We start from the raw sequence: 144,179 nt of genomic DNA, 5'->3' as shown, positions 1-144,179 counted from the left end.
GCTGTTAGAAAAGATGAAGTCATGAAATTTACATGCAAATGGTACTACATGGAAAATATCATGCTAAGCAAAATGAGTCAGAAAGAGAGGGATAGACATAGAAAGATTGCATTTATCTATGGAACATAAAGTAACAAAATAAGAGATTAATACCCAAGAATAGATGAGATTAGTATCAGGTGGCTTACTCGATGGCTTGGAGGCCAGCCACACATGCGAGGGGAAAAGGTAGCTCAAATAGAGAAGGGAGCACCAAATAGAGTGTTGGGAGGATCCTCTCAGGATGGGAGAAGCATGCTGAAAGTAGACTATAGACTGAACATGATTGCCACTCAATGCCTCTTTTGAAACCACACCACCCAAAAGGAGAGATAGAACAAAAGGGAATGCCCTGCCACAGAGGCAGGGTGGGATGGGGATGGGATGGGGGTGGGAGGGATACCGGGACATGTGGTGGTTGAAAATGGGCACTGGTAGAGGGATGGGTATTTGATCATTGTATAATTGAACCCCAAGCACAAAAAATTTCAGTCTACAGCCATACCTCATGATGTTTCACTAACAAATATTATAAATAAATAAATGAATAAATTAAACAAACAGAAAGTTTTGCCAAGGGGAAAACCAAGGAGTTGAAGGTCATCCTCCTCACAACCTCAAGTCCTAAGGGTGTTAAGGATAGAGAGGAAAAATGGTGAACAAAGATTTACATGTATCTAAGACTTACCTGGATGTGTCCTTCCATTAGTGAACTCCAGAAGATTAGTGAACTCAAAGAAGATAAATAAAAGATAAATAAAAATGATATGAAAAATGCCCTGTGTCACTTCTATCAGAAAAATGCAAATAAAAACATTGACGTGATATGAAAAAAGGTTTTGTGCCAGTGACACTGGACTCTGGTGGAGGGTGTGGTGCAGGAAGTATTATGTATCAAACTACAAAAATAATGGTTTTGTTAATCATGATTATTAAGATGTTTATAAAAAGTAGATATTGGCGGGTCAGAGCAATATCACAGTGGGTAGGATGTTTGCCTTGCATGCCGCTGACTCAGGTTCAGTCCCCAGCATCCTATATGGCAGCCCATATGGTCCCCCAAGAACTTCTATGATTAATTCCTGAGCACAGAGCCAGGAGTAATCCCTGTGCAAAGCTGGGTCTGACCAAAAAGAAAATATATATATATATATACATACATACATATATATATATACACACATATGTGCAATAAATGGGTAATTTTCATCCACAAACTACAAATAACAAAATAATTAACTCTAAGAAAAATAAAATAGCCAGAGTGATACCATAGAGGTTCGGAACACTTGTCATGCATGCTGTAGACACAGAGCCCTGCCACGACTTACCCATTCCCGTAGACAGAGCCAAAAATTAGCTGTGAGCGTTGCTGGGTGGAACAAAAAACGACAACACCAAAAAAACAAAAACTCACACAAGGAAGGGAACAATCGAATCTAAAGTGCACACTGCATAAGTGTAGATAAGTATAACAGAACTTATCCATTAATGAAAGTTACATAACCATGATGTATACCCAGGCAATATGGACTTTATGAAAACTGCATTCTTGCTGTGCAAAGAAAGAAAGATAAAACTGTGGGGTGTTGTCTTATACACCTCTATGTGTGAGTATGTCTGCGTAAGTATTTGTTATAGCAAACTTGCTATAACAAAAATATTGTGTGAGAATATATCATTAATTTTAGGCCCCAAACTATTCTGAAGTCTTCCTTCATAAGGCAGTGACGAATAAGTGCCAATATGCTTTTCCCCAGAGTGCCCAATTCTTAGGGATTTCCAGAATTGTGGAGGTTGTGATCTGATCTAGTACATCAACCTGGGTCTACCTATTGAGGACAACATAAGAGATTGAGGAAATACAGAAACCCAACTATGGCTTGCGTCCTCAATCACTGTTGCTCTGTTCTCTGACAATTACCCATGGAAGGAGAGGAGACCTCCTCTAACTCCTCTCTATAAGTTGGAGGATACACTGGGGGAAACGGAATATACAGAGGCCTGTGGCAATATTTTCTGCCCTTGAATCTCCGTCCAGTATTCACTGTGCTGCCAGTCCTGGAACGCCTTGAAGTTCTCTTGACAGAGGGCCGACTATGCCTTTCCAGGACTCAGCTTCTGACTCTCTCAGAGAATCAGAGCAACTGGTCATCATGACTGGATACAAGTAGGAAGAACTAAGATACAAGTCAGGATTCCTCATTAGAAGTCCAGACAGAGTTAGATGCCCTGGACCTCCACATTGCAGGAAAATAGACGCAAAATGAGAATCGGAGGCACCTTTCATGGTTCCTCCACACGTCCTAATTTCTTCAGACTTCTTGAGCCCCAGGACAATAACAATTTATTTCGTTTTCTTTTTTCTTTCTGGTCTCCCACTAGCCATAACTGAGGGAATGCAAGCAGGAAAAAACACTCATGGAGAGAACCAAAGAGAATGCTCTGCCACAGTGGCAGGGTGGGATGGGCGAATGGGGGGTGGGAGGGATACTGCAATCAGTGGTGGTGGAGATGGGCACTGGTGGAGAAATGACTATTCGATCATTGTATAACTGAAACTCAAGCACAAAAATTTGTAAGTGGACAACATTACCTCATGGTGTTTCACTAAAAAAAATTTATAATAAATAAATAAAATAGAAAATTTGCCACAAAAAAACCCATAACATGGTCGTTCTAGATTCCTCCACAATCCCACTGAAAATTGGTTTTTCCCTGATTTTTCAGGACATAATGAATTGCTGAATGTCAGGAGGGAATGGAGATTCTCTAATTATCCCCAGTTATTGTGTCCCAGCATGTTCCTTGAATGAGGGTTCTATGAGCCTGTCATCAGGATGGACTGATTGAAGAACCCATCTAGAATAAGACAAGAGAAGAGGAGGATGGAGTATCATCACTAGAATGAGATTTAAGAGGAAATCAGAATAGGTGTATACGACTTGCCCAAATAATTAAGTGTGGGAGACACGCAAGGATTAGACTGAGAAGGGGACTGATATTATCGGAGCGGAGGCGGGGGGCAAGAGACTGCAAAACATAGAAACTCATACAAACTGAACAACCTTTGGGAAGGAATGTGCATTTCTTTGGCTGTGATTTGCAAAAGACATTCTTTTCGAAGTATATCCACCCACTGTGAGAGCAATGTGTGTCTAAACTGTGTGAGGTGGTAGCAGGAGCTTGAAAACTGTGGCAAAAATGACCCACATAAAAAGGCAGCTTTGCACTTGATTCTAAAATAACTTAGGCATCAAAAAAAGTTAAGTCCACGTGAAACCATAGTGGAATTCAACCCTTATGTGCAGTATCAAAGGAACATTAAGATCATAAAGTTCCTGCATCCAGGGTAGATGCCGACATGTCTGTATGGTGCTCTGATGAATTAGTCTCTAGTGGAACCCTTCATCTGATTCTGTGCGATCTCATAGAGGAAACTGCCCTCTGGGCTACTGACACAAGAGTATAACTTGAATCGTCCAAGTCCAGTTGCACTGCCATTGAGGGCAGTCAAACATTCATCAGAGTGGATGGATAGAGAAAGCACTTCTTTTGGATTGTGGCTGACACTTGGAAGATGGTGGTCTCAAAACCTTGAGATCCAGAGTCTCTCACGATTCCAAAATAAGATCCTATCAGAATGATCCTGTAAGGCAAGTGTTGGAATATCCAGGAAACAATAATCAAACCATGAGTGGGCACTCATGGTCGGCAACTACACCACCTCCGCTTTGCTGATGACATTGTTCTAATAACACCAAACATCAGCCAAGCGACACAAATGCTGGCCGACTTGGACCGTGAGTGTGGAACGGTAGGACTACAGCTGAATCTTACAAAGACAATGTTCCTGAGAAACAGCCTTGTTCCTGATGCCGCATTCAGTCTCAACGGAACGACCATCTCCGAATGCAAGAGCTATATGTACCTAGGTCGAGAAGTCAACATGACAAATGACCTGGCACCCGAGCTGCGCAGGAGGAAGAGAGCGGCTTGGAAGGGCCTTCAAGAACGTCGAAGAAATAGCTAAGAGGATGAAGAACCTCCGACTCCAGGCACATCTCTTTGATTCCACTGTTCTTCCTGCATTAACATATGCCTCAGAGACCTGGGCCCTACGCAAACAGGATGAGAACGCTATTCAGGTCTGCCAAAGAAGAATTGAAAGAGCTATGCTTGGAATATCACGTTTCACTCAAATGAGAGAAAAAATCCGGAGTTCCGACATCCATCGCAGATCAAGAATCAGGAACGCTGTCTCATTTGCCAAGGTGTGAAAAATCAGATGGGCTGGTCACGTAATGAGATTTAAAGATGACCACTGGACCCGAGCTGTTACCGACTGGATTCCATGGGATGTCAAAAGACTGCGTGGCCACCCACCTACCAGATGGTCAGACTTCTTCATCAAGATCCTGAACGATCGGTTTGAGGCTCTTCATGTTCCCAGAGCAAACAGACGCCATTGCGCTACACTGGCACGCGACAGGGACAAATGGAGACGTTACTGGCGCCCACTCAAGCAAATGGAAGACTAACTGGAAGTCAAGTGATCAAGTCAAGTAGTTAAAAGAGATAGGAAGAGAGACTGGAGTGGCACAACTTTGTGAGAGATACATGTCCTCTATGGGATATCAGCAAACGGATGACCTGAGCCTAGATCAAAACCAGGTTTGTGTCCTCTCGCATGTGGCGTTGAATTCTCCCTGCTCTTCACAGGGTTCTAGGTTGGCTATGTAGTGTCTGTGTGTATGACTAGGACTCAGAGGCAGAGGGTGAGCATTCCCAAGAAGGGGCCATGAAGATGCCATTATGAGCAGGAAGTGCTGGTAGAAGGAGCAGGAAGTGACATCACTCCCATGAGCTAGCAAAATAGAATTTGGAACCCTGTTCAAAAGGCACTCACGTTCTAGAAACGGCAGTTTGCTTGTTTCACGGGCTGGTGAAGGAGCGACACAGCGATGTTGTGCTGCTGGCGTCAATCCCCAGGCTGTGGCCAGAAGAGCCAGAAGGGGAGCATTGTGAAGAGATTTAGAGAGTGGGTGAGGAGCCACCGCAGACCTGTCCAACCTCTGCCCCAGAGGTCATCAAGAAGGGTAAGGCAGGAAAGGACAGTCCGGGACAAACCACAGATACCATGAGGCACTCCCAAACCCCTCCTCCTATTTTTGTGAATGTGTATGTGCCTGTTTTCTTGAGTATTTATATATGCGCATGTGTCTGCGTACATTTGTGTGGGAAGAGCTACCCTGAGAGTAGGCTGGGTGAAAGTCACACTTAGAGCCAGCCTTATGTCTGGGTTAGCGACTCTTGGATGGAGCCCTTTAGTCAAAATTGATCTTCACTTAAAAATGTATTTGGTTTGTCCCCTAAGGAGCCCTGTACTGGTCTGCAGGGGTCTGAGGGCCAGTCAAGAGAACTGAGCAGTGGTGATAACAGTGCATAATGCTCAGCTTACAGCCTAAAGAGTCCTCAGGGAAACACAGAGAAAAGGTACTGGAAGTAGGTAGGACTCATTGCAAGGCCTGCTCAACATCTGCCCCAGAGGCCATCCTGGGTAAGTAACAGAAGGCAACACAGAGAGGACCGGCCAATCCAGGATAAAACACTGATGTGAGACGGGCACTCTAGATCCCTCCCCAAGTGTGTGTGTGTGTGGGGGGGGGGGGGGGGGGGAGGTGTGTTTAGCTTGTCTGTGAGAGAGAGAGATTGAGGTCGGGGGGTGGGGGACAGGTTCCAGATAAGGGGCTACACTGGGTTGTAGGGTGGGCCAAAGTCACAAGCCAGAGACAGTCCTTTAAGTGGGTTGGCAATTATTGGATGGTGCCCTTCAGAAAAGACTGATCTACACTTGAAAATGTAAATCAGAGTTACCCTGGACTGACCCTTATAAGTCACCAGGGGTTTTGGGGACAGTCCTGGGGACTGAGCAGTAATGATAATAGTATACAGTTGTGAATACTCATGTTCTGCTGCTCTGTCTCATCAGCGATACAGAGAGACAGAAGACGAGCTGATCACTGAGGACACCCAGTACCCATCCTTCGATGTTGGAGAGGTGTTGCCCGGCAATGAGGAGATCCGGCAGTGGTGCGGGGTAGTTTGGGTCGAGGAGAGGTATGCCAAACGTGGAGACCAAGTTGGCGAGGGAGAGCCTTCTCATGAGATGAGAGTATACCCACTGTACAATGCATTGATGGTGCATCGGGCACAAGATTCAGAGGACCTCCAGGAGGACGGTGAGAGACCAGGATGGGTGTGTCTGACCATATGCACATGAGGCTGGGAGGAGTTTACTACCAAAGGGATCCCAGAATCTGTGATCCAGTGATGAGTCTCAGGCCTCCGAGCTCGAATGGGTGGGAGGAGACATTCTGTAGTGGACTGTAAGCTTAACGCCCTGTAGGTTGTAGGTGGGATCTGACCTTGGGAAAGCATTAGAAAGAGGGCATACGGGTTATTTACTTCAGTTCTCTCATATCCTGTTCCTTCTCTCCAAGTAGAACCGGCTCTTCCTCCTGCCCCTCAACCACCAAAGGAACCGGGTGGAAATGGAGAAGCCAGAGGAGGTGCCAAGCCTGTCGCTGGTGCACCATCTGTAAAAATGCATGCGGTGTCCTACAGCATCATCAGTGAAGACAGATGCCAGGTCATGGCTCTGTCACATGTGCAGCCTCACTGGAACACTATTTAGGATTTGCAAGGTGGGCCCATTGACACCTTAAAGTGGGCCAGCAGCTCTGATCCCCATCTAGAGTACCAGCTGGACGGGGCAGTCTCTGCAGACATTGTTCAGAGTGTTCTGGCTTATCTATGACCTCATTGTACTGTCTGATGTAGTGTATGAGTTTCGTCATTTATTTTTATATTTCAATAATATTTGTTTTTTATTGTGAATGGTATGGTCCCTGTGTATGAGTAGAACACTGGCAATGCTTTGAAATCATCACTCAGTATGTTTGAGAAACATTTTGGCATCCCTTAGTATCTTGTCTTTGAAGAACTCTTGCCCACCCTCTCTCTCCCAGTCCCTAAAACCAGCTGTCTGTTTTGGTTGCCTGTCTCCTCACCTATTCTTCATCCCTACCAGCTATGGTAACACAGAATGGATAACTGTGGTGTCTCACACAGGTATTAGTTTGAACTCGAGATTTGGGGGTTGCCATTTGTTTTTTAAATATACCTCAAATGAAAAGACCTAGATGGTGCTGGTATATGTCAATGTGAAATTTTTCTAATGAAACGTATAATATTTATAGCACACATAGATTCTAGCATGATACTAGAGCCAGAAGCATCAAACTGGCTCATTAAGTGCACATTGAAAATCAAAAGAAAGTCAATTGAGAAGGCAATGTGAAACTGGAGTTATCCTGACAACCCATGGGTTGTATCCCACCTTCCTCACTCTATGCAAACTCAAGATAGAGAAAGGGGCCAATGAGCAGGATACTCAGTGTCGATCAGGCTAACTTTAAGTAGAGAAAACAACTTTCCTCTGCTCAGCCTCAACAACTTGAGTTTAGCCATACAACATCACTGTCCTCCTTGGAACAAAGAAACAACATCATTCTAGGACAGTCTGACCTACTGTGTGTGAGTCTCATAGCAGATTGTTTGTGCCTCACCACAGAGCTTGTGTAACACTATAGCCATAACCAAGGGATGAAGGGAATTAAACACTTAAACATCTGAAACCAAATGCCCAAATTTTTGAATTGCAACACAGCACTTCCAAGTAGGCAAGACCAGGTTCAGACTCTTATCAGGCATGCTTCACTGCCCAAGAAGACACACTGATGGAAACACAACGTGAAGAGAGCGATCATCTGACCAGCAGAGGCTGAAAATGTGGCAAAAACAAATTCCCAGGAGGGAACTCTCAGCCACAGCATGTGGTGGTGAGAAGTGTTGAGCATCAGCCCTGATGCTAGGACCCCAGGGCATGTCCTCAGACATACACCTCTTCCTCATAGGCAGTGGTGAGAGAGCTCTCTGAAGCAAGAGCAGCAGAAGGTTTGAGAAGGAGGGCCAAGTCTCACCAAGACCCAAGAGTCACTGCTTTTCATAGAACAGCTTCTCTCTTGCGCAGAGTTTGTGCCAGAAATTCCTCTGGGACTTTCTCAGGTTCTCTAGAATTGCTGAAAGACAGCCGCTTTATTGCAGTTTAGCACTTCCTAAGACTGAGATTTTGGGGACATTCATGTGAGACTGATGGAGCTGGGTGAGCTCCCATTTGACCCAGCAATATCACTCCTGGGCATATATCCCAGAGCGGCAAAAAAGTATAGTTGAAGTGTCATCTGCACTTGTTTGTTCATTGCAGCACTGTTTACAATAGGCAGAATCTGGAAAAAAATCTGAGTGCCCCAGAACAGATGACTGGTTAAAGAAATTTTGGCACATCTACACAATGGAGTAGTATGTAGCTGTTAGAAAAGATGAAGTCATGAAATTTACATGCAAATGGTACTACATGGAAAATATCATGCTAAGCAAAATGAGTCAGAAAGAGAGGGATAGACATAGAAAGATTGCATTTATCTATGGAACATAAAGTAACAAAATAAGAGATTAATACCCAAGAATAGATGAGATTAGTATCAGGTGGCTTACTCGATGGCTTGGAGGCCAGCCACACATGCGAGGGGAAAAGGTAGCTCAAATAGAGAAGGGAGCACCAAATAGAGTGTTGGGAGGATCCTCTCAGGATGGGAGAAGCATGCTGAAAGTAGACTATAGACTGAACATGATTGCCACTCAATGCCTCTTTTGAAACCACACCACCCAAAAGGAGAGATAGAACAAAAGGGAATGCCCTGCCACAGAGGCAGGGTGGGATGGGGATGGGATGGGGGTGGGAGGGATACCGGGACATGTGGTGGTTGAAAATGGGCACTGGTAGAGGGATGGGTATTTGATCATTGTATAACTGAACCCCAAGCACAAAAAATTTCAGTCTACAACCATACCTCATGTTGTTTCACTAACAAATATTAAAAATAAATAAATAAATGAATAAATTAAACAAACAAAAAGTTTTGCCAAGGGGAAAACCAAGGAGTTGAAGGTCATCCTCCTCACAACCTCAAGTCCTAAGGTTGTTGAGGACAGAGAAGAAAAATGGTGAACAAAGATTTACATGTATCTAAGACTTACCTGGATGTGTCCTTCCATTAGTGAACTCCAGAAGATTAGTGAACTCAAAGAAGATAAATAAAAGATAAATAAAAATGATATGAAAAATGCCCTGTGTCACTTCTATCAGAAAAATGCAAATAAAAACATTGACGTGATATGAAAAAAGGTTTTGTGCCAGTGACACTGGACTCTGGTGGAGGGTGTGGTGCAGGAAGTATTATGTATCAAACTACAAAAATAATGGTTTTCTTAATCATGATTCTTAAGATGTTTATAAAAAGTAGATATTGGCGGGTCAGAGCAATATCACAGTGGGTAGGATGTTTGCCTTGCATGCCGCTGACTCAGGTTCAGTCCCCAGCATCCTATATGGCAGCCCATATGGTCCCCCAAGAACTTCTATGATTAATTCCTGAGCACAGAGCCAGGACTAATCCCTGTGCATTGCTGGGTCTGACCAAAAAGGCAAATATATATATATATATATATATATATATACATATATATATACACACACACATATATGCAATAAATGGGTAACTTGCAATCACAAACTACAAATAACAAAATAATTAACTCTAAGAAAAATAAAATAGCCAGAGTGATACCATAGAGGTTCGGAACACTTGTCATGCATGCTGTACACACAGAGCCCTGCCACAACTTACCCATTCCAGTAGACAGAGCCAAAAATTAGCTTTGAGCATTGCTGAGTTGAAGAAAAAACGACAACACCAAAAAAACAAAAAATCACACAAGGAAGGGAACAATAGAATCTAAAGTGTACATGCATAAGTGTAGATAAGTACTACAGAACTTATCCATTAGTGAATGTTACATAACCATGATGTATACACAGGCAATATGGTCTTTACCAAAACTGCACTGTTGCTGTGCAAAGAAAGGAAGATAAAATTGTGGGGTGTTTTCTTATATACCCCTATGTGTGAGTATGTCTGCATAAGTATTTGTTATAGCAAATTTGTTATAACAAAAATATTGTGTGAGAATATATCATTAATTTTAGGCCCTAAGCTATTCTGAAGTCTTCCTTCATAAGACAATGAGGAATAGAGATTTCCAGAATTGTGGAGGTTGTGATCTGAACTAGTACATTAGCCTTGGGTCTACATATTGAGAACAACATAAGAGATTTTGGAAATACAGAGGGCTGGAGCGATAGCATAGCGGTAGGGTGTTTGCCTTGCATGCATAAGGCCTGATCGAGCTGGGTTCTATTCCTCTGCCCTTCTCGGGGAGCCTGGCAAGCTTCCGAGAGTATCTGAACAACACGGCAAAGCCTGGCAAGCTACCCGTGATGTGTTCAATATGCCAAACATAGTAACAACAAATCTCATAATGGAGACGTTACTGGGCCTGCTCGAGCAAATCATTGAACAGTGGGAGGACAGTGCTACAGTGCTACCAGTAAAACTAGCACACATCATTAAGAGCAAATATAATAGTGTTTGCATTGATGTGGGGGAAAATCGACACTCATTCATTGCTAGTGGTTCAGCTTTTCTATAAATCTAAATGAACACACCAAAGAAAAACTAAGAATTGAGTTCTTACATAATCCTTCAATTCTGATTCTTGACACCTACCATCCCAAGTGCCCAAAATCCTATTCAGAAAAGACATTTATCTTCCTGTGATTATTGCAGCACAATTCACAGTAGCTAAATTATTAATTATCTGTCTCTACATATCTACAGATATATATGTAGAGAGATGCTTCTTTGTATATGTATAATACATATACCTATTGTGTGTGTGTGTGTGTGAGTGTGTACACATGGAATAGTGTTCAGCTGAAAAAAAACGATGGAATCATGTAATTTGCATGATCTGGACAGAATCATGCTGAGTGAAGCTAGTCAGGAAGAAACGTACTATCACAGAATGATATCTCTTACTTGTGATATGTCCAAAAATGCCCAAAGGCAACAATATCTATGGACTTCAGTAAGAATCTATTGTAGGAAGGGGATTTAGGTGAACATTCTGGTGAAGGGTATGGTATGTTATGTGCATGAAAGCCTTTCATTGACAGTAATATTAATCATGGTTATTGAAATAAATTATTTTTTATGATGTGTTTATCAAGGAGACAGGGTGGGGGGTTGGAAGGAATCTGGAGTCACTGGTGGAAAGATGTGAGCACTGAAGCTGTGAATGGAGTTGGTACATTATACATCAGAAACTATTGTTAACAACTTTGTAACTCATATAATAAAATAGATTTCTTTTAAGGTAAAAATAAAGCTTTTATATACAGTTCTTTATATACTTTCTGGGGGAAATAAAAGATAGAATATTATTTACATTCTCAAGAGAACATGCAATGAATTTTCCAGATTGACTGGATACATTATTATTTCATTTTTTCCTATTTTACTCATACCTAGGTAGCCCTAGGAGAAGATGCCGTGCATATAGACATGGGGACTGAAAGAGGGTCACATGTTTCTCCAAGGTATTATCATTGCTAAGTATAGCATAGGGCTAAACTCAGCTCTGTGTGCTCACACCAGAGGCCTTGGCTGCCACCAAGTAGCACAAGTTATGAAGTTGTTGTTTGTCAACATGACATGCAGGTACAGGTAAGCATCCCGGTGTAGAGACACCCATGGAGATTTCTCTGATGAGGAGAAAGCTCAAGTATAAGGACCCCAGAAAGTGACTTCATATGCCTGGGAGGAATCAAATAACAGCATGAGACCTTGGAATTTTGTTACACATATTTTAGGAACACCCCTATACCTAGATCTTATACCTGGAGATGCACTTCAAGAAAAATATGCAATGCTAAAATTAGTCTATGGTCCAAACATGATTGCCACTCAATGCCTCTCTTGCAAAACACAGTACCCAAAAGAAGAGAGAGAGAACAGGGGGGAATACCCTGCCACAGAGGCAGGGTGGCACGGGGGAGATGGGGGGCGGGGGGGATGCTGGGTCCCGTGGTAGTGGATGATGGGCACTGGTGGAGGGATGGGTGCTTGATCATTGTATGGCTGAAACCCAAGCACACAATTTGTAAGTCTATAACTGTACCTCATGGTGTTTCACTAATAAAAAAAGGAAAAAAAAGAAAAAAAAGAAAAATATTCAATCCTTTTCCAGATCTCCAGGCTAAGTCCATAGGAAGGCACAGAAAGAGCAAATTCAAATTAGAAACTGGGTGAGGAAACATTTCAGGATACTATGGTGACTTTTATGGAAGAAGAAAAAGGTATTTTAGAATGTCACAGGAAAGTTTGTCCAGTCAGGGGCAAAATTAAGTCATCAACGCATGATCAAGTTAGCAGCTTACTCATGTGATTGTAAGCAGGTGTGTACATGTTTCCATGGGTATTGAAATGTGTTTAATGGGGGAATCCTGAGAGATTTATTTGGGCTTTCTTTTTTTCTCTATATACATAGTTAGAAAGTTGTCAATCATTTTCTAGGTTTACAAATAAATAAAGATATTGGTTTCATTGGCTCACTGTATTATTTTCATTTCTAGAAAATCTGTGGGATTCTATATGTCTACCAGTCCTATCCCTTCTGATTTTCATACAGTGATCTAATTTTGGTTTATTTTCAGTTTACGATCAGAGGTATTGTTTAAGATCTGAACCTACCTTCTGTTCAGTTTATCTATCTAATCACCAAAGTGTGGTGTTAAAACTTCCCATCACAATCATCTTGGTGTAAATTTTATCTTTAGGCCTTTTATCATTTCCTTAAAAAATTAGATTTACTATCTTTTTAGCATATATATTGACAAAGTTAAGTCCCTTAAACTTCTGCTTCCTTAACCAGCATCTAATATCCTATTCTCCCTAATATTGCATTCTTCAGGTGGAATACTATGTGATCTATATAGTATTCTCAAAATTCAAAGCAGAGAAAATTCAGTGAACCCCATGAACTAGCAGGGTGAGGATGTGAACAGAGATTTTTCCAAAGAAGACATATAGATGGCCATCAGGCATATGAAAAAATGTTAATCATCACTTAGGGTTAAGGAAATGCAAAGTGAAAATACTGAGATACAATCTCACAATAGTGAAATATCACATATCAAAAAGTCTGGAAACACCATTGTTGGTCGGGCTGTGGTTCAAAAGAAACCCTCATCGACTTTTGGTAGGATTGGTTGAACCTCTTCTGTCAAGATACAGAGATCTCACCGAAAAAAATAAAAACTAACAAAAAAAGAACAAAAAAAGAAAGAATAACGTTACTGTTTGACCCAGCAATACCACTGTGCTTGACATCAAACACCAAAACACAAAAACACGAATATAAATGAATTAATCCACACCTACCTTATTTGCAGTGCTTAGTTTAGTAGCTAAGATAGCTAAGATATGGATACAAAACAAAAGTTCAACTCTGAGTGACTGATTCAAGGAGTTTCAGTATATATCCACAATAGAATATTATGCAACCCTAACAAAGAATAAAACCATGCAGTTTGCAGCAATATAGATGTAACTAAAGGATATAATGCTAAGTGAGGTCTCTCCAAAGAAAAGATCTTGTGTGTGTTTGTGTTTGTGTGTGTGTGTGTGTAACTTAAAGACATACATCAAGGTAGCAACAAAGGGCCAATGACAAGACAAAGAGAGATGTGATCCACATGACTGAGTTTGGGGAAAGGGTGTCAAAAGGGAGTGGAAGAAGGTGGTTATATTGATAATGAATGTGACATAGGAATGATGTGCACAGGAAACCATTATGAACATTACTGTTGTTCACAGGGCATTAAAAAAATGTTTAAAACTTAATGAATACCAAGAGGAAAAATCATGACAAATTTTAAAGACATCGATCAAATGCTCCTGAAAGTTTTATAGGGAAATAATTCCCCCACTCCAAAGAGCCAAACGCAACCTAGGAAAAAAGATTAGAGGCCTCTTCACCCCGCCAAATTTCAAATTATACTGGAATGCTACAGTAATCAAAACAGTGTCGCACTGAAACAAGAACCATATCTCTGAACAAGAGAACATAATATAGGTCTAGAAACAGATCCTCAGCTATATGGACAGTGAATCTTCTTCACAGAAGAGAAGTAAGCCTTTTCACAAGTGGTTATCAAGAAATCTGGTTGCTGTCATGCACAAAAACATTAAGACCATAATGATTTTCTAACACTATGCGCAAAGGTCCAATCAAAACAGACTAAAAACCTCAAAACATGATTGAATTCTTAAATTATGCTGAGAAGAATAGTAGAGCACGGCATTGAATCTAGAGGTATCTTGAATCTTCAATAATTCAATTTCATTGGTCAAGCTAACGGAATACAAAATAAACAAAGGAGACTACATCCAACTAAGAAGATGCTAGACTTCAAAAGAAACAATAAGAATAATAAAGATATATCACACAAAAAAATGTATCCAGGAATCATCTGATAAATAATTAATATTGAAGATATGTAAAACACTGTCAGAACTTTATAAGAATCAAACAATCAACATCATCAAAATTAAACTATTGTGAGAACAGATGAACAGTAATGTTTTTCAAAGAAGAAAAACAAAAGATAAACAAAAAAGTATATGAACAAATGCCCTGCACCACTTCTATCAGGAAAGGTAAAGGCCCTCCCGTTGATCGTCGATTTCCTCGAGCGGGCCCAGTAACGTCTCCATTGGAGACTTTGTTGTTACTGTGTCTGGCTGGAGCAATAGCACAGCGGGTAGGGCGTCTGCCTTGCATGCAGACTATCAGGAAAATGCAAACAAAAACAAAAAACAGGTAACAAAACAACATTTTGTGCCAGGGACACAAGCACAGATCACAAATAACAAAATCAACCAGTGTTGGTGAAGATGGGGAAAACAAGACCCTCATTGACTGTTGGGGAGAATGTTAACTTGTCTAGCTGTGTTGGAAAACTATATGAACTCTTCTCAAAGAAAAACAAGACACTGGGGTAATGGCTGCAGTCAATGGACTCTGGTGGATGGTGTGGTGCAGAAAGTTTTAAATATGAAACATAAAAAATAATGGTTTTGTTAATCATGGTGCTGAAAACATTTATAAAAAGAAGATATTGGAAAGCCAGAGAAATAGCACAGTGGGTAGGGTGTTTGGTTTGCATGTGGCTGACCCAGATTCACTCCCCGGCATCCCATATGGTCCCCTAAGCACTGCTAGGAATAATTCCTGTTCACAGAGCCAGGAGTAACACCTGAGCATCGCTGGGTGTGAACCAAAACCAAATATCTATATCTATATAGGAAATAATTGGGTTATTTGTATCTGCAAAGTATAAGTAAAAAATACTGGAGTGGCAGAATCAGGTGAGATATACATGGCCACTATCGGGTCTCAGCAAAGGGATGAAAGGGCCTCGATTAAATCCAGGTTTGTGTCCTCACGCCTGTGGCCCTGAATTCTCCCTGCTCTCCGCAGGGTTGTAGGTTGGCTGTACAGTATATCTATGAGTGACCAGGACTCAGAGGCAGAGTGTGGGCACTCACAGCATGAGGGGCCATGAAGAGGCCATTATGTGCAGGAAGTCCAGGTAGAAGCAGCAGGAAGTGACATCGTTGCCATAAACAAGCAAAATAGAATTTGGAACCCTGGTCAAAAGGTACTCACGTTCTAGAAACGGCAGTTTGCTTGTTTCACATGCTGGTGAAGGAGAGACACAGCGATGTTGTGCTGCTGGTGTCGATCCCCAGGCTGTGGCCCTAAAGAGCGAGAAGGGGAACATTGTGAAAAGATTTAGAGAGTGGGTGAGGAACCACCACAGACCTGTTCAAACTCTACCCCAGAGGACATCAAGGGTAAGGCAGCATAGGCAGAGAAAGACAGTCCGGGACACACCAAGGATGTCAAGAGGCACTCCCAAACCCCTCCCCACATTTTTGTGAATGTGTATGTGTGTGTATTCTTGAGTATGTATATATGCGCGTGTGTCCACTTACATTTGTGTGGAAAGAGCTACCCTGAGAGTAGGCTGTGTCAAAGTCACACGTAGAACCAGTCTTACGCTGGGTTAGCGATTATTGGATGGAACCCTTTAGTCAAAATCGATCTTTACTTCAAAGTGTATGCGGTTTGTCCCCTAAGAATCCATGTTCTGGCCTGCAGGGACCTTAGGGCCAGTCAAGAGAACTGAGCAGAGGTGATAACCGTGTATAGTGCTCAGCTTACAGCCTAAAGAGCCCTCAGGGATACACAGAGAAGATACTGGAAGTAGGTAGAACTCATTGCAAGGCCTGCCCAACATCTGCCCTAGAGGACATCCAAGGTAAGTAACACAAGGCAACACAGAGAGAACTGGCCAGTCCAGGAGAAAACACTGATATGAGAGGGGCACTCTAGACCCCTCCCCAAGTGTTTGTGTGTGCAGGGGGAGGAGGTGTGTTTAGCTTGTGTGTGAGAAAGAGATTGAGGTTGGGTGGGAGACAGGTTTCTGGTAAGGGGCTACCCTGAGTACTAGGGTGGGCCAAAGTCACAAGTCAGAGACAGTCCTGTTAGTGGGTTGGCGATTATTGGATGGTGCCCTTCAGATAAGGCCGATCTTCACTTAAAGTGTAAATCATGGTCATCCCTGAAAGCCCCTTTATAAATCAGTAAGGGTCTGGGATCAGTCTGGGGGATCAGTTTACCGTAAATGATGAAGGTTTACAGGGCGTGAATTCTCCAGTTCTGCTGCTCTGTCTCAACAGCGCTACAGAGAGACAGAAGAAGAACTGATCACTGAGGACACCACGTTCCTCTCCTTCGATGTTGGAGAGGTGTTGCCCGGCAACGAAGAGATCCGGCAGTCGTGCAGGGTGGTTTGTGTCGAAGAGAGGTGTGCCAAACGTGGAGTCCAAGTTGGCGAGGGAGAGCCTTCTCATGAGATAAGAGTATACCCACTGTACAATGCATTGATGGTCCATCGGACACCGAAATTCAGAGGACCTCAAGAAAGACAGTGAGAGAACAGGATGTGTGTGTCTGAGCATATCCACACAAGGCTGGGGGGAGGTCACAACTGGAGGCATCCCAGAAATTGTATTCCTATGATCAGTCTCAGGCCTCTGAGCCTGAGTGACCTGGAGGAGAGATCCTGTAGTGTACTGTGGGCTTGACGCCCTGCAGTTAGCAGGATGGGATCTGACCTTGGGAAAGTGTTTGCAAGCGCGCATATGGGTGATTTACTTCTGCTATCTCATATCCTGTTCCTTCTCTCCAAGTAGAACTGGCTCTTACTCCTGCCCCTCTCCCACCAAAGGAAGTGGGTGGAAATGGAGAAGCCAGACGAGGTCCAGAGCCTGTCACAGATGTGCCATCTGCAGCTATGGATCTGGTGTCCTACAGCATCATCTGTGAAGACTGCTCCCAGGTGATAGAGCTGCCGCATATGCAGCCTCACTGGAACACGGTTTAGGTCCTGTATAGTTGGGCCCAGTGACAACTTACAGTGAGCCAGCAGCTCTGATCCCCCAAGGCGAGCACCAGCTGGGCTTGGCACTCTCTGCAGACAGAGTGTTCTGGGCTATCTATGACCTCATTGTACTGTCAGATTTAATGTATGTGTTTTATCATTTTATTTTTATATTTCAATAAAGTTTGTTTTTTATTGTGAATCGCATGGTCCCTGGGTATGAGCAGAATCCTGGCAATGCTTTGAATTCATCACTTGATATGTTTGATGAAAATGTTATGGCCACTTAGAAACTTCTCGTTGAAGAACTCTTCCCACCCTCTCTCTCCCAGTCCATAAAACCAGCAATCTGTTTCGATTCCCTGTCTCCTTGCCTATTCTTCATACCTCCCATCTTTGGTAGTACAGAATGGATAAATGTGGTGTCTCACACAGAAATTAGGTTGAACTGAGGGATTTGGGGTTTGCCTTTTTCAAAACAAATACCTCAAATGAAAAAACCTAGATGGAGCAAGTATATGTGAATGTGAAATTTTTTCTAATGAAACATATAATGTTAGCAGCACACCTATATTCTAGCAAGACACCAGAGCCATAAGCATAAAGCTGGCTCATTAAAGTCCTAGTCAAAATCAAATGAAAGTCAATGGAGAAGGCAATGTGAAACTGGAGTTATCCTGACAACCCATGGGTTGTATCCAACTTTTATCACCCTGTACAAACTCAATATTGTGAAAGGGGCCAATGAGCAGGATACTCATCTTCAACTAAGTTTAACATCAAGGAGAGAACAATTTTCCTCTGCTCATGCATCCACAATTTTAGTGTAGCCAAACTCACTGTCCTTGGAAAGAAGAAATGACATCATTCTAGGACAGTCTGACCTACTCTGTATGAATCTGACAGCAGAGTGTGTGTGCATCACCCCAGAGCTTGTGAGACACTATAACCATAACCAAGGAAGTAAGGAAACTACACACATAAACATCATAAACCACATTCCCATATTTTGGAATTGGAGCCATTTACATTGTAGTTCCAAATTGGCAAGACCAGGTTCAGATTCTTATCAGACATGCCTCACTGACCCAGAGGACAGACTGATGGAAAAACAATGCGAAGAGAGTGAACATCTGACCAGGAGATGCTGAATTTGTGGCAAAAACAAGTTCACAGTGGGAAGCCTAAGCCACAGCATGTGGCAGTGTCAAGAGTTCAGCATAAGCCCTGACTCTAGGACCCCAGGACATGTCCTCAGGCATACTCCTCTTCCTCATAGGCAGTGGTGAGAGATCTCCCTGACTCAAGGGTGGCAAAAGATTTGAAAAGGAGGACCAAGTCTCTCCAAGGCCCAGGAATCACTGCCTTTCATAGAATAGCTTCCCACTTAGGCAGGGTTTGTACCAGCAATTCCTCTGGTACTTTATACAGGTTCTCTAGATTTGGTGAAAGGTGGCCTCTTTGTCAAAGATTAGCATTTCCTAATATTGAGATTCTGGAGAAATTCATGTGATACTGATGGAGCTGGGTGTCTCTCAGAGAAGGTTTGAATTCACAATATTGCTTTTTTCCTTTGGATGTAAGGTTTGTAGAACAGAGGTATCTGAGTGTTTACTGGCCAGAGAATATCTCTGCTCAATCTTGTACTTCCAAGTCATGTCAGTTCACACATACTTCACCTGTGCATGTAGGAGCCTCTCTCTCATTATCCTGGGAATTTCAGGTGGAAAATACCTGGAAAAGCAGGATGCTCCCCTGAAGCTAGGCCCACAGAGTCACTCTACATAGACGGATGTGCCTTGTGCAACCAAAGAATCCGCTTACCAACAACTAGGCACATCATCCTGGTTCCAGAGAAAGAACTCTTCTGAAACTCGCTATATAGACCTTGAGCCAAGACACACACACAAACAACACACACACACATACACACACACACATACTCACACACTTTCTCACACACTTACGTGAAGTTCTACTTGAAGAGCAGTTCTTTTGTGTGGAAATCCACGTGAAAAGGCACAGAATAGCACAATATGCTCATGCTAATAAGGAATAGGTTACAGATTCCAGAAGTGTTTTTAGCCTGGTGATGGTCCACTGTCCTTGATGATCAGTCAGGGTCCAAGTGTAAATGAAAAAGCAGGGCACAACTTTGCTAGAGAGCAGGACATGGAGTCCAAATATCAACAGGTAACCCTGGACCAAGGGACCTTGCCTTAGGTCAGTTTTGAACACCAAATTCCCCTGAACATTCTTTCTCCCATACCTGGAACACTTGATACCCATGTGCTCCACACAATGCCTAATTTCGAATTGTTCTTTATGAACATGACATCCTTTCTCAAAATGGAAACATGTACTACCCAAGTGAGTTCATGTCACATATGAGCAGAAATCTATGTAAACCAATGAAACTCGGGTAGGCAACAGTGTCTAACATAGGACTGTGTGGTTTCAGTTAAAAGTCTTCCATTATAATTTCGTTCTTTGACATATGTCATTACTCAATAGTCAAGTAATATCTGGAGAGAGAGTATAGGAGGTAAGGCTTTCTTTCTTATGATAGCTTCAAATCCTCTCCCCCTGCCACACAACACACACACACATACACACACAAACACACACACAGCATATGCCACCTGAGCTGTGGTCGGTGCTCATCTAGCAACACGGAGGATCTACTTACAGAGTTTACTTATTAACTGTAACTCCCCCAACACTCACCTATGTAGACCAGTGATGCAGTGCCTTCCACCATTGTTTTCTCCAGCTAAAACTGATTAATAAAAGATATGTATTTTGACTTCTCAGATCATGTCTATGAGTACTGGAATTCATTTGACACACCATCCCAATGTAGAGTAATATTTATTACTCCATGATCACATACACATGCACATGTGCATACATAGTCACATGTACACACTATGATTCCTAAGCTAATTTTGTTAGAGTGAATGAACATATATAGTTGCTAAGGGGGAAAAGTATGGAGTTCAAGGTTATCCTCTCTCACAACCTCAAATACTAAGGTTGTTGAGGACAGAGAAAAAAATGGTGAACAGAGATTTAAAGGATCCAAGACATCTCCCTGATGTGCCCTTCCATTATTGAACTTCAGAGGACAATCTCAGAGCCCACATATACCACTTTAGCAAGTTAAAGCAGTGATGAGTCTTCAGTATTAAGTTCCCCATCCATCAAAGGAGAGGAGGTCATAGCTTACTCCTTTGTGAATTGAAGGTATGATTGTATACCTTTTTCTTATGTTCTTTTTCTGCTCTTTTCTTTTCACCAAGGTCCCCCTGGTTGCCAAAGTGGTGCCTGGAATCCTTCAAAGATGCAGGTCTGGACATTTATGAATTGATGTCCTATGTAGTGCAATGTGTTAGAGTACTAGAGCACTCTCAATTTTTAATGATATAAATTCTGTAAAGCCCTTGGGGTCATCATCTGAAAGTGGAAGATTTGATGTCCTCATCAGGGGAAGTAGACCTTGAGTATGAAATGGATATAAAGACACTGAAGGCAAATAGTCGAACAGGGTGAACCCACGACAACTCTCAGGGTTGCTGGGGTTCACAGGCCCTGATATTTAGTCCCCTATGAATCTCAGGATTCTAAACAAACTTTTGTGTTTTGTTATTGGCTATCTGCACTGCTGGTGCTGACTGGTAGAGCATAGGTAACTTTCAACAGAGTAAGAAGAAAAGCAAAGGAACTCCGAGAGATCATTTTTGGTATTTCCTGCCTCATATCAAACATGTGCCTTGAGTTTTCCACCCTGCAAACTCGAAGACACAGGAGGAGACTAGAGATCTCATTTTTCCCAGCTACTGTGACCCTGAAATTCCAATTGATCAAGGGCTTAATGGAGTCTTGCATATATTGGTGCCACGCCGGTAACGGCGTTGCCCACGTAGCATTCCGAAGTATGCAGAAGGTTCGGGTTGACATGTATGCCATGCGTCTAAAAAATAAAAAGGGAGGAATTGCCACGCCGGTAACGGCGTCGCCCACATAGCAACATGCTGCAAGGGGGCTCAGGCAAGGGCCTGGGTCCCTGGGAATGGGAGGTTCGTGACCTACGGGTTTATGCCTCCGGCAGCCCCCTTTCACTGTTTTCTAGGCGCCTCTGACATGCAGTCTTCACTTGCCATTCTGTGGGAATAGGAGCCTGCTTGTTAAATATCTTGATTTAACTTTTGGCCTTGGAAAGATGCTTGCTAGTAGAGTTAATATTAGTTTTTGCAAAATTCTGATTTTTACATGCCTGCTAGTAAAGTAGAGTTAATATTAGCTCTTATAAAGTCCTGATATTTTCTTTAGTTTATGGGTAGGCGTTTTTAGGAAAATAAAAACTTAATGTCAGTAAAAGTAGACAGTAAAGGAATTATGAGGAACATAATATTTCACTCACATATTTTATTGGAACAAGTGGATCTTTTGCCCTAATCTTAAAACAGAACGTGTACGTGCCCCCTGTTGTCTTGGGAACATGACCCATGGTCTGATGTAATGTGTGCTTTGCCACGTTGTTTCTGTAACTGTATAAAAAGAAGAACTCTGGATGCAATAAACCGCAGCAGAACTCAACCTCTCTTGTGTTGGTGTCTGTCTGTCCAACGCGCCGAATCTCCTGCTTTCCTGTGCACCTTCGCCTGGTCTCCCCTCAGCCTGGTGGTCTTCAACCGAGCAAGTCTGCGGCATATTGGGGGCGTGTAAATTGATGAAATGACCCACATGACTCCCTCTGTGAGTTCACATCTACAAAGTCCTGGAGGACAAATCAATTCCAAGATGTCGGTTCCCCCACTACGCCCTCTTGACTTATGTGAGTGGAGAGGAGAGGGATGACCACTACCTCTCAGTCTACCTCTGTCATGCTGGGACAGGATAGGAAGGCTAGGACTGATAGAGTATGCAATGACCCTCTGCACAGCATGGGCCTTGCGTCCTGTCAGCCTTACTCAGTAGCTATCAATCCACCACTGGTGAAATGATGTTCGCTTGTTCTGTCCAGCATGGGAGTGAATCTCCAATACTTCATTTCTCAGAGAACCAATGACTCAGGCTGGAGCGAGGAATTGCTCTTTGCAGGAAAGGAAAGCCAGTTTTGGGCCTTATGCAGGCCTTTCGGGCCCTTCTTTATTTCTCACAGAGAAGAATTGCAAGAGGAGACAAGCAGTGAAGTAAAAACAGATTTCATTTGGAGGTTTTTGAGGAAGGGGAAGGAGGGAGATATAGGGAGAAACAGCACACTCAAAAGAGAATGGAGGCTTCTCCAAAGGCAGAGAGAGCTCCCACACACAACCCAGAATTACATATGAACATACACATTATATGTGACACATATTCTCAGGAAGCATGTGCACTTGGCCGTGAGATATACAAACATGGACACAAGCAATGCATGGTTTCGGGCAGCATATACACACCCTTTCTTTATTCAAGTTGCCTTTTCTAGGGTTTCTCCCAAGCTGCCCAGCTGGGGCTGTCTATCTAAGTAAGAGGTCATTGCTAGGGTGGCTGCTAAGGAGGTAGTGTTGGGATCGGTAGATTTTGCTCTTTGAAATATGTCTTGGCCTTTGTTCCTGGTGGAGCTGATGGGAGTCCAGTATTTCCTATTCTGCGATGGTCCTAGGAAGGATTATTAGGCCTTAAAGAATGTTTTCAGAAGGTGGGCCCTGATCACCTTAGAGCTAGTTGGTTTTATTACTTTCCAGGAATTTATTGTCATAGGGGCCCTTCCCTATCTACCTGTCTGCCTGAGTGACACACTGTATATTAAATTTGTCTAATGGGCTTCTGTAGTGACACTGATGACAGCACAGACAAGAGAAGCCAATCTTGCACACTGCTGTCAGGAGTGTACTGATTATGCAAGATTTCAGACTTCAAGGTCACAGGGGGATGGCAGGAGAGAAGGAGTCAAAGGATGGAGAGAAACTAAAGGGATGGGGGTGGCAGGGATGGTCACACCCAAGCCCGAAGACCTCTATTGGTCTCTTTGACTGTTAGTTCTATACTGGGGACTCAGAAGAGCAAAAATGGACCATAGCACTCTCTGTGAGAGTTCAAATCAGCCAATCCCCTTACCAAAGAAACTTCTTGCAGGACTCTTGAGGGAGGCTTAGTCTTCAATCAGATTATCACGAAGTATTGCCAGAAATAATTAGGGACAGGAACTCTCCGCTCTTCAATGATGTGGGACATGGAATTTCTAGTGATTCTTGGTAGCTTTTGTCTCATAGATTAGCTGATTGCATGTCAGCTTTATTCCTAGGAACAGAATAGTTAGAGAAAGAGAGGAATAGAAAGAGAACTAGTGTGAGTGTGTGTGTGTGGGGGGGGGGGGGGGGTTGAGAGATAAAAAGATGAAACTACTGAGATAGTTAGACATAGACACAGGAAGATATAGCAACAGATAGGAAGATAAGGATATACAAACAAAACAAAAAAATACATTTTTTTTTCTTTTTGGGTCACACCTGGCTATGCACAGGGTTTACTCCTAGCCTGCACTCACGAATTTCCCCTGTCAGTGCTCAGGGGACTATATGGGATGCTGGGAATCGAACCTGGGTCAACCATATGCAAGGCAAATGCCCTACCTGCTGTCCTATCGCTTCAGCCCCCCCAATACTTTTAACGCGAAGATAAATAAAAACAAACAAACAAAAATACAAAAAAGGAAAGAATAAAGTTCCTGTATGACTCAGCAATACCACTGTTCTTGACATCTCTCAACAAAATACAAAAACATGGATGTTAATGAATAAATAAACACCGACCACAATCGCAGTGCTTAGTTTAATAGCTATGATATGGAAACAACCCAAAATCCCAACTCTGAGTGACTGGATCAAGGAGTTTTAATATACATCCACAATAACATATTATGCAACTCTAACAAAGAATAAAACCGTGAGTTTTGCAGTAATATAGATGTAACTAAAGGATATAATGCTGAGTGAGGTCACTCTGAAGAAAAGATCTTCTGTGTGTGTGTGTGTGTGTGTGTGTGTGTGTGTGTGTGTGTATAACTTATAGATATACAGCAAGGTAGCAACAAAGGCCAATGGCAAGACAAGGAGAGACCTGATCCACATGACTGAGTTTGGGGAAAGGGTGTCAAAAGGGAGTAGAAGAAGGTGGTTAAATTGGTGATGAATGTGACATTGGAATGATGTGCAAAGGAAACTATTATTAACATTACTGTCATTCACGGGGCGTTAAAATAAATTTAAAAAGTTTAAAACTGAATGAGTACAAAGAGGAAAAAAGATATATGACAAATTAAAAAGACATAGATCAAATGCTGCTGAAAGTTTTATAGGAAAACAATTCCCCCACACCAAAGAGCCAAAAAGCATCCTAGGATAAAATATTAGAGGCCTCTTTTTCCCTGAAATATCAAATTATACTATAAAGCTACAGTAATCAAAACAGTGTGGCACTGAAACAAGGACCGTCTCTTTGAACAATAGAAAGTAATATAGATCTAGGGATAGATTCTCAGCTATATGTACAGTGAATCTTCTTCAGGGAAGGAAAGGAAGACTTTTCACAAATGGTTATCAAGTAGTCTGGTTGCTCACATGCAAAAAATCCATTAAAACCATAATCATTTCCTACCACTATGTAGAAAAGTCCAATCAAAACGGATGAAAAACCTCTAAAGGATTTTGAATTCTTAAATTGGGCTAAGAAAAGCAGTAGAGCACGACATTGAATCAAGAGATATCTTCAAGAATTCAATGTCATTGGCCAAGCTAAGGGAATTAAAAATAAACAAAGGAGAGTTCATCAAACTAAGAAGCTGCTGGATTGTAAAAGAAACAAGGGGCATTAGTCTGAAGCTCTGCCTTTTCCCCAGTACATTGCTGTTTTAATTATTACTGCTTTTTAGTAGAGTTTGGAGTTAGGGAGGTTGATTCTTCCCATTTTCTTTTCCCAAGAATTGCTTTAGCTGTTCCTGGGGGCTTATTGTTCCATATGAATTTCAGGAGTGTTTACTCCATTTCTTTGAAGAATGTCATGGTATTGTTATAGGGATTGCATTGAATTTGTACAATGCTTTGGGAAGTATTGCCATTTTGACAATGTTAATTGTGCCGATCCATGAGCAGGGGGTATCTTTCCATTTTCTCATGTCCTCTTTTATTTCCTGGCATAGCATTTTGTAGTTTTCTTTGTACAGGTCCTTTGCTTCCTTAGTTAAGCTGATTTCTAGGTACTTGATTTTCTGGGGCACAATTGTGAACGGGATTTTTTTTCATGTCACTTTCTTCTCTCTCACTATTTGCGCATAGGAAGGCATGGATTTTTGGGTATTGATTTTATAGCCTGCACCATTCCTATACAAGTCTATTGTTCCTAGGAGTTTCTTGGTAGAGGTTTTAGGGTTCTCTAAGTATAGTATCATATCATCTGTTAATAGTGATAACTTGATGTCTTTCTGTCCTACCTGAATGCCCTTAATATATACTCTTTGCCTATCTGCTCTTGCTAGTATTATAGTACTATATTGAACAGCAGTGAAGAGAATGGGAATCCTTGTGTCGTCCCTGATCTTAGAGGGAAGGCTCTTAGTTTTTCCCAATTGAGGATGATGCTTGCTGTAAGCTTGTGGTAGATGGCTTTAACTATATTGAGGATAGTCCCCTCTGTACACATTTTGGCGAGGGTTTTCTTCAAAAATGGGTGCAGGATCTTGTCAAATGCTTTATCTGCATCTATTGATATGATCATATGTTTTTTATCTTTTCTTTTGTTTATATGATCGATTATGTTTATTGATTTCTGAATGTTAAACTATCCTTGCATCCCCAGGATGACATATCCCCTCAAACATATAATCATCTAAACTTTGATAAGGGAGCAAGTAATGTGAATTGGAGCAATGAAAGCCTCTTTAACAAATTGTGCGATCAAAACTGGACAGCTACATGCACAAAATGGGCTCAGATCTCTGCTTAACTCCATGTACAATAGTAAGATCAAAATAGATTAAAGACCTCAACATCAGACCGGAATAATCATAAGGTACATTAAAGACAAAGTTGGCAAAATACTCCATGACATTGAAGCTAATGGTATCTCCAAAGATGTCACGCCACTGACCAAGCAAGTGAAAACAGAGATAGACAAATGGGACTATCTTAAACTAACAAGCCTCTGCACCTCAAAAGAAACAAAAGAAAAAGAAAATGAAAGGACAGTCTACAGAATGGGAAAGGATATTTGCCCTATACCCATGCGACAAGAGGTTGATATCAAGGATATACAAAGTACTGCTTGAACTCCACAAGAAGAAAGAATCCAACCCCATCAAAAATTGGGGCGACGAAAACAACAGAAACTTTCTCAAAGAAGAAATCCTAACGGCAAAAAGGCACATGAGAAAATGCTCTACATAATTAATCATCAGGGAGGTATAGATCGAAACAACAGTAAGATATCATCTCACACCACAGAGACTGGCCCATATCAACAAGAACAAAAGCAACCGGTGTTGGTGTGGATGTGGTGAGAAAGGGACCTGTCTTCACTGCTGGTGGGAATACCGACTGGTTCAGCCCTTTTGGGAAACAGTATGGATGATTCTCAAAAAATTAGAAATTGAGCTCCCATTTGACCCAGCAATACCACTTCTGGGAATATATCTCAGAGAGGCAAAAATTATAGTGGAAGTGCATCTGCATTTGTTTGTTCATTGCAGCACTCTTTACAATAGCCAGAATCTGGATAAAACCTGAGTGCCTGATAACAGATGACTGGTTAAAGAAACTTTGGTACATCTACACAATGGAGTACTATGTAGCTGTTAGAAAAGATGAAGTCATGAAATTTACATATAAGTGGTACTACATGGAAAGTATCATGTAAGCAAAATGAGTCAGAAAGAGAGGGACAGACATAGAAAGATTGCATTCATCTGGAGAACATAAAGTAACAAAATAGGAGACTAATGCCCAAGAGTAGAACTGTCATCGATTTTTTTGAGTGGGTCCAGTAAAGTCTCCTACGACTTGTTGTTACTGTGTTTGACATATCGAATACATCACACGTAGCTTGCCAGGCTTTGCTGTGCAGGCAAGATACTCTCGTTAGCTTGCGGGGCTCTCCGAGAGGGGCGAAGGAATTGAACTTTTTCGGCCAGGTTGGCCGCATGCAAGGCAAATGCCCTACCCCCTATTCTATCACTCCAGTCCCTAGAATGGTCGAGATAAATACCAGGAGGTTTTCTCCATGGCTTGGAGGCCAGCCGTACATGCTAGGGGAAAAGGCACACAGATACAGAAGGGAGTACCAAATAAAGAGTGTTGGGAGGATCCTCCCAGGATGGGAGATGCATGCTGAAATCACACTATAGACCCAACATAATTTTGCCACTCAATGCCTCTTTTGTAAACCACAGCACCCAAAAGTAGAGTGAGAACAAAAGGAAATGCCCTGCCACAGAGGCAGGGTCCGATGGGGCAATGGGGGATGGGATACTGGGATCTGTGGTGGTGGAGAATGGGCACTGCTTGAGGGATGGGTCCTCGATCATTGTATAACTGAAACCCAAGCACAAAATTTGTAAGTCTACAACTGTACCTTATGGTGTTTCACTAATAAAAATTTATAAAAAAAATGTTGCCATGTTAATGAAAAAACACACAAACAAGACTTTAGAAATAATAATGATTATATACTGAAAACCTTTTGAAAAAGAAAACTGAGTTGTGTTATTGAACAACATTGTCTAGAAATCTATACATTTCTGAGAATATTGTGACCAACTAGTGTAGAGTTCTATAAAGTAAGAGGTTTATGAGAGAGGACGTATTTTTTGCTACCACTGAACTATACTTGTGCATTTGTGTGGTGGTGGTGGGAGGTTGCTTTTTAACAAATAATCAACAGTGTCTATAATATGAGGGTCACTGCAGTATCAAAGCATGGAATAAAATAATAATATGAACTCAAAAAAAGGAAAAAAGAACAATGAGCAGAATAAATACATATCACACCAAAAAATGTGTCCATGATTCATGTGACAAATTCTTAATATTGAAGATGTGTAAAACACTGGCAGAACGTTACAAGAATAAAACAATCAACCTCATGAAAATTAAAATATTGTGGGAAGAGATGAACAGAGACTTTTTTCAAAGAAGAAAAACAAAAGATAAACAAAAAGGATATGAACAAATGCCCTGCATCACTTCTATCAGGAAAATGAAAATGAAAACAACTATGAGGTAACAATAATAACACCAAACATTAGCCAAGCAGCACGAATGCTGGCCCACTTCGACCGTGAGTGTGGAAATGTCGGACTACAGCTGAATCTTACGAAGACAATGTTTATGAGAAACAGCCTTATCCTGATGCCCCATTTGCTCGCAACAGAACGATCATCTCCAAATGCAAGAGCTATGTATACCTAGGTCGAGAAGTCAACATGACAAATGACCTGGCACCCGAGCTGCGGAGGCAGATGAGAGTGGCTTGGAACACCTTCAAGCGCATCAAAGAAATAGCTAAGAGGATGAAGAAGCTCCGGCTCCAAGCACATCTCTTTTATTCTACTGTTCTTCCTGCATTAACATATGCCTCAGAGACCTGGGCCCTACGCAAACAGGATGAGAACGCTATTGGGGTCTCCCAAAGAGGAATTGAAAGAGCTATGCTTGGAATATCACGTTTCACTCAAAGGAGAGAAAGAATCCGGAGTTCCAACCTCCATCGACGATCAATAATCAGGGACACTGTCTCGTTTGCCAAGGTATCAAAAATCAGATGGGTTGGTCACATAATGAGATTCAATGATGACCGCTGGACTAGAGCTGTTACCGACTGGATTCCACGGGATGTCAAAAGACCGCGTGGCTGCCCACCTGCCAGATGCTCAGACTTCTTCATGAAGATCATAAATAATCAGTTTGAGGCTCTTCGTGTTCCTAGAGCGAACAGACGCCATTGGGCTACACTAGCACGCGACAGGGACAAATGGAGACATTACTGGCACCCGCTCGAGCAAATTGCCGATTAACGGGAAGTCAAGTGATCAACTGATCAAGTGATGAAGTAACAAAATAATGTTTCGTGCCAGGGACACTAGCACAAATCACAAATAACAAAATCAACCAGTGTTGGTGAAGATATGGGGGAAAAAAAGACCCTCATTGACTGTTGGGGGGAATGTCAACTGGTCTAGCTGTTTTGGGAAAACTATATATATTTTTTGACATTATTCAAAAAAAAGACAACCAAGAAACTGGGGTAATGGCTGCAGTCAATGTTCTCTGGTGGACGGTGTGGTGCAGAAACTTTTATGTATGAAAGTATAAAAATAATGGTTTTATTAATTATGGTGCTTAAAACATTTTAGAAGAAGATATTGGCGGGCCAGAGCAATAGCACAGAGGGTAGGGTGTTTGGTTTGCATGCGGCTGACCCAGATTCAGTCCCCAGTATCCCATATGGTCCCTAAAGCACTGGTAGGAGTAACTCCTGATAACAGAGCCAGCAGTAACCCCTGAGCATCTGTGGGTGTGACCCAAAAGCAAATATCTATTTCTATATCTATATAGGCAATAAATGAGTTATGTGGATATGCACAGCATAAGCAAAAAAAAATAATTAACTATAAGAAAAACAAAATAGCTAGAGTGGTATCATAGAGGACAGGAACACATACCATGCATGCTGCAGACACAGAGCCCTGCCAGGAATTACCCATCCAAGTAGACACAGCCAGAAATAAGTTGTGAGCATTGCTGGGGGTGACAATACCTAACACACACATACACACACACACACACACACACACACGAAAGGAAATAAAAGAATCAACATGCACACTGCATATGTTTAGATAAGTACTCCAGGACTTATCCATCAGTGATAGTAATATAGCTATGATATATACACAGGCAATATGGACTTTATCAGAACTGCAATGTTGCTGTGCAAAGAAGAAAAGATAAAATTGTGGGTGCTTGTCTTGTATACTTCTATGTGTGAGTATGTCTGCATAAGTATTTATTGTAGCGAAAATATTGTGTGAGAACAAGTTATTAATTTTAGGCCCAAACTATTCTGAACTCTTCCTTCATAAGGCAGTGAGGAATACAGTGCCAACATGATTTTCCCCAGAGTGCCCAATTCTTAGGGATTTCCAGAATTATGGAGATTCTGATCTGGACTAGTATATCAACCTTAAGTCTATATATTGAGTATAACATAAGAGATTAAGGAAATACAGAAAGCTAACTATGGCTTGTGTCCTCAATCACTGATGCTCTGATCTCTGAAAATTACCTATGGAAGAACAGGAGACCTTACCTAACTCCACTCTATAAGTTGGAGGATATAGTGGGGGAAACTGAATATACATAGGCCTGTGGCAGTATTTTCTGCCCTTGAATCGCCATCCAGTATTCACTCTGTTGCCAGTCTTGGAACGCCTTGAGGTCCTCTGGACAGCAGCTAGACTATGCCTTTCCAGGTCTCGGCTTCTGACTATCTGAGAGAATCAGAGCAACTGGTCGTCATGACTGGATACAAGTAGCAAGATCAAAGATAGAAATCTGGAGTCCTCATTTAAAATCTAGACATATTTAGATGTCCTGGACATCCACATTGCAGGAAAAGGGATGCAAAATGAGAATCTGAGGCACCTTTCATGGTTCCTCCACATGTCCTAATTTCCTCACTCATTCTGGGCCCCAGGACACCAAAAGATATATTTCACTTTTTTTTTCTTTCTGGTCTTCCACCAGCCATAACTGAGGCAGTATAAGCAGAAAAAAAACACATCATGGTCATTCTGGAACACCCTCCCCCCCTCAATCCCACTCAAAATTGGCTTTTTGTTGATTTTTCCAGAGTAACTTCATGAATTGTTAAGTGGCAGGAGAGGATGGAGATTCTCTGATTATCCCCAGTTATTGTGTCCCAGCATGTTCCTTGACTGAGAATCCTATTCAGCCTGCCATCAGGATGGACTGATTGAAGAACCCATGTACAATAGGACAAGAGAAGAGGAGGATGGAATATCATCACTTGAAAGATACAGAAGAGGAAAGAAGAATAGGAGTATATGACTTGCCGAAATAATTAACTGTGGGAGACACACAAGGATTAACTGAGATGGGGGCAGATATAAGGGGAGCCGGGTGGGGGGAGTGAGTGGGCAACATGGAAACTCATACAAAATTAACAACCTTTGGCAAGGATCACTCATTTCTTTGGCTGTAATTTGCAAAATATAGTCTTTTAGAAGTATATCCACCCACTGAGAGAGCACTGTGGATGTCTAAACTGGGTGAGCAGGAAGAAGGAACTTGAAAACTGTGGCAAGAATGACCCACAAAACAAGGCAGCTTTGCATTTGATTCTAAGATAACTTAGCCACCTGAAAAAGTTAAGATCATTTGAGAAACATAGTGGAATTCGACCCTCATATGGAGTGTCAAAGGAGCATTAAGATCATCGATTTCTCTGTATCCAGGGTAGATACAGACATGCCTGCATGGTGCTATGAAGCATTAGTCTCTAGTGGAACCCTTCATCTGTTTCTGTGCATTCTCTTGAGAGGAAACTTACTGCTGGACTATAAACACAAGATTATATGAAGGAACAACTTTTTTTTTCTTTGCGTGTTGGGTTACATCCAGCAATGCACAGGCATTAATCCTAGCTCATGCACTCAAGAATTACTCCTGGCTGTACTCGGACGACCCTATGGGATCCTGGGAATCGAACTTGGGTCAGCTGCGTGCAAAGAAATGCCCTACTCCCGGTGCTATTCAGCCCCATGAAGGAACAACCTTAACCATCCAAGTCCACTTCTGCTGCAAATCAGGCCTGTCAAATGTTCCTCAGAGTGGATGGATTGAAAAAGCAATTCATTAGAATTGTGGCTGAAACTTGGGAGATGGTGGTCTCAAAACCTTGAGATCCCGTGTCTCTCATGATTACAAAATAAGATCCTATCAGAATGATCCTTCAGAACAAGTGTTAGAATATCCAGAAAACAATAACCAAAACCTGAGTTGGCACTAATCTATTGGAGGTAGGTCTTTTAGGTATAATAAGGTAAAGGCCCTCCCTTTGATCATCGATTTGCTCGAGCAGGCCCAGTAACGTCTCCATTGGAGACTTTGTTGTTCTGTGTTTGGCATATCGAATACGTCACAGGTAGCTTGCCAGGCTCTGCCATGCGGACGAGATACTCTCTGTAACTTGCCAGGCTCTCTGAAAGGGGCGGAGGAATTGAACTCAGATCGGCCATGTTGGCTGCATGCAAGGCAAACACCCTACCGCTATGCTATCGCTCCAGCCCTAAAACTCTAAAGTTTTATTATATTTAACAGAATAAACCCCATGTCAATTGTGTTAAATATGTTTTCGAGGACAGATGAGGGAAATATTCTTTATATTTTCAAAACCACAAATACAGAAGGGTTTCCACTTCAGGGTTTTGGAGGACATACATAATATCACTTGTATGTAATTGAAAAAATTATGGCATCCCAAGGGAGAGAGACTGGAATGGCACGATTAGGTGAGGGATACATGGCCGCTATGAAATCTCAGCAAAGGGATGAAGAGGCCCTCAATTAAATCCAGGTTTTTGGCCTCACACCTGTGACCCTGAATTCTCCCTGCTCTTCAAAGTGTTGTAGGTTGGCTGGGCAGTGTATCTGTGAATGTCCAGGACTCAGAGGCAGAGGGTGAGCATTCCCAGCACGAGGGGCCATGAAGAGGTCATTATGTGCAGGAAGTCCAGGTATAAGGACCAGGAAGTGACATCGCTCCCATGAGCAAGCAAAATAGAATTTGGAACCCTGGTCAAAAGGCACTCACGTTCTAGAAACGGCAGTTTGCTTGTTTCATGTGCTGGTGAAGGAGAGACACAGCGATGTTGTGCTGCTGGCGTCGATCCCCAGGCTGTGCCCAGAAGAGCCAGAAGAGGAACATTGTGAAGAGATTTAGAGAGTGGGTGAGGACCTACCACAGACCTGTCGAACCTCTGCCCCAGAGGTCATCAAGGGTAAGGCAGCACAGGCAGGGCAGGACAGTCTGGGACACACCACAGATGCCCAAGAGTCACTCCCAAACCCCTCCCCACATGTGTGTGACTGTGTGTGTGTGTGTGTGTGTTCTTGGGTGTTTATGTATGTGTGTGTGTGCGTACGTTTGTGTAGAAAGGGCTACCCTGAGAGTAGACTGGGTCAAAGTCACACTCAGAGCCAGTCTTCCTATTTGGTTAGCAAGTATTGGATGGAGACCTTTAGTCAAAATTAATCTTCACTTCAAGGTTTATTTTGTGTGTCCCTGAAGTACCCATGTACTGGTCTGCAGGGGTCTGAGGGTCAGGCAAGAGGACTGAGCAGTGGTGATGACAGTGTATAGTGCTCAGTTTACAGCCAAAGAGCCCTCAGGGGAACACAGAGAAAAGACACATGTAGTGGGTGAGGACTCATGGCAAAGCCTGCCCAACAGCTCCCCCAGAGGCCATCCAGGGTAACACAAAGCAGCACAGAGAGGACTGTCCAGTCCAGGAGAAAACACTGATGCCGAAGGGTAATCTAGAGCCCTCCCCAAGTGTGTGTGCATGGGAGGTGTGTTTAGCTTGTACGACAGAGAAAGATTGAGGTGGGAGGGGGACAGGTTCCTGGTAAGGGGCTATCCTGACCAGTAGGGTGGGCCAAAGTCACAACCAGAGATAGTCCTGTTAGTGGGTTGGCGATTATTGGATGGTGGCCTTCAGACAAGACTGATCTTCACTTCAAAGTGTAAATCATGGTCATCCCTGACTGCCCCTTTACAAGTCACTATGGGTCTTGAGGACAGTCTGGGGGACTGAACAGCAGTGATGACTGTGTACAGGCGTGAATGCTCCAGTTCTGCTGCTCTGTTTCATCAGCGCTACAGAGATACAGAAGAAGAGCTGATCACTGAGGACACCCAGTACCTCTCCTTCGATGTCAGAGAGGTGTTGCCCAGCAACGAGGAGATCTGGCAGTGGTGCGGGGTGGTTTGGGTCGAAGAGAGGTGTGCCAAACGTGGAGTCCAAGTTGGCGAAGGAGAGCCTTCTCATGAGATAAGAGTATACCCACTGTACAATGCATTGATTGTGCATTGGGCACAAGATTCAGAGGACCTCAAGGAGGATGGTGAGAGGTCAGGATGGGTGTGTCTGAGCATATCCACGGGAGGCTGCAGGGAGTTCACAACCAGAGGCATCCCAGAATCTGTATTCCTGTGATCAGTCTCAGGTCTCCTAGCCCAAGGACTGGACAGAGGTCCTGTAGTGGACTGTGAACTTGACGCCCTGCAGATTGCAGGAGGGATCTGACCTTGGGAAAGTGTTTGCAAGTGGGCATACGGGTGATTTCCTTCTGCTCTCTCATATCCTATTCCTTCTCTACAAGTAGAACTGGCTCTTCCTCCTGCCCCTCTCCCACCAAAGGAAGCGGGTAGAAATGGAGAAGCCAGAGGAGGTCCCAAGATTGTCCCTGATATGCCGCCTGCAGAAATGGATCCAGTGTCCTACAGCATCATCAGTGAAGACTGCTCCCAGCTCATGGAGCTGCCGCATGTGCAGCCTCACTGGAACATAGTTTAGGTCCTGGAAAGGTGGGCCCAGTGACACCTTACAGTGATCCAGCAGCACTGATCCCCCAAGCAGAGCACCGGCTGGGCTGGGCACTCCCTGCAGATACACAGTGTTCTGGCTTATCTATGGACTCATTGTACTGTCAGATGTAGTTTCTGAGTTTTATCATTCTATTTTTACATTTAAATAAAGTTTGTTTGTTATTGTGAATGGCATGGTTCCTGGGTATGAGCAGAATACTGGCAGTGCTTTGAAATCATCACTCAATATTTTTGACGAACATTTCTGGGCCCCTTAGAATCTTCTTGTTGAATAACTCTTCCCCACCCTCTCTCTACCAGGTCCTAAAAGCAGAAGTTTGTTTTGATTCCATGTCTCCTTACCTATTCTTCATACCTCCCACCTTTGGTAACACAGAATGCATAACTGTGGTGTCTCACACAGCTATTAGTTTTAACTGAGAGATTTGGAGGTTGCCTTTTTTTTTTTAAATATACCTCAAATGAAAAGACCTAGATGGAGCAGGTATATGTGACTGAAATTTTTTCTAATGAAACATACAATGTTAGCAGAACACCTCAATTGTAGCATGACACTAGAGCCAGAAGCATAAATTCTGGCTCATTAATGGCCTAGTCAAAATCAGAAGAAACTCAATTGAGAAGGCAATGGGAAACTGAGTTATCCTGACAACCCATGGGTTGTATCCCATCTTCCCCAGCCTATGCAAACTCAAGTTGAGAAAGGGGCCAATGGGCAGGATACTCAGCGTAGACTAAGTCTAACTTCAAGGGGAGACAACAACTTTCCCTTCTCATGCCTCAACAAGGTGAGTGTAGGGACCTGCAGGAGGAAGAGCCTGATGGAGCTGCAGGCACCTTCGCTGTCGTCACCGGCTGCCCGTTCCCTGCCGCCCGCGTGTCTGCAACCCTATTGGCCTGCCCTGCTTAGGGAAGGGGTCTCGCTGTTCCCCTTCCCCGCCCCGCCCCCCGCCCCGAGTCCGGAAGCGCCTGGCCAGCTCTTCCTCACCCTGAGGTCTCCCTCCCGCCCCCGGAAAGCTGACCAGCCACCAGCAACCCCCAGTGTCACCATGGCAACTGCACCATACAACGACTCTTACATCTTTAAATATACTATTATCGGGGACATGGGCGTAGGAAAATCTTGCTTGCTTCATCAATTTACAGGAAAAAATAATGATGGCCGATTGTCCTCACACAATTGGTGTCGAATTTGGTACAAGAATAATTGAACTTAGTGGCCAAAAAATTAAACTTCAGATTTGGTATACAGCAGGACAGGAGAGGTTTAGGGCTGTTACTCGGAGCTACTACAGAGGTACTGCGGGGGCACTTACCGTGTATGATATCACTAGAAGAAGTCCATATGACCACTTAAGCAGCTGGTTGACAGATGCAAAGAATCTCACCAATCCAAATACTGTAATAATTCTCATAGGAGATAAAGCAGATTTGGAGGCACGGAGAGATGTTACACATGAAGAAGCCAAACAGTTTGCTGAAGAAAATGCCTTATTGTTCCTTGAAGCAAGTGCAAAAACGGAAGAGAATGTTGAAGATGCTTTCCTTGAAGCTGCCAGGAAAATCTGCCAGGATGAAAGCCTGGACCTAAATGCTGCTGGTGTACAACACAAACACAGAATGAGTCTGGTGTACAACACAAACCTTCAGCTCAACAGGGAGGCCAGCTAAGCTGTGAACCCCAACCTCAGAGAGAAGGCTGTGGCTGTTAGTGACCTCTTCGCTATGGCCCTCATTTGACCTTTCACCCCTGTCAGTTGGAAGCAGTATTTTCAACTGCCTCGTTGTCTTCTGTACATCTTACTGGGTTTAATTAAAAAGAAAGGTAAAGGTAAAGGTAAAGGCCCTCCCATTGATCGTCGATTTGCTCGAGCGGGCCCAGTAACGTCTCCATTGGAGACTTTGTTGTTACTGTGTCTGGCATATCGAATTTATTACTGTGTCTGGCACAGCTCTGTTGTAAAGACAGTGTAACACAATACTAAACTGCTAACAACTAGATGTAATCAGGTTATCAAAGGCAAGTAGAGTAATAAATCTCTCCTGCAATTCTAGATTTACCATGCAGGAGACGATAATTAAAAAGAAAAAAAAAAAGAAAAAACAGCTCTGTTGTAAAGACAGTGTAACACAATACTAAACTGCTAACAACTAGATGTAATCAGGTTATCAAAGGCAAGTAGAGTAATAAATCTCTCCTGCATGGTAAATCTAGAATTGTTTTCCCCTCTTGATTGTCTTCTCATAGGTATGTCACCAGCACATAATTTAAACTGAACACTGATGCTGTCTTCCTGATTTTTATCTCTTTATGGGCAATGCTTTGTCTCACTGTATGGTTTAATTTGATGGTATCTTAAACCTTTTTTTCCATCTTTTACTGTTAACGTATGTCTGTTGTAACCAATGTTTATTGCTGTGAAATGACTTCTGGTAGTTGAGAAAGGGTTCTATAACTGCTTTTATTTTGTTTTTGTCATATAAATTCCCTCGTGTGGGTGGAATCTTTCTTGAGGAGGTTTGCTTGTTAGCCTTGCACAGAAAAAATAGCCATTTATCTTTTCCTCTTGTGCATAATAGCTTTCTTTTTTTTAACACCATTTTATTCCTTTTTCTTTAGCAAAAAGTAAATATGTATAAATTTTGAAGGAACTAAACTAAAAATACATTCTGTGTATATTATTTTAATGAAGAAAATAAATTTATTACTGGCATTGGAACAGTATAAAATACCAGTTTGCACAGTATGACCTATATGGGACCATGTTACTCCCTTCCATTTCACACAAGGAAATAGACACAACTGCAATTCAAGTAATACTGTCTCTACCTGTTGGTGCTGACAGTGTTGGGGACATTATGCTGAAAAGAACGCCTGGTGTGAGAGGATTAACACTAGCAGATTCTGTTCCATCTTTGCACTGTGGCTGACCTGCTGATTTTCTTAACTGTTCTGTGGAATCGACAATGTGCTAACCTGCTTTTCTCTTTTTGTAAACGTTTTGCATTACAGGCTGCATTTCTTGCCTTACTGTATAGAAAAAAAAAAGAAAAAAGGCTGGGATTATTATTGTACATTTTAAACTTTTATACCTTTTTCTTCTTGGAATGGTGAGAGTATGAAACAGAACCACAGGTCTGCTGTTAAGGGATTTTAAAATGTGCATTTTTCTTTTATTTAATTTTTTAATTTGATTTTTCACTATGAACAGGGGTTACTCCTGGCTCTGTACTCAAGAATTACCCCTGGCGATGCTCAGGGGACCATATGGGATGCTGGGAATTGAACTCCGGTCGGCCATGTGCAAGGCAAACGCCCTACCCTCTGTGCTATTGCTCCAGCCCCAAAATGTGCATTTTTAACACTACTGTAGAATAATTAAAAATATCCTTTGTATTGTTAGTGTGAGAGGCTATTTTATGACACTTTGACATAATTGTTTTGTAGAAGAGAAAGTTTCTAGTGGTATTTTCATGTTAGTGATGATATACTTGCACTAGGTGATTTTACCATTGAAAGGATACTGTATTGCAAGGGAAAATAATCTTGTTTAGACATCAAATTTTTGATTTCTAAGTTCTGTTGATTGATAACTAAGTTGATGGTTTGGACTTCAAATTGAGAAGTTTTTTGAAGTGAGGTAAACCTCAGCATATTTATATAAAATAAACTCAGCTGCTGTGTTTAAAATACACATCTCAAATCCCTCTTTACAGATATGGAAGAAAAAAATACATCCTTTTTGGGTTGTAAACATGTAGTAGTACCGAAGTATTGTATAGTCATTGTTAAATAAAAGTCAATACTGGAATGCGCAGATAGTAGGATCTGGTTAATTTGTGGGCTGGTTTACATTTGTGTCTTTAAGTTAAACAAACAAAAAAGCTTCCTGGAGTAGATTGGTCTATTCTGTTAAAGACTTAACAGTGATCCATTTTGCTTACACTGCAAGGACTGCACAGGGATCATGAACTATGGTGTGTATATATATTTACAAAAATAAAACAAACCAACCACCCATTGGGATATAAGGTAGCAATCACAACCTAAAGATTGCTAGCTTGTTTAGGTGCAATACCCTGATTCCCAAAGTTAGTTACAGAGTTGGTCTTATTGTTTTTGTGACAGGATTTATTCTGGCTGGTGTACACTTCATTTGATGTAACAAAATGTTATTAATCTAAATATTTGTAAATAAAGTACCTATATCTAGATAAAAAACAAACAAAAAATAAAACAAGGTGAGTGTAGCCAAACGACATCACTGTGCTCCTTGGAACAACAGAAATGACGCCATTCTAGGACAGTCTGACCTACTGTGCATGAGTCTGATAGCAGTGTGCGCATCACCCCAAAGCTTGTGAAACACTATAACCATAACCAAGGGAGGAAGGAAACTAAACACTTAAATATCTGAAACCAAATTCCCAAAGTTTGGAATTGGAGCCATTCCCACAATACTTCCAAATAGGCAAGACCAGGTTCAGACTCTTATCATATGTGCCTCACTGCCCCAGAGGACAGACTGGTGGAAACACAACATGAAGAGAGTGACCATCTGACCAGCATATGTTGAATCTGTGGCAAAAACAAGTTCACAGGAGGGAAGCCTAAGCCACAGCATGTGGCGGTAAGAAGTGTTGAGCAACCGCCCTGACGCTAGGACCCCAGGACATGTCCTCAGGCATACTCCTCTTCCTCATAAACAGTGGTGAGAGAGCTCCCTGACTCAAGGGTGGCAGAAGGTTTGAGAAGGAAGGCCAAGTCTCACCAAGGCCCAGGAGTCACTACCTTTCATAGAACAGCTTCCCTCTTGGGCAGGGTTTGTACCAGCAATTCCTCTGGTACTTTCTACAGGTTCTCTAGAATTGCTGAAAGGCGCCCTCTTTGTCAAAGATTAGCATTTCTTAAGATTGAGATTCTGGGGAAATTCATGTGATACTGATGGAGCTGGGTTTCTCTCAGAGAAGGTTTGAACTCACAACATTGCTCTTTCCATGGAAGTAAGGTTTGTAGAACAGAGGCATCCGAGTGTTCACTGGCCAGCGGCTCTCTCTGGTCAATCTTGTACTACCAAGTCATGTCAGTTCACAGATATTTCACCTCTGCATGTAGGAGCCTCTCTCTCATTATCCTGAGAACTGCAGGTAGAAAGCCCCTGGAATACCAGGATGTTCCCCTGAAGCTAGGCCCCCAGATTCAGTCTACCTAAAACGGAGCCTTGTGCAATCTAAGAGCCTGCTTCCCAAAGCTAGGCGCATTATCCTGGTTCCAGAAAAAGAACTCTTCTGAAATGCCCATTCTAAGACCTTGAGCCAAGACACACACACACACACACACACACACAGACACACTCTCAAACACTCACACACTCAAGAGAAGTTCTCCTTAAAGAGCATTTCTTTTATCACGAGGTACTGCCAGACTCCAGCAGTGTTTTTACCCCTGTGATGGTCCACTGTCCTTGATGATTAGTCAGAGTTCAAGTGTAGATAAAAAGGACAGGGCACAACTTTGCTAGAGAGCAGCACCTGGAGTGTAAATATCAATAGTCAACCCTGGACTAAAAGACCTTCGTCTTAGGTCCCCCCTCAACCCCACTCAAAATTGACTTTTTGTTGATTTTTTTGGACTTACATAATGAATTGCTGAGTGGCATGAAGGGATGGAGATTCTCTAATTATCCCCAGTTATTGTGTCCCAGCATGTTCCTTGAATGAGGATCCTATTCGACCTGCCATCAGGATGGACTGATTGAAGAACCCATCTAGAATAAGACAAGAGAAGAGGAGGATGGAGTATCATCACTAGATAGAGATAAAAGAGGAAATAAGAGTAGGAGTATATGACTTGCCCAAGTAATTAACTGTGGCGGACACACAAAGATTAACTGAGATGGGAACGGATATAACAGGAGTGGGGGAGGGGGAAAGAGAGTGGACAACATAGAAACTTATACAAAATTAACAACCTGTGGGAGGAACACTCATTTCTTTGGCTGTAATTTGCAAAATATAGTCATTTTGAAGTATATCCACCCACTGAGAGAGCACTGTGGGAGTCTAGAATGTGAGAGTAGGAAGCAGGAGCTTGAAAACTGTGGCAAGAATGACCCACACAACAAGGCAGCTTTTGCACTTGTTTCTAACATAACTTAGCCATCTGAAAAAGTTAAGACCATGTGGGAACCATAGTGGAATTCCTCCCTAATATGGAGTGTCAGAGGAACATTAAGATCATAGATTACTCTGTATCCAAGGTAGATACAGACATGCCTGCATGGTGCTCTGAAGCATTAGTCTCTAGTGGAACCCTTCATCTGATTCTGTGCATTCTCTTGAGAGGAAACTTCCCACTAGGCTGCAGACACAAGATTATATAAAGGAACAATTTCAATCGTCCAAGTCCACTTCTGCTGCCAATCAGGCCAGTCAAACGTTCCTCAGAGTGGATGGATAGAGAAAGAACTTCATTAGGATTGTGGCTGAAACTTGGGAGATGGTGGTCTCAAAACCTTGAGATCCAGAGTCTCTCACGATTACAAAATAAGATCCTATCAGAATGATCTTGCAAGACAGTGTTGGAATATCCAGGAAACAATAATAAAAACTTGAGTGGGCACTAATGTATTGGAGGCAGGTCCTTTATTTATTTATTTATTTGACTTTAAAAATTTTGTTAAATCACCATGACAGTTACAAGCTTTCATGTTTGGGACACAATCACACAATGATCAAACACCCATCCCTCCACCAGTGCATATTCTCCACCACCAATATCCCCGGTATACCCCCCTTTCCCACCCTCCCCCTGCCTTCATGGAAGACATGATTCAGCAAAATCTCTCTCTACTTTTGGGCATTATGGTTTGCAATACAGACCCTGAGAGGTTACCATGTTTGATCCTTTATCCACTTTCTGCGCACAGGAATCCCGACCGATTCCTCCAGCCATCTTTTTCTTAGCAATTCCTTTTCTATTCCAGCTGCCTTCTCCCCTTTGCTCATGAGGCAGGCTTCCAGCTATGGAGCAATCTATCTGTCCCATGTATACTATCCTTAGGTGTCAGCCTCTTGTTTTATACTCCACAAATGAGTGCAGTCCTTCTATGCCTGTCCCTCTCTTTCTGACTCATTTCACTTAGCATGATACTCACTGTCTATCCATTTATAAGCAAAGCTCATGACTTCATCTCTCCTGACAGCTGCATAGTATTCCATTGTGTAGATATACCAAAATTTCTTTAACCAGTCATCTGTTCTAGGGCACTTGGGTTGTTTCTAGATTTTGGCTATTGTGGACAGTGCTGCAATGAACATATAGGTATAGATGTCATTTCTACTGTGCTTTTTTGCATCCTCGGGATTAATTCCCAGAAGTGGTATTGCGGGGTCATATGGAAGCTCAATTTCTAGATTTTGAAGTACTGTCCATATTGTTTTCCAGAAAGGCTAGACTAGTGGGCATTCCCACCACCAGTGAAAGAGTGTCCCTTTTCCCCCACATCCATGCCAGCACTGGTTGCTTTTGTTCTTTTGAACGTGTGCCAGTCTATGTGGTGTGAGATGATATCTCATTGTTGTTTTGATTTGCATCTCCCTGATAGCTAGCTATGTGGAGCAATTTTTCATGTGCCTTTTGGCCAATTGCATTTCTTTTTTGAGGAAACTTCTGTCCATTTTATCTTTCCATTTTTTGGATGGGGTTGGAGGCTTTTTTTCTTGTACAATTCTACTAGTGTCTCGTATATCCTGGATATTAATCCCTTATCAGATGGGTATTGGATAAATATTCTTTCCCATTCTGTGGGCTCTTTCTGTATTTTGGTCACTGTTTCTTTTGAAGTGCAGAAGCTTCTTGGTTTGATATAGTCCCATTTGTTTATGTTTGCTTCCACTTGTATGGTCAGTGCTGTTTCATCCTTAAAGATGTTTTTAGCTTCAATGTCGTGGAGAGTTCTTCCTACATTTTCCTCTATGTACTTTATGGATTCATGTCTGATATTGAGGTCTTTAATCCACTTTGAGCTGATTTTTGTGCCTGGCATTAGACAGTTCATTTTTTTTTGCAGGTAGCTATCCAGTTTTCCCAGCACCACTTGTTGAAGAGGCTTTCCTTGTTCCACTTCACATTTCTTGCTCCTTTGTCAATGATCAAGTGGTCAAATATTTGGGAGTCTGTGACAGAATATTCTACTGTGTTCCATTGGTCTGCAGGTCTGTTTCTAGCCCAGTACCATGCTGTCTTAATTACTACTGCTTTCTAGTACAGTTTGAAGTTGGGGAGGGTGATGCCACCCATCTTCTTTTTCCCAATGAGTGTTTTAGCTATTCGTGGGGGTTTATTGTTCCATATGAATTTCAGGAGTGTTTTGTCTATTTCTTTGAAAAATGTCATGGGTATCCTGGTAGGGACCACATTGAATTTGTATAGTGGTTTGGGCAGTATTGCCATTTTGATAATGTTAATCCTCCCTATCCATGATCAGGGGATGTGTCTCCATTTCCTAGTGTCCTCTTTTATTTCTTGAAGTAGTGTTTTGTAATTTTTCTTGTATAGGTCCTTCACCTCCTTGGTTAAGTTGATTCCAAGGTGCTTGATTTTCTGAGGTACTATTGTGAACGGGATTGCTTTTTAATGTCTATTTCTTCTGCTTCATTATTTGTATATAAGAAAGTCATGGACTTTTGGGTGTTGATTTTGTAGTCTGCCACTTTACTAAACCGACCTATTGTTTCTAGGAGCTTTTCTCTAGAATCTTTAGGGTTTTCTAAGTATAGTACCATATCGTCTGCAAATAGTGATAATTTGACCTCTTCCTTTCCTATTTGTATTCCCTTGATACCTTTCTCTTGCCTAACTGCAATGGCCAGGACTTCCAGTACAATATTGAATAGGAGTGGTGAAAGTTGGCAACCTTGTCTTGTGCCCAATCTTAGGGAGAAGACTTTTAGTTTTTCCCCATTGAGAATAATACTTTCTTTGGGCTTGTGGGAGATGGCTTTGAGTATATTGAAAAAAGTTCCTTCAATGCCTATTTTGCTGAGATTTCATCATAAATGGGTGCTGAATCTTGTCAAATGCTTTCTCTGTGTCTATTGATATGATCATATGGTTTTTATCTTTTCTTTTGTTGATATGATGGATTATGTTGATTGATTTCTTAATGTTAAACCATCCTTGCATCCCTGGGATAAATCCTACTTGGTCATGGTGTATGATCTTTTTGATGAGTCGTTGGATTCTATTTGCTAATAGTTTGTTGAGTATCTTTGCATCTGTGTTCATTAGGGATATCGGCCTGTAATTCTCTTTCTTTGTGGCATCACTGTCTGCTTTTGGTATCAGGGTGATATTTGCTTCATAGAAACTTTTCAGAAGTGTTTTTGATATTTCAATTTGTGGAAAAGCTCAAAGAGGATTGGGAGTAAGTCCTCTTTAAAGATTTGGAAGAATTCACTAGTGAATCCATCCAGGCCAGGACTTTTGTGCGTGGTGAGACTTTTTATTACTGTCTCAATTACCTTGATGGTGATAGGTCTGTTCGGGTATTTCAGGTCTTCTTGGTTCAGCCTTGGGAGTCTGTAGGAGTCTAGGAATTTATCCATTTCCTCGAGGTTTTGATGTTCCGTGGCATAAAGCTTCTCAAAGTACTCCCTGAGGATCCTCTGAATTTCTGTGGTTTCTGTTGTAATGACCCCCTTTTCATTTCTGATTCGGTTTATTAGGGTTTTCTCTCTCCCTTTCTTCGTGAGTTTTGCTAGAGGCTTATCAATCTTGTTTATTTTCTCGAAGAACCAGTTCTTGGTTTCATGGTTCTTTCGAATTGTTTTTTGGCTTTCCATCTCATTAATCTCTGCTCTGAGTTTTATTATTTCCTTCATCCTGTTCAGATTGGGCTCCTTTTGTTGGTCATTCTCCAAGCTCTTAAAATGTGAGATTAGGTTACTTATGTCAGCTCACTTCTCCTTCCTGAGGAATGCTTGTAGATCTATAAACTTTCCTCTTACAGCTTTTGCTGTGTCCCATAAGTTTTGGTTACTCGTGTCCTCATTTTTGTTCATTTCCAGGAATGTTTTGATTTCCTATTTGATTTCCTTTCTAAGCCACTCGTTGCCAAATAGTGTCCAGGTGTTTGATTTAGTTTTCTGTTTTTGTGTGTGATTTACTTCTAATTTCAGCACATTGTGGTCTGAGAAGATTGTTGATACAATCTCTATCTTCTTAATTTTATGGAGGTATGTTTTGTGGCTCAGCATGTGGTCTATCTTGGAGAATGTTCCATGCACACTTGAGAAGAATGTGTACTCAGCTCTTTGAGGATGAAGTGTCCTGTATATATCTACTAAGTCTCTTTCTTCCATTTTTTTCCTCAGATGTGAAGTATGTCCTTTCTAAACTTGAATCTGGTTGATCAATCAAGAGGTGATAGAGCGGTGTTAAAGTCTCCCACTAGTATTGTGTTGCTATTGATGATGTCTTTCTTCAAGTCTATGAGTAGTTGTTTTAAGTACTTTGCTGGTTCCTCATTAGGTGCATATACATTTAGTATTGTAAGTTCTTCCTATTGTATGGGATCTCTTTTTTCCCTTTCCTTTTCTTCCTCTCCTCCAGTCATTGTGGTTCTCATTAGAGAGTTAGGGAGGCCTCGGATGTGTGTAAAAGCTCAGGTCAACCTTACCCATTCTGCTGCCCAGCATCTACTCTGCCAGAGTAGCTACTACCTGGGAGCCAGGGCAATAGGACAACAGGTAGAGCATTTGCCTTGGACAGGGTCACCCTGTTCAATCCCTGACCCTGGTTCCATCCCCAACATCCCATATGGTCCCCTGAGCACTGCCAGAAGTATTTCTTTTTTTTTTAAATTTTTTTTTATTAGTGAAACACCATGAGGTACAGTTGTAGATTTACAATTTTTTGTGCTTGGGTTTGATTATACAATGATCAGATACCCATCCCTCCACCAGTGCCCATTTTCCACCACCATGGATAATATCCCCCCTACCCCCATCCCTCCATCCCCCCCTGCCTCTGTGGCAGGGCAATCCCCTGTGTTCTCTCTCTTCTTTTGGGTGTTGTGGTCTGCAAAAGAGGCATTGAGTGGCAAACATGTTCAGTCCATAGTCCACTTTCGACATGCATCTCCCCTCCTGGGAGGGTCCTCCAAACACCCTTTATTTGGTGTTCCCTTCTCTGTCTGAGCTGCCCTTTCCTCTAGAATGCCTGACTGGCCACTAAGCTATGGAGTAATCCTCCTGGTGCTGATCTCAGCTATTCTTGGGTATTAATCTCATATTTTGTTCTTTTATATCCCCCAGATGAATGCAATCTTTCTATGTCTATCCCTCTCTTTCTGACTCATTTCGCTTAGCATGATACTTTCCATGTTGTACCACTTGTATGTAAATTTCATGACTTCATCTTTTCTAAGAGCTACATAGTACTCCATTGTGTAGATGTACGAAAGTTTCTTTAACCAGTCATCTGTTCTTGGGCATTCAGGTTTCTTCCAGTTTCTGGCTATTGTAAAGAGTGCTGCAATGAACAAACAAGTGCAGATGTCACTTTGACTATACATTTTTGCCTCTCTGGGATATATTCCCAGGAGTGCTATTGCTGGGTCAAATGGGAGCTCAATTTCTAATTTTTTGAGAATCGTCCATACTGTTTTCCAGAAGGGCTGAACCAGCCGACATTCCCACCAACAGTGAAGGAGTGTCCCTTTCTCACCACATCCGCGCCAGCATCGGTTGCTTTTGTTCTTTTGAATGTGGGCCAGTCTCTGAGGTGTGAGATGGTATCTCATTGTGGTTTTGATCTGCATCTCCCTGATGATTAATGATGTAGAGCATTTTCTCATGTGCTTTTTTGCCATTCGGATTTCTTCTTTGAGAAAGTTTCTGTTCATTTCATTGCCCCATTTTTGGATGGGGTTGGATGTTTTCTTCTTGTGGAGTTTAACCAGTATTTTGTATATCCTGGATATCAACCCCTTGTCAGATGTGTATTCGGCGAATATCCTTTCCCATTCTGTAGACTGTTTTTGTATTTTGGTCACTGTTTCTTTGGAGGTGCAGAAGCTTCTTAGTTTAAGATAGTCCCATTTATCTATCTCTGTTTTCACTTGCTCGGCCAGTGGCGTGGCATCTTTGAAGATACCATTAGCTTCAATGTCATGGAGGGTTTTGCCAACTTTGATTGAACACAGGCCAGCAGAATGCAAGGCAAAGGCCCCACCTGCTGTACTATCACTCCAGCGGGAATATTTCTTGAATGAGGAGCAGATGTTTAAGTGCGAACAGGTTTCTCACAGTTCCTGCAAGCTCTGCACCTGTCACATCAACCCCTGCTGCCTGCTTTCTTCCCAAGCAGCACAGTAAGAGGAGGAATGAGGAGAAGCTTCCAGAGTCTCTGTTCCAGATGTTTCCTTCTCTGTTCAGCTGCCTATCATGGGCTCCTGTGGCCCCTCCTTACACTTTCATGCCCTCAGTATTGGGTTTTCATGCACTGTTTCCCAGAAACACATACTGCCGGATCCCTAATTATCACCTGTTCCCTTTCTCATAGTGAAAACACTAACGATTCAATAAAATATGGGTAGAGGTAATAAAGACTTTCCAAAGAAAACATATAAATGCCTACAACACCACAATTTTTTTCTCTCTTCTGGAATATAAACAGAACCATAATGCAGTGTCACCTTACAGACTGTTGTCATTGAAAGACAAAAGCAAGTATGTCAGCCCAGTGTGAACAATGGGAATGTTTAGTCATTGGTCAGCTACTGATAAAAAAAAGTGGGTGAGCTACTGAGGAAATCGACTTGGAAGAACTTAAAAAATATGATGAACTACTATTGGATCCATTATTATGCCTTTGGATTTAGAAGTTAAGTCAGTAATTTTCTTAAAGAGATGTCTACACATCCAGGTTCACTGCAGCATTATTTTAGCATAGCTAAGACCTGGAACCAACCTCATCTCCACTTTTTTTTCCTTTTGGGTCATGCCCAGAGATGCTCAGGGGTTTATTCCTAGCTGTACTCTCAGGAATTACTCCTGACAGTGCTCAGGGAAGCAAATGGGATGCCAGGGATCAGACCTCAGACCCAGGTCACCCACATGCAAAGCAAACCCCCTACCCACTGCACTATAGCTCCGGCCCCATCATCTCTACTTCTTTACAATGAAATATTATTTTTCTATTTGTGACAATATGGATGGGTCCACTACTTCCACTACCCAGCCACTGCCATGCTCCAGGATGCTTTCCAGATGCTTGGGCTGAGACTCACGCACGAGTGAAGCCCCACAGAACCACGTAAGTGGAACTCTGTGACCTTGGACTACAGGCTCAACAGGACCCTGGAACAGAGTTTCTCTGCCTACTTCCACCAATCTCCGGAGACCCAGAGATTAAACCCAGAAACCCCACCCTGTCCTGCCCTGTCTGCTTCCACCAATCTCTGGCGAGTCAGGGAGTACACACAGAAGACTCACCCTACGCGTACCAGATAAACACCTCATAGGCAGACCTCCACTACCTCCACTACCTCCACTACCCAGCCATCGCCATGCTCCAGGACGCTTTTCGGACACATCATAAGACACTTAATACCCATCTTCCAAGACTACCGTACCATATTTGATGGCGTTCAAGTGTGATTTGAACCATGGGAACACCTGCAAGGGCGATTAGAGGCCTCTCTTTAAAGCCTCTATCCCTCTCGGAGAGCCTGGAACGCTTCCAAGAGTATCCCGCCTACACGGCAGAGCCTGGCAAGCTACCCATGGCATATTCAATATACCAAAACCAGTAAATACAATGGGTCCCATTCCCCTGACCCTGAAAGAGCCGCCAATATGGCAGTGTTAAGAAGGATGAGGAAGGAGAGGCTGATAAAAATCTCAAGGCCAAACTAGGCTGCCAAAACAAAGGAACAAAAATGACTCTGTACTTTCAATGCACATACACTGGCATCAGATGCATCCATCAAGGACCTGATGGTACAAGCATGAAATATCAAATATGACATCATTGGTCTGACAGAGATGAGAGGGCATCAGTCATATCACGCCATTTTCAACACTGGAGAAGAACTGTTCCTCAGAACATGCAAAAAAAGAGGTCAGTGGTGTCAGTGTCCTTGTCAACATGAACTTGGCCAGAAGAATTGATTCATTTGAATGCCTAAGAACCTGAATCAAACAACTACACTTGAATAGATGTGGTTTACTGCAGGCAGTTTCTATCTTCATTGTCTATGCACCAACATCCAATTACGATGAAGGAGAAATAGAGAAGTTCTACATGGAGCTAGAGAAGTTCTATAAACAAGACCATACCTTCTACAAGATTGTTGTCGGTGATTTCAATGCCAAGATAAGACCAAGAAGATCAGCCGAAGAACTTCACATCGGGATCCATGACCTAGAATGGAACGAACATGGTGAGAAACTATCTGAGTTCATCATGTCGACCAAGACCATTCCATAGTAACTCACACTTCCAGAAGGCCGAATCTAAAAACTGGACATGGGAATCTCCCGGTGGATGGTTCCACAACAAAATTGACCTCATCATAGTCAATGGACGGGTTAACCTGACATATGTTGCTGTTATTCTCATATTCCAAAGGGGATTAGACCACTGTCTCCTTTGTGCAAAATTCTACTTCACAGAGTTGGGAGAAAGGGCTGCAAAGTTTAAGAGAACTCCCAGAACCACCACCAACTGGGAGCTCTTTGGCACAATTGCAACACCATGGAAAGATGCCATAGTTGACAACATTGACGAAGAAAACGATTGACTGGTTCAGCACCTCCATGATTGTGCAAGGAATGCCGAGAGAGAGATAGCCACAAAAAGACACCTGTCTTTGAAAACTCTTGAGCTCATTCGCCAATGTGGCTTGGTGCAAACCTCAGTCAACTGCAAGTGAATTTTAGAGCTCACAAAACAGTGCAGAGAAGCCATAAAGAAAGACCTCAAAGAAAGAAGAGCAGCAGTGCTGGCAGATGCTGCAGAAGCCGGGAAAAGCATTCGCAACATCTGCCTGTCCTTCACCAACTACAAGACAAAGATGACTGCCCTCCAACGTCCTGATGGATCTATCACATCTTTCAGAAGGGCAATGGAGAAGATTATCCATGACTTCTACTCGTATCTCTTCGATAGCCACGTCCACCTACTCACATACCAAATTCCACAGGATGGATATGTCATTCCCAGTGTTCTCCCTTTTGAAATTTGACATGCCATTTCATAGGTAAAGAAGAGAACAGCACCTGGCCCAGACAAGGTCAGACCCGAACACCTGATGAATCTGCCGTCAGTACTCATCAATACACTTGCTTGGCTCTTCACACACTACCTATATGAATGCAAGTTTCCGTCCCAATGGAAAACCAGCAGGAACCATTTTACTGTACAAGAAGGGAGACATCCACGACATTGGCAACTATTGCCCCATCTGCCTGTTGTCTGTTGTCTACAAGCTGTTCACTCAAGTCATCCTGAATAGGATTGGAAGAACACTATATGAAGGACAACCATGCGAGCAGGCTGGGTTCTGAAAAGGATTCAGCACGATCAACCCTATCCACACGATAACCAATTTCATTGAGGTTTCCGGGAGTTCAAGATGCCGCTCTGTCTAATGTTTATTGATTTAAAGAAGGCCTTTGATTCTGTAGAGACTGAAGTGATCATCAAACCCCTAGCAAAACAGGGCGTTCAAACTCAATACATCTCAGGATCCTCCATGAGCTGTATTACAGATTCACTAACAGGATCTCACCATTCTACAAGCAAGCGATCATCCATGTCAAGAGAGGGGTTCGGAGGGTGATGCCATTTCACTGAAACTCTTCATTGCCACCCTCGAGAATGTCATGCCACAACTGGAATGGGAAGGAATGAGAGTGAAGATAGATGATTGACAACTACACCACCTCCACTTCACTGATGACATCATTCTAATAACACCAAACATTAGCCAAACAGCACAATTGCTGGCCGCCTTCAACCATGAGTGTGGAAAGGTCGGACTACAACTGAATCTCACAAAGACAATGTTTATGAGAAATGGTCTCGATCCTGACATTCCATTCACTCTCAACAGAATGAACATTTCTGAATGCAACAGTTATATGTACCTAAGTTGAGAAGTCAACATGACAAATGACCTGGCACCTGAGTTGCACAGGAGGAAGAGAGTGGCTTGGAATGCCTTCAAGAGCATCGAAGAAATAGCTAAGAGGACGAAGAACCTCCAGCTCTGGCCCATCTCTTGATTCCACTGTTCCTCCTGCATTAACATACGCCCGAGAGACCTGGGCCCTACAAAAACAGGATGAGAACACTATTTGGGTCTCCCAAAGAGGAATCCAAAGAGCTATGATTGGAGTATCATGCTTCATTCAAGTGAGAGAAAGAATCTGGAGTTCCGACCTCCGTCAATGTTCAAGAATCAGGGATGCTGATCAAGCGTCGAAAATCAGATGTGCTGGACATGTAATGAGATGTGGAGATGACCGCTGGACTAGAGCCATTACCGACTGGATTCCACGGGACATCAAAAGATCACATTGCCGCCCACCTACAAGATGGTCAGACTTCCTTGTCAAGACCCTGGAACGATCGGTTTGAGGCTCTTCGTGCTCATGGAGCAAGCAGACGTCATTGGGGTACACTAGCATGTGACAGGGATGAATGGAGACATTACTGGCTCCCGCTCGAGCAAATCAATGAATAACAGCAATGTCAAATGATCAAGTGATCAAGCAATGGCTGGGTATATAGTATTTTGCTAAATAAGACAGTCAGACAAAGATAGAAATAATATGACATAAGTAAACATAAATTTTAAAACATTTAAAATTTTAAAAATAATTAAAAATGTAAAGACACCAAATTCAAAGATACAGAGAAGAGATTGCTTGTCATAGAAGGGAAGGAAGTATAAGCAGCTGGGGAAATTGGTGAAGCTAGTAAAGAGACACAAAATTCTGGTAATTCACAAATAAGTCCAGAAATGTAAAGAACAGCATGATTCTTATAGGTATATTGAAAGCTGCTTATTTAGTAAATTGAAAATTTTCACCATAAGAAAAAAGTGTGACAATGACAGGTAATGAATGTTAGCCCTGTAGCACTGTCCTCCTGTTGTTCATAGATATGCTCAAGCGGGCACCAGTAACATCTCCCTTGTGAGACTTGTTGTTACTGTTTTTGGCATATCAAATATGCCACGGGGAGCTTGCCAGGCTCTGCTGTGTGGGCAGGATACTCTCGGTAGCTTGCCAGGCTCTCCCAGAGGGAAGTGGATGTTAACATCATATTATTATTATATTATTATATATTATTGTGATAGTCATTTTATAAAACATACATAAATCAAATCATTATGTGTAAAATGTATACTATATGTTAATAATATCTTAGTAAAATGGGGCCAGAAATACTAATCTTTCATTGAGGATTGTTCTTTTATTGTACATATTAAGGTTATTCTGTTATGAAATAACTCTGAGAGTAGATGCTAATTGCTCTTTAGTCTGTAAATAATAAAGTATAAAGTCATCCAAATAAAAGAGGTTTCTATACCAGTATTTCAAACTAAGCAGGCTAGTTTGGTCATTATTAGGTCTTTTAGATAGACAGTGATAAATCCAAGAGCTGAGATTAAAAAGTGCTCTAGGTACTGATGCAGGAGAGGCAGAAGCAGCGGTGGCAGGTCTCTGCGATTCCCAGGTTCTTCAATAATTTTAGGAATGAAAATATTGAATAATATGGGGCTGGAGCAATAGCACAGTGGGTAGGACATTTGCCTTGCAATTTGAATCAAATCCTGGTTTGATTCCCAGCATCCCATATGGTCCCCTGAGCACTGCCAAGAGTAATTCCTGAGTGCAGAGCCAGGAGTAATCCCTGTGCATCCCCGGGTGTGACCCAGAAAGAAAAAAAATTGTGAATAATAAAGGTGCTCAGACTCAGAGTTGGAAAGTAGAAAAGTTTATTGGAAGCTAAAAGAGAAAAGAAAAGAAGCTTCCCAAATGGGTGTTAAGTGGCTCAGCTGCTGACTGAGACACACAGAGACAGGACAGATATTTCAAAGTTTTATTTACACAACAAAACACTCATCCAAGGTATTCAGTGCTGAGGGTTCAGAAGCTGGGACTGCTCCTTGGACTTGGATCCCTGATTCCCTTCAGGGAGAGGGTAAGCCTTATGTCCTCCTACCTGTGAGTCTGGATGCCCCCTCGCTAGGTGCATGGGTGCTTCCTGCCATGTGCATTGGCAGGTGCTCATGGCCTTAAGCAAGCATGTGGAGGTATAGAAGTGAAACAGAGTGGCTAATGCATCTTGCTGCATTTACTTAAATCATCCTTGTCATCTGTGGTCAGATGTAGGGGCTTTTCATGCCCCTGGGGTCTGGCATGTTTTTCTTAGTAGGTTGTAAACTCATGACCCATAGGCACAAAATGGAAGCTGGCTTTCTGTCTCACTGGCAAGGGGAAACTGAGGCTTTCTCTTTCAGTACCACCAAACTTAATCCCAAAGTGAGACTTTGGTTAAAAAGATTCTTATTCTAAATTATCACTTGCACAAATTTCATCAGTGACTTAGCCAGAAAGCGTCTTCTGTGAACTCAATACATTTGAACTTCAGGACCTTTTCTTCCTTTTTGAAATTGAGTTATCATTGTTTACAATAATATTGAAATCATGATTTTAAAGTTGCCCAGCTATTACACTCATACCTCCACCAGGGTTTCAAGTTCCCTGCACCATTATCCTGCCATCTTCTTTCCTGCCACCTCAGTTTTCAATTCAACTGATCTTATCTCAGAATCAGTTTCCATTGGGGATTGTCTAATCCCTTTGCTTTTTTATACTTTGTATATGAGTAAGACCATTTGGTATTTCTTACTATTTGACTCACTTCACATGACATCCCCCAGCGTGATCCAAGTTGCAAAATTTCATCTTTTCTCATAGTTGAATATTCTGTTGTGACATTTTCAAGTATTTCTTCTTCCTCTTCCAACCCTTCCTCCTCTTTCTTCTTCCTCTTTTTGACATCTTAACCACAGTTTATGACTGTTTATTATATTCAAACAATTATGAAATAAACCTAGGTACTTATCTAATTTTTCAAACTTAAACATTATAATCATTACACAACTCTATACTTAAATTTTTATAAGTTTATAAAATTACAAACTTTAGTTGATAGTTAAAAACTTATAAACTTGATAGTCATTAGATAATTTTCCCCTTCATTTAGATACTAGAAATCCTCTCTCTGCTTCACCTTTCCATGAGTCTGGATACTCAGATAGTATAAGTAGAATCATATGGTAATTTTTGCTTTCTTATCTTAATTCACTTTGCATAATGTTTTCAGTTTCATCCATGTTATAGTAGGATGCCTTCCCAGTAGAAAGAGAGCTTGGGTTAGTCTGGAGTGTGTCCGTTTCTCCTACAGTGTCTATGTGGATTAAATTTGATTTTTTTTGTTTTTGGAACATACCTGGCAGTGCTCAGAGCTAACTCCTGGTTCAGGGATCATTTCTGGCAGGGCTTGGGGAACCATATGGGATACTGGGGATCAAACCCAGATCAACCACATGCAAGGCAATCACCATCCTACTGTACAACCTCCCCAGCCCCCACATTTGAGTTTTAAATATCAGTTTCATATCCAGCAAACTTTCAGAAATCTGTTGCTAGTGTTAATATTATGTATATTCTTTGAGAACTCCTAGTATTAATTTAATTATCTAAAATATTTTTACATCTTGATCAAATTTATAGGCTGGAGAGATAGCACAGCGGGTAGGGTGTTTGCCTTGCATGTGACTGACCCGGCTGGCCCAGGTTCGATTCCTCAGCCCCTCTCAGAGAACCTGGCAAGCTACCAAGAGTATCTCGTCCGCACAACAAAACCTGGCAAGCTACCCGTGACGTATTCAATATGCCAGACACAGTAACAAGTGTCACAATGGAGACATTACTGGGCCTGCTCTAGCAAATCAATTAACAACAGGTGGACAGTGACAGTGACAGATCAAATTTACCTATACACATTGTTGAAGGGTCAATAGTCTTTGAAGCTGAACTTAGGAGAAGAGGGATCTTCTACCCTCTAACAAACACTTCCACCTGCCAGACACAACAATTTTCAACTCTTCTAACAGATTTTTTTCTAGATTTTATTGCTATATCTCAAAAATGATGTGAGCATATTACCATACTTTTAAAATTTATCATTCTTAGGCATTATTTATCGATTCCATACTTTGGGTGATGAGGATACACTGTTCTGTCACACCTGCATTCATGCATAATCTCTGTCCATCACACCCTGTCATTCTCTGTGACTATGAATAACTTAATAGTGTCCACATTATAATGATTATGAGATGGGTTTTTAGAATTGAGTCTTGTACTACTCTAAGCCATGATTTAGGCTAATTTTTATGTAAATTTTGGTCAAATCAACTCCATAGTTGGGATGCAGAGGAAGGTGATGACCACAAAGTTCTCTCTTGTGCTAGTTTTTAGTGATTTCAACAGTGATAACCAAAGAAAGTTGGAATATTGCAATCTCTTCCCTTTCTCAGTTATGTTGAAGACATTTTAAAGGGGGATCATACAAGTCAGAGGGAATCATACATTCTGAGAGGGACTTATTCAATCTATCTAGAGCCTTACAAGTTATAGCACTTGTAATCATTCTTCTTTTTGCTGAGTGCTATTTTATTGTATGGAAGCACCACAGTTGATCATTCACTTATTGAAACTTTTGTTTGCTTCCCATTACTTGACATACAAGGAAAGCTGTTATAAAATTCACTCCCAGGTTTTTGTGTAGGCACATTACTTATATCTCTGAGTTAAATACCTGAGAGTGTAATTGCTGGGATATACAGCCCAGTTATCTACTGAAAGAAGTCAGGAACTGATTTCTTTTATTGGTTGAAAACATATAAAAGGTCCTCAGTGACAATGGATTTGAGCTGAATTTTATCAGTATATCAGTAAACATTTGGAATGGGATTCATTTCAGAAGCAGATTTGGTTCAATGTGAAAGTTGCCAGATGTCAGCAAACTCTCTTCCTCTTGTCAGTTGATAGCTCCTGGGACTGAAGCTGGTGCAGCATGAGCCCAGGTAAGTCGCTTCTGAGTTCCTGAGCTTGGAGTTTGACGCACAAGATACAACCAAACATCAATCTTAACCCAGAATTTATGAATACTGAACCACCACGAAGCTCTCAACGTCAGGTAAGGGTGCCAAGTGAACATAGCAGAGGTCTCACATGAAGCAGAAGCATTATTTGTAACAGGCCTGTGCAAGTCTCACTGAGAATATTCATGTGTAACTTCTCAGCTTTATTACCCTCCTGGACTCCTTTTTCACATTGTGGAGACAATAATTGCTTAATTCTAGAGCAGGCTACTGCCTCTCAGCCACTTTACCCACCAGAGGTTCTTCTCTTGTGTCATATTAGGTGTGGCTTGTCTGCACCAAATAGGGCAGGGTTCCCCCACACTACCCCTGAACACTGCCAGCTCCATAGGCCTCCGGAATGCCGGTCCTTGTCTCCCAGCCCAGCTCTCCTCCTCCCTACCTGCTTCTGACTCTACTACTGGGACTCACAGGTGAGCAATACATTGGGTAGAATCCTTTTCCTCCATCCTTCTCCTGCCTGTAGGTTTGTTTGTTTGGAGGTCAAGCCAGGAAGTGCTCAGGGATGACTCTTGGTAATACTCAGGGGACCAGAGGCAGTTTGAAGGATTGAATCCATGTCAGCTGCATCCAATCCCCTTATCGAATACATCCAATGGATCCAATGGATCCAATGGATCCAATGCATCCAATGCATCCAATGCATCCAATGCATCCAATGCGTCCAATGCAGTCTTATCCCCCGTGCTATCTCTACAGCCCCTGCCTGTGGATATATAAGACTTCCAGATAAATACTGTGTCCACCAAAAGCTAAGAAAGGACTCTAAGCACTTTCTCCCTGTTACCAGGGTTGTCAAAATAGATGATGTTTCAAGCAGCAGAAATGATTCTGTGCATCTCAGCCCCTCTGAGCCTCACCACATGCTGGTTATAGCTAGTCCTATTTTTTCTGACTTGCAGATGGGAAAAATGAAGCAGAAGAATCATCCCCTCAAGGTTTCAGAACTAAGTCAGAGGTGCTATTGAAGCTCAAGTCCGGGGTTAATAGCTCCAGAGGGTTTGTTTCTGGTTTTCTTTGTTTTTTTGTTTGACTTCTCAGTGGAGGATAAGTAGAGAAAAATTTAGAAATGCAGAGAACTGAGGAAAATAACTCCTCAAACATCACACATCTCAGAGGTCTCTAGGGTTCACCTTCTTTGTGTGCTTACAAACTACTGTAATGATGTGTTGGATAATTTGTGTTGGATAATTCAAACATGACAGATTTTTTTACTGAGCATTTAAGTTTCTCTAGAATTTGACTTAATTCTCAAAACATACTAGCATGTTAGTCCCTACTTTATATTTATTTGTGATATTTGTGAATATATGTACTTAAATGTGTATCTGTCTGAGCAGGAATGAGAAGTGTAATACTCATACACACATGCAAGATTTTTAGAAAGAATTTCTTTTTTTCTTTATTTCTTTGTTTTTTTTTTTTTTTGGCTTTTGGGTTATACCTGGCAATGTTCAGGGGTTACTCCTGGCTCTGCACTCAGGCTCTGCACTCAAGAATTACCCGTGACAGTGCTCAGGGGACCATATGGGATGCCTGGGATCGAAATCAGGTCTGTTGCATGCAAGGCAAATGCCCTACCTGCTGTACTACCATTCTGGCCCTATTTTTTCAAATCATTCTGTGACCAACATGAAATGCATATTTATAAGTGTTTAATTTTCTAAGTCTCTTTGTAATCCTCTCTCTTTGTTTATCTCTAAACTTCCTCTCCTTTTCCCCCTCTAAACTTCCCCCTTCCCTCCCCCAATTTTAAGACAAGTAAGAATTTGTGCATGAGTATCTTGGAATGGAAGCACAGAAGATCTCAAGATCACACAGTGAAAATTGAAGAGCTGTGATAGAACTCAGACAGCCTGATTCTGGAGTTCATGGTTTATCTTTAGTACTGTCAGTTACTGTTGCTTCACTTCCATGCCATGAGATTTCTGGAGCTTCTGTCAGTGGGTGTGAAACAGGCTGGGGATAGGGCATACCCACCCAGCACCTGTGTGACAGGCTTGTTACTGTGATCAGGATCTCGGGTAGTTTGGATATAAGTCAGGAGAAGAAAATTGGGGGCTGTAGAGATAGTACAGGGTTCTAGGCCATTGGCTGACTATGGTTCAATGCCCTGGCACTGCATACAGCATACAGAGCCTTGAGCATTGCAGGAGTGATCCCTGAGCACAGAGCCTGAATACTATTGGGTGGAACTCCAAACTTAAAAATTTTAAACAAAAATAAGTGGGGGTTAGGGAAGATGGCTTGTGATGTTCTTCTTCAGGCCTCCTCTGCTTCTGGCATATATGCAAGTTACTTTTGTTTAGTACAAAGCCATCTACATGGGAAATTCATAATTTCCACATTTATGTTTCAAGGACATGCCACATTGGGCAATTCATTGTAGCACTCTAGCATTGTTCTCCCTTTGTTCATCAATTTGATCGAGCGGGCACCAGTAACATCTCCATTGTGAGACTTGTTGTTATTGTTTTTGTCATATCAAATACGCCATGGGGAGCTTGCCAGGCTCTGCCATGTGGGTGGGATACTCTCAGTGGCTTGCTGGGCTCTCCAAGAGGGATGGGGGAATCAAACCCAGGTTGGCCACATTCAAGGCAAACGCCCTACCGGCTGTGCTATCGCTCCAGCCCAGTTCACAAATCTTAAAAAATATATTTCATAATGAATCTAGTCAAAGTAGATAGAGTGTTAACTAGAACTCATCTGCCTCACAGGAATGGGGAGGGGTGGGAGGTGAGGTTCTATTGGGGTTCGTGGTAAAAAATAAGTATTGGTAAAGGGAAATGTGTTTGATATTTACAAGACTGAGACCTAAACCTGAAAGCTCTGTAACTTTTCCCACAGTGATTCAATAAATAAATAAATTATAAAAAGTATATATATATATATATATATATATATATTTCAATGGGTAGCTGCCACTTGCCAGGAGCCATTATAGAACTTGCTGTGCCTTAGAGAATAGCATAAATAAAATAGTTGTCCTCTTGAGCCTTATATCCTAGTGAGAAATGACCATAATACACATAAATGTCACTTAGAATGTGTAAGTACTATGGAACAAGTTGGAATGTTACTGGATAAGAAAATTGGGAGATTCTGTAGGACGGGATACACTTCAAAGAGGGTGGGCATTTTGAGTGAACATCATTGAAAGGGAAGTTTGAGCAGAGATTAAAAGATGCAGAATGAACCATATGAATTTCTTGGAGAAAGAAGAGACTTCCTCATAGGGAACAGCATGTGCAAAGGCCTGAGAAGAAGCTGTTTCTGCTGTACTCAAGGATTCAGATTTTCGCTCAGAGTGAAATGATTTAGCATTACAGGATCTGAAGGCAAAAAGGTCATGATCTGACTTCAGTTTTAAACTATTGTACATTTAGTTGAGATTAGGCAATGCAGAATAGAAGCAAAAACAAATAGAGCGTGTAGGACATCATTCTGGGGGATGGAGAGATAATACATGGGGTAGGGCCCTTGCCTTGTATGTGGCTGACCTGGGTTCAATCACTGAAACCCCACAAGTTCCCTGAGTCACACCAAGAGTGATCCCCCAGAACACAAACTCAAAAGAAAGTTTTTCTAGGCATGGTCCCCAAACAAACAAACAGACAGACACAAAGGAATCATTCTACTTATACAAGCAAAACTAGTGGCTGCACCAAACCATAGTTCATAGAGACCAAAGTAATAAATTCAGGTTTAGAAGCATACTGAATTGGAGCCAACAGGATTTTCTGATGTATTGGATTGGCATGGAGAGAAAAAGCCCAAGAATAAAGCTGACGGGGCCAGGAAATAGTATAGCAGGTAGGGCTGTTGCCTTGCATGCAGCCAACCCAGGTTCAATCTCCGGCATCCTATATGGTCTCCCAAGCACCTCTAGAAGTAATTCCTGAGTGCAGAGCCAGGAGTAACCCCTGAGCACTTCCAGGTATGACCCTCAAACAAAAACAAAACCATATTCCTCCTCCTCAAAATAAATTTAAAAATAAAGCAGAGATATAAAGGTCATGTGGGAAAGTCAAGAATTTGGTGCAGGTATGTTAATTGTGAGATGTTTACTTTCACCTTCCATTTACTTCCATAGCTGATCCTCTATGTAGATCTCTGCTACCAGAACCATGTTGGGGGAAACCCTTCAAATCACAAGAAACATTTTTATAGTTTTATATAATTCCAGAACATGCCTAGTCTCAGGGGAGGGAATCCAGCTGAAAAGTTCTTCATTTGGTATAAAAAATCAGGGTGACTCGGGTCCCTTCAACTCATAACTCATTGTCCATGCAAAGCTCTGTTCTTTCCAAACCACAAATTTTGAAAAGTGCTATTTCTTATTCTCTTGCCTCCTGGTCTGTCTTCACATTCAAATATGCACTGTAGCACTGTAGCACTGTCCTCCTGTTCATCTTTGTGCTCGAGCAGGCCCAGTAACATCTCCATTGAGAGACTTGTTGTTACTGTGTTTGGCATATCGAATATGTCATGGGTAGCTTGCCAGGTTTTGCCGTGCGGGTGAGATATTCTTGGTAGCTTGCCAGGCTCTCTGAGAGGGGCGGAGGAATTGAACCTGGCTTGGACAGGTCGGCCGCATGCAAGGCAAATGCCCTACCGCTATGCTATTGCATGCATTTTTTTAAAAAAACTGCCAACCTCAGATACTGTACATAATATATTTTCCCTTGAATCATTTAACTCAACTCAAAGACTAATGACCTTGTCCTAGTACACACTTGTTACTGTGCTAATTATATATAACACAAAGCCTTCTTATTGAAAGTATAAAAGTCAACATTGTATACTTGAACTTAATAATGAAAAACTTTCATAACTGTGAATCATGGTTAATTAAAACATTATTCCAATTATTTTTTAAATAAACAAAAGCAGCAATTCAGTACAATCACAATGTGCAATCATCAGCACATTTCTAGAACTTTCCAACATCCTAATCATGTGCCCCTAATAACTCCCCATTAGTTAGTAACTCTTGCTTACCTTACCCCAGCTCCAAGTGACTTTTTCCTCTATGGATTTGCTCATTGAAAGTACTTTCTATATGTGATAAATATCTCTCCTTTTGCATTTAATCTCATTTTTTTCCCTTGTTGATACAGTTGTCGTTTAGAGACCACATTAGTGGTACTTAGGCTTACTCCTGACTCTGCACTCAGGGATCATGCCTAATTGGCTTGGGAGAGCCATATGGGTTTCTGGGGAATTGAACCCAGGTTGGCTATGTGCCAGGCAAGTGTTCTACCTGCCATACTATCTCTCTGGCTAGCTGCATTCAATTTATTTCAATTATTACAGTATTTTAAGGTTCATTTATTCTGTAGGCTGGATCAGAACTTTGTTAACAATTTGGGTTGGATAATATTTTATTTTCTACACACCACATTTTGTTTATCCACTCATTTGTTGATGAAATATTATATTGCTTTAAGGCAATAACCTTTTGGTAATGGTCACAGTGACATTATGATACTAATATGCATTGATCAGGCAATAGCAATTATGAAATACAGGGACCAGAAATCAGTACAGGGACCTACTCTAACTCAGTAATCAGGCTGAGGGGCAGAGCACATCTAGGGAAGAGGCAGATGAATTTACTGGGGTCCTGACAAATCAACGATACCCCCAGGCACCTCCATCCCTCTCCTCATACTCAATGGTCAGAATAGTCTCGGAAAGTGGTGGTTGAGGGACAGGGGAGAGGCTAGTGACAAAGTGACCATACAGTGGGTAGGGTGCTTGCCCTGCATGTGGAGGACCTGAGTTTGATCCTCGGCACCCCATATAATCTCCTGAGCTTGCCAGGAGTGATCCCTGAGTGATCTCTCAGCACCACTAGGTGTAGCCACCCACCCACAAAAAGAATAGTCACATGCAAAAAGGTGTGAGACAAAATATAAAAATAGTCACAATGCAAAGGAGAGAAAGTCTAACACTTCCTAAGGCCAGACAATGGAGGAACAGATGCCTTGGCCAAAGCCAGATGGTCCAGAGAAACCAGTCTCTGCCATGTCCTTAACCTACTTGTTCCTCAGTTTCCTTGTTTGCATCACACTCACGAAATGAAGGTTCACTGTGGGGGAAACTCTGATTGATTCACGGCATGTGCTGGATCCATCATGCTGAACACTCAGCTAAAGGTGTTGGTTGTTGACAGACACCTGGGGAATGCCACAGGCTGACAAGGACGAGTGAAGAGCTGCTTGTGTTTCCCTCAGGAGTGGCGAGTCAGAATGGGGAACTGCAGGTGATCCAACCAGAGAAGTCCGTGACCTTCACAGCGGGAGAGACGGCCACTCTGCACTGCCATGTGATTTCGAACCAAAGGGGGCCGCCTGCCACATGGTACAAGGATACTGAGAAGGGCCGGAAATTAATCTACAACTTCCAAGGAGGTCACTTTCCCCGAGTGACAAACGCTTCGGATGTCACAAAGAAAGGCAACGTAGACTTCTCCATCCACATCCATAACATCACACTCGCAGATGCTGGCACCTACATTTGCATGAAGTTCCACGTACGGCCTCCTTTAATCTTTGAGCCAAAGTTAGGACAAGGCACCCTGGTCACTGTGAGAGGTGAGTGGGGGCAGGGTGTGGCAGGGAGAGAGTCCTTCATCCTATTGTGTGACCACAGACAGTCAGGCCAGTTGCCCTCCTCTGAGAGCAACAACTCAGGGCAGGTGGGGCGCTGTGTTGGTCCTCTTGTCAGTTCCACTATCAGTTTCGCACCCTTCTGCAGATCAGGGAAGAAGGCTGCAGAGATCCTGCTGTTTGTTCAAGGCCCTCTGACAGGTTCCTGGGGCAAAGTCTGGAACCTGCTACCCCAATCTCCAGGGGTCCCATTCCCAGTGTGTCCCATCCCGTCAGACTCATCCTGCAGGGATGAGGGAGCCAAGGTCTGAGTGACTTGCCCAGTCACCCTTTGGGCCTCACCTCTGTGCCCTGAGAAGGTTCCCCTCCGTAGGGGGCATCTCCTCTTTCCTCAGTACCTGTGGAGCTCCCAGGTGTGGCCGGCTCTTCACTGGGTGTGCTGGAAACAGCAGCCACAATTGGCAATTGCTCTTCTTGGCTGATGTTCCATGTTTGGCCTTGCAGGAAGGCCAGGAGGGGAGTAGGTGTATTTTGTTATTTCATCATCAGAAACAGGTTCAGAGAGAAGTACATATTCCTTGTTTAGTAGATGGCACCAAGTGGAGGGGGGCAGATTTGGGGGTTCAGTGTCCTCCTGTCCTGAAAATTCCTCCTGGGCTTCAGAAACAGATTCACTGTCCTCAAAGGCTCTGAATGAGCAGATCATACTCTGAATAAAATCTCAGGATGTCTCTCCCCTGGGAACAGTTTTCATGTGGTAACTGAGGGATTGTCCCATTAAGAAGCAAAATGGGTCAATTGGGGGTTTCTCCCCGAAGCTCAGAGTCCTGAATTCTGTCCTGGTAGCATAGTCTGAACTTGGACACCCTCCTGCTAAACTCCCCAGAACAGGGCAAAACTGGGACTGAGGGGAGACAGGGCCTGATGCCATGCCTGTGAGTGAGAGAATTGTCCCACTGTCCCAGGTGGTTTCCTGGTGTTAAACACATTCATGGAGCCAGGGGAAGGTGGGGGGAGCTGAGTAATAGTAAGGTATTTACCTTGTATTCGGCCAACCCAGGTTTGAACCCTAGCATCCCATATAGTCCCCCAAGCACTGCCAGGAGTAATTTCTGAGTGCAGAGCCAGGAGTAAGCCCTGAGCATTGCTTGGTATGGGCCCCAAACGAAACAAACCAAAAAAGTTTTCATGGGAAGAGTGTTGTGATGATCACACCAAATCCTTCCTTGATGCCAAACCTCTGATGCCACCAAGGCAATGAGCTGGGGCCCCTTCCATCAATTTCCCACAGAGCAACATGTGCTCCCATCCAGCCCCCTAATAGCCGACAGTGGGTTAGAAACTTTGCCAGCCTTCAGCCACCTCACCCCAAATTCCAATGAGGTGTCAACCGTGACACAACCAAGACTTGCCACTATGGAGACAAATGTTTTACAATCTGCTGACAACAGAGTTGCTCCCAGCCCAGGGATATAAAACGGTGCTGGGAAGATAACCAAGTCTATGCAGCCCTCTCCTCTCGGGGAGATGCCCTGGCCTGGCTGTGCTGATGGAGCTTTCATCTGTGTAAACAGAGTCCCACTAGACCCACCATCACCAGTTCAGACACAGGCAGGGAAGGTGGTTTCCCTGACATTGGAGTCCCAGAGGTGCACCCCTCGTCTCGGTCATCACAGCTGCTTGCTTTGCTGCTCCCACCGAGTGTCTCCATCCTCTTTCCTCTTTCTTCTCCCTCCTGGTGCCCAGGTGAAGGTGATGCAGGTGAAGCGATGGGTCTCTATGTTGGTTCATGATTCCCAGGTTCTTCAATATTTTCAAGAATGAAAATGTTGAGTAATAAAGATGCTCAGACTCAGAATTGGAATGCAGAAAAGTTTATTGGAAAGTAGAAGAGAAAGGAAAAGGAATTCCTCAAGTGGGGAAGAACGTAGTAGAGAACTAAGTTAAAAGGGAGTTTTGTGTCTGTCCTTTTAAAGGCTCCTACATCTCTTACTGGTTGACAAAGAATTGCAAATGAAGCCAGAAAAATCACAGGATATCTGGCTGGTCTAAATCTCTCCAGGCATAATTGCCCATGATCTTAGTTTCCCTGTCAGTCTAAGCTCCAGGGCAGAGTTTTCTGTTCCTGGGATACCCTGGGAATGCAGAGACAGAACCTTGGGGGAGGAATGTGATAGGGGAAAGAAAGATGGAACATCTGGAAAGAGAAAACTGTGGCTTTCTCTCTCACTGACAAGAAGAAACTGAGGTTTCCTCTTCAAGAGCCTGGAGGAGGGGAGGCTGGGGGAGGCAGCGAGCAGCAGTGCTCCAGAGGCTGAGTGTTTCCTGGCATTTGCTTTCCCGGCAGCACCGCGAGGACCTTGGTCCTTATAGAAACAAAGGCTCCAGGTCTGACCAAGTAAAGGAGACAATATCTGAACCCCAATGGTCAGACTCACGGGCCTTGCTCTGCAACCTCCCCTGTGCTTCCAGGGGGACCCTGCTTGGGCACACAGCAAGCTTCACTGCAGGCCCTGTGGTTAAGCCCCCAGAAACATCGGCCTGCGGTGGTTCAAAAAACAAGAGCATGCAGCAGTCAGCCTCCCTGACCAGCGTGGATCACCCATGCCTCCTACTCCATCTCCAGCACAGCCAGGTTGTTGCTGGCCCCGGGGAATGTGCGCTCCTGTTGTGTGCTATATATTGTGCTAGTGATTCCGTTCTTGAGCAAAGAGCACTCAGTGTTCAGCTCCTCACTGCTTAGCTCCGTAAGCCTCCCTCTGCTAGGATCAATCCCTGCAGTGGGTGGGAATTCCGTGCTGGAGCTCCACCCTTGTGATCTGTCTGTTCGCTGAGATCAGAGCTTCTGTCCTGTGCTTTTCAGTTCCACCCACCCTAGAGATTTATGAATTCCCTGAAGCAGAGAACCAGGTGAACCTCACCTGCCAGGTAAAGAAGTTCTACCCCCGGAACCTACAGCTGACCTGGCTGGAGAACGGAAACGTGTCCCTGACAGAAACGACCTCCCTCTTCCTAGAGAACAAGGACGGGACCTTTAACCAAACCAGCTGGCTCCTGGTGAACTCCTCTGCCCACCAGGAGAACGTGGTGTTCACCTGCCAGGTGGAGCACGATGGGCAGCCGGCACTCACCATATCACACACCCTGGAGTTGTCTGTGCCTGGTAAGGGTGCAAATCTACTGACCTAGACCTTCAGATTTAACTTCCTTTTAATGTTCAGTATTGTAATTCGTGCTTATTATGATGTAAATTAGAAGTCTGTAAGGTAAAATAGTTTAACTCCTCTGCCTCCTATTATTGCAAGAGGAACCACTAGAAAGATTTGTTGTTTGCTGTTTGGCATATACATACCATAAGAAATAAAGTGGAAAGGCCCTACTTCCTGGGGTCCTACCTCCCACCAGCTTCTCCTCACAGTGATGCCCATCACCATCTTTATCTGCTCACCTCCCCTCCTGTTCCCTAACCCTGCTGAGACTCAATTCCAAGCAGACCTTCCATCTGTAATTAGGAAGATCACCCAGATGACACCCACATCTTCTATCTGTGCAAACACATAGGAAAAGTCACTCAGTCCCTAACTCAAGTCCCTGAGTTAGGAACCACAAGCTTCTACATCTAATAAGTGATAATTAGATGCACTGTCCATATGTTGGGCACTGTTTAAAGACTTGCAGCATTTTTTTGTGAGAACAAATACATCTTCTCTCATGTAACACCATCAGATTTTTAGGAGACTTTAGTCATAGAAATCAGGTTTTAGTCAGATCAGGTTTTCAGAAAATTTCAGTCTAAGACCCAGCACCATTCCAGCATACCCTCTGGTGTTACCATCTGCTGGCCAGGGGAACTGAACAATTTTCTTAAAAGAAGATGCACACAGAAGTTGCTTGATAGTGTCCACAGGACCATAGCCTTGTATGTACATCCAGCTAAAAATTGAATCCATGATTATGCCATCCTATTAAGATCAAAACCAGCACAATTATGCCTTTAGTAAAAATAACACCTATTTCCCAATAGCTCATAAAATGCAATATATATTAAAATTTCCAAAATGCAACAAGGTTTTGTGCTCCCAAAATGATTGAGATTCAATACTTAGTAGAATTTTCTGTGAAACCATCTGTCCTTGAATATTTAGGGAGGATATTTTAAAACATGAACTCATTTTTTTTTACTTTAGATATCTCTCTCATTGAGGCCCAAATTCACACTATTCATGTTCTCTGGGCAAGCTTCTGATGACCTGACAGGTTGGACTTGTATTGGCCTAAAAGAGAAAATCTGGGAGTCATTTTATCGAAGCACAGTGATAATTTATCTTGGTGGAATCTCACAGACCATGGGGAACTCCTGAATATTGAGTCTCAGTTTCCTATTATCATCATCATCATCATAATAATAATAATGTTGATGATAGTAATGTGACCCATAAGGGATTGAGGACCAAGTCAGTTAACCAGACTCCACTGAGGTGTCACTGAGCACATTCTCTTAGCACTTCATTCAAGGCAGACAATCCTCCTTTCTGAGAAGATATTATGGGAGAATGGGGATCCATTTTATACTGATTCCCCTGTCCTAACCTGGGGAACCTAACCTGGGTGCAAAAGTTTCAAAGTGATGGACTTACAGATTTTCAGGTGGAGCAAGTAGGGGCTCCTGGGAATGGACTTCTGTGTAGCTGTTCTAATATCTCCTCCTGTCCCTTGATTTCTAGATTCAAGGCCATCTTTTCTATTCCTCACACTTTCCCTAAGCCTCCTCTTAGGCACAAAGATGATGATGGTGATATCTGCCTCTATCATGTACCTCGTCAGGAAGTTAGAGATCTGACCATACATTTTGGAAAATGAAAACCAGGTTAAGGTCTGTCCCTGAAAGAGCAAATAGCAGCAAAAATAGAAAAAAATCTAAAATTTTATGGAACTACAAAAGAATTGAATGATCAAGATAATTTTGAAAAAGAAGATCTACATTGAAGGCATGATGTTTCCTGATTTTGCATTATACTACAAAGCTATAGTACTAAAAAATATCTAATTGGCATAAAAACACACATGCAGATAAATAAAAAAGAATTGATGACAAACACATGAATCATCAAACTATTCACCCACATAGGTATCAAGAACATAAAATGGGAGACCCAGAAGTTCAAAACTTCCACACTCCACAATCACCACCATGCTGGCAGCAAACTCCACTGCCTCAGGACGAGACTCATCTAGAAATTAATCTGCTGAAAAATTCAGGTATGCGGGTTTTGTGACTAAAATCTCAAGGCTTTCACAGAGTCAGGATGGGCTATCTCCCCTCATCTCCCTATATTTCTGGAAACCCAGGCAGTCATACCCACGAACCATCATTGGCTCCATGTAAACTCATTTACAGACCAAGATCCAGAGACTCATAAATAAATCTCGAAAGAGAGCAACAACCTGCAGAAGACTCTTCTGGACACTCAGGCAAGGCTGAGTCATCAAGGGCATTCTGGAGTGGGGTAGGTCAGCCCAGTGCCTGCCCAAACAGAGCCCTGGCAGCCCAAAACTCCCACAATCCATACTCATCACCATGACCTCCTGCTGGACTCCACTACTGTGAGATGAACCTCATTCGGAAATTAATCTGCTGAAAATTTCAGCTATGCGGATTTTGTGACTGAAATCTCCAGGCTCTCACAGAGTCAGGATGGGCTACCTTCCACCATGTCCCCATACTTTTGGAACCCTGGCTGTCATGCACATGCCCCAAAGATGTCACCCCACCAAAAATTTATCTTCAGTTATACTACCTCGTTAAAAACTTCAAATTTCCTGGAATGACATCTTAAACTCTACAAAACTGATAAACTAGTAGCAGCACACCAGATTGGATGGGATGTAACAGAGAAAGCAGCCAATCTTGATTAACAAAATGTAAACACAAAAGGCTTAACCTGTAGTAACATCTTAGTCATCTCTTATACAAGGACTTAATGGCTCCATATTGAGATACAATTTTCATTAAGTTTTTTCTAAGGAAGCAATTTTTTAATAATTATGTTAGCAAATTATTGATAACAATCAATAAAAAAATTATTGACGGCCTGCTATGGGGGCAGGCTTAAGAGTGGTTGGGAAAATTGGAGACAATGGTGGAGGGAAGGTGTAATTGTGGTGGGATTGGTGTTGGAATATTGAATGCCTATAACAAATCATCATGAAAAACTTTGCAAACCACAGTATTTATTATATAAGGTGTAAGGGGAAGCTTACATTTTTCTATTACCTTACCTATTGCCTTACCTATTCCATGTATAATCCAAAACATATTAACACTGAATTGCTTTAAAAGTGTTATTAATGTCAGGTGAGATGATTATTACTATAACTAGATCCAAGTATAAGATAAAATTTAATGTAATATACTATAGATTCCAGAGTTGAAAATGTAAATATGTAAATGAGAATAAGCATTTTTATATTATGTTGAATGATTCTAATTTTCTTATTTAATACATAGGTCAAAATCATAAAGTAATCACTAATTGGCCTTCACTGATTTATTTGCTGATCATCCTATTTCTCAGATTTTAAAGTTTTATTGGAATAAATAATATAAAGTAAATTAGTTATTGTCAAAGTGGGCAGGTTGGGATATGGAGGGAAACTGCAGATATTGGTGGAAGGTGGTCACACTATTGGTGTTGGAACACTAAATGCTTGAAACAACTGTATAATGAAAACCTTATAAATCACTGTGCTGTTAATAAAATAATTAATAAAAAGGAACATAAAATGGGGGAAAGAATGGCTCTTCAAAAATTGTTGGGGAATGTTTTATTTTTGATGTGGGAAAAAGAATAAAAATGAACACCTATCATGTTCCATATGCAGAATTCAAGCTAATTGATTGGGGGCCAGAACAATAGTACGGCAGTTAAGGCAGTGTAGCATGCATCATGAGTGCAGAGCCAGGAGAAACTCCTGAGCATTGTTGAGTGTGATATAAAAAGCCAAAGCAAATTGATTAAGGACTTGAATATAATAACTTAAATTTTAAAATTCCTAGAAGAAAATAGATATGAAGTTTTTGCCATTGCTTTCGATAAAGATAGCTGAAACAGACCAAAGTAAAGACAATAAATGCAAAAATTGGTGGGACCACAGTTAACTGCAAAATTTTTATGGAGCAAAGAAAACCATCAACAAAATGAAAAGACAACTACAGAAAGGGAAAAATTATTTGCATATTTATTTTATATCATTTAAGGGGTTGCTATAAACTTTACATTAAGAACTCAAGCATTTCAGTAGTAAACACACACACACACACACACACACACACACACACACACACACACCCCGCACGTACAGACTCTCTCTTTCATACACACACGAGTAAGCATTGGCAAAAATAACTGAATAGACATTTCCCCACCAATAAAATATTCAAGTAATCATCGGTTGCAAGAAAAGTTGCTCAAACAGATACTCAAAAGGGAAATGCAAATAAAAATCACAATAGAAGATTACTTCACAGATTATAATAACTTGCCAAAAAGAAAAGAGATCCAAAATATTGGTGAGAATGTGAAGAAAATAAAATAGCTTGAAGGCTGGAAAGATAGTACCACAAGTAGGGTGCTTTCCTCGCACACAACGAACCCAGGTATGATTCCTGTCATCCCATATGGTCATGGTCCCCTGAGCACCAACAGGAATAATTGCTGAGTGGAGAGCCAGGAATAACACCTGAGCACCACTGGGTGCTGCTCAAAAACTAAAAAAGACAAAAAAGTTTTGAGCTGTTAGATGAAATGCAAATTGGTAAAACCTCTGAGGAATAAAGCCTAGCAGTTCCTCAAAAAATTAAAAATAGCTTCCACAACTCGATTTCAGACTCTCTAGCCAAAGGAAACAAAATCACATTTTGAAGAGAGAGCAGTAGCTCTTATCCATTGCAGCATCATTTACAGTAGTTATGACACTGGAACAAACTAATTGTTAAGTATCTACACACACAAGGTACATCCATGTATGATAAAATATTTTTAGCTATGAAAGGACACCATGCCATTTGCAACAACACATATGAACCTTCTAGCCATTACACTGAGGTCTGTCAAAGAAAAATACTGTAGAATTTCTTTTTATCAAGAAAACTCTTATGTGGAATTGGTTTCCAGAAACAGAATACATGTGATTGGAGTGAGATTTGAGGAAATGTGTGAAAAGTGGTCAAAAAGAACTGATTTCCTCTTATAAAATAAGTAAATCCTGTTGAGGTAGTGTACAACATGGTGAGTATAGTAAAGTAAGTAAGTAAAGTAAAGGCCCTCCCGTTGATCATCGATTTGCTCGAGCGGGCCCAGTAACGTCTCCATTGGAGACTTTGTTGTTACTGTGTCTGGCATATCGAATACTCTCGGTAGCTTGCCGGGCTCTCCGAGAGGGGTGGAGGAATCGAACTTGGGTCGGCCATGTTGGCTGCGTGCAAGGCAGACGCCCTACCCGCTGTGCTATAGCACAGCGGTGGTGAGTATAGTAACAATACTATATCAAACATTGCTTAGAGTATATGTTTTAACACTGTCTTCTTAAAAATAACTATGACCATAAAATAATGAATGCTAGCTAAACTTGCAGTGTTATCTTTTTAATGTACAATACATCTGATTATTTCTTGTGCACTTTACTACAATTTTAGAAATCAATTCATTATTTATTCTTTTTTGTATTAAATCACCGTGAGATACAGTTACAAAGCATTCATGTTTGAATTTCATTCATAAAATGATCGAACACCCATCCCTCCACCAGTGCACATTTTCTACAACCAATGTCCCCAGTATCCCCCTCCCCCCACCTCACCCCTCCCCATGCATCTGTGGCAGACAATTTCCCCCCTAATCTCTCTCTCTCTACTTTTGGGCATTATGATTTGCAATATAGATACTGAGAGGCTATCATGTTTGGTTCTTTATCTACTTTCAGCACACACCTCCCATCTGAAACTATCCCTCCAACCATCATTAACTTAGTGATCCCTTCTCTATTCTAGCTGCTTTATCCTCCAGCTCATGAGGCAGGCTGCCAACCATGGCGCAATATTCCGGGCCCTGTCTACTGCCCTTGGGTGTCAGTCTCGTATAATATTATAGAAATCAATCCTAAATAGCAAAACTGGGCAAAGCATTAATCTTATTTAAGGAATTATTATTCTGTATTATATGTCTTTAGCATTAATACTTTTTTTAAAAAAATAATAATGAAAGTACATAGTAACTCCTTTTGAGTATATGTAATTAATAAAATGTAAATGGATTAAAATAAGAACTATAAAACAACTCAAATGTCCAAAAATAGATGACTGAACAAAGGAACTATGGTATATATACACAATATATTCCATATTTCATGTACTGACTACTCAAAAGGGAAATGCAAATAAAAATCACAATGAGAGATTACTTCACAGATTATAATAACTTACCAAAAAGACAAGAGAACCAAACTTTGGTGAGAATATGGAGAAAAGAAAATAGCTTGAGGGCTGGAGAGATAGTACAGCAGGTAGGGTGTTCTGTATATGAAAAAATAAAATCAGACAATTTGCATGAGCTGGAGGGTATCTTGCTGAATAAGTGAGCCAGAGGAGAGAGACAGATACAAAATGATCTCTCTCCATGCAAACTATTAATACCCATACTAAAGGAACAATATATTTTCAAAAACAACAGAATCTAAGAACTGATCTGTAGAACAGAGCTAATTAAGGGAGTGAGGCTTGGGGAGCGGGTGGAGACGGTGAGGCAGTGGTGAGGAAGGTAAAAGGGGGTCCCTGGGAGGACCCTGGAGGGAAATGGGCATGACAGTGGAGGATCTGGTTTCGGAGTGTTGTATGTATAAAACCCTACCATTCACAGTATAGTAAAACTGAAAATCACAGTGACTGAAAGAAAATTTAGAAAATAATCAACATTGCTATGATAGGTAATGAGATGAAGAAATTAATGGAAGATGCAATTAATAACCTTGAAAAGATTTTTAAAAGTGTCCAAATAGAAATGAAGGAGCCAAAGAGTACCATAACTGAGCAAAAAAGCACAGTGGGACTTGAAAAGAATAGAAACTGAAACTCTAATCAGTGACCTTTAGACAAGGTTATATGATTACATTAACAACAACAACAAAAAGGACAACAAACGAGTTAAGAAATAGACACATGTATTAAGATGACATTATGGGAATTTCTAATGGAGATAAATGAGAAGGAAAGGATTTTGATGAAAGAAAAAATAACTGAAAACTTCCCCAATTTGTGAGCAGGGAGATATGCACCCTGACCCAGGTAGCTCAAGGAATTCAAAACAAAATAAATCCAATCAGAACACCAAAATACTTCGTGGCAAGAACCAAAGAAAGAAAGATGGACCCTAAAAGAAGCAAGAGAAAGCAAAGCCTCATTTTGGGATCTTCAAAATATTCATAAGAAATTTCAAATAAAAGTTTTTAGACCAGAAATAATGTGATATATCCCAAGTTTTAAATAAAATAATTAAAAACTATAACCAAGAATCATCTACCTGTCATATTATCACTCAAATTTGTAACTGTGATAAAAAGTATTTTCAACCAAAAACAACTGAAGGCATTCACTGTCTTTAAACTTGCTCTATAAGTAATACAACTTCTATTTAAAAAAAAAAATTCCATTTGGAGGCATAAAGATACATAAAAACGAAAAATGATGGAAAGATGGAGATAAATCATGGGCACTCACAGATCAAATTTGAGACTTATTGTTTTAATGCAAAATAAAAAAATAAGCTTAGAGCTCCTGATGGCAACTTTTAGGTAAAAATGCTTAGGAGAAGCTAATAGTAATAGGCAATAGATACTTAACACCTCATAAAATCAAGCCTCAAGGTGCAGGTGAGAGTAGAAAAAGAAAAAGCCCAAGAAACAAAGTCAATCTTTAAGAACATCCAAAATGCTCATAAGATAATGGTCAAAAATTCATTTTTGTCAATTTCACTTAATGTTAACAATTTGCACCCCATTCCCCATCACAAGGCACAGACTGACAAAATAGATTAGGAAATGAATAAAAGTCACTTCTACTTACAAGAGACACACTTAAACATTCACTATACACACAGGATCAGAGTATTAGTCTAGAGAAAAAAACAGACAGGAAAGTGGAAGCCTAAAAAAATGCGGGGATAGCCATACTTGTGCCAGATTAAAGAGCATTTAAATTTAGTTTAACAGTAGATATAAATTCTCATTATATGCTAAGGGATCAAGATGCATGCAGCAAATGAAGGAGCAGCAGAGTACTTTCAGAGACTAGGTTGGACCTGAGAAGATACATTAATGGCGACACAGTAGCAGTGGGAGACTACAATAGCTCACTCTTATCACTGACCAGATAGAAAATCAATAAGAAAACCCAAGTCTGAAACGAGGATCTGTAAGAGCTGGCATTAATAGACATGTACAGGGCTCAACCCACACCCACCCCTCCCATCCCCAAATCCGTATGCACATTCTTCTCCAGTTCACATGGAACTTCTATAGGTTAATTCACATTCTGAAATTCAAAGCAAGTGTACATTAAGCTACAAATAGAGTAATCTTATAAAACCTCTTCTCAGACCACACTGCTGTGAAGATAGAAATAGAAGAAAAAGCAAGGAAATGCTCAAATATTTGTAAGTTAAACAAGTGTTCTTCAATAATCTTTGAATCACTGTTACTGTTACTGTCCTCCCATTGTTCATCGATTTGCATCAATAACGTCTCCATTGTGAGACTTGTTGTTACTGTTTTTGGCATATGGAATACATCATGGGTAGCCTGCCAAGCTTTGCTGTGTGGGTGAGATACTCTCGGTAGCTTGCAGGCTTAGGAAAGGACAAATAAAACCTAAAATACAGAAGAAAGAAGATAATAATTTTAAATAAAAGAATACAAATTACACTGGTGGAGGGATGGGTGTAGAAATACTGTATGACTGAAATCCAATCATGAACAGCTTTGTAAAAAAATAAATTAAAAAAAGAGTATAAATCAAAAAGGCAATGCAAAATATAAAAAAAAACACAGAATCTGGTTTTTGGAAAGAATAATAAGAGATTGTCAACTCTTTAGACTCCCAAGAAGAAAAAGAGTTAATTCCAATAAATCAGATTGAAAATGAAAAGGAAGAAGTTACCCCAGAAATTTTAAAAAATCATAAGATATTACTAAGAATACATTGATGTCATCAACCTGAACAATCTAGAAGAAATAGACAAAATTTTAGAATCATTAAAACTGAATTAAGAGGAAGTACAAAATAATGCACAGATAAATTGTTTGCAAAAATGTAAACATCAGTAAGAAATAACTCCCCAAACAAAATCCAGATCCCAACAAGTTCATTAACATATCTGTGGTCCATTCTAAAAGGGTTAAATACTCATACTCATACTTTTCTATTTCTTCCAGAGAATTCAAGAAACTGGAATTCTTTCTAATAACTTCTGTGAGGCCTACATTACCCTAGTACCAAAAGCAGAGACACTACTGAAAAAGAAAATTACAGAAAAAGATCCATGATGAACATAGAAAAAAATCTCTTGACTCTTAGGGAAACCAAATTCAATGATATATAAATATATCAAAAGGACCCTACATCATGAATTAGTGATACTATAGGTCTTCAAGGATAGTTTAACATATGCAAATCAAGTTATATGATATAGCATGTCAATGTCAACTAAAGCAGATGGTTACATAAACAGATGCAGAGCTGTTTTTGACAAGTTGAACACCCATTCATCATAAAAATTCTCAACAAAATAGGGATATAAGGAACTTGCCTCAATATAGTATAGGTCACATATAACAAATCCACAGCTAACTTTGAACTTAATGGTGCAAACCTCTCTGAAATTAGCACAAGGCAAGGATGTCCACTTTCACAACTGTTATTCAATATATTATTGAAAGTTCTAACCATAGCAATTAGGCAAGAAAAAAGAAATCAAAGGTGTTCAAATTGGGAAAGAAGAAATTAAATTGTTGCTATTTGAAGATGATATGATAACATCTATAGATGACCCTAAAGACTCCTCCAAGCAACTTTAGAAACGATAAACCAGTATATTAAGTATCAGGCAACAAAATCAATGCACAAATGTATGTTGCATTTCTGTATGCAAACAATGGAGAAGAGAACTATTTAAAAAAAAAAAAGCATTTAACGTTGTTGCACACAGCCGAGCCGGGTTCAATTCCCAGCATTCCATAAGGTCCCCCCTGCACTGCCAGGAGTGATTCCTGAGTGCATGAGCCAGGAGTAACCTCTGTGCATTACTGGGTGTGACCCAAAAAGAAAAAAAAATCAAAAACATTTAATGTTGTATCCAAAATACTGGATGATCTCACTCACCTGTGGTATGTAGAGAAATAAAGGAATAAATAAATCCTGGATACTGGATTGCAGACCTGAGAATATGAAGTACAGGTACCTGAGGTGGTGAGGGGAGTGACGAGGTGACACAAGGATGTTGGTGGGGTCTTGGGCACTTTGATGATGGCAATGTGAGGTAGTACATACTCAAACCACATTTGTCAGTCAACAAATAGGGAGGGTGTGGTGGAGAGGGGAGGGAATAAAGATCAGACAAGGACAGAAGCGATACAAGGACAGTGGCAGAGGGCCATGACAATTTTGTTGTTAGTAAGCACTGTAGCACTGCACTGTAGCACTGTCCTCCCATTGTTCATCGTTTTGCTTGAGTGGGCACCAGCAACATCTCACAACAAATTGTGAGACTTGTTGTTACTGTTTTTGGCATATCAAATATGTCACAGGGAGCTTGCCAGGCTTTGCCGTGAGCGAAATACTCTCGGTAGCTTGTCGGGCTCTCTGAGAGGGGTTATTGGTGGTAATGTGTAATAACTTTGAATGCCAATACTATAAACTTAAAAATGATTAAAACCATATCACCTAAACTATAGGGTTGGAGGGATAGCACTGCGGTAGGGCATTTGCCTTGCGTGCGGCCAACCTAAACTATAATAGAAGAAATTAGGTTGTGTCCAGAAATAACAAGTAACTAAGAATCAACTTAACAAAGGATAATTACTCATATACCCAAAACTACAAATCACTGTTGAAAGAAATAAAAGAAGACACGATAAAATGGAAAAAATATTCCACATTTGTGACTAGAAAGAATTAACACTGTTACAACTATGATTTTACCCAAAGAATTATGTTGATTCAATGCAGTCCCTGAAAAAATGTTTCATCGACATTTTTCAAGCCATACAACAAAAACTACTAAAATTTGTATAGAACCATGCACTTCCTGATGAGCCAGAGCAATTCTAAGGAAAAAGCATAAGTAGGGAGGCACCTATTTACTAATTTTATTTTATTTTATTTTTTTCTTTTTGGATCACACCCAGCGTTGCACAGGGGTTACTCCTGGCTCTGCACTCAGGAATTACTCCTGGTGGTGCTCAGTGGACCATATGGGATGCTGGGAATCGAACCTGGGTCATTTGCGTTCAAGGCAAATGCCCTACCCACTGTGCTATTGCTCCAGCCCCAGTTATTTACTAATTTTAGACTACACTAAAAACTGCAGTAATCAAATAGTGTGATGACAGATTAAAATTAGACTTCCAGACCAGTAGAATAACGTTGAAGTCCCATTGTTTGGGTTTTTAATTTTAATTTTTCTCTTTCACATTGAAATAGTTTTATTTTGTTATTATCATAATTTGGCAACATATTGATAATTTACTGAACTCACGCTTCACTCAAATGAAAGAATCCTGAGTTCCGACTTCCATTGACAATCAAGAATCAGGGACGCTGTCTCATTTGCCAAGGTGTCGAAAATCAGATGGGCGACAGCATTCAGCCAAAGAGAAGGACAACATGGAGGGCGGGATCCACAGATCCCGAAGGAAAAATAAATAAATAAAAAACAGGTTCCAAAAAGAGCCGAGACCATCGGGAAGCCCCAGATGGGGTAGGTACCACATCCCGCCTCCCCCAGATGGAACCCCGGTGACCAGAAGCCTCTACAACCACAGCTCGAGTATGTGGGAACTTGGACTTTTCCTCAAAACCGCGCGGCCGCTCACGCGGCCGCGCGACATCTCTCTATATACAAAGTTATCCATGGGAAGTAAACCACCCAACGTTTCTCTCTGAAAATCATAGTTAAGCTTGGAGCATGGCCACAGCCCCAGAAACACAAGGACTTAATGCATAACCCAGGAGCTTGGAGCAGAAAAGTGAATGGGCTATGCATTAATCCAGGCCATCATGACTATCCGGAGGGGAAAGGGTGTTGCCCCATTCGCCCTCTCCTCTCTGGAAAGAAAGATGGCGGCCACATGGGAGCCTTGTGGACAGCAGGTATGAGCCGGGGGTGAGGGGGCGACTAAAACCTCATGGGAAAGGGGGCATTCCGGTCCGTCCTTCACGCCCTACCGAGGTTGCCAGTTGCCCCCCACGAGCGGCTCTCCAGCACGGCCACGGCCCCAGAAGCACAAGGACTTAATGCAGAACCCGACAGCTTGGAGCAGAAAAGTGAATGGACTATGCGTTAATCCAGGCCATCAGGTCTGTCCGGAGGGGAAAGGGTGTTGCCCCAGTCGCCTTCTCCTCTCTGGAAAGAAAGATGGCGGCCACATGGGAGCCTTGTGGACAGCAGGTATGAGCGGGGGGTGTGGGGGCGACTAAAACCTCATGGGAAGGGGGGCATTCCAGTCCGTCCTTCACGCCCTACCGAGGTCACCAGTTGCCCCCCACGAGCGGCTCTCCAGCACGGCCACAGTCCCAGAAGCACAAGGACTTAATGCAGAACCCAGCAGCTTGGAGCAGAAAAGTGAATGGGCTATGCGTTAATCCAGGCCATCATCTCTGCCCGGAGGGGAAAGGGTGTTGCTCCCTTCCGCCCTCCTCCCTCTGGAAAGAAAGATGGCGGCCACATGGGAGCCTTGTGGACAGCAGGTATGAGCCGGGGGTGTGGGAGCGACTAAAACCTCATGGGAAGGGGGGCGTTCCGGTCCGTCCTTCACGCCCTACCGAGGTCACCAGTTGCCCCCCACGAGCGGCTCTCCAGCACGGCCACGGCCCCAGAAGCACAAGGACTTAATGCAGAACCCGGAGCTTGGAGCAGAAAAGTGAACGGACCATGCGTTAATCCAGGCCATCAAGTCTGCCGGAGGAGAAAGGGTGTTGCCCCATTCGCCCTCTCTTCTCTGGAAAGAAGGATGACGGCCACATGGGAGCCTTGTGGACAGCAGGTATGAGCCGGGGGGGCGGGGGCGACTAAAACCTCATGGGAACGGGGGCGTTCCGGTCCGTCCTTCATGCCCTACCGAGGTCGCCAGTTGCCCCCCACGAGCGGCTCTCCAGCACGGCCACGGCCCCAGAAGCACAAGGACTTAATGCAGAACCCGACAGCTTGGAGCAGAAAAGTGAATGGGCTATGCGTTAATCCAGGCCATCATCTCTGCCCGGAGGGGAAAGGGTGTTGCTCCCTTCCGCCTTCCTCCCTCTGGAAAGAAAGATGGCCGCCACATGGGAGCCTTGTGGACAGCAGGTATGAGCCGGGGGTGTGGGGGCGACTAAAACCTCATGGGAAGGGGGGCGTTCCGGTCCGTCCTTCATGCCCTACCGAGGTCACCAGTTGCCCCCCACGAGCGGCTCTCCAGCACGGCCACGGCCCCAGAAGCACAAGGACTTAATGCAGAACCCAGCAGCTTGGAGCAGAAAAGTGAACGGACGATGCGTTAATCCAGGCCATCAGGTCTGTCCGGAGGGGAAAGGGTGTTGCCCCAGTCGCCTTCTCCTCTCTGGAAAGAAAGATGGCGGCCGCATGGGAGCCTTGTGGACAGCAGGTATGAGCCGGGGGACTGGGGGCGACTAAAACCTCATGGGAAGGGGGGCGTTTCGGTCCGCCCTTCACGCCCTACCGAGGCCACCAGTTGCCCCCCACTAGCGGCTCTCCAGCACGGCCACGACTCCAGAGCACAGAAACCAATTTCTTAACTATCTGACTTTCAGTAGAAATACTTCCAGGGTCAATAAGTAAAATAGCAGAAATCCAAAACCAACATATAATTCTTGAACCCAGCTGTAGACAGCAAATCACTTCACAATGCTTTGTCAGCATGTCTGACTTGGGGGGGTTGGTGAACTCTAAATAATAGTGGTGAATCTAATCAAAGCAGATAGAGTGTTAACTAGAATTCATCTGCCCCACAGGGACTGGGAGGGGTGGGGGGTGGGGTTTTATTGGGGTTCTTCATGGTAAAAAATAAGTTTTGGTAAAGGGAAATGTGCTTGATATTTGCATGACTGAGACCTAAACCTGAAAGCTTTGTAACCTTTCCCATGGTGATTCAATAAATAAAAAAAAAAAAATCAGATGGGCTGGACACGTAATGAGATTTAGAGATGACCGCTGAACTAGAGCCATTACTGATGGATTACACTGGACATCAAAAGATCGTGTGGACGCACATCTATGACATGGTCAGACTTATTCGTCAAGACCCTGAATTGAATGATCGGTTTGAGGCCCTTCATGTTCCTAGAAAGAGCAGACGTTAGCTCTTAGGGCTACATTAGCATGCAACAGGGACGAATGGAGACATTACTGGCACCAGCTCGAGCAAATCGATGAGTAACGGGATGTCAAGTGATCAAGTTGATAATAGTTTTAGACAAAGCACTGTTGCACTGTAGCACTGTCCTCCCGTTGTTCATCGATTTGCTCCAGCAGGCACCAGTAACGTCTGTTACTGTTGTGAGACTTGTTACTGTGTTTGGCATACTGAATACGCCACAGGGAGCTTGCCAGGCTCTGCTGTGCAGCCGGGATACTTTTTGTAGCTTTCCTGGCTCTCTGATACGGATGGATGAATCGAACCCTGACCAGCCGCATGCAAGGCAAATGCCCTAACAGCTGTGCTGTTTGTTGCTGGGCTGGAGCTAGCACAGCGGGTAGGGCATTTGCCTTGCAAGTGGCCATCCCAGGTGACCCGGGTTTGATTCCTCCACCCTTCTCAGAGAGCCCCGCAAGCTACCAAGAGTATCTCGTCCAACGGCAAAGCCTGGCAAACTACCCATGACATATTCAATATGCCAAACACAGTAACAAGTCTCATAATGGAGACATTACTGGGCCCACTCGAGCAAATCGATGAACAACGGGAGGACAGTGACAATGACAGTTGATAATAGTATTGGATACATACATATTTTGAAATTTAGTTGAACAATCACTTTTATAATAAGTAATAATATAAAAATTTATATGAACCTACTGTTCTGTCTTGGAACCTATTAGTATATTGCTATTTTGTTCCATGATCATTTTAAAACAACATTCTGACTATGGGATTTATATTCTCTAGTATGATTTATCATTTTACCACCTCTCTCTATATATGCACACACATAAATATGAGGAAACATGTCATATATCATTATATATTTTAAATGTCATTGGATACTCATTTTATTGTATACAGTATTCAGGAACTTAGTTTTGTTATTCCTCACATAGCTTGTGGGATTTGCTCAAGATACATGTAGCTCCATTTCATTAATTTTCCATTACTCTAAAGTTTTATGTTTAAGAATAGCTCTCAACTGATTCTCCTCAAACTGAATAGTGAGGCTCTGTTAAAGTTTTGTTAGCACAACTTTCTTGTTTGTCTTGTTTTGTTTTGGGCCACACCTCACCATGCTCAGAGCTTATTCCTGGATCTGCACTCAGGAGTCACTCTTGATGATGCTTGGGGGACCATATGGAATGCCAGGGACCTAGCTCAGGTTGGCTACATGCAATGCAAACACCTTACCTACTGTAATATTGCTCTGGCTCCTCCTAGCACAACTTTACAACAAACATTCTTTGGTAGAATCTCTTCTGTTCCTGTGATATGAGTAGCAGTGTTGTCTCATTTGTTTATTATTTTTCCTTTATTTTTTTTCTTAGTTTTTTTTTTATTGTATCACTGTGAGATATTACACGGCGCCAGGGGGCCAGGTGGTGGGTGTGACCCCCGCCTACTGGAATTTGGAGGATCTGGGTGGAAGATGCTCGACTCCAATTCGAGTAGGCTTGGAGGTCTCGGCCCCGGAACCCGCGTGGCTTTGTCCCTCTGCCAGTACCTTCAGGTGTGCGGAGAGTGGTCTCAGCATGGTGGTGGCTGGTCCTGGAGGTCTTCGGCTGCCGTAGCCCTGGTCGGGGCGGGGAGGAAAGCTCAACCCGTTCCCCTCCAAGGGACTCCGGGAAGGAACACCCAGATATATACCCTTACAAAGCTGTTCCTGATTGGGTTTCAGTCATACAGTGTTCCAACACCTATCCCTTCACCAGTGTACATTTCCCAGCACCAGTGTCCCCAGTTTCCCTTTCATCAAGCCCCCCCCACGTCTGCCTCGGTAGCAGATACTTTTCTTTTCTCTCTCTCTCTCTCTCTCTCTCTCTCTCTCTCTCTCTCTCTCTCTCTCTCTCATTGTGGTTTGCAATACAGATACAGAAAGAGCAACAGAGATATTACTTTACCTACTTTTAGCACTCAGTTCTTAACCAGTGTGATCATTCCCAACTATTATTGTCATACTGGTCCCTTCTCTATCTTACCTACATTCTGCCCCACATACACAGCCAGTGGTTGATTTCAACCACTGGCTTGTCCTTGTAGTTCCTGTTTTCCCTGGCTGTGGATATTAATCTTGTAATATATACATATATACATACCACAAATGAATGCTGTCATTATATATCTGTTTCTGACTTATTTCACTAAGCATGGTACTCTCCATGTCCATCCATTTATAGACAAATTTTCATGACTTCATTTTTCCTAACAGCTGCATAATATTCCATTGTGTTGACTTGCCTTTATTCAATTGTCTGTTCTCAGGCAACTCAGGTTGTTTCCAGATTCTGACTATTGTGAATAGTGCTGCAATGAATATACGAGTGCAGATGGTGTTTCTGCTGAGTGTTTCTGGACCTCCAGAGTATATTCCCAGAAGTGGTATTGCTGGGTCAAACAAGAGCTCAATTTCCAGTTTTTTTGAGGAATGTCCGTATTGTTTTCCAGTCTTCATTCCCACCAACAATGAAGGAGAGTTCATTTGTGTATTTTATAAACATAAAAAGGTTTAATTTGAACCATGCCATTGGATCCCAAGGCAGGCTATTTCAATCAGGGCTCCCCAGAGGAGGGTGGGTGAGACCCCCTCCCTGCCCCTAGGGGCCCAGCCCCGGAAGCTGAAAACCTCCAGAACTCAACTGCTGTCATGCTCACGGCTGCTCTCCTCACCCTTGGGCTGAGCCTCACCCAAAAGTGTACCTATTCTTGGACCACGCAACAGCTCATAGGACACACCCTACCTATACTTCAAGAATACCACACCACATTTAATGGGGTTCAAAGTAGGAGGCAACCAATCTTAGAGGGAATTTTTTTAACAGACCTATATAAGGTCTTAATGGCCCCTGGGTGAAATACAACAATCTTTACACTCCTTTCTCTAAGGGTACTTTTTTGTAGCATTTTCAACATTTTTTCATAACAATACAAAATATATTATTTCAGTTCTGCTTTGTGGCAGGGATTGGGGTTCTGGATGTAAATATCTGAAATATGGTGATGAGAAGGTGTAATGGTGGTGGAGTTTTTGTTTGAATATTAAATGTAATCAAATATTGTGAACTACTTTATAAAATAAAAAATAAGGTTTTATTTAATTATGAACATTTTGTTTTGTCCATTCATTTATTTGATATAATTCTATTTTTCTGGAGGGGTGTTTGTGTGTGTATGTGTGTGTTTGTGTGTGTGTGTATTTGTAGGGATAGTAGGGATCTTTTCTGTCCTAAAATACTCAGCACTCACTGTTCTCAATGCCATCTCCACCTTATATTTCCACAAAACTTGTCATTTGATTCTTTAAACAACACTAATCAGACAAAATTTGTTTTTAATAATATCTTATTGTTGTTTTAGATGAGGCAGCAGGTTAACAAGAGTGTTAACATTTATGTAGAGTAAATTAGCTTTTATATTAAATTTGAGAATGATAAAATGACAACTTAAAAATATCTCCTAGACTCAGTGAAAACAATCCTAGTTTCAATAAAGTGGAAGGAGACTGGAAGAACTTAATAGAGCGGTCTTTTGGGGGAACTTTGGATTGGGAATGATGAGAATTAAATACATATAGAGTTATCGTGATAAAATCCCTAAAATTTCATCATATTGTCAATTAGTAGCACTGTAGCACTGTTCTCCCGTTGTTCATTGATTTTCTTGAGCGGAAAACCAGCAATAATAATTTATCTTTTAAGACATCAATAATCAAATAGTTCCACACATGAAAATTTAACATCCCACAATTTTCAACCTTCCAGAAGCAACCACTTTCAACTTGTCTAATGGATTACTTAGATGTTGCTGCTGTATCTAATTCAGTATGCTTGCATGCTGCATTTTGATTTCTTGCTCTTAGATATTGCTTACTAACTTCCCTATTCAGGTGATGAGGAAAAACTGTTCCATCACATCTCACATGCACACACGTCTAGAATACATCACCCTAATGTCATTCTATTATAATTTGGGACGCCTTCCAACATCTATATTATAAAGATTGTGAAGTTTTAATTTATGGCTGAATCTTATAATGTTGATTCTCTTATGCATCTAGTTGCAATCATGTTCACACTAGAATGCAGAACAAGTTCATGACCACAAAGGTCTCCTGTGGGACAATGCTCAGAAGTGACTCAATTATTACCACCTAGCCTCTGCCAAACACTGATTTGTTCTCTAGCAATGAAAAGTAACTGAATTCACACATTTTGATATTTTGCTTTTGGGCCACACCATACTTCTCTTGCCTCTGTACTCAGGGGTCACTCCTGGCAGGGTGTGGAGAACCATATGGGGACTGAACTTGGACCAGTAGCATGCAAAGCAATTTCCCTACCTGCTGTACTATTTCTCCAGCCACCTTGATTTTATTTTTTCATGAAATGTAAGATTATTGATTCATTTACATGTGGTTGCACATATGAAAGACATCCCTTTTTTATTGCTTGTTATCAGTTCTTGGAGTGGCAGTATAATGCTGAAAGTAAGGCTTGTGTTAGAGAGGACAAAGAAGCAGCTTGAGTGGACAGAACAACAGGGACCTGGGGGTCAGAACACTGGTGCTGGCTGACTGGAACACACTGAAGTAACAGTCCTGAATGTGCTCCCCTGTGACCCGACTTCCTTGTATGAGAAAGCAGACCCGTAGGAAAGTTTTGTCCCAAACTGCCAAGGCATGAAGTAATGAAGTGACTTAGCTTAGAAGAGTTATTGTAAGAATAATTATGCTTATAGTCAAAGTATTATGTGTGTCCCCTCACCACCCAAGTCCCAATAACAATGGCATTCCCCATTCTGGTTTCCTAATGGAAGGCAACAAACACATTCTGCAGGAACAGATGGGCTTTTAGTCTGGGAGGATTTTAGCCCCTTGATCCCACACCTTTTCCTCTCATTCTGTCTTGCTTCTTAATCCTTGGTGGCCCCCCATCATCAACAATGTTCACCTGAGCTGGTCCCAGTCCAGTGGCCCCTTAAGAGTCTGATTGATGGGAGCAAGGAGACTCTGACTGATGGGAGAAACTGAGAATCTACAAGGGGACCTGGAATTCAAGAAGGAAATTCCTGCTAGAAAGGAAATTGCTGCTGAGCAGGATTCTGAGGATTTGTCACTCAGGGTAGCATTAAAGCAAGTACTTTCAACATGAGGAGCTTATTCAACACCTAAGGGAGCTACTGCGATGTCCAAGGTGAATGGAAATAAAAGAAACTTTCACAATTGTTCCAGACTCTTCACCCTCAAAGGCCCATTGTTTTTACTGTTTTAAGAGGACAAAGAACTCCAGCTCCGGGCGCGTCTTTTTGACCAATCTTCCTGCACTAACATATGCCTCAGAGACCTGGGCCCTACAAAAACAGGACAAGAACATTATTCGGATCACCCAAAGAGGAATCGAAAGAGCTATGCTTGTAGTATCATACTTCACTCAAGTGAGAGAAGGAATCCAGAGTTCTGACCTCCATCAACGATTGAAGATCAGGGGAGCTGCCTCGTTTGCCAAGTTTTCTAAATCAGATGGGCTGGATATGTAATGCAATTTAGAGATGACCACTGGACTAGAGCCATTACCGATTGAATTTCACGGATGTCAAGAGAATACCTGGCCACCCACCTATGAGATGGTTGCACTTCTTAGTCAAGACCCTGAACAAACGGTCTGATGCTCTTCGTGTTCCTGGAGTAAGCAGGAACCATTGGGCTACATTAGCACATGACAAGGTCGAATGGAGACATTACTGGTGCCCGCTCGAGCAAATCAATGAACAACAGGATGACAAGTGATTGCAAGTGATTACCCCCTCAGAAAGATTAGAGTTAAAACAGCAAAAAGATTTGATAGCTTGGTTAAGGAAGACAAACACAGAGGGAACAGCGATCCCAATATCTGATAGGTCCCTCAGAAACCTGGTATCTCTGAACTTGGAGAAAATGCAGCACCTGCTGTTCTCAATCAGGAAAACTTCCCCCCACCCAGAAGTCCTCATAGTTTGTCCTGTGCCATCTGTGTGAAATGCTGGAATGTTAGAGTCTGTTGAAATCAGAAGTAGGCATGGGAAGATTTAATGATGGTGGGATTGGTGTTGGAATATTGAATGCAATAAATCATCAAAAACAACTTTATAAAAATGAAATAATTTTTTTAAAAAAGAAGAAATCATAACTGGGAATCCTCAGGTATGAATCTGGCCTGACCAGTCAACAAACAGAATAAGCTTCACCATCACTTGAGATCACAGCAGTATGTACCCAACAACATTTAAAATTGGGGTGCTTTAATTTGTTAACTATAACCTTGTAGAACCATAATTAAACTGAAAGATTTTTTTGTATATATTTTTTATATGAGGGCTACATCCTGTGGTACTCAGGGCTTACACTTGAAGACAGGAATTGAACCTGGTTCACTATGTGAAAAGGGAAGGCCCAAATAGCTATAATATAGGTTGAACCTATAAAAAAAACTGACTGTTGAGCCTATAAAAAAAAACTGAACTTTGCCCCCACACCCCAATCTTTTTTTTTTTTTTTGCTTTTGGGTCACACGTGGCAATGCTGAAGGGTTAGTCCTGGCTCTGCACTCAGGAATGACTCCTGGCGGTGCCCAGGGGACCATATGGGATGCTGGGAATCAAACCTGGGTCGGCCGCATGCAAGGAAAACACCCTACATGCTGCGCTATCACTCCAGCCCCTCACCCCAATCTTTATACTCTCACTTCTATCTTGTTTCTTAATCCTGTGGCTCACCTGCTTTGATCTTGTTCATCAGCGCTGGACCCCAGCACACCAGTCTAACCACACACTTAGTGGATACTTAGTGGACATAGCAATTATTTCTAGTTGGGTTATTACCCCCAAACAACTATCACGCATGCTAATTCATCAGTTGTTGTATGGACACAGTTTTTGTTTCTCAGATAAATGCCTGACAGTCTAATTGCTGAGACACAAAATTCACATTCTCTGTGCCTGGCACTGCATCACTAGATCCAGGTTCTGACTCTCAGACTCACATACTGGCCTAAGCATGTCATCTTTAGGAATGAGGCAGAAACTGGCTTCTTTTTATCATTTGCTTACTAACTTCCCTATTCAGGTGATGAGGAAAAACTGTTCCATCACATCTCACATGCACACACGTCTAGAATACATCACCCTAATGTCATTCTATTATAATTTGGGAATAATTAATATAAGTCTATTATAATAGAATGACATTTTCTATTATAATGTTCATCCACATTGCACTCTTACATCAACAATAAATGTTGCCAGTGACATTAATAAATGGTTGGAATAAAGAGGTTTTTCATAAACCATATGACTCTGTCCTAAAGTTTTCCAGCTCCCCTAAATACTCTTCAAATCTGCTGAACCCTGCCTGCAGAATGTAACCATAAGCCCAGCATAGTCAGGAGCACGAAAGTTGGAAGTCTGGGACACAACTCACACTCAGACATCATTCTTGCCTGGGAGCTCCAGAGTGTGAAATCACCATGAAGACTCCAAGATGTATGAAAGTTCAAGTGGAGACAGCATGGGAACCAAGGTGAGGAGGAAGCATTATCTCTAATAGGCTTGAGCAAGTCTCACTGATGACACTTGATGTGTAACATCTCAGCTTTAACCCCATCCCTGCCTGACTCCTCTTTCACAAGGAAGAAGAAATGCCTACATGTAAAGCAGGTTACTGTCTTGCACTCATTTTATTGGTGAGAGTCAGTTCCTCTCATGTCAGGAAAGATTGCACGGGGCAATCTTCTCTGCACGGAGCAGAGTTGGTTCTGCCAGCACACGCACTCAATACTTCAGGCTCCTTGGATGTTCAGGATGTCAGTCTTGGTCTTCTGGCTCTACCTTCTTCCTCTCCACGTGCAGCGGTCTCCACTGCTGGAACTCACAGGTGAGAATCATGTTGGGTAGGATCCCCTTTATTTCTAACGTCCTTGTGGATATTTAAGTCTCTAGTAAACTTACAGGAAGCCAGGGTCTAGGTGCTATATTGGAGTAGGAAGGCATGGTATGAACTCTTTCTCTGATCCTTTCCAACTATCTTTATCATAGCTGTCCCTTCTCTACTGTTCTTGGATATTAGTCTTATACTATATTTATTTTATGTCGCATAAATGAGTACAATCATTTCGTGTCGGTCCTTTTCCTTCTGACTATTTCACTCAACATGGTACTTTCCATGTTCATCCATTATATGCGAATTTCATGACTCCATTTTTTCTAGGTCTGAAGCAATAGCACAGCAAGTAGGGTGTTTGCCTTGCATGCAGCCAACATGGCCGACCCAAGTTAGATTCCTCCACCCCTCTTGCAGAGCCTGGCAAGCTACCGAGAGTATCTCACCCGTGCGGCAAAGCCTGGCAAGCTACCCGTGAAGTAGTCGATATGCCAAATACAGTAACAACAAGTATCATGATGGGGACATTACTGGGTCCGATAGAGCAAATCGATGAACAATGGGAGGACAGTGATACAGTGATACATTTTTTGTAACAGCTGCGTAGTATTCCATTGTGTATATGATTGCTCTGGATAAGAACTGCGTGCTGAAAGTAGGTATAGGAACAAACATGAAAATCTCTCAGTATCAGTATTGCAAACCATAATGCCCAAAAGGATAGATGGAGTGAGAGATAAAAGGAAAATGCCAATCACAGAGACAGGTCTAAGGGGTGAGGTGGCAGGAAGGAAACTGGGGACACTGATGCTGTAAGATGTACACTGATAGAGGGATGGTTGTTGGAATATTGTGTGACTGAAACTCGATCATGTACAGTAACTGTGTCTCTCACCATGATTCAATAAAATTAATTAATAAATAAATAATAAATAAATGAATAAATAAGCTGTTTCTCTGTGAACCTATTGCCTACAGTTGTTAACATTTATGGTGAAACAGATAATGCAACTAAAAGCAACCTGAAAAGCAGGCATTGAGTGCTTAACTTCAGTAATTCTCACAGCATCTCACGTGAATGTTATAACCACCTTATCTGATTTGAAGATGGGGAGAGGAAATAAGCTGTCCATCTGTTGCATGAGCGAGACTGATTGATCAGTCAGTTGAAGGCACTGAGGCAGGTCAAGCGAGAGAAATGGTGAAGCACGGAGGACCACAGCTCTCTAAGCTTGTGGCCAGAGAAGCGTTTGCCATCTCTTTATGTTCTTTCCTATCGTAAACCTCTCTAAAGAATCCAGCAGAGCAGATAGAATCATTAACAAAGGAATGTGGGGGCACAGAATAAGCATATCTCACAAAGACACCAAAGCATATATTGTATTGCATGCCCATGAAGCAAATAGCTACAATCTCCAGGGAGAAAAGCATGGTCTAGTAGGTAGGTTTCACAGGTCAGGACCTCCTCACATCTGGTGTTTGTGATAAGCAGGAGGGCTGTTTAGGAAGGCTGTTTTTTTAATGTTTGAACAAAGCAGATATAGGAAGACCTGTTAACCCTTTCTAGATCAATCAGACTCACAAGCTTCAGTTTGCCCACTTAGTTCAAAGTGGGGTCCTGGTTCTGCTTCCAGCTTGCAGGGAAGCATCCAAGGACTTGTCCTAATGTTCTGGCTAGGCACCAACATCCATCTAAATCAATAAGTAGATCATCCAGGAATCAAGCCCAGGTAGTACAGATTCGGATCATGTTTGAGCCTTGTTATGCTCCTTAGCTTCCTGAGGAAAGCAGAAGAATGAGAAAATGCAGAGAGAAAACAAGACCAATAGATATCCCCATCACTGAGATCACCAGAGTTCATAGTTGGCTATATATATTCCTATACTTTTGTTCCAATCTACTTTATTATGTGCTGAGCTTTTAGGATGTATTGTAATTTCTTTATTTTTGTGGGATATTTATTTGGGCTACACCTTGAAGTGCTCAGGGCTTATTCTTGGCTCTGTGTTTACAGATCATTCCTGGCTGTGCTTGTGGGGCCATATTTGGTGCCAGGTATCAAGTCACTTGCAAGGCAAGTGCCTTAACTCCTGTGCTACATTTCCAGCTTCATATACTAGAATTTCTCTTTTTAAAAGTAACAAACAATTTATTGGACATTTATTCTTTATTAAGGAACTATTTAAAAATATAACAAATAGAATGCTAACACTCATAAAATTGTTGAAAAGATACATAAATAAATATTTCTGTACAGAAGAGAAAAGACTGAGATTGATCCCATTATGAGTTCTTGATTTCATTTATTTATATTTTTTCAATTTTATTTTCATAAAGTTGTTCACAATAATTGATTATATTCAGTATTTCAACACCAATCCAACCACCATTACCCCTTCCCTCCATCATTATTTCAAATTTTTTCACCAACACTAAAGTCTGCCCCATAGATAGATGCTAAATAATATATTTTATATTGCTTGCTAAGAATTATATAGGTTTTGTGTGGCCACAAACATGGTTGCATGCTCCTGAATATCTCAAACTTTAAATAATTGGGGTGTGAAGACATTTCTGCAGCATGCTGCTCTCTTCCAAGATTCATTTGTGAATCTCTGTATCTTGGCCATTAATTTGCTAAATGGCATGAGGACGCAGTTCATGGGTGTGACAGCCAGGCCACTGGATTAGCGGGGAGATAGAGAGCTATGGCCCATATCCACCACCATAGGGCCTGGAGTTTTCGGTTACTGGTTCTGTATACCTGGGGTTTTCTTCTGGAGGTTTGTGGCCACAGGGGTTCATCTGGAGTAGGTGGAGAGAGAGAACACTTGCTCCATCTGAGGCACCCCAGTGAAATCAGCTCAACACATGGTCCAGGGATAGCTCTGTGGTAAGCTGCCATCTTCTGCGATTCTTTTGTGAGTCTCGAGTTCTTAATTATAGTGGCTACTTTCTTTACATCCTCAAAACAACCTTGTTTTCTAACATAGTGCTCCCTTCTTTTCCTTCCACTTATCCCGTCCCCCTTTCCCTTGCTTCCTCTTCACTTACCCTTCTCATGTTTTCTCCTCACTCCTTCTCACTTCCCCTTTCCTTTCCCTCCTTTTTCCTTCCACAATATTATGGACTGAAAAGGTCTCACACATCCATGCAGGCAAACACTCTACCACAGAGCAACGTGTCTATAAAGTCTCAATTAAAGTAGTTCTCAGTTTACACGAAATGCACATTGAACATCGGTTTACTTGCTTGTGTCTCAGTTTCCCTACCTCCTTTCCTGCTTTTCTAAATTTACTTCTCCCTTTCCCCAATCTCATAAGACATGCTAACTTCTCTTTTGACATGAGTAGAAATTTTTACATTACCATACTGGAACACCTTTGGGAGAATTATTATCAATATCTATTTTGTATCTATATTGGCATCCTCTATGTCACTTGAAGCTTCACCACCACAGGAAAAACAATGTTGATACATGTTCATATTCATGAACATTCACTAAATGCCAGGTTGAAAATGCCCCAGCTGTTCTGTCCTGGGATAATCTGAATTAAATACACTTATTCCCCCCAACCCACAGATGAGAAAAGGGAGGTGGATCATAGGGATTCAAGGTCACTTAAGGTTAAAGGATATCTGTAACTTGAATTCAGGGAGTCTGATTCTAAAGTTCATACTTTAACTCTAACCCCTGCCAAATACTCATAAATCTAAACAAATACTTTCAGCCCATATTATCTCTATAACTGCTGCCAGCAGGTATGAAGAGTAGGGAAGAGAGAATGTGGGTCTCTGTTCCTGGGATTCTCTTTTTCCTGCATGTAAGCAGGCAGCATTTGTTTTATATGAACTCATCTACTGAGGAACCAGTTTCTTGTGCAATGTCCACTGAAATTATCACTAAAAATAAAACCCAATTATCAAGGAAGTGTCACATTGTTCACATTTGTAGACATACAGTTATTTATTAATCTCACACTGTGTGCCATAAATTGTTATGAAATTGGGGTGTACTGACAAATAGAGACAAAATAGTTCCTCTTATAATGCTTAGTATTGGGGGGATAACAGTGAAACAGACATCATAGGTAATTAATATTTAATTCTATATAAGAAAGTGTTTTGTGAATTAAAAATTAGAAAGTACTGCAGACAGAATATTTGGGAGTAGATAAAGAATGAAGGATGAGATGTGTTTTAAACAGAAGTCTGATGGACATGAAAATAAGAGGGGAGAGTTGAGCAAAGCTTAGAAGACAGTGCAGGGTGGGCCATGAGGATAATTGGGGGGAAAGTGACAGAGAAAATGTCTGCAAGAACCCTGATAAAAAAATTCTTCCTTTGTTGCTCAAGGATTTAATTGTGCTCTGATCGTGCACATTTTTTGCAGTGTCAAAAAAAATAGGTTTGATATTGCAAGGTTTTGAGGATGGAAGCCACTTTCTTCATAATGAGTATGAAATGATTCCACATGTAGTTGAGAATAGACTAGACAACAAAGATTGAAACAACTAGAGGATTTCAGAAGTCACTGAGTTCATGCACATAAAACAAGTTGACTGTGACAAGTCAGTAGTTAGTACAGGTAAAAATCAAGAGCTCGGCTCTAGGACATGAGCTTATGAGCAGTCAACAGGATTTCCTGGTGCACAGTGCTGGAGTAGAGAGAAAAATCCAAGAGCTTTGAATCTGAGATCTGGGAGTATCAAGCTGATAGTGAGGGCAAGGGAGGAAATGAGGAATTCACTTCTGGGATGTTAACTGTGTGATGTTTACTTCTGACTAAGAATCAAGGTCCGGGAGAATTGTACAAAAAGTCCAGAGTTTGGGGGAAAGGTCTGGCCTTGAGTGTGAATGTGAGAATTATGGATCTACAGAGGACAGAGTTTCTCTATTGCCTGGTTTCTGTCAACCTTCTGGTTTTTCTTCTTCCTTCTCTCCACTATTCAGTTTACTCATCTCTCAAGATTCAGTCATAATTATTTGCACTTTGTGACATAAACAGTCACTTTTGTCACAAAGTCTCTCGTTGTCTAATCATCTTCTCTTATTTTTATGTATAGAGTTTTGGGTTTGGTGCCACAGCTGGTGATGTCCAGGCTCTGTGCTCAGGAATCACTCCCGGGGGTTCTCAAGGCATCACACGCAGTGCCAGGGCATTGACCCATAGTCAACAGAGTGCCTAGAACCTTAAACTATCTCTGCAGTCCCTAATCTTCTCCTGACTTAAAACTCAAACCACCCGAGGCCCTGACCAGAGTAACAAGCCTGGTGTGCCCTGTGAGAGCAGCTCCTCCTTAGGAGCCAGGCTGGTCACACAGGTGCTGAGTGGGTGCACTCTATCAGCGCACACTTGCAAAATGGAACCACAACTCTATCTTGTTGAGCACAAGAAACAGAAAAAGAATATTGTTACAATCCGGTGTCTGTAAGACCATACAAAGCAATGAACTCTGCAACAGAAGACTTTATTTGGCACAAGTCAAACAAATATGGAGTTTAGAAAGCTGATAAAAAAAAACCCAAAAAAATAAATCTGACCAGTTGGGGCCATCACCTCTAGTAGGAGAGCGACCCCTCTCCCTTGTTTCCAGAATTCATTTATACTTTAAAAACTCAATAGGCTTCCCTGACCTTCTTGTGACACTCCCTAGTGACTTTTCCCTTGATTGGTTTGGTATTTATGTCCACTGACTTCATGCTGGATAATTCTGCTTTTTCATCTGATCCTCATAAATGGATGTTATCCGGTTCAACTGACAGTTACTGGCCAAAGCTGTGCTTTTCCAAAATGACTCTGCTGATGATAAGCAAGGCTAAGTGTTGTGGGAGGGGAGTAGGCCTTCACAACATGGGATTTAATTGTGGTCCAACAACAATAGTGGTCCTCTGATGCAGATCTGTTACCAGAACCATGAGACACTACAAATCAGAGGAAATTATTTTTATATTATTTCATAAAATGCCTAGTCTTTGGGGAGGTAATCCAACTAGAAAGTCCTTCACTTGGTATGAAAAATCATGGAGTGACTCACGGTCCCTCAACTCATAACTCATTTTGTCCAAGCAACTAACTGCTCCGTTTGTTTCAAAACACAAATTTGAACCTTGCTGTTTCTTGCTCTCTTGTATCCTTGATCTCTCTCCACATTCAAATATCTATGTATAAGAAGTACACCTTCCTCTGTATCACTTTTGTTATTATTTTTTCCTTAAATCATTTAGCTCAAATCAAAGACTAATGACTTTTTTCTAATATGCGCTTATTATTATGTTAATTATACATAAGATGAACCAGCCTGTTAAAAGAATAAAATTTGTAGGAATAGAGCACGTTCACAATGGTGAAATCATCAATGGCATACATTTCTAGAACTTTCCATTAAGCTGAACAGAAATTGTGTACCCCAAAAGACTCAAATCTCTCTGCTCCCCAAGCTCCAGTGTATTTTTTCCTCATTGAATTAGTCTATTTTTGGTATACTATATATGTATGTGAATATTTCTCTTTTTATATGTGATTCATTTCAATTAACAAAGTATTTATTTTAAGGTTCATTTGTATTATAGGCCGGATCAGAATTTCATTAATGAGTAGGAATGCAAATATTCCATTTTATACACATAATAGATTATGTTCATTTATTCATCTGTTGAGATAATATTCTATTAATTTAAGACAACAAGCTTTTGATAATTATCACAGCAAAATATATTGATCAGGCAATTAAAAAAGTATAAAATCTCAGGGACATGATACCATGTTCAGTTTCTGAGGAATTTCCATGTATATGTTAGAATTTGTATCTTCCTCTCAGTACTCGGGCTGAGAACAGACACTGCCAGGAGCATCATCTGGGGAAGAGAAGGATGGATTTACTGAGGCCCTGGCAGGTCAGGGATATCCCATTAGCACCACCGTCCCTCTGCTCACACTCATTGGTCAGAAAAGTCTCATGGTTCCTCATAATGAAAAGAAAAAGTCCAACATTCCCCGAGTCGAGTCAGACAGTGTAGGAACAGGAGAGTTGCTAATTCCAGACATTCCAGGGAAAGCTCCTAAACCACCCTCTATGCCATGTCCTTAAGCTCCTAGTTCCTAGATTCACCCCCGAGTGACCGAAGCTTCGGATACCACCAAGAGAGACTTTTTCATCCGCATCTGTGACATGAGTCCAGCTGACACAGGCACCTACTACTGTGTGATGAACATAATAAATATGGAGTTCAAATATCGGTCAGGCACTCAGGTCACTGTGAGTGGTGAGTGCAGGGGGGTCCTTTGTTCTGCTGTGTGACCACAGTCAGTCAAGTCAGCCTCATTTCTGAGAGCAAGAACTAAGGCCACGGCAGGAGCTGGTGCTTGTCCTTTGATCAGCTTTACAGTTCACTTCACCTGCCTTTGGAAATCAAAGAAATGAAGGTCACTGAGTCCTGCAGTTTGCATCTGAGAAGAACACTCTGAGAGTTGTTCTCGATATGGAGCATCTTCTCTTTCCTCAGTACCTCCTGTGTGTCCAGCCCTACTCTGGGCACAGTGGAAACAGGGGTCATCGCAATGACCAGAGGCTTTACTCCAAAATAAATTATTTCTATTCCCTCTAACAACGTGCCAGCAATAGGGCTTCGTTTGGTTTTGTTTGTGAAACATCACTGACAAAAGGTGATAAGAGGCTCACACTCTGTTCAGTTTGACAGTCTGAAAGTCACAGGGCTGCCCAATTTCAGAAGGGCTGTAAGGAAACCCTGCAGTGGTTCAGAGAAAGACTCACACAGTCACTGAAAACTCTGAGCAGAGGAAAATCTCAACCAGGGAAAATTCCTCAGTCAGGTGACAAAAGGCTGCCTGATGAGATGACGGGAAGTCCTGAGACAATCTTTAGAGGACTCAGTCTTCTCATTTCCAAAATGGCAATAATAATGGACTCCTTTTAGGAGAGTTGAGATGCCATTGCTCAGAAGCTCTGAGTAGTCCCAAACCAGGGGCTAGATGAAAATTGTGAACCAGCTTCCTCCTGCTCATCAGTCTACTTATGCATAGAAGGCAACTAATCTACCAATCTTTGTGGGAAGGTGTAAGATGCAATGAGCCTGGTGAGAGAACAGATGAGTGTTGGGAACTAAGGGTTAAGTTAGACAGGATGAGGAAAGAGCCGGGGGCGGGGGAGGGGCAGAAAAACAGGACCTTGTGTTGAGAACACTGGTGCTAACTTACGTGGAACAGCACTGAGGCATGGACCTGTATTGCTCCATGTTGGCCTGACAGACTTGATATGAGAAAACAGATAAAAAGAAAAAGCCCTCAAGAAAGATATTTGCCCTGGGCTGCCCAAGGCATGAAATTTAGCTTAGAACTAAGCTTGGTTTAGAGTAGGTTTTCTGAGAGCAGTTGTGCTTGTAATCAAAGTATCCTGTCCCCATGCTAAGAATATTGTCCCCCCAGTTCTGGTTTCTTGACATAAGGCAATAAATGTGATCTGCAAGGTACCAATGGGGTGCACAGTCCTAAGGGTGTTAGCCCTGTGACCCCACTCTACACTCATTTCTGTCTTGTTTCTTAACCATCGGTGGCACTCTCTTCATGGGGGCTGGTCCACAGCAGATGAGCAGTAGTGTGTCATCCCAAAGCTGTGGAAGTCTCAGTGTCTGAGATCCTCCTTTTCTCCATCAGTGAAATAGTGGCTTTAGTTCAAGTCTGTGAGTTGTAGGGATGGGTACGAAGTCCTGTGGAAGCATCACTATCATCACTAAGCCCCAGAAGAGAGCCTGGTGAGCTGCCTGCCTGGACTCATGTTTGTGCTCTGCCTCCTTGTCTCTGTGACCTCTGACCTATCACTCCACATGGGACCAGGGTCCTCTTCTTTATTTTTATGTTTGGAGAGAAGGAGAAAGGGGGGGAGGGAGAAGAATGGAAAGAGGGAAGATATCTGTTTATGTTCACAGCTGGGGCAAGACATGTGGGTTTGGTGTCTGTGCAGGGAGGTTGAGAAGGCAGAAATGGCTGCAGTGTTGAGACTGGGGACAAGGAGAGGGAGGAAGGCCAGAGGAGAGGGGTGGCAGGACCCCGGAATGCTCACTGAGGAGTGTAGTTCCACACAGTGCCATCTCCCTGCAGGGGAGCCAATGGACCACTGGTGTCCCTGGAGCTAGAGATGTGCAGAGGTTAAGGATTCTGGTTAGAAACCTGGGGCAGCCTGAGATCCAGCTGCAGTACCTTGTGTAAAGGCAGAGACCCTGGACTGTGGTTGTGCAACTGTGCAGTCTGTAATGGGGAACCATTTTGTAGCCCTCGCAGCATTGGGCTCAAGATCTGGCAGATATGAAGGGCACAATGAACACTGCTGAGAACTGACAGAATGAAGGAAGGTGGGAGGATGGACTGACATTCTGTCACTGCGCAACATAAAGAGTCCAAAGGTCCTTCTTTGTCAGCCTCCACACTCCACAAAAGCATGCATGGGAGAGTGACTGCTGGGAAGCACTTGAGCTCTGTAAGTTGAGGAGGTTACTGCCCTGTAGGTCATGATGTACTGAACATAGGTGTTAGTCCTTGGTGCACACTCTCCCTGTGCTCACTGTGTCCAAATGCTCCCTTTGTAGCCAAACCTTCTCATCCAGAGGTCTTAAACCCTACAAAGAGGGTCCCACGTGGGCATACAGTGAACTTCACCTGCAAGTCCGATGGCTTTTTCCCCAGAGACATCAGTCTGCGGTGGTTCAAAAATAGGAACACACTCTCGGCCTCCCATACTAGTGTGGACCCCCAGAGGGAGAGCACCTCCTACAGCATCTCCAGCACAGCCAGGGTGCCACTGACCTCAGGGGACGTGCACTCCCAGGTCATCTGTGAGGTCACCCACATCCTCCTGCGTGGGGGCCCTCCTCTCCGAGCGATGGTCAGCTTGTCTGAGATCATCCGAGGTAGACACCCTCACCCCAACCCCTGCATCGCCTTGACCGCTTCTGCCCCCTGAGTTTTGATCTACTGTTCTGGAATCTAATTCCCATCCGCCCTTCCTGATTGCCAGCGTGCTAGATGTGCCCACCACACATGCCTCTTTCCATGGCAAACCTACCTGTATTCTCATACTGTACAGAATATCTCATTTATTTTGTGAAAAGCAACTGAAATTCCTAATTACCTAATATCAACCACCCCCGTGTGCATTCTTTATTTCACTTTTTGGTGATATTATTATGTTCATACTGCATGCAAGAGACTTTGCTTATCCCACTTGTTTCTTCCCTAGTAGAAGCTGTGCCTGACGACTATTCTGTGTGAGATACTGTGCTATTGGTTTCATTCTTGTGCAAAGAGCTCTCCCAGTGTGAGCTCCTACCTAGCTCTGTGTGCCTGGGACTGTTGGGGTGAGTTTCTGCTGTGTATTGGAATTTAAGCACTAAATCCTAGGTCCTGTGACTTGTCTCTCCCCCGAGATCAGAGCTTCTGCCCTGGGCTTTTTCAGTTCCACCCACGCTGGAGGTCTCCCTGTTCCCTGCAGTGGGCAACCAGGTGAACCTCACCTGCCAAGTGAAGAAGTTCTACCCCCAGAACCTACAGCTGACCTGGCTGGAGAATGGAAACATGTCCCGGGCAGAAATGGTCTCCCTCCTCCTAGAGAACAAGGACGGGATCTTTAATCAGACCGGCTGGCTCCTGGTAAACTACTCTGCCAGTAGGAGAACATGGCCTTCACCTGCCAGGTGGAGCACGATAGGCAGCCAGTGCTCACCAAATCACACACCCTGGGCTCAAATGAACAACCTGGTAAGGGTACAAAACTACTGATCTAGCTTCCTTTTGATCTTAAATATTATAATCATACTGATTGTACAGACCTTTAGAAATCTCTGCCTCCATCATGCATTCCAAGAAGAACCACTAGGATGAGGTTGGTCCAGGTGTTGGACATAAATAAATCTTGAGAAATAAAGTAGGGAGGGACCGAGATATACCACAGTGAGTAACTGCTTGACTTACATTCAACTGATTTGTGTTTAATCTCTGAAAACCCAAATGGTACCCCCCCCCCCAAGCTATCTAGGAGTGAATCTTAACTGCAGAGTCAGGTGTAAGTTGTGAGCAGAGACAGGTGTGGACAAGCCAATAAAGAAATAAAGTGGGGAAGGAAGGTCATAATTCATGAGTCCTGACTCCCACTTGATTCTCCTCACAGCGATTCCCTTCACCATCCAACTCAGCTCATCTCCCTCCTGTTTTCTAACCCTGGTGAGACTTGATTCCATCCCAGACTTCCATTTGTTTCATCTGTTTTGTAAGATCACCCAATCACACTGGGACCTTCTGTCTGTGCAGACACAGAGGAAACCCTGCATAGTTGAGTCCCATTGGTCACCTGCATGTGGTGATTGGAATCAAGGATTTCCTGTGTCCTCTAGTTTGTAACAATGGAACTGCAATCATCATCAACATTCTGCACGGTTACCACTGGAAATTACTTTCCATCTACAATCTCCTTTCTGCTTAAACCATCCCCTGAGTTTAGATTTTTACAGAAGATATTTGGGGAGCAATGAGGGAAGGATGATTTAAGACTTCCTACTTTAAACCAGATGGTCGGAATAAAATAATCCAGGTCCATGACTCCTGAGGCAAAAACCACTACCCATGACACCTGATATGTTATTGTTGATGTGCTTCCCCATTGTTGATGGCATTATTCAAGGACTTGCAGTTTCTGTTTATGTGAACAAATACATCTTTTTTCTCCTTCATGAAACATGAGGACAATCCAGTCAGGTTTCTGGGAGAACCTTCCAAAGTATGTACACACACACACACACACACACACACACATACACACACAAAGACCCAGCATTATTCCAGCATGCCCTAGAGTTGTCTTTATCTGCTGGTCAGGGGAATGAGAAAATTTCCTCAAAGAAGATGCACACGGAATTTATTTTATTGTGCCCATGGCACCACAGTCCTATTTGCACATCTAGCTAGAAATGGAACCCAGAACTATGTTGTCCTATCATTGTTTTCCATTTTCATTCTGGTATCAGAATTAACAATACAGGTAATGGTATATTGTTTCATCACCCACACCACAGTAGACAATTACTCCCACCAATATGCCAAGAAACCCTTCAATCCACCTCATCTTCCCTCTGCGTAAGGACAGTTCTATACACTGTCTTTATTAACTTTTAATAGAACATTTATTGCACTGTTCGATTCCTCCGCCCCTCTCGGAGAGCCCGGCAAGCTACCGAGAGTATTCGATATGCCAAACACAGTAACAACAAAGTCTCCAATGGAGACGTTACTGGGCCCGCTCGAGCCAATCGACGATCAACGGGAGGGCCTTTACCTTTACCTTTACCTTTATTGCACTGTAGCACTGTTCTCTCGTTGTTCATCAATTTGCTCGAGCGGGCACCAGTAATGTCTCACAACAAATTGTGAGACTTGTTACTATTTTCGGCATATTGAATATATCATGGGAGCTTGCCAGGCTTTGCTGTTTGGGCAAGATACTCTCGTAGCTTGCCGGGCTCTCCAAGACAGGCCGAGGAATTGAACCTGGGTCTGCCACGTGCAAGGCAAATGCCTTACCCACTGTGCTATCGTTCTAGCCCATAAACATTTATATTAATAAAAATTAATCTCTTCATTTAAAAAATTTTAACAATGTAAAATAGTGTCATCAATCACTTTGTTTTTATTTGGGGCTACATCTGACAATGCTCCTACTTACCCTGTAGGAGGTGCCAGGATCAAACCTGGGTGGCTGTGAAAGGCATGAGTAAATTCATAAGTGTATGAAGAAAAATGGTGAATAGAAATAGATTTGGGGTGCCAATAAGATTTGGTTTACTTTGTGAAGCATATTCTGTTTACCTCAATGCTAAATGTTTCTACTGCTTGAATTATTCCTCCCCACAGGACTGGAAAAGAGACATGCCTGCTGTCCCATTTTTTAGGTAGACACTGGGGGTACCAGTACCAGCCCTCTGGATAGGCCATTGGATCAGCTCCCTGGATCCCACTGCGGCACTGCTTCCCTTGTAATCCCTCTAGAAACACTTTCTCTAACTTTGGGAAAATTTCCAACAGTCATTCCCAGCTCAGAAAGTTGGATACACAAAACTGTTTTCATTGGGTTGCCAAGTAGACATAAACCAGGTGTTAAGCACTGTGCAGGGTAGCTTCAAGTACTTTATAATTCATATCTCAAGTAAAGCAACTATAATTAATCTCCTCTATGTACACAGAGATTCCTATACTTTAGGACAGTTACTATTTTCTTGTTATATTTCATTTCATTTTCATTTCATTTCATCATCCTGTTATTCGTCGATTGCCTCGAGCAGGCCCCAGTAACGTCTCTTTCATCCTTGCCCTGAGATTATATTCAAGGCTATTTAGGAGAATGAGACCCATCATTGTTACTGGTATTTGGCATATTTGGTACGCCACGGGGAGTTTGCCAGACTCTGCCCTGTGGGCAGGCTACATTCAATAGCCTGCAAGTTTGTCCAAAGTAGGAATAAGACAATAAGATGTCATAAAAAAAAGTTTTGTTAAGATGTCGCGCGGCCGCGAATGCGGCCGCGCGGTTCCGGGTTCTGGATTTTAAAGTCTCTGAGTCTTGGCCGCTGATGGGATTACACGGCGCCAGGGGGCCAGGTGGTGGGTGTTACCCCCGCCTACTGGAATTTGGAGGATCTGGGTGGAAGATGCTCGACTCCAATTCGAGTAGGCTTGGAGGTCTCGGCCCCGGAACCCGCGTGGCTTTGTCCCTCTGCCAGTACCTTCAGGTGTGCGGAGAGTGGTCTCAGCATGGTGGTGGCTGGTCCTGGAGGTCTCCGGCTGCCGTAGCCCTGGCCGGGGCGGGGAGGAAAGCTCAACCCGCTCCCCTCCAAGGGACTCCGGGAAGGAACACCCAGGCGCGGGGGCAGAGACTGCACTGTTCTCGTCCGGGTTCTGGATTTTAAAGTCTCTGAGTCTTGGCCGCTGATGGGATTACACGGCGCCAGGGGGCCAGGTGGTGGGTGTTACCCCCGCCTACTGGAATTTGGAGGATCTGGGTGGAAGATGCTCGACTCCAATTCGAGTAGGCTTGGAGGTCTCGGCCCCGGAACCCGCGTGGCTTTGTCCCTCTGCCAGTACCTTCAGGTGTGCGGAGAGTGGTCTCAGCATGGTGGTGGCTGGTCCTGGAGGTCTCCGGCTGCCGTAGCCCTGGCCGGGGCGGGGAGGAAAGCTCAACCCGCTCCCCTCCAAGGGACTCCGGGAAGGAACACCCAGGCGCGGGGGCAGAGACTGCACTGTTCTCGTCCGGGTTCTGGATTTTAAAGTCTCTGAGTCTTGGCCGCTGATGGGATTACACGGCGCCAGGGGGCCAGGTGGTGGGTGTTACCCCCGCCTACTGGAATTTGGAGGATCTGGGTGGAAGATGCTCGACTCCAATTCGAGTAGGCTTGGAGGTCTCGGCCCCGGAACCCGCGTGGCTTTGTCCCTCTGCCAGTACCTTCAGGTGTGCGGAGAGTGGTCTCAGCATGGTGGTGGCTGGTCCTGGAGGTCTCCGGCTGCCGTAGCCCTGGCCGGGGCGGGGAGGAAAGCTCAACCCGCTCCCCTCCAAGGGACTCCGGGAAGGAACACCCAGGCGCGGGGGCAGAGACTGCACTGTTCTCGTCCGGGTTCTGGATTTTAAAGTCTCTGAGTCTTGGCCGCTGATGGGATTACACGGCGCCAGGGGGCCAGGTGGTGGGTGTTACCCCCGCCTACTGGAATTTGGAGGATCTGGGTGGAAGATGCTCGACTCCAATTCGAGTAGGCTTGGAGGTCTCGGCCCCGGAACCCGCGTGGCTTTGTCCCTCTGCCAGTACCTTCAGGTGTGCGGAGAGTGGTCTCAGCATGGTGGTGGCTGGTCCTGGAGGTCTCCGGCTGCCGTAGCCCTGGCCGGGGCGGGGAGGAAAGCTCAACCCGCTCCCCTCCAAGGGACTCCGGGAAGGAACACCCAGGCGCGGGGGCAGAGACTGCACTGTTCTCGTCCGGGTTCTGGATTTTAAAGTCTCTGAGTCTTGGCCGCTGATGGGATTACACGGCGCCAGGGGGCCAGGTGGTGGGTGTTACCCCCGCCTACTGGAATTTGGAGGATCTGGGTGGAAGATGCTCGACTCCAATTCGAGTAGGCTTGGAGGTCTCGGCCCCGGAACCCGCGTGGCTTTGTCCCTCTGCCAGTACCTTCAGGTGTGCGGAGAGTGGTCTCAGCATGGTGGTGGCTGGTCCTGGAGGTCTCCGGCTGCCGTAGCCCTGGCCGGGGCGGGGAGGAAAGCTCAACCCGCTCCCCTCCAAGGGACTCCGGGAAGGAACACCCAGGCGCGGGGGCAGAGACTGCACTGTTCTCGTCCGGGTTCTGGATTTTAAAGTCTCTGAGTCTTGGCCGCTGATGGGATTACACGGCGCCAGGGGGCCAGGTGGTGGGTGTTACCCCCGCCTACTGGAATTTGGAGGATCTGGGTGGAAGATGCTCGACTCCAATTCGAGTAGGCTTGGAGGTCTCGGCCCCGGAACCCGCGTGGCTTTGTCCCTCTGCCAGTACCTTCAGGTGTGCGGAGAGTGGTCTCAGCATGGTGGTGGCTGGTCCTGGAGGTCTCCGGCTGCCGTAGCCCTGGCCGGGGCGGGGAGGAAAGCTCAACCCGCTCCCCTCCAAGGGACTCCGGGAAGGAACACCCAGGCGCGGGGGCAGAGACTGCACTGTTCTCGTCCGGGTTCTGGATTTTAAAGTCTCTGAGTCTTGGCCGCTGATGGGATTACACGGCGCCAGGGGGCCAGGTGGTGGGTGTTACCCCCGCCTACTGGAATTTGGAGGATCTGGGTGGAAGATGCTCGACTCCAATTCGAGTAGGCTTGGAGGTCTCGGCCCCGGAACCCGCGTGGCTTTGTCCCTCTGCCAGTACCTTCAGGTGTGCGGAGAGTGGTCTCAGCATGGTGGTGGCTGGTCCTGGAGGTCTCCGGCTGCCGTAGCCCTGGCCGGGGCGGGGAGGAAAGCTCAACCCGCTCCCCTCCAAGGGACTCCGGGAAGGAACACCCAGGCGCGGGGGCAGAGACTGCACTGTTCTCGTCCGGGTTCTGGATTTTAAAGTCTCTGAGTCTTGGCCGCTGATGGGATTACACGGCGCCAGGGGGCCAGGTGGTGGGTGTTACCCCCGCCTACTGGAATTTGGAGGATCTGGGTGGAAGATGCTCGACTCCAATTCGAGTAGGCTTGGAGGTCTCGGCCCCGGAACCCGCGTGGCTTTGTCCCTCTGCCAGTACCTTCAGGTGTGCGGAGAGTGGTCTCAGCATGGTGGTGGCTGGTCCTGGAGGTCTCCGGCTGCCGTAGCCCTGGCCGGGGCGGGGAGGAAAGCTCAACCCGCTCCCCTCCAAGGGACTCCGGGAAGGAACACCCAGGCGCGGGGGCAGAGACTGCACTGTTCTCGTCCGGGTTCTGGATTTTAAAGTCTCTGAGTCTTGGCCGCTGATGGGATTACACGGCGCCAGGGGGCCAGGTGGTGGGTGTTACCCCCGCCTACTGGAATTTGGAGGATCTGGGTGGAAGATGCTCGACTCCAATTCGAGTAGGCTTGGAGGTCTCGGCCCCGGAACCCGCGTGGCTTTGTCCCTCTGCCAGTACCTTCAGGTGTGCGGAGAGTGGTCTCAGCATGGTGGTGGCTGGTCCTGGAGGTCTCCGGCTGCCGTAGCCCTGGCCGGGGCGGGGAGGAAAGCTCAACCCGCTCCCCTCCAAGGGACTCCGGGAAGGAACACCCAGGCGCGGGGGCAGAGACTGCACTGTTCTCGTCCGGGTTCTGGATTTTAAAGTCTCTGAGTCTTGGCCGCTGATGGGATTACACGGCGCCAGGGGGCCAGGTGGTGGGTGTTACCCCCGCCTACTGGAATTTGGAGGATCTGGGTGGAAGATGCTCGACTCCAATTCGAGTAGGCTTGGAGGTCTCGGCCCCGGAACCCGCGTGGCTTTGTCCCTCTGCCAGTACCTTCAGGTGTGCGGAGAGTGGTCTCAGCATGGTGGTGGCTGGTCCTGGAGGTCTCCGGCTGCCGTAGCCCTGGCCGGGGCGGGGAGGAAAGCTCAACCCGCTCCCCTCCAAGGGACTCCGGGAAGGAACACCCAGGCGCGGGGGCAGAGACTGCACTGTTCTCGTCCGGGTTCTGGATTTTAAAGTCTCTGAGTCTTGGCCGCTGATGGGATTACACGGCGCCAGGGGGCCAGGTGGTGGGTGTTACCCCCGCCTACTGGAATTTGGAGGATCTGGGTGGAAGATGCTCGACTCCAATTCGAGTAGGCTTGGAGGTCTCGGCCCCGGAACCCGCGTGGCTTTGTCCCTCTGCCAGTACCTTCAGGTGTGCGGAGAGTGGTCTCAGCATGGTGGTGGCTGGTCCTGGAGGTCTCCGGCTGCCGTAGCCCTGGCCGGGGCGGGGAGGAAAGCTCAACCCGCTCCCCTCCAAGGGACTCCGGGAAGGAACACCCAGGCGCGGGGGCAGAGACTGCACTGTTCTCGTCCGGGTTCTGGATTTTAAAGTCTCTGAGTCTTGGCCGCTGATGGGATTACACGGCGCCAGGGGGCCAGGTGGTGGGTGTTACCCCCGCCTACTGGAATTTGGAGGATCTGGGTGGAAGATGCTCGACTCCAATTCGAGTAGGCTTGGAGGTCTCGGCCCCGGAACCCGCGTGGCTTTGTCCCTCTGCCAGTACCTTCAGGTGTGCGGAGAGTGGTCTCAGCATGGTGGTGGCTGGTCCTGGAGGTCTCCGGCTGCCGTAGCCCTGGCCGGGGCGGGGAGGAAAGCTCAACCCGCTCCCCTCCAAGGGACTCCGGGAAGGAACACCCAGGCGCGGGGGCAGAGACTGCACTGTTCTCGTCCGGGTTCTGGATTTTAAAGTCTCTGAGTCTTGGCCGCTGATGGGATTACACGGCGCCAGGGGGCCAGGTGGTGGGTGTTACCCCCGCCTACTGGAATTTGGAGGATCTGGATTTGGAGGATTCAGGGACGGTTATTGTGGACTTCTATTTTTTGTTTACCCTGATAGACCGTAACATTCCTTAATCATCTTTCTAAGGCCTGAGCACTATGCTAGTGACACTTTCAATAAGCAGATCCCCTCGGTGTGAGCTCACTTTTTCTAACAATTTTTTGTCTCCTTGGTCTGTCTTTTGATGTGGAATTGCCTTACTGATGGAGCTCTTCCCCTATGATCTGTCTGCTCACAGGTCAGAGCTTGTACCTTGTGGAGTTTCAGACCCACCCTCTACGGAGACTTTTCAATCCCCCATGTTAGGGAACCCATTGAGAAGTTTCACATTTAGTCTGAGGATCAGCTCAGTAAATTAAATAACAAATTTTGATATCTGACTATGCTTTCTCTTCATCCTCCTTCAATGAAGACAATCTGGGAGGTTTAGCCTGTGACTGATGAAATAAAGGAACCTCTTCTTTTTGGGCTTTTGGATCACAGTCTGAGATTCCCAGATTCTTCCTCTGTACTCAGAAATTACTCCTAGTGGTACTTGGACAATCATATGGAATGTCAGGAATCAAACCCAGGTTGGCTGCATGCAAGGCAAACACCATCCCCCATGGTCTATGGCTCTGCCCCAATATTAGGGAACTCTTTACCTTGATTACTTAATTGATCCTGAACCAGGACAGCAGTGAAGTTCAAAAGTTTCAGTATAGTTTCGGCACTGGCATCACAGATGGAAGAACTAGAGTTGCCTGAGAATTCACTTCTCTATAACTCCTTTAAGTAAACTCTCGTGCATTGATTTCCAGGTCCATCCCATATACATTTCTTCCTGGGATTCCTCTTTTGTTCCAAGGGAGCAAAAGAGTTGGTGCTGTTGGTGATTTCTGTGTCTGGCATTTACCTCTACAAGAAGTTGAGCATGTGACTGTAAGTTTTGGGGGGAATGTGGGGTGGACATTTCTTCCTAGGATTCCTCTTTTGTTCCAAGGGAGCAAAAGAGTTGGTGCTGTTGGTGCTGTTGGTGATTGCTGTATCTGGCATTTACCTCTACAAGAAGTTGAGCATGTGACTGTAAGTTATGGGGGGAAAGTGGGGTGGACATCTCTCCATCAAGGGAAAAGTGAACACAAGGGGCCAGTCTGCAAATCACACATGGCCAGGACCCATGTGAAGTTAAGAAACATTAACACGCTGTTCTCAAAACTTTCAGGCGATGATGAATTTTTCTAAGATTCTCAACATCTAAGAAACAAATGAGTCCTTGGGATAAGACTGAATTAAGAGTGTTCAGAGACTACCACAGAGCTCTAGGCAAAGGAAGAAGGGGGATAAATAAGGACCAACTGCATGAAGGGTATCAGAGACTTTTTCTAGAATATTTTATCATGGAGATATTAGATAAAGAATTCTCATCGAGAGTAATTCTGAGAAATCCAATATCAGCTGCTCTGAGATATTTTTATCTTCTCGAAACCTTTTCTGACAGGGTGGGAATGATGAAAAATGTTGTCAAAACCTAGGGGACTGTTGATGTGCAGAGCCCTCTCTCAGGAGATGCCCATATTTCCAGGAAAGATACTTCAGAAGGAAAGCAGCACCAGGACTCACACAGGGAAGTATTCCTTGAATAAACAGATACTGAAGTGTGAACTGTTTCCCAAAGCTATTTCCTCAAAACCTGCTGTTACCACCTCAGTCTCTGCTGCCACCTTCCCTTTCTGTGTAGTGTGGCCAAAAGAAGTTGGGATGAGAAGAAGCTTCAGAATCTACTTTAAATGCATTCCCTCTTCTGAGACATCCACAAGATCCTGATACCCTTCCTTCATGAAGATGCCCCAGTTTGGGGATTTCATCCACACATTGAAGCAATGTTCATGAGAGAACACTCAGAAAATTAACTCCTGACATCACCGTAGAATATGAGAAAGAATCATTAGAATGTGAAAAACAAGACAGATCTTTGTATCTCAGAATACTGCTCATTCACTGCTCTGGGGTGGCCCTAATCTACAGTCAAGAGTTATCTGATCTGACTTTTTTAATCCTCAAATTGTTGAGGTTCTCTATTGATAATTAAGCATTAAATCTATAATTATCCTTACTTTTATGCTAATTATTTTATTTTAACTTTAAGTGACAGTAAATTTACTTCATTTTGTACAATTTGACTTTCACTGAGCAAAATTAAAATTATCCACATGAATCAATGCCCGTGGAATTTTCCTTATAATTCACTTGGGGTATTTTTTTCACCTCCAACATCCTCTTTATAGCATCTGATATATTTTTTTATGTATTTTTAATTGAATCACCATGAGATAGAGCATTACAAAATTGTTTGACATTGTGTTTCAGTCATACAATGTTCAAATACCCACCAGTGTAATTTCTTAGTACCCAGTGTCCCCAGTTTTACTTCCCACCCCTTCATGTCACCCCCACTCCAGCCTATCTCTATGACAGGCACCTCTTTTCTCTCTTTCTCTTCTCTCCTCTCAGTTTAGGCATTATATTTGAGTACAGATGCTGAAAGGTTATCATGTATATTCTTTTACCTGCTTTTAAGACTTAGTCCTTGTCCAGATGATCATTTTCAACTAATGTTATAATGTATCCTCCTCTATCCCAACTACCATCTATCTGCACACCATTAAACACCATTGACTAGTCCCCGTGACCCATTTTCCCTGGCAATGGGTTTTAGTGTCATACTGGTTTTCTTTAAATCCCACAAATGAAAGCAATCATCCTATATCTGTCCCTCTCTTCTGACTCATTTTATTCAATATGATACTCTCCAAGATTATTCATTTATAGGCAAATTTCATGACCTCATTTTTCCTTACAGCGGTATAGTATTCCACTATGTAGATATATCACAGTTTCATTATCCATACTTCTGTTCTCGGGCATTCAGGTTGTTTCCAGCCTCTGGCTATTGTGAATAGTGGTGTAATAAATATAGATGTGCAGATGATATTTCTATGGTATCCTTGGACTCCCCAGGGTATCTTCTCAGAAGTGGTTTTGCTGGGTCAAATGAGAGCTCAATTTCTGGCTTATTGAGGAATTTCCATATTGTTTTCCAAAAGGACTAGTCAACATTCCCATCAGCAACAAATAAGGGTCCCTTTCTCCCAAAATCCTCACCAGCACTGGTTGTTCTTGTTCATTTGTATGTGTGCCAGTCTCTGAGGCATGAGATGATATCTCATTGTTGTTTCTGATGGTTAGTGATGAAGAGCACTTTTTCATGTTGTTTTTGGCCCATCAAATTTTTTTTGAGGAGGTTTCTGTTCATTTCTTCTTCCCATTTTTTAATGGGTTTTGGTGTTTGTTTTTTATAAGGTTCTGTAGTGACTTGTATATTTTTTTATATTAACCCCTCATCAGATGTGTATTGAGTAAATAGTTTTTCAAGTTCCATGGGCTGTCTTTGTATCTTGGTCACTGTTTCTTTTGAGGTGCAGAAGCTTGTTACTTCATTGTATTTCCATTTGTTAATCTTTGCTTCCACTTGCGTGGCCACCGGTGTTTCAACTTTGAAGATGCCTTGAGCTTCAATTTTGTGGAGGATTTTGGTCCAAGTTTTCTTCCATATATCTTATGGATTCAGATCTGATTTGAAATCTTTAATCTATTTTTGAGAATACTATTGTATATGGCTTTAGGTAGAGGTCAGAGTTCGTCTTTTACATGGAACAGTCTAGTTCCAAGCATCACTTCTGAAAAGGGATTTCCTTGCTTCACTTCATATTTCTTGCTCCCTTATCAAAGATGAGGTGATTGTATATTTTAAGGTCTGTTGCAGGATATTCAACTCTATTTCATTGGTCTGCAGGTCTGTCTTTATTCCAATATGATACCGTTTTAATTACTATGACTTTGTAGTAGAGTATGAATTGGGGGAAGGTGATGTCACTCATCTTCTTTTTCTCAAAACAGCTTTAATTATTCGTGGGGCTTTATTGTTCCATATTTATTTCAGGATAGTTTTGATCAATTTCTTTGAGAAATGTTATGGGTATTGTTAGGGGAACAGCATTGAATCTGTACAGTGCTTTGGGGAGTATTGCCATTATGATGATGTTAATTCTCCCAATCCATGAGCAGGATCCCCTGTTTCCAGTTCCTTGTGTCTTATTTTTTGAAGTAATGTTTTGTAGTTTTCTTTTATGTACAGGTCCTTTCCCTCCTTAGTTAATGTGATCCTGAGGTATTTGAGTTTCTTGCCGCAATTGTGAACAGGATTGTTTCTTTAATAACACTTTTTTCTTGTTCATTATATGCATATAACAAAGCCATGGACTTTCGGGTATTGATTTTGTAACCTGCCACTCTACTATACAAGACTATTATTTCTAGAAATTTTTTGGTAGAGATTTTAGGGTTATCTAAGTACAATATCATGTCATCTGCATATATTGATAGCTTTACCTCTTCCTTCCCTATCTGGATGCCCTTAGTATCCTTTTCCTCCAAAACTGCTATCATGAGAGCTTTCAGTTATTATTATACTGAATAGAAGTGGTGATAGTGTGCAATCTTGTCTTGTTCCTGACCTAGAGAGTTTTAGGTTTTCCCCATTGAGAATAATGCTTGCTGTGAGTTTGTGGTAAATGGTTTAGGCTGTATTGATGAGAGATCCTTGGAATGCATTTTGTTGAGAGTTTTGAACATGAATGGGTGCTAGAGAGTGTCAAAACTTTTTCTGCACCTATTCATATGATCATATTCATTTTTCTCTTTTCTTTTGTTGATATGGTATTATGTTGATTGACTTGCGAATATAAAACCATCCTTGCACCCTCAGGATTAATCCTACTTGGTCAAGGTGTGTGATCTTTTTGATAAGTCATTGGATTCTATTTGCTAGTATTTTGTTGAGGATCTTTGCATATATGTTCATCAGGTAAATCGGATTGAAATTTTCTTTGATTGTGGGGTCTCTGCTTTGGGTATCAGGGTGATATTTGCCACATAAAAGCTTTTTTGGGGTGTTTCTGTTTCTTCAGTTTCTAGGAAGAGCTCAAAAAGAATTAGCAATTAGTGCTCTTTAAAGGTTTGAAAGAACTCACCAGTGAATCCATCTGTGTCTGCGGTTTTGTTTGGGGAAATACTTTTGATTAACATTTCAATTTTCTCAGTGGTAATAAGATGATCTGTTCAGGTATTCCAAATGAACTCGATTTCTTTTGGGAAGGTATAAGAATCCAGGAATTTGTTCATTTCTTCAAGGTTCTCTGTAAAAATTTTCAAAGTAATTTCTAAGGATTTCTGCAGTTTCTGTTGTTATGTCCACCTTGGCATTTCTGGTACAGTTTATTAGATTCCTCTCTCTCTCTCTCTGTTTTTTTGTTGGTCTTGGTAGTGGTTTATCAGTCTTGTTTATTTTCTTAAAGAACCAGATCTTGGTTTCATTGATATCTTGGATTGTTTTCTGGTTGCAGCTCGTTGATTTCTGCTTTAACTTTTATTATTTTCTTTCTCCTGCTTGTTTGAGCTTCTTTTGTTGATCATTTTCCAAGCTCTTAAACTGTGAGGTTAAGTTACTAATGTGAGCCCTTTCTTCTTTCCCGATGAATGCTTGTAGAGCTATAAATTTCCTCTTAATACTGCTTTTGCTGTATCCCACTAGTTCTAGAATCTTGTGACCTCATTCGCATTTGTTTTCAGGAATCTTTCAATTTCCTCTTTGATTTCCTCTCTGACCCACTCGTTGTTCAGCAATGAGCTGTTTAATCTCCAGGTCTTTAATTTGACTCTCTATTTCTGTGTGTGATTCACTGCTATTGTCATTGCATGTGGTCTAAAAAGATGGTGATATAATTTCTATCATCTTAATTTTATGGAGGTATGTTTTGGAGCCCAGAATGTGTTTTATCTTGGAGATGTCCCATGTGAACTGAAGAAAAATGTATATTAAGTTCTTAGGGGATGAAAAATACTGCTTAAGCCCTCAATGAGGGATTGGAAGTGTGATTATGTATAGGTACCAGAGCTTTCAACTCCTAACCCAAGTACTCCAAAATGTAACTACACATTATTATCTAATACAGAGAGATGTTCTCTGGGATAGATCACATACGAGGACAAAACGACAATTGTACATACAGTCAAAAAAATAGAAATGCTCTCCAGTCTCTTCTCAGTCACAATGCTATAAGGGGAGAAATTAACCACAAAAAAAGAGCAAACAAATTCAAGTGTTTGGAAAATAAACATTATTGAATAATTCCCGGATCAAAGCGGATGTCAAAAACAATTCAGAGATGTGTAAACCAGCCCGCGGCGGCGGCGGCGGCAGCAGTGGCTGGACCACCCTGGTGCGGGAGTAGCGGCGCGGAGGCAGCGCAAGGTGCAGAGTAGCGGCGCGGAGGCAGCGCAAGGTGCGGGCGACGCTGGCCTTGGAAACCCGGTAACAGCGTGAGAGGTACTAGCGTTTGACACTTTTGCACCATGCGTGAATATAAGCCTGTGGTTCTCGGCTCAGAAGGCGTAGGAAAATCTGCTCTGACTATACAGTTTGTTCAAGGAATTTTGTTGAAAAATATGATCCTACGATAGAAGACTTAGAGAAAGCAAGCTGATGTAGATGCACAACAATGTATGCTTGAAATCTTGGATACTGCAGGAACGGAACAATTTACAGCAATGAGGGATTTGTACATGAAAAGTGTACAAGGCTTTGCATTAGGGTATTCTATCACAGCACAGTCTCCATTTAATGATTTACAAGATCTGAGAGAACAGATTCTTCGAGTTAAAGACACTGATGAGGTTCCAATGATTCTAGTTGGTAATAAGTGTGATTTGGAAGATGGAAGAGTTGTAGGAAAGGAACAAGGTCAAAATCGAGCAAGACAATGGAACAACTGTACATTCTTAGAGTCCTCTGCAAAATCAAAAATAAATGTTAATGAGATCTTTTATAATGTAGTGAGGCAAATTAACAGAAAAACTCCAGTGCCTGGGAAGGCCCGCAAAAAGTCCTCCTGTCAGCTGCTTTAATACAGGAAATGTGTTGTAGCTTTGAGCCAGGTCTGAAGAACTGTTGCCCAATTCAACAGTGCCAGCATTCCAACTTTAGTAATCCTACCAACATCTTAAATGAAGTTTCCTGATCTACATCAGTTTGCACATTCTAAACACTTTCCAGTATCACAAGAGAGATTTTTACTTATATAATAGTCCTAGAGTATGCAACTGGTCAAACCAGGGGCTACAATCCAGTATTACTGCTAAGAGACATTTCTCATCAAACAATGTTGTACATGTCTGAAAATGGTGTACTGTGTACTTTAACATGCCCCATAATTCGTATTGGAGAGTACAATAATGTAAATCCTAAAAGCACCACTATTTTAGCATAATAAAAAAGTCCAAAGAGCTCCTATATAGACTACTCCAGATAACTTTGATTCTTTGATACTTGTAGCTTATTGTAATTTTTAAAAGAAATTCAAGGTCATTATCATTGTATTGTACAAATAAGCGCTTTGATTAACACAGCTATATAGTTTTTTTTAATTTTTTAAAAAACCTGTGGAGACAGTGACCTTGTCTTTAAAATATGATAGTCCTATCAGTATAGTGTCTTAGATTAAAGACGTTGCCTTTAATATCTGTTGGGAAGGAAATGTCCAGACTTTTCAAATGTCTTATTGTATGTTTCCTTTTTTGTTTACATAGGGAACAATGTTTATAGATGTGTGTACAGTGGGGGTCTACAACAAGAAGTGTATATTTTCAAACAATTTTTTAATGATTTGACAATTTTTGTAAATCATCTTCAGGCTTCTGCAGCTGTAGATTCTCACTGTGAATCCCTTGCTTGCTCACGCATAAGTGCATTTGCGATACCAAATATACAGGTTTATACTTTTGCCTGTTAGTGATTGTCTCACATGTGTAACGTTTTGGTTGAGATGTTAAATGGTGGATGAGTACTGTGGATGTGAATGTGGGAAGTAATTTTAATTGTGTGTAATTTGTTACAAGGCCTAAGTTGCAGTAACTATTGTTGTTTTATTTAACAATGCCTTGTTGCTTTGTATGCATTAACATTTGGGTGTAAATATTGTGTGTTTATCCAACAGGGAGCCACAGTATTTAAATTGACCAACCTAATGTTACAACTACTTGGAGGTGGCCAAATGTAAACTAAAAGCCTTAATTAAAGTGGTGCAATTTTGTATAACTTAGCATCAGTAGTTTGATAAATTTGGATTGCCATGCAAGGGCTTGCATTACAAAAAAAAAAAAAGAAGAAACAATTCAAAGATTCCTCAAAATGAATGAGAATGACAGCATACACTAGCTTAAGCTATATGACACACAAAAAGCTACTAGACCGAAAGAAGTTCCTAACAAAACTTTTGTTAATAGGGGAAAAGATGCTAACTAGAAACAATCTAACCTCACACTGCTATCACTGTTACTGTCCTCCTATTGTTCATTGATTTTTTTATATACTGATTTTTGTATAGGGGCTACACCCTGTGGTGCTCAGTGCTTCCTCTTGAAGACAGGAACTGAACCTGGACTACCATGTGAAAGGGGAAGGCCCTAATAGCTATACTATAGGTCGAACCTATAAAAAAAATGACTGCTGAACCTATTAAAAAAAAAAACTGAACTTCTCCCCCTGACCACACTCTTTATACTCTCACTTCTATCTTGTTTCTTAATCCTGTGGTTCACCTGCTTTGATCCTGTTCATCTGCGCTGGTCCCCAGCACACCAGACTAACCAAACACTTAGTGGACATTGCAATTACTTTTAGTTGGGTTATTACCCCAAAACAACTACCACATATGCTAATTCATTGGTTATTGTATGACACAGTTTTCATTTCTCAGATAAGTGCCCGACAGTCTAATTGCTGAGACACAAAATTCATATTCTCTGGACCTGGCACTGCATCACTAGATCCAGGTTCTGACTCTTAGTCTCACATACTTGCCTAAACATGTCATCTTCGGGAACAAGGAAGAAACTGGCTTCTTTTATCATTTAGGGGAACATCCAACTGTACTCTTACATCAACACTACATGTTGCCAGTGACATTAATGAATGGTTGGAATAGGGAGGCTTTTCAGAAACCATATGACTCTATCTCAAAGTTGTCCAGCTCCCCTAAATAATCTGCAAATCTTCTGAACCGTGCCTGCAGGATGTAACTATAAGCCCATCATAGTCAGGAGCCCTAAGCTTGGGAGTCTGGGACACAACTCACAGCCTGACATCACTCTTTACCCGGGAACTCCTGAGTGTGAAATCCCCATGAAAATTCCAAGATGTATGAAAGGTCAAGTAGAGACAGCATGGGAAACAAGGTGAAGAGGAAGCATTATCTCTAATAGGCTTGAGCAAGTCTCACTGATGACATTTGATGTGTAACTTCTCAGCTTTAACCCCTTCCCTGCATGGCGTCTCTTTCAAATTGAAGAAGCAAGCTTGAAATGCCTAGATTTAGAGGAGGTTACTGTCTTGTGGTCATTTTACTGGTGAGAGTCACTTCCTCTCATGTCACGAAAGCTTGCACAGGGCAACATTCTCTGCACAGAGAAGATTTGGTTCTGCCAGCACACAGACTCAATACTTCAGGTTCTTCGGGTGTCCAGGATGTCAGTCTTGATCTTCTGGCTCTACCTTCTTCCTCTCCACCTGCAGTTGACTCCACTACTGGGACTTACAGGTGAGAAGCATGGGTGAAATTGGGTAAAATTCTTTTTTTTAACTTGCCTGTGGATCTTTAAGTCTATAGTATTATAGTATTGCAAACCATAATGCCCAAAAGGAGAGAAAGAGTGGGAGATAAAAAGAAAATGCCAATTATAGAGACAGTCCTAATGGGTGAGGTGGCAGGATCGGGAAACAGGGGACATTGGTGGTGTGAAATGTACACTGGTAGAGGGATGGGTGTTGGAACATAGTATGACTAAAACCTGATTGTGTACAGCTTTGTAACTGTGTTTCTCAACATGATTCAATAAAAGTAATTAATAAATAAATATATAAGTTGTTTCTCTCTGATACCATTGCCTGCAGCTGTTAGCACTGGTGGTGAAACCGATAATGCAACTAAAAGCAACCTGACAAGCAGGCTTTGTGTGTTTAACTTCAGTAATTCTCACAGCATCTCGTGTGAATTGTATAACCACCTTATCTGATTTGAATATGGAGAGAGGACGTAAGTTGTCCATCTGTTGCATGAACGAGATGTTGCATGAACAAGCGATCAGTCGGTTGGAGGCGTAGAGGCTGGTCAAGTGAGAGAAATGGTGAAGGCTGGAGGACCACAGCTCTCTAGGCTTATGGACAAGAACAGCATCTGAGTCTCTTTTTATCTTCTTTTCTATAGTAAACCTCTCCAGAGAATTCAGCAGAACAGAAAGAATCATTAACAAAGAAATGTGGGGGCATTCTCGCAAGGACATCAAAGCATACATTGTCCTTCCATGCCCATGAAGCAAATAGCTACTATCTCTGGGGAGGAATGCATGGTCGTGCATGTAGGCTCCATAGGTTACAACCTCCTCACACCTGGGGTCTGTGATAAGCAGGAGGGCTATTTAGGAAGGCTGTTTTCTTGTGCTGCCAGGAGTTAATGTATGACCAATGCAGATGTAGAAAGAACTGTTAAACCCTTTCTAGATTAATCAGACTCACAAGCTCCAGCTTGCCCACTTAGTTCAAAGTAGGGTCCTGCAGGGCAGCATTTAAGGATTTGTCCTAATAATCTGGCTAGGCACAAACATCCATCCAAGTCCGTAAATAGATCATCTAGGAATCAAGTCCAGGTAGTGCATATTTGGATCATGTTTGATCATGTTATGTTCCTCAGCTTCCTGAGGAAAGCAGAATGAGAAAATACAGAGAGAAAACAAGACCAATAGATATCCCCATCACTGAGATCGCCAGAGTTCAGAGTTGGTTCTATATATTCACATACTTTTATTCTTATCTACTTTATTATTTATTGAGTTTTTAATATGCATTATAATTTCTTTCTTTTTGTGGGGGATATATTTGGGCTACACCTGGCAGTGCTCAGGGCTTATTCTTGGCTCTGTATTCACAAATCGTTCTCGGCTTGCTTATGGGTCCATATTTGGTGCCAGGGATCAAATCAGGGTTGCCTATGTACAAGGCAAATGCCTTAACTCCTGTGTTACATCTCCAGCTTTATACACTAGAATTTCTCTTTTTCAAAGTGATGAACATTTATTGGACATTTATTGTGTATAAGGAACCATTAAAAATATAAAAAATAGAATGCTAACACTCAAACAATTGTTAAAAAGATACATAAATTAGTATTTCTGTACAGAAGAGAAAGATTGTGATTGATCTCATTTATGAGTTCTTAATTTTATTTATTTATTTTTCAATTTTATTTTCATAAAGTTGTTCACAGAAATTGATTACGCTCAATAATTCAACATCAATCCTACCACCATTACCCCTTCCCTCCACCATTATTTCAAATTTTCTCACCAACACTAAAGCCTGCCCTTCAGGCAGATGCTAAATGATATATTTTGTATTACTTGCTAAGAATATTGTAGCATGCTGCGCAGCCACAAATGTGGCTGAATGCTCCTGGATATCTTTAAATAACTGGTGTTTGAAGACATTTCTGCAGCGTGCTGCTCTCTTCCAAGATTCATTTGAAAGTCATTTGATATTGGCCATTCATTTGTTATTGGCCATTCATTAATGTGCTTAAATGGCACCAGGAGGCAGTTCGTGGGCATGACAGCCAGGACACTGGATGGGCTAGGAGATGGGGAGGGGCGGCCCATACCTGCCTCCATATGACCTGGAGTTTTCAGTTACTGGTCCAGGTTTTTTTCCTGGAGGTTTGTGGTCACAGGGGTTCATCTGGAGTAGGCAGAGAGAGAGAATGCCTGCTCCATCTGAGGCAACCCGGTGAAAGCAGCTCAGCACAGTGTCCAGAGACATCTCTGTGGTGAGCTGCCACCTTCTGTGCTTCTTTTGTGAGTCTCGAGCTCTTAATTTTAGTGGCTGCTTTCTTTACATCCTCAAAACAACCTTGTTTTCTAACTTGATGCTCCCTTCACTTCCTTTCACTTATCCCCTCCTCCCTACCACTTACTTCCTCTTCGCTTACACGTCCCCATTCCTTCCCTCATTCCTTCCCACTTCCTCTTCCCTTTCTCATCCTTTTCTCTTCTACAATATTATGGACTGAAAAGGTCTCACACATCCATGCAGGCAAACACTCTGCTACAGAGCTATGTGCCTACAAAGTCTCTATTAAAGTAGTTCTAAGGTTACAGGAAGTACTCATTGAATAGTGGTTTACTTGTTTCTGTCTCAGATTCCCTGCCTCCTTTCCTGCTTTTCTAAATTTACTTCTCCCCTTAACCAATCTCATAAAACATATTAACTTCTTTCTTGACATGAGTAGAAATTTTTACATTGACATACTGGAGCAGCTTTGGGATAACTATTATCAATATCTATTTTGCATCTATATTGGCATCCTCTTGTGTCACGTGAAGCTTCACCACCACAGGAAATACAATGTTGATACATGTTCATATTCATTAACATTCACTAACTGCCAGACTGAAAATACCCCACACTTCTCTCCTGGAATCATGAACTCTGAAATAAATGCTCTTATATCCCCTAACTCACAGATGAGAAAAGGGAGGCAAAACATAGGGGTTCAAGGTCACTTAAGGTTAAAGGATATCTGTAATTTGAATTCAGGGATTCTGATCCTAAATTTCACACTTTAACTCCAATCCTTGTCAAATACTAATCACTTAATCACTCAACTTCCCGTTAGTCGTCGATTTGCTCGAGCAGGCGCCAGTAACGTCTCCATTTGTCCCTGTCGCGTGCTAGTGTAGCCCAATGGCATCTGTTAGCTCCGGGAACATGAAGGGCCTCAAACCGATCGTTCATGATCTTGACGAAGAAGTCTGACCATCTGGTAGGTGGGCGGCCATGCGGTCTTTTGACATCCCGTGGAATCCAATCAGTAACAGCTCTAGTCCAACGGTCGTCTTTAAATCTCATTACGTGACCAGCCCATCTGATTTTCGACACCTTGGCAAATGAGACAGCGTCCCTGATCCTTGATCGTCAATGGATGTCAGAACTCTGGATTCTTTCTCTCACTTGAGTGAAACGTGATATTCCAAGCATAGCTCTTTCTATTCATCTTTGGGAGACCTGAATAGCGTTCTCATCTTGTTTGCAGAGGGCCCAGGTCTCTGAGGCATATGTTAATGCAGGAAGAACAGTGGAATCAAAGAGATGTGCCCGGAGCCGGAGGTTCTTCATCCTCTTAGCTATTTCTTCAACGTTCTTGAAGGCGTTCCAAGCCACTCTCTTCCTCCTGCGCAGCTCGGGTGCCAGGTCATTTGTCATGTTGTCTTCTCGACCTAGGTACACATAGCTGTTGCATTCAGAGATGGTCGTTCCATTGAGAGTGAATGGGGCGTCAGGAACAAGGCTGTTTCTCATAAACATTGTCTTCGTAAGATTCAGCTGTAGTCCTACCTTTCCACACTCACGGTCAAAGTCAGGCAGCATTTGTGCCGCTTGGCTGATGTTTGGTGTTATTAAAACAATGTCATCAGCAAAGCGGAAGTGGTGTAGTTGCCGACTATCTATCTTCACTCCCATTCCTTCCCATTCCAGTCGTCGCATGATGTTCTCGAGGGTGGCACTGAAGAGTTTCGGTGAAATAGTATCACCCTGCCGCACCCCTCTCTTGACATCAACGATCACTTCTTTGTAGAATGGTGAGATCCTGGTAGTGAATCCGCAATACAGCTCACGGAGGATCCTGATGTATTGGGCTTGAATGCCCTGATTGGCTAGGGCTTCAATGACCGCTTCCATCTCAACAGAATCAAAGGCCTTCTTTAAATCAATGAACGTTAAACAGAGCGGCATCTTGAACTCCTGAGAAACCTCAATGAGCTTGGTTATCGTGTGGATATGGTCGATGGTGCTGAATCCTTTGCGGAACCCTGCTTGCTCGCATGGTTGTCCTTCATCTAGTGTTCTGCCAATCCTATTTAGGATGACTCGAGTGAACAACTTGTAGATGACAGACAATAGGCAGATCGGGCAATAGTTGCCAATGTCATGGATGTCTCCCTTCTTGAACAGTAGTACGGTCCTGCTGGTTTTCCACTGGGACGGAACCTTGCATTCAGACAGGTAGCAAGTAAAGAGCCGAGCCAGTGTATTGATGAGTACTGACGGCAGGTTCTTCAGGTGTTCAGGTCTGACCTTGTCTGGGCCGGGTGCTGTTTGTTTCTTTACCGACGAAATGGCGTGTCGGATTTCGGAAGGGAGAACGTTGGGAATGACATATCCATCCTGTGGAATTTGGTATGTCGGCAAGTGGACATGGCTATCGAAGAGATACGAGTAGAAGTCATGGATAATCTTCTCCATTGCCGTTCTGGAGGATGTGATGGATCCATCAGGACGTGGGAGGGCAGTCATCTTGGTCTTATAGTTGGCAAAGGACAGGCGGGCCTTACGAATACTTTTCCCGGCTTCTGCCGCATCTACCAGTACTTCTGCTCTTCTCTCTTTGAGGTCTTCCTTGATCGCATCTCTGCACTGCTTTGCGAGCTCGGACGTTAGCTTGTGGTTGCCTGAGGCATGCGCCAAACCACGCTGGCGAATTAGCTCAAGAGTTTTCGAAGATAGGCGACTTTTTGTGGCTATCTCTCTCTTGGCGTTCCTCGCACATTCATGGAGGTGCTGAACCAGTCGATCGTATTCCTCGTCAATGTTGTCAACAATGGCATCTTCCCATGTTGCCGCAATAGTACCAAAGAGTTCCCAGTTGGTGGTCATTCTGGGAGTTCTCTTTTTGAACTTTGCAGCCCTTTCTCCCCGCTCTAATCAATCTACACAAATACTTTCAGACCATATTATCTCTATAACTGCTACCAAAGGATGTGAAGAGTAGGGAAGAGAGCTCGTGGGTGTCTATCCCTTGTGACCTCTTTGTTCTGTACATATGTAAGTAGTTTTTGTTTTATATGAACTCATCTACTTAGCAAACAGTTTCTTGTGCAATGTCCACTGAAATTATCACTAAAAATAAAACCCAAGGATCAAGGAAGTGTCACATTGTTCACATTTGTAGACAAAAACTTATTTATTGATCTCACAATATGTGTCAGAAATTGTTAAAGAAATTGGGGTGTACTGACAAATATAGAGACAAAAAGTTCTTATAATGCTTAGTATTTGGTAGTATTTGGGGGAAATGACAGTAAAATAGACATAATAGATACTTTTGTATATAAGAAAGTGTGTTTTGTGAATTAAAAATTAGAAAATACTCCAGACAAAGTATTCGGGAAAAATGAAGGATGAGATGTGTTTTAAGTAGCAGTGTGATGGAGATGACAAAAAAAAAAGGAAAATTTGAGCAAAGCTTAGAAAACAGTGCAGGGTGGCCCATGAGGATTTCTGGGGGGAAAGTGAAAGGGAAAATGTCTACAAGAAGCCTGAGAAAATATTCTTCCTTTTATGCTCAAGGGTTTAATTTTTCTCTGATCTTGTGTCAAAAAAATGGGTTTGTTATTGAAAGGTGATGAGGATGGAAGCCACTTGCTCCATGATGAACATGAAATGATTCCACATGTAGTTGAGAATGGGCTAGATAACAGAGATAGAAACAACTAGAGAATTTCACAAGTCACTGAGTTCATTCACATAAAACGAGTTGACTGCGACAAGTCAATAGTTAGTACAGATAAAGTCAAGAACTCAGCTCTGGGACATGAGCAGATGAGAAATCAACAGAATTTCCTGGTGCACACTTCTGGAGTGGGAGAGAAAAACCTAAGAGCTTGGGATCTGAGATCTGAGAGAATCAAGCTGATAGTGAGGGATTGAGAGGAAATTAGGAATTCAGGTCCGGGATGTTAACTGTGTGTTGTTTACTTCCAACTGGGAGAATTGTACAAAAAGTCCAGAGTCTGAAGGAACGTTCTGGCCTAGAGTGTGAATGTGGGAATTATGGATCCACAGAGGGCAGAGTTTCTCTATTTCCTGGTTTCTGTCAAACTTCTGGTTTTTCTTCTTCCCTCTCTCTACTATTCAGTTCACTCATCTCTTCAAGATTCAGTCATAATTATTTGCACTTTGTCACATAACAGGTATTCTTATCACACAGTTTCTCATTTTCCAATCATCATCTCTTAATTTTGTTTAAAGTTTTGGGCTTGGGGCCACCTCTGATGATGTCCAGGCTCTGTGCTCAGGAATCACTCCTGGGGGAGTGGGGGCTAAGGGCACCATATGCAGTGCCAGGGCATTGAATCATAGTTAGCAGAGGGCCCAGAACCCTGTACTATCTCTGCAGTTCCCAATCCTCTTCCCCTGATTTAAAACTCAAACTACCCAAGGCCCTGACCACAGTAACAAGCCTGGTGTGCCCTGTGAGAACAGCTCCTCCTTAGGAGCCAGGCTAGTTACACAGGTGCTGAGTGGGTGCACTGTACCAGCTCACACATGCAAAAGGGAAACCACAACTCTATCCTGTTGAGTACAAAGAAAAAGAAAAAGAACATTGTTAGGTTCCATTGTCTGAGAGACCACACAAAGTAATGAGCTGTGCAGAATAAGATTTTATCTGGCACAAGTCAAACAAGTATGAAATTTAGAAAGCTGACTGGTCAGGGCTGTCCCCTCTAGTAGGAGAGCAACTCCTCACCTTTTTCAAAAACTCTAGGGGCAATCCTGACCATCTTGTGCCACTCCCTGGCGACCTGTTCCTTGATTGGTTTGTTGGTTATCTTCTCTGACTTCATACAAGGGTCATTCTACTTTTTCAACTGATCCCCATAAATGGGTGTATCCGGCTCAACTGACAGTTACTGGCAAAAGCTGTGCTTTTCCAAAATGTTTCTGCTGATGCTAAGCAAGGCTAAGTATTGTAGGAGGGGAGTAGGGCTTCACAACATGGGGTTTACTCTTGGTCCGACTAAGGCTGATCGTCTGAAGCAGATCTGCTACCAGAACAATGAGACACTTCAAATCAGAGGATCCTTTTAGTATTTCCATATGATTCCAGAACATTCCTAGTCTTTGGAGAGGCAATACAACTGGAAAGTCCTTCATTTGGTAGTAAAAATCATGGAGTTACTCACGGTCTCTCAAATCATAACTCATTTTGTCCAAGCAAAACTAACAGCTCCGTTCTTTTAAGAACACAAATTTGAACCTTGCTGCTTCTTTTTCTCTCGTACCCCTGATCTCTTTCCACATTCAAATATCTATCTATAAGAAATACACCTTCCTCAGTATCATATATGTTATATTTTTTCCTTAAGTCATTTAATTCAAATCAAAGGCTAATGAACTTGTTCTAATATGCACTTATTATTATGTTAATTATACATAAAATGAACCAGCCTGTTAAAAGTATAAAAGTTGGTAGCAATAAAGCACATTCACAATGGTGAAATCATCAGCACCACACATTTTTAGGACTTTCCAACAACCTAAGCAAAAATTGTGTACCCCAAATAGATCCTCCTATCTTCCTGCTCCCTGAGTTCCAAGGTGTTTTTTCCTCTATAAATGAGCCCATTTTAGGTACATTATATATGTGGGGAAATACTTCTCTTTTACGTTTGATTAATTTCATTTAACATGATATTTATTTAAGGTTCATTTGTCTTATAGGCTGGATCAGAATTGCATTAATGAGTAGGGTTGCAAATATTTCATTTTCTACACATACTAGATTTTGTTCATTCATTCATCTGTTGAGGAAATATTATATTGCTCTAAGACAATAAGCTTTTGATAATTATCACAGCAGACTAATGAAACCAATATATAATGATCAAGCAATTAAAACAGTATAAATCTCAGGGACATGATACCATGTTCAGCTCCCAAGAAACTTCCATGTATATATTGGGATTTGCACTTTCCTCTCAGTACTTTGGGTGAGGGGCAGAAACCACCAGGAGCATCTGGGGAAGGCAAGGATGGATTTACTGAGGCACTGATAGATCAGGGATATCCCATTGGCACCACTGTCCCTCTGCTTACACTCATTAGTCAGAAAAGTCTTATAGCTCCTCATAATACAAAGGACAAAAGGTCCAACACTTTCGGAGGGAAGAACCAGAGAGTTGCTAATTCCAGACAATCCAGGGAAAGCAACTAAACTACCCTCTATGCCATGTCCTTAAGCTTCTGGTTCCTAGATTCCTCCTTTTTGCATAACATTCACACTTTGGAGGTTGATGGTGGGGCAACATAAGATTCACACCATGTGCTGAACTCATCTTGATGAATATTCAGTCACTGGTGTAGGTTGCTGACAGAGAGTGGGGAAACCTACCTTGTTAGTAACAAGGATGAGTGAAGAGCTGCTTGTGTTTCCCTCAGGAGTGGCCGGGAAGGATGTGAAACTGCAAGTGATCCAACCTGACAAGTTCATGTCTGTGGCTGTGGGAGAGACAGTCATTCTGCGCTGCTCCCTGACCTCCCTGCTTCCTGTGGGCCCTGTCAAGTGGGTCCGGGAGATACTGGGTGTCCGGGAGGATATCTATAGCTTTGCAAGCAAAGTCCACAGCTCCCGAGTGACCAATGTTTCAGATACCACCAAGAGAGACAACATGGACTTTTCCATTCGCATTTGTGACATCAGCCCAGCTGACACAGGCACCTACTACTGTGTGAAGTTCCAGAAGGGGAATGTGGAAAGTGTGGAGTTCAAGTCTGGGCCAGGCACCTGGGTCACCGTGAGTGGTGAGTGCTCTGAGGGGGCAGGGGGTCCGTTGTCCTGCTGGGTGGCCATAGTCAGTCAGGCCAACCTCACTTCTGAGAGCAAGAACTAAGACCAGGTGAGGAGCTGGTGCTTGTCCTTGGATCTGCTTCACAGTCCACTTCACCTGCCTTAGAGATCAAAGATGTTGAAGTCACTGAGTTCTGAAGATGGCACCTTAGGGGAACACTCTGAGGACTGTTCTCAATGTGGAGCATCTTCTCTTTCCTCAGTACCCACTGTGTACCCAGCTCTGCTCTGGGCATAGCGGAAACAGGGGTCATCACAATGACCAAAGGCTTTTCTCCAAAATCACTGAATCCTATTCCTTCTAACAGGTTCCAGCAATCGGGCTGCATTTGATTCTTTTTGAGAAACATTAGTGACAAAAGGTGATAAGAGGCACATGCTCTGTTCAGTCTGACAGTCTGACAGTCACCAGGACTTCTCACTTTCAGGAGGGTTGTCAGGAAACTCTCCAATGGTTCAGAGAAAGATCACTCAGTCATTGAAAGCTCTGAGCAGAGTAGGTAACCCTGGAAAGTCTGAGCCAGGTAAAATTCCTCAGTCAGGTGACAAGGTGACTGATAAAACGATGGGAAGTCATGAGACAATGTTTAGAGTACTTAGTCTTTTCATCTCCAAAATGGCAATAATAATTGACTCCTTTTAGGAGAGTTGAAAGGATCTGAGATGCCATTTCCCAGGAGCACTGAATAGTCCACCAAACCAGGGGCTCGACAAAGGTTCTGTGAATCAGCTTCCTTTTGCACATCAGTCTCCTTACACACAGAACGTGACTAATCCACCAACCTTTGTGGGAAGGTGTGAGATTCAATAAGCCTGGTGAAAGAACAGATGAGTATTGGGAACTAAGGGTTAAGTTAGACAGGATGAGGAAGGAGACTTGGGGGCCAGAAAAACAGGACCGTGTGATGAGAACGCTGGTGCCAACTTACATGAAACAGCATTGAGGCATGGTCCTGTATGTACTCCATCTTGGCCTGACTGCCTTGGTATGAGAAACAAACCCATAGAAAGAGCTTACAAGAAAGGTATTTACCCTGAGCTGCCTAAGGTATGAAGTTTAGCTTAGAACTAGCTTGGATTAGAGTAGGTCTTCTGAGAGCAGTTGTGCTTGTAATAAAAAATCCTATCCCTATGCTAAACCCCCAGTTCTGGTTTCTTGGTGTAAAGCAATAAATGCGATCTGCAGAGTACCAATGAGGCTAGAGTCCAAAGGATGTTATCCCTGTGACCCCACTCCACGCTCATTTCTGTCTTGTTTCTTAATCCAGAGAGCCTGGCAAGCTACGGAGAGTATTCAGTATGCCAAACACAGTAACAACAAGTCTCACAATGGAGATGTTACTGGGCCCGCTTGAGCAAATCGATGAACAACGGGAGGACAGTGTTTGTTTTGTTTTCTTAATCCATGGTAGCACCCTCTTCATGGGGGCTGCTCCACAGAATATGAGCAGTGATGCTGTCATCCCAAAGCTGTGGATATATCAGTGTCTGGAATCCTCCATTTCCCTGTCAGTGAAGTGGTGGCTTTAGTTAAGTCTGTGACAAGCAGAGAGCAGTACAGTGTTCTGTGGAAGTATCACTAGAGTCACTGAGCCCCAGAGGAGACCCTGGAAGAACCGCCTGCCTGGGCTCTTGTCCCTGTTCTGCCTCCTTGTCTGTGTGATCTCAGATCTGTCACTCCACATGGGGCCAAGGTCCTTTTTGTTTTGTTTTGTTTTCTTTTTGGAGGGAAGATGAAAGGGAGGGAAGGAGAGAGGAAAGGAGGGAGGAGGGAGGGAGAGACTAAGTGGAGGTGAGGGAGAAAGCAGGGAGGGAGAGTGGAGGGAACTAGGGAGAGAGTAACAGAGGGTTGGAAGGAGAGAGGAATGGAGAGTGGAGTGAGGGAGTGAGAGTATCTGTTCAGGTTCACAGCTAGGGCAGGACTTGGGGGTCTGGTGTCTGTGCAGGGAGGTCAGAGAGAGCAGAAATGGCTGTAGTGTTGAGGCTGGGGACTAGGAGAGGGAAGAAGTCCAGGGGAGAGGGGTGGCAGGACCCCAGAAGTCTTGGTGAGAAGTGTAGTCTGCACCTTGCTGGCTCCCTGCAGCCAAGTCTACAGAGTGCGAGTTCCTTGGGAGCTGGAGGCATGACGAGGTCGTGGAGGCTGGTCGGAAACCTGGGATGCCCGACACCCGGCTTCAGAAACATGGGTAAAGGCAGAGACCCTTGACTATGACTGTGCAACTCTGCAGTCTATAACAAGGAATTGTTTTGTAGCCCTAGTAGCATTGGGCTTGGGTCCGGCAGAGATGAAGGGTGTGATGAAAACTGCTGAGAACTGACAGGATGAACGAAGCTGGGAGGACGGACAGACGTTCCATAACTGGGTGACAGGAACAGTGCCAGGGTCCTCCTCTGTCAACAGTGCTCCCTCCTCACTCCACAAAAGCATGCACCGGGAAGTGACCACTGGGAAGTGCTCAAGCTCTGTGAGATGAGGGAGGTTACTGCCTGTAAGCCAGGATGTGCTGAAAACAGTGGTTGTCCTAGGTGCCACACTCTCCCTGTGCTCACTGTGTCCAAATGCTCCTTCTGTAGCCAAACCTCGTCCTGAGGTCTCAGGCCCCAGGATGAGGGCCCCACCCAGGTACACAGTGAGATTAACCTGCAAGCCCCACGGCTTCTCCCCGAGAAACATCAGCCTGTGGTGGTTCAAAAGCGGAAACGCACTCTCAGTCTCCCGGACCAGTGTGGACCCCAGTTGGAGAACACCTCCTAGTGACTCCAGCACAGCCAGGGTGCCGCTGACCTTGGGGAATGTGCATTCCCAGGTCATCTGTGAGGTCACCCACGTCACCCTTCCCAGGGGCTCTCCTCTCCGTGGGATGGCCCGCTTGGCTGGGACCATCTGAAGTAGATATCCTCACTCCAGCCCCCACCTCTTATCTCCTGCTCCTCCACCCCTGAGTTTTGTTCTGCTGTTCTGGAGTCTAATTCCCATCCTATAACCATACCAGCTGGCTCCTGGTGAACTCCTCTGCCCACCTGGAGAAGGTGGTGTTCACCTGCCAGGTGGAGCACGATGGGCAGCCGGCACTCACCATATCACACACCCTGGGCTCAAACGAACAACTTGGTAAGGGTACAAAACTACTGATCTAAATCATCAGACTTAGCTTTCTTTTGATGTTAAATATTGTACTCATACTGATTGTACAGACTTTTAGAAATTTCTGCCTTCATCACGCATTCCACGAAGAACCACTAGGATGAGGTTGGTTTGTCCTTGGTGCACACTCTCCCTGTGCTCACTGTGTCTAAATGCTCCTTTTGTAGCCAAACCTTCTCATCCAGAGATCTTTGGCCCTACAAAGAGGGTCCCACGCGGGCACACAGTGAGCTTCACCTGCAAGTCCGATGGCTTTTTCCCCAGAAACATCAGCCTGCAGTGGTTCAAAAATAGGAACACACTCTTGGCCTCCCATACTATTGTGGAACTACAGAGGGAGAACACCTCCTACAGCATCTCCAGCACAGCCAGGGTGCCACTGACCTCAAGGGACGTGCACTCCCAGGTCATCTGTGAGGTCAACCACGTCTTCCTGCGTGGGGGCCCTCCTCTCCGAGCAATGGTCAACTTGTCTGAGATCATCCAAGGTAGACACCCTCACCCCAACCCCTGCATCTCCTTGACCGCTTCTGCCCCCTGAGTTTTGATCTACTGTTCTGGAATCTATTCCTATCCGCCCTTCCTGATTGCCAGCATGCTAGATGTGCCCACCACACATGCCTCTTTCCATGGCAAACCTACCTGTATTCGCACACTGTACAGAATATCTCATTTATTTTATGAAAAGCAACTAAAATTCCTAATTACCTAATATCAACCACCCCCATGTGCATTCTTTATTTCACTTTTTGGTGACATTATTATGTTCATACTGCATGCAAGAGACTTTGCTTATTCCACTTGTTTCTTCCCTAGTAGAAGCTGTGCCTGACGCCTACTCTGTGTGAGATACTGTGCTATTGGTTTCATTCTTGTGCAAAGAGCTCTCCCAGTGTGAGCTCCTATCTAGCTCTGTGTGCCTGGGAATGTTGGGGTGAATCTCTGCTGTGTATTGGGACTTAAGCACTAAATCCTAGGTCCTGTGACTTGTCTCTCCCCCCGAGATCAGAGCTTCTCCCTGGGCTTTTTCAGTTCCACCCACGCTGGAGGTCTCCCAGTTCCCCGCGGTGGGCAACCAGGTGAACCTCACCTGCCAAGTGAAGAAGTTCTACCCCCAGAACCTACAGCTGACCTGGCTGGAGAATGGAAACGTGTCCCGGGCAGAAACGGCTTCCCTCCTCCTAGAGAACAAGGACGGGACCTTTAACCGGACCAGCTGGCTCCTGCTAAACTATTCTGCCCGCCAGAAGAACGTGGCCTTCACCTGCCAGGTGAAGCATGATAGGCAGCCAGCACTCACCAAATCACACATCCTGGGCTCAAATGAACAACCTGGTAAGGTTACAAAACTACTGATCTAGCTTCCTTTTGATCTTAAATATAATAATCATACTGATTGTACAGACCTTTAGAAATCTCTGCCTCCATCATGCATTCCAAGAAGAACCACTATGATGAGGTTGGTGCCAGGTGTTGGACATAAATAAATCTTGAGAAATAAAATGGGGAGAGACCGAGATATACTACAGTGAATAACTGCTTGACTTACATTCAACTGATTCGTGTTTGATCTCCGAAAACCCAAATGGCACCCCCCAAGCTATCTAGGAATGACCCTTAACTGCAGATCAGGTGTAAGTTGTGAGCAGAGACAGGTATGGACAAGCCAATAAACAAATAAAGTGGGGAAGAAGGAAGGTCATAATTCATGAGTCCTGCCTCCCACTTGATTCTCCTCACAGCGATTCCCTTCACCATCCAACTCAGCTCATCTCCCTCCTGTTTTCTAACCCTGGTGAGACTTGATTCCATCCCAGACTTCCATTTGTTTCATCTGTTTTGTAAGATCACCCAATCACACTGGGACCTTCTGTCTGTGCAGACACAGAGGAAACCCTGCCTAGTTGAGTCCCATTGGTCACCTGCGTGTGGTGATTGGAATCAAGGATTTCCTGTGTCCTCTAGTTTGTAACAATGGAACTGCATTCATCATCAACATTCTGCACGGTTACCACTGAAAATTACTTTCCATCTACAATCTCCTTTCTGCTTAAACCATCCCCTGAGTTTAGATTTTTACAGAAGAGATTTGGGGAGGAATGAGGGAAGGATGATTTAAGACTTCCTACTTTAAGCCTGGTGATCGGAATAAAATAAACCAGGCCCATGAGTCCTAAGGCAGAAACCACTGCCCTTGACACCTGATATGTGATTGTTGATGTGCTTCCCCATGATGGCATCATTCAAGGGCTTTCAGTGTCTCTTTATGTGAATAAATGCATTTCATTTCTCCCTCACGTAACATGAGACAGATCCAATAATGTATTTTAGAGAACTTTCTGAAATAAACACACACACACACACACACACACACAGGCACACAAATATACTTTCAAAGACCCAGCATCATTCCAGGATGTTCTCTAGTGTTGTCTTCATCCTCTGATCAGGCGAATGAGCAAATTTCCTTAAAGAAGATGCACACAAAAGTTACTTGGTTATTCCCATAGGATTAGAGTCCTTTTTGTATGTCCAGCTAGAATTATAGCCCATAATTATGTTGTCTTATTATTGTTTTCCATTTTCACTGCAGTACCATATTTACAATGCAGTTAATGATATATTGTTCCATCACCCACCACCAGAGTAGAAACTTATTCCCACCAATTTGCCAAGAAATCCTTCCATCCTCCTCCCTTTCTCCTACATAGGACAGTTCTATGGACCAAGTATTTATTAACATTTTTTTTGGTGCATTTTGGGTCACACCCAGCAATGCACAGGGGCTACTCCTGGCTCTGCACTTAGGAGTCACTCCTAGCGGTGCTCAGGGGAACATATGGGATTCTGGAAATCAAACCCGGGTCAGCCGCGTGAAAAGCAAACACCCTACCTGCTGTGCTATCACTCTAGCCCCTTTATTAACTTTTTTTTTAAATTTTTATTAGTGAGACACGATGAGGTACAGTTGTAGACTTACAAATTTTTGTGCTTGGGTTTCAATTATACAATGATCAAATACCTATCCCTCCACCAGTGCCCATTTCCCACCACACGGAACCCAGTATCCCTCCCAACTCACATCCCCCCCCCATTCCACCCTGCCTCTGTGGCAGGGCATTCCCTTTTGTTCTCTCTCTCCTATTGGGTGTTGTGGTTTACATACTAGTGGTACTACATGGAAAGTATCGTGTTAAGCGAAATGACTCAGAAAGAGAGGGATAGACATAGAAAGATTGCATTCATCTGGGGAACATAAAGCAACAAAATAGGAGACTAACACCCAAGAATGGCCGAGATTAGTATCAGGAATTTTACTCCATGGCTTGGAGGCCAGCTACACATGCTAGGGGAAAAGGGAGCTCAGATATAGAAGGGAGCACCAAATAAAGGGTGTTGGGAGGATCTTCCCAGGATCGGAGAAGCATGCCAAAAGTAGACTATAGACCAAACATGATTGTCACCCATTGCCTCTTTATTAACTTTTTAATAGAACATTTATAGTAATAAAACTTAATATCCTCATTTAAAAATTTTAAACAATGTAAAGTAGTGACACATCAATCACTTTGTGTTTGTTTGGGGCCACATCCAACAATGCTCCTACTTACCCTGGAGGAGCTCAGGACACCACAGGAGGTGCCAGGATCAAACCTTGGTGGCTGTGTGAAATGCAAGAGAAAATGCGTAAGTGTATGAAGAAAGAGTGCTGAATAGAAATAGATTTGGGATGCCATTTATATTTGTTTTACTTTGTGAACCATCTTCTGTTTACCTCAAAGCTAAATGTTTCTACTGCTTGATTCATTCCTCCTCCACAGGATTGGAAAGGAGACATGTATGCTGTCCCATTTTTCAGGTAGAAACTAGGGGTACCAGTACCAGCCCTCTGGATAGGCCACTGGATCAGATCCCTGGATCCCACTGTGGCACTACTTCCCTTGTAATCCCTCTAAAAATGCCTCCTCTGACCTTGGGAAAGTTTCCAAGTCATTCCCAACTCAAGAAGTTAGATACACCCAACTGTTTCCATTAGGTTGCCAAGTAGACATAAACCAGGTGTCAAGAACTGTGCTGGGTAGTTTCAAGTACTTTATTATTCATATCTCAAGTAAAGCAACTATAATTGAGCTCCTCTATGTACACAGAGATTCCTATACTTTAGAACAGTTACTATTTTCTTGTTACATTTCAGGGACGTTATTGTGGACTTCACATTTTTATCCTGATAGGCGAAAACATTCCTTAATCACCTTGCTAAGGCCTGAGCACTGTGCTAGTGACTCTTTCAATAAGCAGATTCCCTCAGTGTGAGCTCACTTTGTCTAACAATTTCTGTTTCCTTGGTCCGTCCTTTGCCGTGGGATTGCCTAAATGATGGAGCTCTTCCCTAGGATCTGTCTGCTCACAGGTCAGAGCTTGAACCCTGTGCAGTTTCAGACCCACCCACTATGGAGACTTTTCAATCCCCCATGCCTGGGACCCCATTGAGAAGATTCACATTCTAGTCTGAGGATCAATTCTGTAGATTAAATAACGAATTTTGATATCTGACTATGCTTTCTCTTGACTCTCCTTCAATGAGGACAACCTTGGAAGTTTAGCCTGTGAGTGATGAAATAAAGAATCTTTTATGGGGGGGGGAGGGAGGAATCACAGTGGAGATTCTCAGAGGTCACTTCATCATCTGTACTCAGGAATTATTCCTAGTGGTACTTGGACAACCATATGGAATTCCAGGAATCAAACACAGGTTGGCTACATGCAAGCAAACACCATACTCCCTGGTCTATGGCTCTTCCCCAATATTAGGGAACTCTTTACCTTGATTTCTTAATTGATCCTGAACCAGGACAGCAGTGAAGTTCAAAAGTTTCAGCATAGTTTCAGCACTGGCATCACAGATGGAAGAACTAGAGTTGCCTGAGACTTCTCTATAGCTCCTTTAAGTAAACTCTTGTGCATTGATTTCCAGGACCATCCCACATACATTTCATCCTGGGATTCTTCTTTTGTAACAAGGTGCTGTTGGTGATTGCTGTGTCTGGCATTTACCTCTACAAGAAGTTGAGCATGTGACTGTAAGTTGTTGGGGAATGTTGGGGTGGAGATCGCTCTATCAAGGGAAAAGTCAACAGAGGGGGCCAGTCTGCAAATCACACATGACCAGGACCTATGTGAAGTTAAGAAACATTAAAACACTGCTCTCAAAACTTTCGCGCAGTGGTGGATTTTTCTAATAGATTCTCAACATCCAAGAAACAGATGAGTCCTTGGGATAAGACTGAATTAAGAGTGTTCAGAGATTACCAGAGTTCTAGGCACAGGAGAAGGGGGATAAATAAGGAGCAACTGCATGAAGGGTATCTTTTTCTAGAATATTTTATCATGGAGACATTAGACAAGGAATTCTCATGGAGACTAATTTTTAGAAATCTATTATCAGTTGCTCTGAGGAATTTTTATCTTCTCAAAACCTTTTTTTTTTTTTTTGGCATTTTGGGTCATACGCGGCGATACACAGGGTTACTCCTGGCTCTGCACTAAGGAATCACTCCTGGTGGTGCTCAGGGGACCATATGGGATGCTGGGAATTGAACCTGGGTCGGCTGCATGCAAGGCAAATGCCCTACCCACTGTGCTATCTCTCCAGCCCCTCGAAACCTTTTCTGACAGGGTGGGAGTGATGAAAAATATCATCAAAACCTAGGAGACTTTTGATGTGCAGGGCCTTCTCTCAGGAGATGCCCATATTTCCAGGAAAGGTACTTCAGAAGGAGAGCAGCACCAGGACTCACACAGTGAAGTATTCCTTAAATAAACAGATACTGAAGTGTGAACTGTTTCCCACAGCTATTTCCTCAAATCCTGCTGTTACCACCTCAGTCTCTGCTGCCACCTTCCCTTTCTGAGTGGTGTGACCAAAAGAAAATGGGATGAAAAGAAGCTTCAGAATCTGCTTTAAATGCATTCCGTCTTCTGAGACATCCACAAGACCCTGACACTCTTCTTCCATTCAGATGCCCCAGTTTGGGGATTTCATCCACACTTTGAAGCAATGTTCATGGGAGCAAACTCAGAGAACTGATTCCTGATATCAGTCTTGAATATGAGAAAGAATCACTAGAATGTTAAAAAACAAGACAGATCTTTGCATCTCAGAATATTGTTCATTCACTGCACTGGGGTGGCCCTGATGCACAGTCAAGAGTTATCTGACCTGGTTTTCTTAATCCTCAAATTGTTGAGGTTCTCTATTGATAATTAAACATTACATCTATAATTATCATTGTTTTTATGTTAATTATTTTTATTGTAATTTTAAGTGACAATAAATATGCTTTATTTTGTACAATTTGAATTTCACTGAGCGAAATCCAAATTATCCACAAGATTCAATGCCACTAGAATTTTCCTAATATTTCACTTAGAATATTTTTTCTCCTCCAACATCATCTTTATTGCATCTGATATACATTTTTTAAAAATTTTTATTAGTGAATCTGCACTGCACTGTCCTCCTGTTGTTCATCAATTTGCTCGAGTGGGCCCAGTAATGTCTCCATTGTGAGACTTTGTTGTTACTGTGTTTAGCATATCAAATATGTCAGGAGTAGCTTGCCAGGCTTTGCCGTGCAGGTGAGATACTCTAGGTAGCTTGTTGAGCTCTCCGAGAGTGGCGGAGGAATCGAACTCCAGTTGCCTGGATAGGCCGTGCACAAGGCAAATGCCCTACCCACTGTGCTATCGCTCCAGTCCCATTAGTGAATCACCGTGATATATTTTTTAATATATTTTTATTTTTATTTAATTTTTATAATGCACTGCTATTTATTCAGCCATTGATTATGCTGATTGAATTGGATGTGAACTCCTTTATGTACTTTTTAATCAAATCACCATGAGATAGAGCATTACAAATTTACTCAGCATGTGTTTCAGTTATACAATGTTCCAATACCCATCCCTTCACCAGTGTAATTTCCCAGCACCCAGTGTCCCCAGTTTTCTTCCTACCCCTTCATGTAACCCCCACCCCAACCTGCCTCTATGGCAGGTAACTCTCTTCTCTTTCTCTTTCTCTCTCTCATTTTAATCGTTATATTTGAATACAGATGCTGAAAGATTATCACATATATTCCTTTGTCTGCTTTTAAGACTTAGTTCTTGTCCAGATGATTATTTCCAGTTAAAGTCATAATGGATCCTCCTCCTCTATCTCAACTACCATCCATCTTCCACACCTTTAACCAACCATTCATCAGTCCTCCTGGCCCGTTTTCCCTGGCAATGGGTTTTAGTGTCATACTGGCTTTCTTTAAATCCCACAAATGAATGCAACCATTCTATATCTGTCCCTCTCCTTCTGACTCATTTTATTCAGTATGACATTCTCTGAGTCTATCCATTTATAGGCAAATGTTATGACCTCAGTTTTTCTAATAGCTGTGTAGTATTCCACTGTGTAAATATACCATGGTTTCTTTATCCATAATTCTGTTCTCAGTCATTCAGGTTGTTTCCAGCCTCTGGCCATTGTGAATAGTGGTGCAATAAACACAGAAGTGCAGATGGTGTTTCTACGGTATATCTTTGGACACCTAAGGTATCTTCCCAGAAGTGGTATTGATAGGTCAAATGAGAGATCAATTTCTAGTTTATTGAGGAATGCCCCTGGCAAGCTACAGGGAGTATCTCACCTGCACAGCAAAGCCTGGCAAGCTATCCGTGATGTATTCGATGTTCCAAACACAGTAACAAGTGTCACAATGGAGACGTTACTGGGCCCACTCGAGCAAATTGATAAACAACGGGAGGACAGTGACAGTGACAGTCCATATTGTTTTCCAAAAATGTTGGATGAGTCAGCATTCCCACCAGCAATGAATGAGGGTCCTTTCTACCGGAATCCTCACCAGCACTGGTTGTTCTTGTTCATTTGTATGTGTGCCAATCTCTGAGGCATGAGATGATATCTCGTTTCAATTTGCATCTCCCTGATGTTTAGTGATGAAGAGCACTTTTTCATATGCTTTTTGGCAACTTAAATTTCTTCTTTGAGGATGTTTCTGTTCATTTCTTCTTCCCATTTTTCGATGGGGTTGAGTGTTTGCTTGTTTTCTCGTAAAGTTCTGTCAGTACTTTGTATATTTTTTATATTAATCCCTTATCAGATGGGTATTGGGTAAATAGTTTTTCCAATTCTATGGGCTGTTTTTGTATCTTGGTCACTGTTTCTTTTAAGGTACAGAAGCTTCTTAGTTCAATGTATTCCCATTTGTTAATCTTTGCTTCCACTTGTGGTGTTTCAACTTTGAAGATGCCTTGAGCTTCAATTTCATGAAGGGTTTTGGTCTATGTGTTCTTCCATGTATCTTATGAATTCAGGTCTGATGTTGAAGTATTTAATCCATTTTGAGAACTCTGGAGTGATAGCACAGCTGTAGGGCGTTTGCCTTGCACGCAGCCAACATAGCCGACCCGAGTTCGATTCCTCCGCCCCTCTCGGAGAGCCTGGCAAGCTACCAAGAGTATCTCACCCGCACGGCAGAGCCTGGCAAGCCACCCGTGATGTATTCGATATGCCAAACACAGTAACAACAAAATCTCCAATGGAGATGTTACTGGGCCCGCTCGAGCAAATCGATGAACAACGGGAGGGCCTTTACCTTTACCTTTACCTTGAGAACTCTATTGTACATAGCTTTAGGTAGAGATCAGAGTTCATCTTTTACAAGTAGCTGTCTAGTTTCCAAGCATCACTTGTGAAAGAGGATTTCCTTGCTTTATTTCATATTTCTTGCTCCCTTATCAAAGATAGGCTGATTGTATATTTTATGGTCTGTGCCAGGATATTCAACTCTATTTCATTGTTCGGTGAGTCTGTCTTTATTCAAATACCATGGTGTTTTAATTACTATGGCTTTGTAGTAGAGTCTGAAGTTAGGAAAGGTGATGCCACCAGTCTTCTTTTTCTCCAGAACTGCTTTAGCTATTTGTGGGGTTTTGCTGTTCCATATGAATGTCAGGAGTGTTTGATCAATTTCTTTGAGAAATGTCATGTATATCCTTAGAGGGACAGCATTGAACCTGTATAGTGCTTTAGGGAGTATTAACATTTTGATGATGTTAATTTTCACAATCCGTGAGAGGGGATGACTTTCCATTTCCTCTTGCTTTTATTTCTTGAAGTAATACTTTGTAGTTTTCTTTGTATGTACATGTCCTTTACCTCCTTAGTTATGGTGATTCTGAGGTACTTGAGTTTCTTGCCACAATTCTGAATGAGATTGTTTCTTTAGTATCACTTTCTTTTCATTCATATATGCATATAGGAATGCCAAGGATCTTGGGGTATTGATTTTGTAAGCCACTCTACTATACAAGTCAATTAATTCTAGGAACTTTTTAGTAGAGATTTTAGGGTTCTCTAAATATAGTATCATGTCATCTGCATATAGTGAGATCTTGACCTCTTCCTTTCCTCTCTGGATACCCTTAGTATCCTTTTCTTCCCTAACTGCTATGGCAAGCGCTCCAGTATTATATTGAGTAGAAGTGGTGATAGTGCGTAACCTTGTCTTGTTCCCGATCTTTTAGGTTTTCCCTATTTAGAATAATGCTTGCTGTGGGTTTGTGGTAAATGGCTTATACTGTATTGAAGAGAGATCCTTGGAATCCATTTTGTTGAGAGTTTTGAACATGAATGGGTGCTGGATAGTGTCAGAAACTTTTTCTTCACCTATTGATATGATCATGTGGGTTTTTTTCTTTTCTTTTGTTGATATGGTATATTATGTTGATTGACTTGCAAATGTAAAACCATCCTTGGATTCCCAGGATTAGTCCTACTTGTCCAAGTTGTATGATCTTTTTGATGAGCCCTTGGATTCTGTTTGCTAGTATTTTATTGAGGATCTTTGCATCTTTGTTCATCAGGAATACCAGTTTGAAATTTTCTTTGACTGTGGGGTCTCTACTTTGGGTATCAGGGTGATATTTTCTTCATAAAAACTGCTTCAGGGTGTTTCTGTTTCTTCAATTAGCTGGAAAATCTTTAAAAAGATTAGAAATGGATGCTCTTTAAAGGTTTGAAAGAATTCACCAGTGAATCCATCTGTGTCTGCAGTTTTGTTTGGAGGAAGACTTTTGATTAACATTTCAATTTTCTCTATGGTAACAAGAGGGTCTGTTCAGGTATTCCAAATCTTCTTGATTCTGCTTGGGAGGATATAAAGAATTCAGAAATTGTTCATTTCTTCAAGGTTCTCTTGTTTAGTCCCATAAAGATTTTCTGATTCGTGAACGTTCATTCAGTTGGAGACGCTGAGATAAGAAACAGAGAGAATTTATATTTTATGGAGGGTCGGGATTCACTCAGATTATATGACAAAAGGTAGAGCATCTGAGATCTCCTTTTATTACCATTGTACCTCTAAAGGGATCAATACAGTGCAGTCATCAAAAGAAGTTACAGAAAGAACATTGAGGCAGCAAGGCATGTATTGCTTTCTTGTGTTTGCAATTCAGTGGGTGTAGGCCTCTGGAAAGAGATACAAAACCGAAACTGAAACCGAAAACAAAAGCTTTCCTGAGTGCAAGCATCTGGGTTTGCATCCCAAAGACAAGCTGGGCAAGCTTCAAGAATCTACATCCCAAAGACTAGGCTGGGCTAGCACCTGGAATCTACATGTCCAAAGACAAGTCAGGCTTCCGTGAGAGAAGGAAAACTGACTCTTTCCTTTTCTGGTGTCCTGAAACTTATGTTATTATTGACTGAAGGCAGCTTCAAGAAAAAGATGTTCAGTTTCATCCAAACCAGTCAGGACACACGAGAAATCTGACCCAATTTGATGGGTCCCTACTTTCCTGCCCGTGTGTGGTGCAGTCTACATGGGCTCGTCCTGACAGCTCAGTTCAGCCTCAACAATTTTCAAAGTAAACTCTGATGATCCTATAGCTTTCTGCAGTTTCTGTTGTTATGTCCACCTTGGCATTTCTGGTACAGTTTATTAGATTCCTCTCTCTCCATTTCTATGTTGGTCTTGGTAGTGGTTTATCAATCTTGTTTATTTTCTTAAAGAACCAGCTCTTGGTTTCATTGATATCTTGGATTGTTTTCTGGGATTCCAGCTCACTGCTTTCTGCTTTAACTTTTATTATTTTCTTCCTCCTGCTTGGTTTGGGTGCCTTTTGTTAGTCATTTTCTGATCTCTTAAACTGTGAGGTTAAGTTATTGATGTGGGCCTTTTCTTCTTCCCTGATGAATGCTTGTAGAGCTATAAATTTTCCTCTTATTTTGCTTTTGCTGTATCCCACAAGTTCTAGTAGCTTGTGACCTCATTCTCATTTTTTACAGTAATCTTTCAATTTCCTCTTTGATTTCCTCTCTGACTCACTCATTGTTCAACATGGAGCTGTTTACTTTCCAGGTCTTTAATTCAAGTCTCCATTTCTGTGTGTGATTCACTTCTATTTTCAGTACTTATGTTTTCTTTAGGGTTTTTTTTTTTTTTGCAGGGGCTGGGGCCACATCCAGCATTGCTCAATGCCAGGGATCAAACCCCGGTTGGCTGCATGCAAGGCAAGCACCCTACGGGCTGTACTATCTGAAAAGATGGTTGACGTAATTTCTATCATCTTAACTTATGGAGGTATGTTTTGGAGCCCAGAATGTGTTTTATCTTGGAGAATATCCCATGTGCACTGGAGAAGAATGTGTATTAAGATCTTGGGGGATGGAAAAACTCCACAAGCCCTCAATGAGGAATTGGAAGTGTGATTATGAATAGATAATAATGTAGGCAGGTAGATAGGGAAAGGCCCTTGGCAATGAAACTTAAGCTTCATGAGAGAATTCTAGGACTGACCCACCTTGTGGATACAGAAAACAAAGACCTGATAAAACCATTCTCAGACCCTGAAGATATAGGCCTCCTCCCCACGAAGTTCCTCTTTTTGGACCTCCCTTTTAATCCAATTAACTTTAGTGATTCAGCCCAAAGAAAATCATCACCACTCCCAACCTCCCTGGTAACCTCTTTAGCAATGGACTTTTACCTAGGAAGAAGCCCCACGTAGGGGAAAGTTGTAGAAATCCTATAAAGGCCACTTTGAACAAAGGAAGGGTGCACATATGCTGCCTGAGCTCATGTGCTACTTGCGCCCATGTGGCCGAGCACATGTGGGCTGAACACATGTGTCGCCTGCATCTCCCCTCTTGAGATGTGTACTTTCATGTACTTTCATGCTTTCGTGTCTAATGCTACGATGTGTGTAGGGGCTCTCTCCGCCCTTGGAGAAGCCCATGTTCTTTCTTGAGTACATTACTCTTTCACGCTCTCTCCCTCACACCTGTAAGGGACAGGCCCAAAATGGACTACCACCAGAATTAATTTAGCTTAGCTTAATAGGAACCTGCATTGCAAAATCACTTGTTTTTCAAGGAACAGGTCTAGATAAGCTTTTTCAGATCTGCTTTATAGGAGCCTACCCTGCAAAATAACTGGTTTTTCTGCCCCTGAGCAAGGAATTCAGATACAGGTACTCGAAGGGTGGGGGTCAGACCAGATAACCGGATGTCTCTCACAAGACCCATGTTGCAAGACCCAGGACTGCCTTAAAAACCTGTCAGTTCCTAAGCACCGACGCAAAATGCTGATCTTTAAACTATAGGCTAAGAAGTGATGTACCCTTAATTGGATTGGTTAGGAAAGCATATGTTGTTACAAATCTATTGGCTATTGATGTCGGTGGGCCCCATGGGTGACTTATGTGAAGTAGGGAGGAGAAAGACAGTCACTTTCTCCCCACCCGCCTCTGTCTCCCGGGACCCTGGGTAGGCTAGGACCGGTAAAGTCTGCAGTGAGCACCTGCTCGGCACGGGCCTAAGCCCCGCCAGCCCCACAAGGTGGCCGTCAAGCCACACCTGAAGTCCGCTTGATCTTCTCGGCACGGGAGTTAATCCCCGCCACCCGATTGCTCGGGGAGCCACGGACTCAAGCTCTTTGCAGGAAAGGAGAGACCAGTCCCAAGCCTTACCCGAGGTCTCTGGGGTTCTTGTCTCGCTCGCAGAAAAGAATTTCAGGAGTAGACGAGCAGTGAAGTAACAGGTTTTATTTGGAGGCTTTTGGAGAGGGAGAGAAAGGGATAAGCAGATAAGCGGGGGAATGGAGAGTAAGAGAGAGAGAGTAACGCGTCCAGAGGGAACGCGGGCTTCTCCGAGGGTGGAGAGAGCGCCAAGTGGGCTCTCGAGCTGGTTCTTATAGATCCTTCTGACTTGGAATGTTCTGGAATCTCCTTGGGGCTGGGTCACTGGAGTCAACCGGACTGAAAGGGAGTTCGAGAATCATCTGACTTGAAATGTCCTGGAATCTCCTTGGGGCTGGGTCGCTGGAGTTAACCGGATTGAAAGGGGGTTCGAGAATCATCTGACTTGGAATGTCCTGGAATCACCTTGGGGCTGGGTCACTGGAGTCAACCGGATTGAAAGGGGGTTCTCGGAAAGGAGGAATTTCATGGGGAGGAGGCCCATATCTTCAGGGTCTGGGGATGGTCTTATCAAGTCCTTACTCCACAGGGTGGGTTGGTCCTAGAATTCTTCTTCTATGAGACTTTGTTTCATTGCAGAGAGCCTTTCCCTATCTACCTGCCTACATCACTATGAAATGCGCGGGCTTTGCTGTAACGGCCAGTGAAGGCCTATATAAGATTCCCTTTGAAGAGGTTCGGGGTCTTGCCTCACCTAACTGACCTGCGTGTCTGTGTAGGCGGCTTGACCCTGGCTAGCCAGTCTTACAATAAACCTTGCTTGCTGTTTGCAGTCTCTGGAGTTTCTTTGTCGTTAAAGGGAGATCACAATCCGCGCCCTAACATTTGGAGGCCCCAGTGAGATATCCCGACGCCAAACGGGCCCAGAGAGCGGGTTTTGAAAAGGCCTTAAAAAAAAAATTTCTGGGGAATATTCCATCTGTTCTGTGGCGGGACGGTGTCCCCTTCTGGACCGCGGCAGGGAAGTAGCTAACCCTGACTGGGAGGACTTGGGGGGACATAGGGTTTCCTCGGGTCCTCGTCTGTTCTGGAGGCCTCGTCTGTTCTGGACCGCGGCAGGGAAGTGGCCAACCCTGACTGGGAGGACTTGGGGGGACATAGGGCTTCCTCCGGCCTTCGTCTGTCTGTTCTGGAGGCCTCATCTGTTCTGGAAAATCCGGCGCCGGGAGGAGACCTGGAAGAGCTAAACCCTCCGGAGGTGAAAATCACGTGCACGCCCTTTGGGCATATTCGGGAGTCCCAGGGTGACTGGTGAGTGTGGTGCGCACCCGTGTGAGAGAGAGTGGACCGGTCCGAGCGAGTGCAGGAGTGTGATCTGTGCGTGTGTCCTTAGTGTGTGTATTTGTCTTATTATCCTTCTCTTAGTTCTGTTTATTAAGATTGTTTAATATGGGTCAGAATCAATCAACCCCCAAAGCTTTAATTCTTGATCACTTCTCTGAGATCCACAGGAAAGCTCAGAATCTGGGCTTGATGATCAAGAAAGGTAAGGTAAAGGTAAAGGCCCTCCCGTTGATCGTCGATTTGCTTGAGCGGGCCCAGTAACGTCTCCATTGGAGACTTGGTTGTTACTGTGTCTGGCATATCGAATACTCTCGGTAGCTTGCCGGGCTCTCCGAGAGGGGCGGAGGAACCGAACTCGGGTCGGCCATGTTGGCCGCTTGTAAGGCGAACGCCCTACCGCTGTGCTATCGCTCCAGCAGTTTGCCAATTATTGTTCATCAGGATGGCCTTCCTTTGGTGTGGATTGGCCCCCAGGAGGTTCCTTCTCTCCAAACCTTGTGGCTCGGATAAAGGAGGCAATCTGTGGAAGATCTGCTGTGAAGGTATGCTCCCTTGGAAATCTCTAGGGGGACTGGGGGAGGAATGTGATAACCTCTGTGTGTGTGTGTGTGTGTATGAGCACCCTGATAGGTCCTCCTATCGGGCGTGATTTTGTAGCTCCACGACCTGGCACTCTTAAAGTCCCTCTAAAGTCACGGAGCTCGAGTGGGCTGCCTGAGATTCCATGGAGAACATAAGGTCAATGGTGGCACTGGCATAGTTGCCAGTCGCAAGTCACAATGCTGAACCACTAAGGCTAAGTTCTCCTCCGGCCAGGCAAGCATCTGAATGGTCTCTGCAAAGAGGCACCCCTCCTTTGTCTGTCTCCCGTCACCGTCCACTATGGGAGGAGAGCCCACTAGTGAGAAGATCCTGGTAAACTAAGGCAGATCAATTTCTAGTTAGAAATCCCTTTCCCCAAGCATTCTAACCAGCAGAATCAGCTAGAGGTCAATTCAAATGCTAATGGAGGCAGTCAGCAGGTTTAGCAGTAGGCAAAGTGAGGCAGAGAAAAAAAAAAGAGGTAAAAAGACAGGCTAGAAGTTTGTGGAAGAAAGCGTCAGCAGGGAACATTGGAATATGTGGCAAGCTAAGAAAGGCAGAACTTTTCTCTT

General features: G+C 42.9%; 2 protein-coding genes and 2 pseudogenes across 2 annotated transcripts; all 4 read left to right on the top strand.

Annotated features, from left to right (window-relative positions):
* Nucleotides 1-36,291: 36,291 nt before the first annotated feature.
* LOC130017182 (ras-related protein Rab-14-like) lies at nucleotides 36,292-37,066 on the top strand (annotated as a pseudogene).
* A 19,773-nt stretch (nucleotides 37,067-56,839) lies between these two features.
* Nucleotides 56,840-113,045, top strand: LOC130017181 (signal-regulatory protein beta-1-like). Its single transcript, XM_056107889.1, is given in 6 exon segments — nucleotides 56,840-56,912; nucleotides 62,742-63,101; nucleotides 98,318-98,638; nucleotides 99,184-99,396; nucleotides 99,399-99,485; nucleotides 112,957-113,045. Coding segments are annotated over 6 exon segments (1,143 nt in total).
* Nucleotides 113,046-113,166: 121 nt separating this feature from the next.
* Nucleotides 113,167-113,718, top strand: LOC130017190 (ras-related protein Rap-1b-like; annotated as a pseudogene).
* Nucleotides 113,719-116,313: 2,595 nt separating this feature from the next.
* Nucleotides 116,314-130,052, top strand: LOC130017180 (signal-regulatory protein beta-1-like). The gene is made up of 4 exons (XM_056107888.1): nucleotides 116,314-116,408; nucleotides 125,138-125,500; nucleotides 128,859-129,179; nucleotides 129,724-130,052. Exons 1-4 carry the CDS (start codon nucleotides 116,336-116,338, stop codon nucleotides 130,050-130,052), a joined length of 1,086 nt encoding a protein of 361 aa, XP_055963863.1. The 5' UTR covers nucleotides 116,314-116,335.
* The last annotated feature ends 14,127 nt before the right edge of the window (nucleotides 130,053-144,179 follow it).

Source organism: Sorex fumeus, unplaced genomic scaffold (genome assembly GCF_029834395.1).
Source record: "Sorex fumeus unplaced genomic scaffold, SorFum_2.1 ptg000178l, whole genome shotgun sequence".
Taxonomy (NCBI): Eukaryota; Metazoa; Chordata; class Mammalia; order Eulipotyphla; family Soricidae; genus Sorex; species Sorex fumeus.
This window is presented reverse-complemented; position numbering and strand designations above follow the sequence as displayed.

Excerpts from the sequence above, each read along its gene's own strand:
- LOC130017180 (XM_056107888.1), top strand. The coding sequence starts at position 116,336 with ATGTCAGTCTTGATCTTCTGGCTCTACCTTCTTCCTCTCCACCTGCAG. Across the intron at positions 116,409-125,137 it reads TCCACTACTGGGACTTACAG|GAGTGGCCGGGAAGGATGTG; the intron begins GTGAGAAGCATG and ends TGTTTCCCTCAG. Across the intron at positions 129,180-129,723 it reads CTTGTCTGAGATCATCCAAG|TTCCACCCACGCTGGAGGTC; the intron begins GTAGACACCCTC and ends GGGCTTTTTCAG.